Raw genomic sequence first — 104,237 nt, 5'->3', positions numbered from 1 at the left:
ATTAAAACTTTGGTCAGAAAATGATCTGCTCTTCAAGTAAGTTTGCTTTACTTTTTTCTTTAAAAAATATTTTAACATGCCTTATTTATTCTTATATTAACAAATTAGGAGCTAATACAGATGAAACTTTCATTTTTTGACAGCTATAACCTTGCATAACTAATCTTTAGCGTGGGATGATTTTGATACTATCTTTGGAGTTTTGCACTGGATATTTAAAAAAATGCTAGCACAGTGTATGGAAGAAAATAAGTGATTAATTTTTAATATTTGGGGATGTTTTAAAAATCAGTATTTCAGTTAGACTAAAAAATTCTTTATATTTTTTATTTACTTTTTAAAAGAAACATCTGTTAAAGTAGTAAAAGTAATATTCATTCCAAATTAATGTTTGTGTGAATTTACATGTATATTTTCATGAAATAAGAATAGCGTTTCTTTGAATTAAGGAGGAAAAAAAATTATCTGGATCCATTTATTAGGTTAAAGGTGATTCATCCAGTGTAAGAAAAACCAGTGTATGAGCTAAAGAAAAAAAAAAAAGTTTCTCTTTTATATTCTAAGAAGCTTTAAAAGAACAATTCAGGGGATATTGACAATAACTGCTACTCTGCCAGTCATTGTCTATATATGCAGTAAAATTTTATGATCCCTTTATAGTAAAATATCAATATAAGAATTCACAACAGTTGTTCAAAACGTTTTTTCCCTTGAACATAAGATATTTTGATGCTATTATGTTTTTGTTTTTTATTATAGCTTAACTATATGCTATTAAACTCTAGGATGTATCTCAGTCTTTCCTTTGCTTTCCCCCTCTGCTCCCAAGTAGATAAATCTGTGCTCTCACAAATAATGTATTTAATTTTTGGAAAATTTAATGCTGTAGTAAATCAAGCGTGTGATTTATAGTAATCAGACCACTTTGATTCTTTGAGTTTCACAGTTTCCTTTTTCCACAGGTAATTATGGAGAAAATAATTACCAGTTAACTGATATAAGCACGCTGTTCTCTGCTGTAAAAAGTCTGAATAGATACTGTGTATGTTTTTATGTCCATGAACTTGAGCTACTCGTGTGCAATTATGTGTATGGGAATGGAGTAGTGTTCATGATTTGTATCTACATCATCATATGGATGTATATTTATTAATAAAGTCATTACTTTAAAACCAACTATGTTTACTACTTTATTTCTTAGCAAAGTATTTTCCAAGTAGGGTAATTGTAAATGGTAAAACCTCTTTCATGATAGGTGGTCTTGTATTTTCCTTGGGTTGTGCTTTCTGAAATCTGCCTCTCTCTACTTGTTTTTCTCAAAATAGTAATTATTTATATATTTGTACTTTAAACTTCTAACTTATAAATGAATTTCATTTTCTTCCAGTTGTTAAGATACTTCAGGCTAATGGTTCTACTAAAGGCTTAAATTATTAATTTTTTAAAATAAATTTATTTATTTTTGGCTGCCATTGGGTCTTTGTTGCTACGCACGGGCTTTCTCTAGTTGCAGCAAGCGGGGGCTACTCTTCGTTGCGGTGCGCTGGCTTCTCATTGTGGTGGCTTCTCTTGTTGTGGAGCATGGGCTCTAGGCACATGGGCTTCAGTAGTTGTGGCATGTGGGCTCAGTAGTTGTGGCTCACGGGCTTAGTTGCTCCACCGCATGTGGGATCTTCCTGGACCAGAGCTTGAATCTGTGTCCCCTGCATTGGCAGGCGGATTCTTAACCACTGTGCCACCAGGGAAGCCCTAAAGGCTTAAATTTAAATGTGATTGATCCTTTTAGTTTGAAAAGTTTAGATACTAAACGTGGCTAACTTTTTTAGTGTTAACCTTAGGGATAGCAGCATGTGCATATTTTGTAACTGTCAAATATTGGAGATATAAAAAGAAAAACACTTTCTCCTAATTATTCGAATATCTAATTACCTTTTCCATTTTCTCTGAATCCTGCATATCATCTGGAACAGAGGCTGGCAAACTAAGACCCACTGCCTGTTTTTGTAGTTTTATTAGATTAGCCATTCCCATTTGTTTACATGTCTCTGGCTGCTTTTGCACTACAATGGCAGACTTGAGTAGTTGTGACATAAGTCCTGCAAAGCCTACAATATTTACTGATTATTCCTTTCCTTACAGAAAAGTTTGCTGACCCCCCTTATCTAGAAGGATAAATTGGAGTAGGAAACAGCAAATACAATTTAAAATTGAATTTCAAAACCTGAGCAAGTGATGGTTTTTGGTTGTTTTTTTTTTTTTCTGGCCACACCATACGGCATGTGGAACTTCACTGACCAGGGACTGAATCCATACTCCCTGCAGTGGAAGTGCAGAATCTTAACCACTGGACCACCAGGGAAGCCTAGTGATGGCTTTTTTTTTTTTTTTTTTTAGTAATTTTATTATTTATTTATTGGCTGCATTGGGTCTTCGTTGCTGCGCGTGGGCTTTCTGTCTAGTTGCAGTGAGCGGGGGCTACTCTTCATTGCGGCACGTGGGGCTCATTGCGGTGGCCTCTCTTGTGGAGCACAGGCTCTAGGCGCATAGGCTTCAGCAGTTGTGGCATGCGGGCTCAGTAGTTGTGACTCGAGGGCTCTAGAGTGCAGGCTCAGTAGTTGAGTCTTTAACTCAGATTTAAGTTAGGTTCCTAACTTAAAGGAAACTTGTAGCTGCTTCAAAATCAGTGTCAACTATAAATGTTATCTAAAAAACAAAGTACAAAACCCCATTGGAGTGCAAGTATAAACAGGTACAGTAATAATGGCTTCTTAGTACAGTGCTTGCCATAAATAATAAATACATGATTTATTTTGTTAAACCATTGCAGTTTTATTGAATGGTGTCAAAGGAGTTGGAATATCCCTTTACTGGTAAGAAAACTTGAACGCCAGAGAGGTTAAATAATTTACCCAGAGTCGTGACACCCAGTAAGTGGTAAGAGTCAGCATCTGAACCCATGCAAAACTGGGGCTCTTAAGCTTCTACTCACCATTGGAAAAATTTTAAAAAGAGGTTCTGCTTTTAGTAGGTATTTTTGTGCTGGCCCTGAAATAGATAAATGTGGCCATGGAATTCTAATAATTTGTTTTGTCTCCTTGCCAGTGGCCATTCTTTTCTGAGAACCTAAGGGGTCTTGAAGTAGCTTCTTTGTAAGGAGGGTGACAGGGCCTTTTTTTTTTAGTTTTCTCAGTCATTTTTCTCATTACTCTTTTAAAATCTTTAAAGTTTTTTTTTTTTTTAATTTATTTCACTGCATTGGGTCTTAGTTGTGGCACCCAGGATCTTCGTTGCGGCCTACTGGATCTTTCAATGCAGCGCGCGGGCTCTTCGCTGCAGCGCGTGGACTTCTCTCTAGTTGTAGCACCACAGGCTCGGTAGCTGCGGTGCACGGGCTTAGTTGCTCCCCAGCATGTGGGATCTTAGTTCCCCCACCAGGGATTGAACCCGCTTCCCCTGCCTTGGAAGGTGGATTCTTAACCACTGGACCACTAGGGAAGTCCCCCATAAAATCTTTAAAGTTTTTAAATCTTCAGAAATCTTTCAAAATCTTCATTCTGTTAGGCATTTATTTCCATATGACTGGGGCATGTTTTTAAGTACAGAATCTGCCCATTTTGTCTTTGAGCTGCCTGGTGCTGGTCTGTGACCTCTGAAGTTGGTTTGTGATCTGTTGTCTATCATTTGTCCCATTATCCTTGGGCTAGCTTTTCTTGGGATAAGAAGTTGCATGTAGAATGGCAGTCACCCTAGTTGCTGACTTATAGCTGCACGTGACCTATGGGCACCACAGACACATAAGTTCTTTTTCCTTGTCTCTTTCGTATTGTTTTTACTTTCTGATTTTGTTAATTTGCCTCAGATAACATATCAATTCTTTATACATATATATGTGTGTGTGTATATACACACACACACACACACACATTTATTTATTTATTTTTGGCTGCGTTTGTTGCCGCGCCTGGGCTTCCTCTAGTTGCAGTGAGTGGGGGCCACTCTTTGTGGCGGTGCACAGGCTTCTCATTGCGGTGGCTTCTCTTTTTTTTTTTTCTGGTACGCGGGCCTCTCACTGTTGTGGCCTCTCCCATTGCGGGGCACAGGCTCCGGACGCACAGGCCCAGCGGCCATGGCTCACGGGCCCAGCCGCTCTGCCGCATATGGGATCTTCCCGGACCAGGGCACGAACCCGTGTCCCCTGCATCGGCAGACGGACTCTCAACCACTGCACCACCAGGGAAGCCCCAGTGCAGTGGCTTCTCTTGTTGCAGAGCATGGGCTCTAAGCACATGAGCTTCAGTAGTTGTGGCACGTGGGCTCAGTAGTTGTGGCTTGCGGGCTCTAGAGTGCAGGCTCAGTAGTTGTGGTGCACGGGCTTAGTTGCTCGGCGGCATGTGGGATCTTCCTGGACCAGGGCTTGAAACTGTGTCCCCCACATTGACAAGCAGATTGTTAACTACTGCGCCACCAGGGAAGTCTCAACATATCAATTCTTTCTCATTAAGGAAGATATTTTTAACTAGTTTCAAAAATTACTAGTTTCTATGTTTATATGACTCTTGGTTCATAATCTGTTTTTGATATTGGAAATTTTAATCTTTATTTTATTAGGTCTATGTAGTTTTTCTGAAAATCTGAAGTCTCCCATTTCATCTGCCTTTCTGTATCCTGTGTATTAGGCTTTATAGTAGTTACAGTTGTAACAAAGAGACCCCAAAATGTGATGGCTCTGATAAGGCTAGCACATTTCTCACCACTTAAGTTTCCTGTGCTGTCCTCCATGCAGCCTTTCAAGGACCTGGGCTCTAACTGACTTTGCCGTTTTCAAAATACGGCTTCTGAGATTACTCAGTTTTCATTTTAGCCCCTGAATTGGAGGACTTTGGAAGTCCAAGCCGTTTTAAGTAAATAAGTTATATAACTTCTCACATTCTTTTGACAGTATGTTGGTCACATGAATACATATAGCTGCAAGAGACACTAGGAAGTGTAATCTCTACTTGGGCAGCCAGGTCTAGTTACGCAAGGAGAGAATGGATTTTAGTGGCAATCTCTACCACATCTCTATAGGTAAGTAAGGGTTGTGGGCTGAAGTTGGGGTAGAATGAAGAAGCAAAATCCTACAGATTACGTGAAACCAAATTGAGTGTTTTGAAGCGAATTTAAGTCATTGTTAGGTGTCGTTTAAAAAAAATTGTTAATTTACTGAAGATTTGCATACCATGATTGAGCCAAACACTCTTCTGGGTGCACTAGACTACTGGTTTGTAGTCTAATGAAAGATTTGGACAAGTAATCAGAAAATTATACAATATGATGAATACTGTTTCTGGGGTAAATGGGGGGTCTATGAGAGTGCTCCAAATGACATTTAAGCTGGGAGCTGAAAGATGAGTATGGATTGGTGTGTGGAGGAGGGGGAGAGTATTAGGGACAGGAAAAACGACATACACATATACGCAAACCTGGAAGAATTGTGTATATGAAATTCTTTAAACAAATTATTGTGTATGGTGGTTGGTGGTGAACAAGGGTTGAGAAGTGGAGATGAAATGGACCAGATCATAGAAGAGCCCTGAAAATCAATTTAAAGAGTTTCTGTTTCCTTTTGAGGACAATGGCAAGCCATTGGAAGGTTTTAAATAAGGGAATGACACTCGCAGTTGTAGTTTAGGTTGGCTTGGAGGAGGAAAGTCAGAGGCAGGCACAGTGAGTGGTAAAGTCTCATTTGAGTGAGATATTCAGATTAAGATCAGGCAGTGGGGAAGAGAGAAGTGGACAGACTGTGATCTGAAATAGGTAGTTAATAAAACTTGGCGTCAGTAATGGAAAGAGAGGAGTCAATGAGTGGTGACCTAGTATTAAGTAGGCTAGGGAGCATGTGAGTGTGTGCATGCACATGCACACATGGTAGGGGGAGTTGGTTAGATAGAGTATATCCAAGCCAAATACATACGACAGATTAAGATGCCCCTGCCTATATCGAGGGGTTACATTTCTCCTGGTATAGCTCAAGATCTATCCCTTTGTAAATGAAAGTAAATACTGTTTTTATTGCTGGTGGAGGGTGTTGGGCCAAAAGGAGCTACTCTTTTTTTTTTTAACATTAGTTTCAGGTGTACAACGTAATGATTTGCTATTTGTATATATTGTGAAATGATCACAGTAAGTCTAGTTAGTTAACATCCATCACCATCCATAGTTGCAGAATTCTTTTTTCTTGTGATGAGAACTTTTAAGATCTAGCAACTTCCAAATATGAAACATAATATTATTAACTGTGGTCACCATGCTGCACATTACATCCCCATGACTTATTTATTTTATAACTGGAAGTTGGTACCTTTTGACTCCACTCACCCCTTTAGCCCACACCCCACCCCCTACCAACCTGTCGCACACCAGTCTGTTCTCTGTAAGCTTGGTTTTGATTTTTGTTTCTTAGGTTCCACATAAAAGTGAGATCTTACAGTATTTGTCTTTGTCTGATTTATTTCACTAAGCTTAATACCCTAAGGGTCCATCCATGTTGTCGCAAATGGCAAGATTTTATTCTATTTTATGACTGAATAATATTTCGGTGTATAGATAAACATGATATATAGATTTCTATTTCTATATGTCACATTTTCTTTATCCATTCTTCTGTCAATGGACTCTCAGGTTGTTTCCATATCTTGGCCATTGTAAATAATGCTGCAATGAACATGGGAGTGCATATATCTTTCCGTGTTAATGTTTTCATTTTCTTTGGATAAATAGCCAGAGTGGAATTATGAGATCACGTGGTAGTTCTATTTTTAATTTTTTGAGGAACTTCCGTACTGTTTTCCACAGTGGCTGCAGCAGTTTACGTTCCCACTGACAGTGCACAAGTGTTCCCTTTTCTCCACATCCTCTCCAATGCTTGTTATTTCTTGTCTTTTTGATAATAGCCATTCTAACAGATGTGGGGACCACTTCTGAAAATAAAGAATTCGTTATATTTTAGGTAAAAAAACCCCACTTTAATTGGTAATTTTCCCAAGCTTTCAACTGACCTAATAAATTCAACAACCTTAGTAACTGTTGAGCATCTCCTGTACAATGTAGCAGCTCACATACTGAACAAGACACAAGTCCCTAACCTCTAGGAACGCATACTAGAAAACATGCCTTAATATGTAGAACGTAAACCATGTAATGCAATTTTTATTTGTTCTGAATTGATATTTTAACATGCTTTATCTCTTAAACTAGCTAATTAATTTTAGCACAGAGCCAGTGAAACTCCAGCCCATCTGCTTAGTCCTAAGCTTTAGGCTTGTTTTTAGATGAATTTCCACAGAAAAACTGGTTATCATGCTCACTCTCTTATAAGCTCAGAAGTATCAGATAATCCTGTAACAAAATAATAATGGAAAAGAATATGAAAAAGTATATGTGTATAACTGAATCACTTTGCTATACACTAGAAACTAACACAACATTGTACATCAACTATACTTCAATAAAAAGTAAATTAAGGGCTTCCCTGGTGGCGCAGTGGTTGAGAGTCCGCCTGCCGATGCAGGGGACACGGGTTCGTGCCCCGGTCTGGGAGGATCCCACGTGCCGCGGAGCGGCTGGGCCCGTGAGCCATGGCCGTTGGGCCTGCGGGTCCGGAGCCTGTGCTCCGCAACGGGGGAGGCCGCGGCGGTGAGAGGCCCGCGTACCGCAAGGAAAAGAGGAAAAAAAAAAAAAAAGTAAATTAAGAAAAGAAGTATCAGATAAGAGATCATTCATAAATCATGATGATGCTGGCTTTTAGATCATGTTGGGAGCTACTTCTATGGCTGTTGTGCTCCCTCTGTCACATAAAGAAACAATAACTGCAAAGTGTTATGCACCCTCAATATGCCAGGTGCAGAATGGCTGATGACTGAAACTGGTCATGATTTTTTTTGAGTAACTGTAGGACTAACAAAAACAGCACATACAGAAGAAGTCTTTGTAAAAATTCTGTTTAACTTTAATTTTGGAAATTACAAACTTTCATAAAACTTAGTAAAAATAAGAGTATAATGACCCTCCATGTGGCCATCACCAAGCTTTAGAAATTAAAAATTCAAGACCTGTCTTTTGTTTTTTAATCTATATCCCTACCCACTCTCTTTCCCCCTCAATTATTTTGAAGCGAATTCTCCAAATCATATCATGTCATCCTAAAATATTTCAATACATAAATCTAAAACTAAAGACTTTCTAAAACACATAAGCATGATACCATTATTACACTTTTAAAAATAATAATTCCTAGATATCACCAAGTATCCAGACAGCGTTAAAATTGTCCTAATTTGGGAATTCCCTAGCGGCCCAGTGGTTAGGACTCAGCACTTCCACTGCCAGGGACCCCAGTTCAATCCCTGGTGAAGGAACTAAGATCCCGCAAGCTATATGGTGTGGACAAAAACAAAAAAATTGTCCTAATTTTCTGATAGTTGTAAGAAAAAATTATTTAATTGCTGTCTCTTTATTGAAGTATAATTTACATATCAAAAAATTCACCCATTGTAAGTATACAGTTCATTGTATTTTGTATGTCTAACCAATTATTCCAGCACCATAAGACTATCCTTTCCCCCACTGAATTACTTTGGCATGTTTATTGAGAATCAATTGACCATAAATGTATAAGTTTATATCTGGCCTTTCTTGTCTATCCCATTGATTTATATGCTAGTACTTATGCCAATACTACACTTCCTTGATTTATATAGTTTTATAATAAGTTTTGAAATCAGGTAGTGTAAGTCTTCGTACTTTGTTTTTCTTCCTTAAAATTGTGTTGGCTATTTTGGTCTTTATGCTTCCTTATAGATTTTAGGATACATTTGTCAGTTTCTACAAATCCCCATTATTTTGTTAGGGATTATATTGTATCTATAGATTAATTTGGAAAGATGTGCCATCATAACAATATTCCAATTTAAGAACATGGTATATCTCTCCATTGGCTTAGGTATTCCTTGATTTCTCTCAGCAGTGTTTTATAGATTTCAGTGTATAAAACTTCCACTTATTTTGTTAAATTTATTCCTAGATATTTTATTATTTTAAAATATATATATATATATTAATCTATTTATTTGGCTGCGCTGGGTCTTAGTTGCAGCACACGGGATCCTTAGTGGCGGCATGCGGGATCCTTTTTTTTTTAGTTGCGGCATGTGGGCTCTTAGTTGCAGCATGCAGGATCTAGTTCCCTGACCAGGGATCAAATCCTGCACCCCCTGCATTGGGAGCGTGGAGTCTTAACCGCTGGACCACGAGGGAAGTCCCGATATTTTATTATTTTTGATGATATTATAAATGGAATTGTTTTCTTTATTTCACTTTAAGTATTGTTTGTTGCTCGTATGCAGAAATACAGTCCATTTTGTGTATTGATCTTGTATCTGGTAACCTTGCTAAACTAACATAGTGTTTCTGGTAGTTTTCTGGGGAGTTTCCATAGGATTTTCTACATACAAAATCATGCCATCTCTGAATAAGGACAGTTCTTTCTTTCCAAACTCTACACCTTTAATTTCTTTTCATTGCTTACTGCACTGGCTAGAACCTTCAATACGATGTTGAATAGAAATAGAGTGGACATCATTGCCTTATTCCTGTTGTTAGCAGGAAAACATTCAGTCTTTCGTCATTAAGTGTAATGTTAGCTGTATGTTTATGGTAGATATCCTTTAAGAGGAAGTTCCCTTTGTTCCTAGTTTTTTGAAAGTTTGTTTTTTTTTAATCATGATTGGGTGTGGAATTTTGTAAATGCTTTTTCTGCATCAATTGATCATGTGGTTTCTACATTATTCTACAAATAGTTCTATTTTATTCAATATGGTATATTACATTAATAGATTTTTTTGGATGTTAAACCATTTTTGTATTCCTGGGACCCATGGTTTATAATTCATTTTATATATTGCTGGATTTTGTTTGCTAATATTTTCTTAATAATTTTTGTCACATAAGTGTTAGAACTACCATCCAAGCACAGCTGCATTCAATCTCTATGTCTCTTAAGCCTCTCTTATGGATTCCATTTCTCTTTTTCCCCTCTTGTAATTTATTTGTTGAAGAAACTAGGTCATTTCCCCCCAAATTCTGAATTTTGTTGATTGCATTTTCATGGTGTTATTTATTTATTTTAAAATTTTTTATTTATTTTTTGGCTGTATTGGGTCTTTGTTGCTGCGCGCGGGCTTTCTCTAATTGCGGCGAGCGGGGACTACTCTTTGTTGCAGTGCGCGGGCTTCTCATTGCGGTGGCTTCTCTTGTTGCAGAGCATGGGCTCTAGGCATGTGGGCTTCAGTAGTTGCAGCATGTGGTCTCAGTAGTTGTGGCTCACGGGCTCTAGAGCGCAGGCTAAGTAGTTGTGGTGCATGGGCTTAGTTGCTCCACGGCATGTGGGATCTTCCTGAACCAGGGATCAAACCCGTGTCCCCTGCATTGGCAGGCAGATTCCTAACCACTGTGCCACCCAGGAAGTCCCTCCCATGGTGTTATTTGAAGTTCTCTAACTCCTGTATTTTCTGTAAATTGGTAGTGAGCTGTAGAGGTGTTATGAGATTCCATGTTGATTTTTTGTCCATCTTAGGTAGTGTTCTGCACTTCCTATTTCATCATATTAGTTTGTCCATAATAACTGATTGTCTTTTATGGTGATATTAAAGTGTTCTTAGCCTGATTCATCCATTTAAAAATTCCTCTTCAGCTTTTCACTTAATGGTTTTAATAGCTATAGATAGATAGATAGAAAGATAGATAAAGATATATTACAGGAATTGGCTCATGAGATTAAGGAGGCCAAGAAGTTCCATGATCTGCCATCTGCAAGCTAGAGAACCAGGAAGCTGGTGGTGTAATTCACTCTGATTCTAAAGGCCTGAAAACCAGGGAGCCAGTGGTTTTAGTCCCAGTCCAAAGGCTCAAGAATCAGGGGGCCAATGATGCAAGTCCCGCGCCAAGTCCAAAGACCTGAAAACCAGGAGCGCCAATGTCTGAGGACAAGAAAAAATGGATGTTCCAGCTCAAGTTAAAAAGAAAATTTGCCCTATTTCTACCACTTTCTTCTATTCAGATCCTCAACAGACTGGACGATGCTTACTTGCAATGGTGAGGGTGATCTTTTCTCAGTCTACCTAGTCAAATGCTAATCTCTTCCAGAGACACCCTTGCAGCACACCCAGAAATAATGTTTTACCTGCTATCTGGGCATCCCTTAGCCCAGGCAAGTTGACACGTAAAATTAACCATCATAGTAGCCTTTGATGATGGCCTAGCTTCATTATTTCATTAGGAGCTGCTAAATGGCAATTTAAAATTCTATTGTTTCTTTAATTGGCTCAAATATTTCTATACAAATAAGCTTCCCCTTGTCAAATATTTGGTTACCCTGAAATAAACTTTGTGTGGGAAGGACACATAAACACCTAATTCTTTCCTTTTACCTATCAGTTTTCAGAATAATGAGTTCTCTAGCATCTTCCAAAGGTGATTAGTTAGTTAAAATTTCTTATTTACCAGTGGGGAGAGGGAAGGCAGGAGAGGCAAATAAAGGTATGGGGTTAAGAGATACAAACTACTATGTATAGAATAAATAAACAAGGTTATATTGTATAGCACATGGAAATATAGCCATTATTTTGTAATAACTTTTTAAAAAATTTTTATTGGAGTATAGTTCATTTACAATGTTGTGTTAGTTTCAGGTGTACAGCAAAGTGAATCAGTTCTACATATATATATATATCCAATCTTTTTTTTTTTTTTTAGATTCTTTTCCCATATAGGCCATTACAGAGTATTGAATAGAGTTCCCTGTGCTATACAGCAGGTTCTTATTAGTTATCTGTTTTATATATAGTAGTGTGTATGTGTCAATCCCAGTCTCCCAATTTATCCTCCCTGCCATCCCTCCCCTTATCCGCTGGTAGCCATAAGTTTGTTTTCTACATCCATGACTCTACTTCTGTTTTGTAAATAAGTTCAGTTGTACCCTTTTTTTTTAGATTCCACATATAAGCGATATCGTATGATATTTGTCTTTCTGTGGCTGACTTACTTCACTCAGTATGACAATCTCTAAGTCCATCCACGTTGCTGCAAATGGCATTATTTTGTTCTCTTTATGACTGAGTAATATTCCACTGTATATACATACCACATCTTTATCCATTCCTCAATTGATGGACATTTAGGTTGCTTCCATATCCTGGCTATTGTAAATAGTTCTGCAATGAACATTGGTGTGCATGTATTTTTTTGAATTATGGTTTTCTCCAGGTATATGCCCAGGAGTGGGATTGCTGGGTCATATGGTAGTTCTATTTTTAGTTTTTTAAGGAACCTCCATACTGTTCTCCATAGTGGCTGTACCAATTTACATTCCCACCAACAGTGTAGAAGGGTTCCCTTTTCTCCACACCCTCTCCAGCATTTATTGTTTGTAGATTTTTTGATGATGGCCATTTTGACCAGTGTGAGGTGATATCTCATTGTAGTTTTGATTTGCATTTCTCTAATGATTAATGATGTTGAGCATTCTTTCATGTGCTTGTTGGCAATCTGTATATCTTCTTTGGAGAAATTTCTATTTAGGTCTTCTGCCCATTTTTGGATTGGTTTGTTTGCTTTTTGTTACTGAGCTGCATGAGCTGCTTGTAAATTTTGGAGATTAATCCTTTGTCAGTTGCTTCATTTGCAAGTATTTTCTCCCATTCTGAGGGTTGTCTTTTGGTCTTGTTTATGGTTTCCTTTGCTGTGCAAAAGCTTTTAAGTTTCATTAGGTCCCATTTGTTTATTTTTGTTTTTATTTCCATTTCTCTAAATGGAGTATAATCTATAAAATGTTGAATCCCTATGTTGTACACCTGAAACTAACATAATATTGCAAATCAACTACACTTCAATTAAAAACAAAAAAAACAACAAACCAAAAAACCATACTCATTTGCAGATCAGTATTGAAGTGTGAGCTCTGTTCCAGGCATGGATACAGGTGTTTCTCTTTAAAGGAGTTATTAAGTCCTAAAAGTTCCTTCATTTCATTTTCAGCAACAGAGAGTGAGCATGCTGTCTTCACTGGTCACTATCTGAGGGTGCTGGAGACTTCTGAGCCCCACATTCTCAGTATAGGTTGGCTGCTTTGACCTAAATGAGCCTCACTCAAGAGACAGCAGGACCTAACCTGGCTGATAGTGTAGGTGAGAACACCTAGTTCATGAAATGATAGGGAAACCAGTCAAATAATCATTATTTCTCTACTTTCAAACAGAAACTGAGAATCACTGACATAATTTTGGTTCATTAAAGGTTTAAAAAAATATTTTTCAATATGAACTCATGGATTCTAACATATATGATATATCTCCTTCTATTGAAATTATTCATTTTTATGCTCAAATTGTTCCATCTTTGGCTTGTAGGAGCCAGTTTGGCTCCTCAATCATTTTGGCATAGCCCTAGTATTCTTTGTCTGCTTCCTTGCATTTTGGTATGACAAGATGTCCCAGACTCACAAAAAAGGGTCTTTTGACTTAGCAAGGCAATTTAGGGAAGCAATGTGGTCTACTTTGAATTTTAGGGTGTATGGGTTTTAGAATAATTTTCTTTATTTTCTAGAATTGCTATTTTACAAAATATTTAAACTGTTTGAAAGAATCCTTACAATGACACTATTATCTTTAAAAAGATTTTTATAAACAAAGGATATTTAAAGAAAGGTGGGATGAGGAAGGAAAGCAAAGAGAATAAAAAGGCACTAGTTTGAAGTACAACATCTGGCCTGAGATCTGTTCCAAGTAAACTTCAGATTCTTGGGTATCCCTTTGAGCAGACTTTAGAAGTGTGAATGAAATATGGCTAAACATTACTTTTGTTTTCAAAAATTATAGTCCTTCTCTGCACACTGATGTCTTACCAATGGCCAGTTTCCTGCTCTTCTAAAGCAACCTCTAAACCTTTTTCTCTCTCCCCTTCACCCCTGCCATAGCACCCCACACAGCAGCTTCCCATTGAGAGCAGAGGTATTTGAATAAAGATTTGTTCTCTTCATGGCATTTGACAAAGTAATACTTTTGTTGCAGTTAGTTTATATGAAGTTAGATATTATTGATCTGGCATTTGTGAAAAGTTTGAACCCTGATTTGGAATAGATATATTGACTACTGGTAAAGTGTTGTTCTAGGGCACTCACTGCCTATTTCAGTAAATTATTTGTTTCATATTCCTAATTTGATATTTATAATATGTGTTACTTTTAATTTCTATGTTTATAGCAAAACACATTGGATTTAGAGATGGACCTGAATTTGAGTCCCTGCACAGCCACTCAGTAGTTTATGACCTTTCTCAAGTTGTTGCTTAATCTTTCTAAGCCTCAGAGATGGGTTTGTAGTGAGAATTAAATGAGAATACAGTAAGTCCCCTACATACGAACCTTCAAGTTGTGAACTTTCAGCGATGCAAACGTGTGTTCGCATGTTGAATCACTTAAGTTAGTTCATGTCTGGTGTACATTGTCACATGCATGCATCCTCTACAAGTGGTTGTGTTTTCATATACTGTACAGTACTGTATAGAGTACAGTAGTACAGTATCTTTATTTCAATCCCGGGATGTCCAGAAGCAAGCGTAAAAGCAGCAGTGATGTAGCTGGTACAGTACTAAACAGACATCACTGGATCGGTTTTTCAAGAGGGTAGATAGAATTGAATCTAGCAAGGAACCAGAACCTGTGCCATCAGCGTCAGGCGTGAGTGAAATTGCAGCTTGCCCTCTGTCTCGCATTGCTGACGATCCTTCAGCTCTACCATCTCCCACCTCCTCTCCCTCTTCCAGTCAGTAACTCTCCTTGCCTGTTCACTCGATGCCAGGCCCTGTATGCCAGCTGTTGTACTGTACTACTATACTTGTCAAGGTACTGTACTGTAAAATTAAAAATGTTTTCTGTATTTTTTGTGTTTGTTTTTTGTGTGAAAATTATTATAAACCTACTACAGTACAGTACTACATAGCCGATTGTGTTAGTTGAGTACCTAGGCTAATTTGTTGGACTTAGGAACAAATTGGACTTATGAACGTGCTCTCAGAATGGAGCTCCTTCATATGTAGGGGACTTACTAATGCATTTGGGCAATTTGGTATACTGACAGAGTTTAGTTTCAGGTTCAAATTCAAGCTCTGCCATTTAACGTGGGGACCTTAGGCAAATTACTTACGCTTTTATTTTCTTCATTAAAAAAATGTATATAGGGGCCTCCCTGGTGGCGCAGTGGTTGAGAGTCCGCCTGCTGATGCAGGGGATACGGGTTCGTGCCCCGGTCTGGGAGGATCCCATACGCCGCGGAGCGGCTGGGCCCGTGAGCCATGGCCGCTGAGCTTGTGCATCCAGAGCCTGTGCTCCGCAACGGGAGAGGCCACAACAGTGAGAGGCCCGCGTACCGCAAAAAAAAAAAAAAAAAAAAAAAAAAAATGTATATAATGTCTATGCCAGAGATATCGCAAGAATTATATGGGATATATAACCAAACTAAAATACTTAACCCATCACCTGACATATTTTAGTATGATAATTTTAACTTTTGTTATACATTCTAAAAGGTCTTTTAACATGAAAGTATCTTAATAAAATGAAAGCAGATGCTGAATTTTCAAATTTGTAAAACATGCCCGTTGATTTGGGCATTTTGTTATCTGTATTAGAAGAACATCAGGCAATATCACAAGATATTCCTTTAACCTTCACATTATCTGAAGGTTATCTGGAGTGGGGAATGGACAAGAGAAAGAAGAGGAACATCAATTGATGCACAGTTCTTTTTTTTTTTCCTTTGGCTGCGACTTGCGGCTTGTGGGATCTTAGTTCCCCAACCAGTGATCGAACCCGTGCCCTCAGCAGTGAAAGAGCAGAGTCCCAACCACTGGACCGCCAGGGAATTCTCTGCACAGTTATTATCATATTTTTTAATATTTATTTATTTGGCAGTGCCGGGTCTTAGTTGCGGCATGAGGGATCTGTTTTAGTTGCGGCACCTGGGATCTCTTTTTTTAAAATAAATTTATTTATTTTATTTTATTTATTTCTTTTTGGCTGCGTTGGGTCTTCATTGCTGCATGCGGTCTTTCTCTAGTTGTAGTGAGTGGGGGCTACTTTTCGTTGTGGTGCGCAGACTTCTTATTGCGGTGGCTTCTCTTGTTGCGGAGCACGGGCTCGAGGCACGCAGGCTCAGTAGTTGTGGCTTGCGGGCTCTAGAGTGCAGGCTCAGTAGTTGTGGCACATGGGCTTAGTTGCACTGCAGCATGTGAGATCTTCCCAGACCAGGGCTCGAACCCGTGTCCCCTGCATTGGCAGGCGGATTCTTAACCACTGTGCCACCAGGGAAGTCTCTGGGATCTTTTTTAGTTGCGGTGTGCGGGATCTTTAGTTGTGGCATGCTGGATCTTAGTTGTGGCATGCTGGATCTTGGTCGTGGCATGTGGGATCTAATTCCCTGACCAGGGATTGAACCTGGGCCCCCTGCATTGGGAGCTCGGAGTCCTGGCCACGGGACCACCAGGGTAGTCCCTGCCCAGTTATTCTTGCTTGGAAGACTTGACTGTAAGGATACTTCCAAGACTTGAATGATTTTATTTTCCTTCTTAAGAATTGCATGTACTGTTTTTTTGTTTACTTGTTAAAAGATTGAGATATAGTTGATGTACAGTATTATATAAGTTACAGGTGTACAGCACAGTAATTCACTTTTTTTTTGTTTTTTGCTGTACACAGGCCTCTCACTGCTGTGGCCTCTCCCATTGCGGAGCACAGGCTCCGGGCGCGCAGGCCAAGCGGCCATGGCTCATGGGCCCAGCCGCTTCGTGGCATGTGGGATCCTCCCGGACCGGGGCACGAACCCATGTCCCCTGCATCGGCAGGCAGACTCTCAACCACTACGCCACCAGGGAAGCCCCACAATTTTTAAAGGTTATATTCCATTTATAGTTATAAAATATTGGCTATCTTCCCTATATTGTACAATATATCCTTGTAGCTTGTTTATTTTATACATAATAGTTTATACCTCTTAATGCCCTACCCCTGTCGTGCCCCTCCCCCTTCCCTCTCCCCACTGATAACCACTAGTTTGTTCTCTATCTGTGAATCTGTTTCCTTTTTGTTATATTCACTAGTTTGTTTTATTTTTTAGATTCCACTTATAAGTGATATTATATAGTATTTGTTTTTCTCTGTATGACATATTTCACTTACCATAATACCCTCCAAGTCCATCCACGTTGTTGCAAATGGCAAAAATTCTTTTTTATGGCTGAGTAGTATTCCATTGTGTGTGTGTGTGTGTGTGTGTGTGTGTATATATATATATATATATATATACACCACATCTTCTTTATCCATTCATCTGCTGATGGACACTTAGGCTGCTTCCATATCTTGGCAACTGTAAATAACGCTGCTGTAAACATTGAGGTTTACTAATCTTTTCAAATTAGTGTCTTTGTTTTATTCAGATATATACCCAGGAGTGGAAGTGCTGGGTCATATGGTAGTTCTGTTTTTAGTTTTTTGGGAAACATACTGTTTTCCACAGTGGTTGCTCCAGTTTACGTTCCCACCAACAGTGTATGAGAGTTCTCTTTTCTCCATATCTTTGCCAACATTTGTTATTTGTGGTCTTTTTGATGACAGCCATCCTGTCAGGTGTGAGGTGATATCTCATTGTAGTTTTAATTTGCAATTCTCTGATGATTAATGACATTGAGCATCTTTTCATGTGCCTGTTGGTCATCAGTATGTCTTCTCTGAAATGTCTATTCATGTCTTCTGCTCATTTTTTAATTGGGTTGTTTGTTTCTTGATGTTGAGTTCTATTAGCTGTTTATATATTTTGGATATTAATCCTTTATCAGTCATATCATATGCAAATATTTTCTCCCATTCAGTAGGTTGTTGATGATTTCCTTTGCTCTGCAAAAGCTTTTAAGTCTGATTGGCCCCACTTGTTTATTTTGCTTTTATTTCCTTTGCTTTAAGAAATAGACCCCAAAAATATTGCTATAATTTATGTCAAAGAGTATTCTAGCATGTGCTAGAAAGCATGTTTTAGTTTTTAAAACAAAAGATATATAGCCTATTGTCCTTTTGGGTTTTTTTGGCTATGCCGTGGGGCTTGTGGAATCTTAGTTCCCCGACCAGGGATGGAACCCCAGGCCATGGTAGTGAAAGCCCTGACTCCTAACCCCTGGACCACCAGGGAACTCCCTGTCCTTTTTTATAGTCACCATTTTGATGTCAGTTTTAATATTTTGAAGGTGGGATTAGTGAATCAGTATCTCCAAATGCTATGTTGGGTATACTATCAAACACAGTAAGCTGAATCATAATTTATGGATTTCTTTATTGCTTGAGGATTTGGCATTTCCTAAACAGAACTTCTCAAATCTGTTGTAAGCTCAAGTACATCTGAAAAAAATCAGATTCAATGAATTGAAAAGGGGAGGAAGAACATATTAGGTAAGTAGGTAATTGACCATGAGGTAATGGCTTGGATAAGTAATTTTTATGTTGTTTTCTTATTATTATAACGTCATCAAGTATTAATACTATAGGTATTCACATCTTATTACTCAGTTGTGGTAAGCCAGCCTCCCATATGGCTCCTAGTGATCCTCACCTCCCGGTATTATGTCCTTATGTTGTCCCCTCCTACATTGTACATGGTAAAATGTGTAGCCAATAGGATATTGCAGAAATGATGATGTGTGATTTCTTTTTTAAAATTTAATTAATTAATTAATTTATTTATTTATTTTTGGCTGCGTTGGGTCTTTGTTGCTGTGTGCAGGCTTTCTAGTTGTGGCGCACGGGCTTCTCATTGCGGTGGCTTCTCTCGTTGCGGAGCACAGGCTCTAGGCACATGGGCTTCAGTAGTTGTGGCATGTGGGCTCAGTAGTTGTGGCTCGTGGGCTCAGTAGTTGTGGCACATGGGATTAGTTGCTCTCTGGCATGTGGGATCTTCCTGGACCAGGGATCGAACCCATGTTCCCTGCATTGGCAGGCAGATTCTTAACCACTGCACCACCAGGGATGTCCCGATGTGTGATTTTTGAGTCTAGGACATAATGGACTGCATTTAGCATTGCTCCCTTGGATCACTTGGTCTGGGGGAAGCCATCTGTCATATCATTAGAACATAGAAACTCTCCTATTGAGAGATCCACATGGTTAAGAATTGAGCCATCCTACCAACAGTCAGTGTCAACTTGCCATCTTGGAAGCAGATCTTCCAGCCCCAGTCAAGCCTACAAATAACTGCAGCCCAAGCCAATATCTTGATTGCAATTGCATGAGAGATCCTGAGCTAGAACCACCCAGCTAAGCCATTTCTGAATTCCTTACCCACATAAATGGTGTGAGATAATAAATGATTATTACTATTTTAAGACAAAGTTTTGGGTAATTTGTTATGCAACACTAGATAATCAGTACACTGATTGTACATGATTGTTAGGTTATACTAAGTACTCATGTACCTAAGGAATAACCAACTCCTAAGATTTCCCTTTCAAAATGATGTTAAGACACAACTATACCGATAAGGACATTGGCAACTATCATTATCTTCAACTAACTCCCCCCTACCCCCCGCTGCAGACTTTCCATCATGCAAGCCTGGCAAAACACTAATTCTGGGCTAATTTTGGCTCTCTTTTACTCCAGGGCTGCTAAATGCTATTGGAGAAAAATGCTTAACTGTGCCATTTGCCACTATAAATTCCTGCTTTGCAACCACAGCTGGATCCCCAACACTATCTTAGTAGTATCCTTAGTCAGCTCTCATGCCATTCTTTATTTAGGTTAGTTCAGATTTCCACTCTCCACTCTCCTTAGATACTTAGATGACCACATGCTCTCTCTCAGCAGACCACCTTTCTTCTTGACAGAGAAAATAGCTTATCTGCATTCATCCTTTCCTCCTATTACAATGGAGGAAATATTCCTCTTACTTGTCTCTAGTTTATCCCTCTTTGGATCCCACCGTACTTTTTCCTCAGAAATTATCCTCTCTCCTGTATCTGAAACCTCTCTCAGTAGGATCCTTCTCACTAGCTTTTAAACACAATCAATTTAGTTAAATCTAATATTTATTACACAAGCTATTATGAAGTATTGGTTAACAGTGTGATAACATTTGAAATGGGTTACTGGTTGTATATCAGTGTAAAAAGTTTTGGATTCAGATTGATATTCTAGCTTCAGCTCTGTCAGAAACTCCCTATGTGACACTGAGCCATGTTCTCTGGCTTTAGTTTCCTAATGAGTCAAATAAGAATGATATCTCTGGGAGAAAGCCATCTGAGTGAAATCATAAATGCCAAGGGCTTAATACCTAGATCAGAAATGCAGAGGTTGGGGCTTCCCTGGTGGAGCAGTGGTTAAGAATCTGCCTGCCAGTGCAGGGGACAGGGGTTCGAGCTCTGGTCCGGGAAGATCCCACACGCCGCGGAGCAACTAAGCCCGTGCGCCACAACTACTGAGCCTGCGCTCTAGAGCCCGTTCTCCGCAACACGAGAAGCCACCGCAATGAGAAGCCTGCACACCGCAACAAAGACCCAATGCAGCCAAAAATAAATAAAATAAATAAATTAAAAAAAAAGAAAACGTTAAACAAAAAAGAAATGCAGAGGTCTCCTAGTTTTACAGTTGAGGTTTATACTTGTGATTATGCCAGGTAGCATCTCATGAACATCAAAGTAAAGCATGGTTTTGATTAGGAATGAAACTTAGGGTATGACCTGTGATTTTTTTTTTTTTTTTTTTTTTTTTTTTTGCGTTACGCGGGCCTCTCACTGTTGTGGCCTCTCCCGTTGCGGAGCACAGGCTCCGGACGCGCAGGCTCAGCGGCCATGGCTCACGGGCCCAGCGCTCCGCGGCATGTGGGATCTTCCCGGACCGGGGCACGAATCCATGTCCCCTGCATCGGCAGGCGGACTCTCAACCACTGCGCCACCAGGGAAGCCCCTGTGATTTTTTTTTTTAGAGTTTTCTTAACTACTATACATTGCCTGATCTACCTTGTGCTTCAGGACACAAGTCTCTTAAATATCTTGGGAGGCTACTTAATTATTGAAGGAGCTTAGTTTAATCTCCTTTTGTTATAACTGCAAAGCATATCCAGTATTGATGAAATAATAATGAGTACATTGGGTCATTTTTTTTTTTTTTTTTTTTTACTAAATTGCATCTCTGACTTTATTACTTCTTTTTTTTTTAATTAGTTTCTGCTTTATAACAAAGTGAATCAGTCATACATATACATCTGTTCCCACATCCCTTCCCTCATGCATCTCCCTCCCTCCCACCCTCCTCATCCCACCCCTCCAGGCGGTCACAAAGCACCAAGCTGATCTCCCTGTGCTCTGCGGCTGCTTCATTGGGTCATCTTAAGTCCATCAAAATACAAAATTAAAATGATAGAGACAGGAAAGGAGCTTGGAAGAATAACTATGTGAATACATGCCCAAAGTATTGATTTATTAAATTAATTAAATATCCTCTTCAGATTAAAGGTATTACATTACAAAATAACACAATCCAGTTATCTATTCTATTTAAAAAATCACCAAAACCTTAGTGACTTAAAATAACAATGCTTTTTCAACATCTTTATTGGAGTATAATTTCTCTACAATGGTGCTTTAGCTTCTGCTTTATAACAAAGTGAATCAGCCATACATATACACATATCCCCATATCCCCTTCTCTCTTGCGGCTCCCTCCCACCCTCCCTATCCCACCCCTCTAGGTGGACACAAAGCACTGAGCTGATCTCCCTGTGCTATGCGGCTGCTTCCCACTAGCTATCTATTTTACATTTGGCTCAGCTGGTGATGGTGGGCATCTCTCTTCTTGAAGTGTCACGGCTTCCCTATGCAAGCTAGTTTGGACTTCCTCAGAGCATACAGCCTCAGGACAGTCCATCTACTTACTTCGTGGCTCAGAAAGCCTGTGCAAACCTTCCAGCAAAAAAAAAATAAAGCTGTGTCACCTCAGAAGTCATACAGGATCATTTCATACACTGCCACATTCTCTTGGTTATATGTGAATCACAGGACCACCCAGATTCAAGGGGAGGGGAATTAGATTCTACCTATTGATGGGGCAGTGGCAAAATTACGTTGCACAGCAGCATGTGGGATGGGGAATATTTTTCTGGCAAGCTTTGGAAAATACACTTTGCCACAGTGATCTAAATGAAAGTAAATACTTGTCTGTGGATGAGAGAGAGGGAGGGAGAGAGACAAAGAGGTCCTCATGACTCAACAGATTAAAAAAAATTTAGGCAAACCTATCAAGGGGGACAAAACACCAGGAGTGCAGGTGTGTAGCTGTGAAGAACAATTGCAGTTATTACCAGATTCTTGTATGAACAATCCCCAGGCTGTACGGTGTTGGTGCGTAGAGTTCATCTCAGCCAAAGGAAGAGGATGATGTCAACTTTTTTACCCCCTAGAAACGAAAGTAAAATCAAAGTTTCAAACCTGAATGCAATTTTCTCACTGCAAATAAGTGCATGTGCCACCTGGTGGCGAGACAGTCAAATTCGCATTCTATTCTGTTGGCTGTATTTATTGAGTTTCCATCAGAGAGTGTATATATAGTATTTATCGAAAGGCAACAAGTCTAACATCTGTAAGTGCATCTGCCCAAACAAACAACCAAAACACAAACACAGAGAGGGAAAAGGACATAACAAAAAGGAAGGAGTTGTAACCACAGAGCATCCATGTTGGAGTGTCCAGATGAGTCAGATCAGCCTCCTTTTCATTAAGCCTAAATCCCCTTAATCCTCTGTCCCATTGGCTTTTTCATGACCTTCAAAACCAGTATGAGGGTATGGGAGAGAATAAAGAAGAAAATATTTGCTACTACACTGTTGGGGGAGAGGGAGGTTGTTGGCCAAAAGATGAACGTAGTGATCAAGAATGTGGGCTCTTCCACCCATGTTGTCCACTGTGTCAGATCCTCCTGGAACCACTAGAAAATTTACTATAGCAAAACTACCGCAGCCTAGCCTCGGTCGGTCTCTTATAGTAAAAATTATTCGTTGTTCATGTGAAATTCAAGTTTAACTGGGCATCCTGTATTTTATCTGGCAACCTGGGAAGGATAATATGTGTGAGGAAAGGGATCTGACCCTGGATGGGGCACTCCAGGAGGACGCTTCCGGGCCTTTCTGGCCCGGGAACGAAGCGCTGGGCGGGCGCAGGGTGTGCTGCCGGCCGCCCGGCCCCGATTGCTTCTGCCGGAACCCCGCCCAGGACCTGAGGGTCAGGAAACTTCGAAAAGACCTGAGATTGCGGGCGCTTGGCTCCTAAACAGCCCCGAGCCCCAGGGCACAGGCCAGAGACTAGAGGCGGCCGCCCGGCTCCAAGATGGCGCCCACGGCAGCTGCCAGATGCCAAGATGGCGGCGCGGGGCCGCGCCCGCGCCCGCGCTCCCGAACTCTCCTTCCCAAGCCTTCCTCCGGCACGGAGCGCGACTCGCGTCGCTGTGCGCCGGTTGTCTTTCGGCTTGGGTGGTGCGGCCGCTGCCGGCCGCGCACCATGCGGCTCCTTGGCTGGTGGCAGGTACTGCTGTGGGTGCTGGGGCCTCCCGCCCGCGGCCAGGAGGGTGAGTGCGGGCTGGGGCCGTGGGCGGCGGCGCGGGCGGCTGTGCGTGAACTTACCGGTGAGGTGGCTGTCTACCCGGGCGACGCTCTTTTACCTGCGCGAAGGCCCGCGCTGCGCGCCTCGCCTCTTCCTGGCGCCCCCTAGAGCGCCTCTCCCCGGGTTATCCCGACCTCCTTCCCCCGGTGGTCCCCGCTCGCGGTCCGGGGTAGGGGGCGGCGGGGCGGGATGCCCGGGCCATGTTCAGGCCCCTGAGCAGGTGACTCAGTCGGGAGGAACCGTGTATTAGCGCTTACTGAGGCGTACCCCCATGTGCTGAGCACTTTATTACTAATGATAATCATCATAACGAATAGCCGACCTCTATGGTGCCCTTATTAGGAGCCATAGTGCTATCATTATCTTATTTAGCCCTCCCACCGATCCTATGAGATAGATTCCGTGAGTAGCCGTGTTTTACAGATGAAGATGCTGAGCTCAGAGAGGCTAAGTAATCTGCCTACGTTTGCGATTCTGGTAATTGGCAGAGCCTGTATCTCTGACTGCAGAGCCCACGCTTTACTTTGCACCCTGCTGGACCACTTTCGTAAGGACGTCACTCTTGCTCAGATGCCTGTGAAGGACAGATGAGAAGAACACAGCAGACTCCCAGGGTAACTTGCTGCTTGCCAGAGTATGCTCTCAGGGTCCCTCCGTGGGGCAGGCAGCCACCTGGAGGCATGGCTGGGCCCAGGAGTGGAGGCCTTATTCCCATTGCTTCTTCGCCCCACTCCGCAGAGCCCTATTAAAGTCCAGACCCTTTGGCCTTTCTTGTCATTCAAAACTTAACAGGAATACACAGGTCTTTCCTTTCCCTGCCGTGTCCTGGAAAGAGGCAGGGCAGCCGGCTCTGCTGAGTAATGAAAAGTAATGAAAACACTCATTATCTGCCAGGCAGTGTGCTTAGTGCTTTTTGAGCATCATCTTATTTAGTCTTTAAATGCTTATGAAATATATGTTGATATTGTCCCCATTTGATAGATGAGTAAACTGAGACTCAGCATCCCCTAAGTCTTTTACCAAGGTCCAACAGCAGAAGTTGAGAAGCTACAATTCAAAACTCTGTCTGCCTGACCTCACAGTCAAAGCTCTGTACTACACTTCTCTGTCGCTGCACTTAACCACCAGCCTCAGAGAGGGGACAGCATGTGCTGGGTATCTTCTGTTTGTCTCTCAGATCATTCTTCAGCCTTCTCCACCCTGCTCTGTGCCCTGAGTAGCTGTCCTGTATGGAATAAACAGCTGGCTCTTCTGTCTTCTGGCTTCTGTTGTGTTGACATGAAGGGAGAGTGAGGTCAGGGTATTGATTCTCTCAGCTCTCTCCCTTGGGGATATCGCAGGTTGGCTGTGTCCCTCCACTGAAAGTTAGGGCTTCTAGAAGGCTGTTCTCTCTGTTTCAAGGCTTCTGCCTCTGGACTCTTTTTTTTTTTTTTTTGCCTCTGGACTCTTAAGGTCTATGAGTGGTAACTGGCTCCCCCTCTGCTGTTATTGACCCTGGGATTCCTTACCATTGCTTTTGGTTTCTCTACACCCAGCTCACATGTTGGAGGTACCTTTATTAAGTTCTCCTCCAATTGTCCAAGTTGCATGTGCTGTTTCCTGGCAGAACCCTGGCTGATTCGGCAGTCATTGTGAGCCTACCTGGCAGGGAGGGTCACTTCATACAGACCTGAGGATAACACCAACCATGGGGTGGGTCACTGGTCATCATGGCCAGGCCATGAATGGGGTGAGGACTGAGGAAGCTTCACCAGCTGGTTCCTTTTGGGGGTGGCTGAAAATCCAAGGCTTTTTTTCTGCAGAAGATACCACTGGCAAATTAGCAACTGGAGATGGCAGTGCTGTCCAGGTGTCAAGGAACGGGTGCCAACCCCGGACTTCAACACCCCACACCTTTCTTCACTAGACAGTCAACTAGCAGATTCTGACTGAGCACCTGTCATATGCCATATGCTCTGTTAGGCACTCTGGGTGCAGTGGAGAGCAAGTAGAGAAATACGCCCACCCTCCTGTCTGATGGGGAAGGCAGGCATTAAATGACCACAAATAATTAAGTAAATTTTCCACAAGAGTGGAAATGCTTCAAGGAGAGCCCCAAGGCATTATGGAATGCTGTAATGGGAGACCCTTCTGGTATGAGGGTCTAGGAGGGTGAAGTTCATCTTACAGAGGTGAAGTTTAGGGTGAGATCTGAAGGATGTGTCAGATTAGCCAGAAGAAGGGAGGGAGTGGAGGGAGGGCTCCTGGCAGAGAAACAGCCCTCAGGACAGTTCTGAGGTAGGGGGAGGAGGGTGTGAGTGATCAGGGACCAGAAATGTCTAGTGGCACCTGTTGGGAGTATGGACAGAGGTCTTATCACCTGGGGCCTGGTAGTCATGCTACAGAGCATGGATTCATTCACAGCGTAGGGGGAAGCCATTGAAAGGATTTTAGCAGGGGAGTGACATGATCACATTTGCCTTTGACTTTCAGTTTCACTTGGATGCTGTGAGGAGAAGGGTTTGGAGAGGGGGTAGGGGGCCAACCAGGAAGACCATTTTGGTGATTGCAGCAGTTGTCCACGTGAGAGATGACTGTGGCCTGGGCTGAGGGGTGTGAGTGGGTTGGGAGAAGTGAATGGATCCAGAGTGTATTTAGCAGAGGAATTAATAAGACCTAGTTGTGGTTCCCGTCCATCTCTTTGACTTGTAAACATCAGTCATAACCATCATCATCATCATCATCACCATCACTGTAGCCATTTACGGAGTGCTTACCATGTGCCAGGGACCATATACGTCTTTTCTCATTTAATCTGCATAGTAGCCTTATGAATGTCTGCATTTCAGTGGTATTTTCTCCATTTGTTAGATGCACACATTGAAAATTTCCTATGGAAAGTACGGGTTGCTGCCCCTCTAACCCCCAGCTGTTTTTGGTCCTCCCCAGTTGGCTCCCCTGACACAGAAGCCATTATGAAAAAAACCCTGTGGCTGGTAGAGAGTCTTTTGAGAACAACTGGAAGGGTATGAAGGAGCTGACCCAGGCTAGGGCTCCTTGGCAGAGTTGGAGTGGTGCCCTCGCCCCTGTTCTCCAAACATATTCCTTGCTGCCAGTAGTGCAGTAATTTCCACTTTATGCATGGCTCAAACTATAATCAGATTATTGACATTGAGAAGCAATCTTTTTTATTTATTTTTATTTATTTATTTATTTTTTGCGGTACGCGGGCCTCTCACTGTTGTGGCCTCTCCCATTGCGGAGCACAGGCTCCGGAGGCGCAGGCTCAGCGGCCATGGCTCACGGACCCAACCGCTCTGCAGCATGTGGGATCTTCCTGGACCGGGGCACGAACCCGTGTCCCCTGCATCGGCAGGCGGACTCTCAACCACTGCACCACCAGGGAAGCTCAGCAATCTTTTTTAAAAGGCGCATTACCATGGGAGGGTTCAATGGCTCTCACATGGTGGGTCATTTCTTAGAGTGGAATAATTTAATGTTTCCTTTCTTGCCAATGCTTAAATGAAAAAAAATGGTACCTGAGGGTGTGAGAATTTTTGTTTCGTTCCTAATTTGTCCTCTCTACTTAAGTATCTTCACAGGAGGGAAAAACAACACTCCTGACTCAAAATTCTAGCTCTCTGCATCACTCAGACTTCCTTTTGATTTTCTGTAAGGGACATCTATCCAGTTTTACATGAAGGTGATCAGAAGAACCAGATTCTATTTTGTGCCCTGATTTTTTTCTCTTGAGATTCTTTTAGGATATTGGCATTCTCCATTTACTTTAGAGGACCTAGAATGTTGATTAGGTTCAGAGAGAGAAGATCTCTGCAGAGCTGGTGCATTTGGGAGTAGAGTTGGTTCCGAAATCTGGCACCCTTTGTTCTTCTCCAAACTTTTAGCCTCTCTGGCTTCATTTTCTGCTCTGTCTTAAGGACAATCTAGTAAACATGTTTGTTTGTTTTTACTTATGATTATACAAGCAGTACATGTTTATCAACCAAAGGCTACAGAAAGACTGCCATCCGCACCCCATTGACAGAGCTCTTTGCCCAGGCACCCAGCCCCTTCTCTAAGTCATAGGCCCTATTCTGTCAAGGACCTATCTTGCTTCTCAAGCCCTGTACTCTGCCCTCTCTAACCTGTATTGTCACCTCTCCCTGCTTACTCACTTTCCCATGAGCTGTATATATCCTTCAATTTCTCCTGTATCCTAAAAACCAAAACGAAAATTTCCCTTAGCCCCCTGCCTGCCCATAACAACTACTAGGTCTTTCTTTTCCCCTTCAGAGCTAGACTTTCAGAAAGAATTGTATATATTTATTTATGTAGTTACCATTTCTGGTGCTGTTCATTCTTTTGTGTGGATCCACATTTCCATCTGGTATCATTTTTCTGTTGCCTGAAGAAGTTCATTTCAGATTCTTGTCATGTAGGTCTGCTGGTTATGAATTGTTTCAGCTTTTGTATGTCTGAAAACGTATTTATTTTGCCTTTGTTTTTGAAAGATATTTTTGCTGGGTATAGAATTCTAGGTTTATAGTTTTTTTTCCTTTCAGTCCCTTAAAGATGCTGCTCTTCTTGCTTGCATTGTTTCCAATGAGAAATCTGCTGTCATCCTTATCTTTGTTCCTCTATACATAGCGCGTCTTTTTTCTCCGTCTGCTTTTAAGATTTTTTCTTTGTCACTGGTTTTGATCAGTTTGATTATGATGTATCTTGGTGTAGTTTGTTGAGCTTCTTGGATCTATGGATTTATAGTTTTCATCAGGTTTGTAAAGTTTTCGGTTATTGTTTCTTCAATTACTTTTTCTGTTTTCCCCCATTTACTTTTCTCTTTTGGGTACTCCAGTTATCTGTACATGAGACCACTTGAAATTGTCCCACAGCTCACTGTCACTCTTAATTTGGGGGGGGATTCATTTTTTCATTGTGTTTTTCATTTTGTATGGGTTCTATTGCTATGCCTTAAGTTAACTACTCTTTTCTTCTGTAATGTCTAATCTGCTATGAATCCCATCCAGTGCAGTTTTCATCTCAGACCTTGTAATTTTCATTCCTAGAAGTATAATTTGGGTCTTTTAAAAAATTATTATTGAGATATAATTGATATATAACATTATAATAGTTTCAGTTGTACAACATAATCATCTGATATATATATATTGTAAAATGATCACCACAATAAGTCTGGTTAAAATCCACCATCACACAGTTATAAAATTTTTTTCTTTGGATGAGACCTTTTAAGGTTTACTACTCTCTTAGCAACTTTCAAATATACAATATAGTATAATTAACTATAGTTGCGATGCTGTGCATTATATCCCCATGACTTACTTATTTTATAACTGGAAGTTTGTACTTTTTGACCATCTTCACCCATTTTGCCCACCCTCTACCCACCACCTCTGTCAACCACCAAACTGTTTTCTGTATGAGCTTGTGGGTTTTGTTTTTGTTTTTGTTTTTGTTTTTTGCGGTACGTGGGCCTCTCACTGTCGTGGCCTCTCCCGTTGCGGAGCACAGGCTCTGGATGCGCAGGCTCAGTGGCCATGGCTCATGGGCCTAGCCGCTCTGTGGCATATGGGATCTTCCCGGACCGGGGCACGAACCCGTGTCCCCTGCATCGGCAGGCGGACTCTCAACCACTGTGCCACCAGGGAAGCCCTGTTTGTTTGTTTTTAGATTCCACATTTAAGTGAGATAATACAGTATTTGTCTTTCTCTGATTTATTTCACTTAGCATAATGCCCTCAAGGTCTGTCCATGTTGTTGTAAATGGCAAGATTTCCTGTTTTTAAATGGCTAAATAATACTTTATATATATATATACATATATATACACATATACATATATATACATATACATATATATATACACACACATATACAAATATGTGTATATATATCTCACATTTTCTTTATGCATCCATCAATTGCTTCCATGTCTTGGCTTTTGTAAATAATGCTGCAGTGAACATGGGGGTGCATGTACCTTTTCAAGTGAGTGTTTTAATTTTCTTTGGATAAATGCCCAGAAGTGGAATTGCTGGACCATATGGTAGTTCTAATTTTTATTTTTTGAGGAACTTCCATACTGTTTTCCTTAGTGGCTGCACCAATTTACATTTTCACTGATAGTGCACAAGGGTTCCCCTTTGTCTGCATGCATACCAACATTTGTCATTTCTTGTCTTTTTGACAATAGCCATTCTAACGTGTGAAGTGATATCTCATTGTGGTTTGTGTTTTTTTTTTTTTGCGGTACGCGGGCCTCTCACTGTTGTGGCCTCTCCCGTTGCGGAGCACAGGCTCCGGACGTGCAGGCTCAGTGGCCATGGCTTACAGGCCCAGCTGCGGCATGTGGGATCTTCCCGGACCGGGGCACGAACCTGTGTCTCCTGCATTGGCAGGCAGACTCTCAACCACTGCGCCACCAGGGAAGCCCCTCATTGTGGTTTTGATTTGCATTTTGATTTGGGTCTTTTTTTATATCTTATGTTCTCTATATCTACTTAACTTTTTAAACATATGTAATTCAGTTATTGCTGGTTTTTTTTTTTTTTTTTTTTGTTTTTTTTTTTTTTGCGGTACGCGGGCCTCTCACTGTTGTGGCCTTTCCTGTTGCGGAGCACAGGCTCCGGACGCGCAGGCTCAGCGGCCATGGCTCACGGGCCCAGCCGCTCTGCGGCATGTGGGATCTTCCCAGACCGGGGCACGAACCCGTGTCCCCTGCATCGGCAGGCGGACTCTCAACCACTGCGCCACCAGGGAAGCCCGTTATTGCTGTTTTGATAGCCTCATCTAATAATTCTGACATCTGGGCAAGTTCTGGGTCAGGTTTGGTTGATTATTCTCATTATGGATAATGAGGAGAATTTCCCTGCTTCTTTGCATGCCTGGTAATCTTTGATTGGATGCCAGAAGTAAATTTTACCTGGTTGAGTGCTAGATATTTTACTATTCCTATAAATATTCTTGAGCTTTGTTCTGGGATACAGTTAAGTTACTTGAACACAGTTTGATTCTCACTTTTAAGGTTTGCTAGATGGAAGCAGAGCTGTATTTACTTTAGGGTTAATTGGGCCCTACTGCTGAGGCAAGTCCCTTTCGCATACTCTCCCCAGTGCCTTGTGACTTAGGAGGTTTCCCAGGCTAGTGGGTGGGGACAGGTACTATTCCCAGCTTTCTGTGGCTGCTGGGTACTGTTACCTCTAATCCCTTTGAGTGGTTCTTTCCCTGGCTTGGGGTAGTTCACTTACAGGCATATGCTGACCAGTATACTCAAGGCGGGGCCCCCTCCACAGATCTCCAGAGTCCTCTTTCTGCAGCTCTCCCATCTCCAGTATTCTGTCCTGCAAACTCTAGCTTCTTGGTCTTTCTGGACCCTCAGTTCCATCTCAACTGGAGAAGTCAGCTGGGCCCTCCCTGAGACAAGGGAGGAGCTAGAGCATTTGTAGGGCTCTTCTCATTTGCTTCCTGTTCACTGTCCTTCGTTGTCTCATTGCTAGTCTCCTGAAACTGTTGTTTCACATATTTGGCTGTTTTTTGGGTTGTTTCAGGAGGGAGAGTAAATCTGGTTCCTGTTATTCCACTTAGCCTGAAGCAAATTCCCAGAGAGTGTTTTTGAATTGCTGAATGAATGTACAAACATCTGTGGAGATATTCTTTGAGACGTTATACAAATGTGCATACCTTAGGAAGTTCCCAGATCCCTCCCTGGCTTTGAAGCCAGTTGGTCATTCACACTCTGCTAGACACGCTGTTTGCCTGCAGAGCTCATTATACAGCTGGTGGCTCCCCAGCCATATGGTGGGCTTGTCTGAGTGCAGCTGGGCTCATTCATTTCCCCTGGTCAGTGCCTGGCCCGGAGTCTGGCGGCTGTCGTTGAGGTCATGAGAGGTGGAGGGCAGGAGTCATTGTACAGAGGTGAGTGGAGCTCTCTGGATGGATGGATGAGACTGCCCAGGACTCTCCCCTTACCTGAACGTTTGGTCCAAGCCACATCTAGTGGCTCCAAAGTGAGAGGAAAATCCTCCTCCTCTTCTCCCTGCTGCTGCCCCTGCTCTGCTTGGTGCACCTTTAGCACTCCTGAGGGCAGTAGCCCAAGGGCAGCAGGCAGGAGAGCAGAGGCCAGCTGTAGAGGCCACCCTGGGAAGGAGCTGGCTCTAGTAGCATTCTTCGGGCAGTGTTGCCCAGCAGCCCTCCGAGGTATCATGTGGGGAGGGTAAGGCCCGCTCTGGAGTAGCAGTCAGAAGACTTCGCTCTTAGACCTGGCTCTGCTGCTTACTGGCTGTGTGCCATTGGGCATTACACTGAACCTCTCTGTACCTCATCTATTAAGTCGGGATGATAACCCTTGTGCTGCCCATCTCACAGAGCTGTTATAATGGGTGCAAAGATGCTTTGCCATGGTAGAATCTTCCATAAAGCCATCATTATTTTCTTGGATAGTCTCATCAAAGAAACTAAATTGTTAGTGTTTGTATTATATTTTCCTAATTGGGTGTCTGCAGTGGAATGTTTTTGCTTGTAATCCGCATGGCAAGCAGCAGGTTTTGCATGAAGCTATGTGTTTTTCCACTTCCTGGCATTCATTAATCTAGTATCTCCTTGTGATCTTCTTCATGACCTAGAGAATGATGGGTGGCTCTGTGATAGTTTAATGGGAAGGTAACTTTTTACTCTGGAGGGGAGAATTTCATATTTGAGAACTGTAATTCTTTGGGATTCATTTATTTTGAAGTTAGATGTGACTGTGAACATAATGGCATGTTTTAGTTGCAGAGAAAAGAGGTCACTTATGGTCAGAGGAGCAGCCTGCTTACCCATTCCAGGTGGAGGCTGGGTACATGAATGAGGAGGTGCCTTCCCGTGACCCAGTGGGCCAGGACCTGTCTGCAGAAGAGGCCGAGGCAGTGCTGGGGCTGGACGCTGATGGTGAACACATGGTAATGTTATCTGTGATTCCTGGGGAAGCCGAGGACAAACTGAGCCCAGAGCCCAGCGGCGGCACCTGCAGGGCTGGAGGGGAGGAGGACTCGAGGTGCAACCCCCGGGAGAGCCTCTTCTCTCTGGACAGCGCTGGAGCCAGCTTCCCGGAGAGAGAAGAGGAGTACTACGCAGAGCCCGAAGTGGTGGAATCTGACCCCCCACCGACAGAGGACGCCAACACCACTGAAAGTCTGAAATCCCCGAAGGTGAACTGCGAGGAGAGAAATGTGACAGGATTAGAAAATTTCACTCTGAAAATTTTAAATATGTCACAGGTAAGACAAAAGTATTTAGTGCTTTTCTCCTTTTCTGCACATTGATTTTACGATTTAATACTCTATCAACTTTCAAATGAGGAGCCATAATCTTTATCATATTGTAAGTGGGATAGCATTTAATGGCTGCATCAGTGAAAATTTACCTGGCTTTCTGTGATGTTTGTAGGAAAAGGAGGAGATATTACTAGTGTCAAATATGCTTTTTAGGAGGCCTAAACCTAGTCAGCCGTGTGTTAATCTCACCCCAAGTCTCATGATAAAAATCCCAGTGGACAGATAGGTGCTTGGTATCAGAATCATAGCATTCTTCTTCTTCTAAATGAGGTATTTGTTATGGAGGCATAAAAATAAAATATCTGAATTACTAAAATTGTAATTTAGCATTGTTTAGACTAGTCATGTCCCTGAGAAGTATGTTTTATACATATATATATATATATATATATATATATATATACATATATATATATTTTTAACATCTTTACTGGAGTATAATTGCTTTACAATGTTGTGTTAGTTTCTGCTGTATAACAAGGTGAATCAGCTATACATATATATATATCCCCATATCCCCTCCCTCTTGCGTATCCCTCCCACACTCCCTATCCCACCCCTCTAGGTGGTCACAAAGCACCGAGCTGATCTCCCTGTGCTATGCGGCTGCTTCCCAATAGCTATCTATTATACATTTGGTAGTGTATATATGTCAGTGCTGTTCTTACTTTGTCCCAGCTTACCCTTCCCCCTCCCGTGTCCTCAAGTCCATTCTCTACGTCTGCGTCTTTATTCCTGTCCTGCCCCTAGGTTCTTCAGAACCTTTTTTTTTTTTTTAGATTCCATATATATGAGTTAGCATATGGTATTTGTTTTTCTCTTTCTGACTTACCTCACTCTGTATGACAGACTCTAGGTCCATCCACCTCACTACAAATAACTCAATTTCGTTTCTTTTTATGGCTGAGTAATATTGCATTGTATATATGTGCCAAATCTTATTTATCCATTCATCTGTCAATGGACACTTACGTTGCGAAGTATGTTTTTTTTTGTTTGTTTGTTTTATTTTTTTAATTTTTTTTTATACATCAGGTTCTTATCAGTCATCAGTTTTATACACATCAGTGTATACATGTCAATCCCAATCGCCCAATTAATCACACCACCACCACCACCCCCGCCGCCGCTTTGCCCCCTTGTTGTCCATGCATTTGTTCTCTACATCTGTGTCTCAATTTCTGCCCTACAAACCAGTTCATCTGTACCATTTTTCTAGGTTCCACATATATGCGTTAATATACGATATTTGTTTTTCTCTTTGTGACTCACTTCACTCTGTATGACAGTCTCTAGATCCGTTCACGTCTCAACAAATGACCCAATTTCATTCCTTTTTATGGCTGAGTAATATTCCATTGTATATATGTACCACATCTTCTTTATCCATTCGTCTGTCGATGGGCATTTAGGTTGCTTCCATGACCTGGCTGTTGTAAATAGTGCTACAATGAACATTAGGGTGCATGTGTCTTTTTGAATTATGGTTTTCTTGGGATTGCTGGATCATATGGTAATTCTATTTTTAGTTTTTTAAGGAACCTCCATAGTTCTCCATAGTGGCTGTGTCAATTTACATTCCCACCAACAGTGCAAGAGTGTTCCCTTTTCTCCACACCCTCTCCAGCATTTATTGTTTCTAGATTTTCTGATGATGCCCGTTCTAACTGGTGTGAGGTGATACCTCACTGTAGTTTTGATTTACATTTCTCTAATAATTAGTGATATTGAGCAGCTTTTCATGTGCTTCTTGGCCATCTGTATGTCTTCTTTGGAGAAATATCTATTTAGGTCTTCTGCCCATTTTTGGATTCGGTTGTTTGTTTTTTTAATATTGAGCTGCATGACCTGTTTATATATTTTGGAGATTAATCCTTTGTCCGTTGATTCATTTGCAAATATTTTCTCCCATTCTGAGGGTTGTCTTTTCGTCTTGGTTATGGTTTCCTTAGCTGTGCAAAAGCTTTGAAGTTTCATTAGGTCCCATTTGTTTATTTTTGTTTTTATTTCCATTACTCTAGGAGGTGGATCAAAAAAGATCTTGCTGTGATTTATGTCAAAGAGTGTTCTTCCTATGTTTTCCTCTAAGAGTTTTATAGTGTCTGGTCTTACATTTAGGTCTCTAATCCATTTTGATTTTACTTTTGTGTATGGTGTTAGGGAGTGTTCTAATTTCATTCTTTTACATGTAACTGTCCAGTTTTCCCAGCACCACTTATTGAAGAGACCATCTTTTCTCCATTGTATATCCTTGCCTCCTTTGTCATAGATTAGTTGACCATAGGTGTATGGGTTTATCTCTGTGCTTTCTGTCTTGTTCCATTGATCTTTGTTTCTGTTTTTGTGCCAGTACCATATTGTCGTGATTACTGTAGCTTTGTAGTATAGTCTGAAGTCAGGGAGTCTGATTCCTCCAGCTCGGTTTTTTTCCCTCAAGGCTGCTTTGGCTATTCGGGGTCTTTTGTGTCTCCATACAAATTTTAAGATTTTTTGTTCTAGTTCTGTAAAAAATGCCATTGGTAATTTGATAGGGATTGCATTCAATCTGTAGATTGCTTTGGGTAGTATAGTCATTTTCACAATATTGATTCTTCCAATCCAAGAACATGGTGTATCTCTCCACCTGTTGGTATCATTAATTTCTTTCATCAGTGTCTTAAAGTTTTCTGCATACAGGTCTTTTGTCTCCCTAGGTAGGTTTATTCCTAGGTATTTTATTCTTTTTGTTGCAGTGGTAAATGAGAGTGTGTCCTTAATTCCTCTTTCAGATTTTTCATCATTAGTGTATAGGAATGCAAGAAATTTCTGTGCATTAATTTCGTATCCTGCAACTTTACCAAATTCACTGATTAGCCCTAGTAGTTTTCTGGTGGCATCTTTAGGATTCTCTGTGTATAGTATCATGTCATCTGCAAACAGTGACAGTTTTACTTCTTTTCCAATTTGTATTCCTTTTACTTCTTTTTCTTCTCTGATTGCCGTGGCTAGGACTTCCAAAACTACGTTGAATAATAGTGGTGAGAGTTGACATCCTTCTGTTTTCCTGATCTTAGAGGAAATGCTTTCAGTTTTTCACCACTGAGAATGATGTTTGCTGTGGGTTTGTCATATATGGCCTTTATTATGTTGAGGTAGTTTCCCTCTATGCCCATCTTCTGGAGAGTTTTTATCATACATGGGTGTTGAATTTTGTTGAAAGCTTCTTCTGCATCTATTGAGATGATCCTATGGTTTTTCTCCTTCAGTTTGTTAAAATGGTGTATCACATTGATTGATTTGTGTATATTGAAGAATCCTGCATCCCTGGGATAAATCGCACTTGATCATGCTGTATGATCCTTTTAATGTGTTGTTGGATTCTGTTTGCTAGTATTTTGTTGAGGATTTTTGCATCTATATTCATCAGTGATATTGGTCTGTAATTTTCTTTTTTTGTAGTATCTTTGTCTGGTTTTGGTGTCAGGGTGATGGTGGCCTCATAGAATGAGTTTGGGAGTGTTCCTTCCTCTGCAATTGTTTGGAAGAGTTTGAGAAGGATGGGTGTTAGTTCTTCTCTAAATGTTTGATAAAATTCACCTGTGAAGTCCTGGACTTTTGTTTGTTGGAAGATTTTTAATCAGTTTCAATTTCATTACTTGTGATTGGTCTGTTCATATTTTCTGTTTCTTCCTGGTTCAGTCTTGGAGGGTTATACCTGTCTAAGAATTTGTCCATTTCTTCCAGGTTGTCCATGTTATTGGCATAGAGTTGCTTGTAGTAGTCTCAGGATGCTTTGTATTTCTGTGGTGTCTGTTGTAACTTCTCCTTTTTCATTTCTAATTTTATTGATTTGAGTCCTCTCCCTGTTTTTCTTGATGAGTCTGGCTAATGGTTTATCAATTTTTTTTATGTTCTCAAACAACCAGCTTTTAGTTTTATTGATCTTTGCTATTGTTTTCTTTGTTTCTATTTCATTTATTTTTGCTCTGATCTTTATGATTTCTTTCCTTTTGCTAACTTTGGGTTTTGTCTGTTCTTCTTTCTCTAGTTCCTTTAGGTGTAAGTTTAGATTGTTTATTTGAGATTTTTCTTGTTTCTTGAGGTAGGCTTGTATAGCTATAAACTTCCCTCTTAGAACTGCTTTTGCTGCATCCCATAGGTTTTGGATCATCATGTCTTCATTGTCATTTGTCTCTAGGTATTTTTTGATTTCCTCTTTGATTTCTTCAGTGATCTCTTGGTTATTTAGTAATGTATTGTTTAGCCTCCATGTGTTTGTGTTTTTTACGTTTTTTTCCCTGTAATTCATTTCTAATCTCGTAGCGTTGTGGTCACAAAAGATGCTTGATATGATTTCAATTTTCTTAAATTACTGAGGCTTGATTTGTGACGCAAGATGTGATCTATCCTGGAGAATGTTCCATGCGCACTTGAGAAGAAAGTGTAATCTGCTGTTTTTGGATGGAATGTCCTATAAATATCAATTAAATCCATCTGGTCTATTGTGTCATTTAAAGCTTCTGTTTCCTTATTTATTTTCATTTTGTATGATCTGTCCATTGGTGTAAGTGAGGTGTTAAAGTCTCCCACTATTATTGTGTTACTGTCGATTTTCTCTTTTATAGCTGTTAGCAGTTGCCTTGTGTATTGAGGTGCTGCTATGTTGGGTGCATATATATTTATAATTGTCATATCTTCTTCTTGGATTGATCCCTTGACCATTATGTAGTGTCCCTCCTTGTCTCTTGTAGCATTCTTTATTTTAAAGTCTATTTTATCTGATATGAGTATTGCTACTCCAGCTTTCTTTTGATTTCCATTTGCATGGAATATCTTTTTCCATCCCCTCACTTTTGGTCTGTATGTGTCCCTAGGTCTGAAGTGGGTCTCTTGTAGACAGCATATATATGGGTCTTGTTTTGTATCCATTCAGCAAGCCTTTGTCTTTTGGTTGGAGCATTTAATCCATTCACGTTTAAGGTAATTATCGATATGTATGTTCCTATTACCATTTTCTTAATTGTTTAGGTTTTTTTTTTTTTGCGGTACGCGGGCTTCTCGCTGCTGTGGCGTCTCCCATTGCGGAGCACAGGCTCCGGATGCACAGGCTCAGCGGCCATGGCTCACGGGCCCAGCCGCTCCATGGCATGTGGGATCTTCCCGGACCAGGGTATGAACCTGTGTCCCCTGCATCGGCAGGCGGACTCTCAACCACTGTGCCACCAGGGAAGCCCTTGGGTTTGTTTTTGTAGGTCCTTTTCTTCTCTTGTGTTTCCCACTTAGAGAAGTTCCTTTAGCATTTGCTGTAGAGCTGGTTTGGTAGTGCTGAATCCTCTTAGTTTTTGCTTCTCTGTAAAGCTTTTGATTTCTCCATGGAGTCTGAATGAGATCCTTGCTGGGTAGAGTAATCTTGACTGTAGGTTCTTCCCTTTCATCACTTTAAGTATATCATACCACTCCCTTCTGGCTTGTAGAGTTTCTGCTGAGAAATCAGCTGTTAACCTTATGGGAGTTCCCTTGTATGTTATTTGTCATTTTTCCCTTGCTGCTTTCAATAATTTTTCTTTGTCTTTAATTTTTGGCAATTTGATTACTATGTGTCTCAGCATGTTTCTCCTTGGGTTTATCCTGTATGGGAGTCTCTGCACTTCCTGGACTTGGGTGGCTATTTCCTTTCCCATGTTAGGGAAGTTTTCGAGTATAATCTCTTAAAATATATTCTTGGTCCTTTCTCTCTCCCTTCTCCTTCTAGGACCCGTATAATGTGAATGTTGTTGCATTTAATGTTGTCCCAGAGGTCTCTTAGGCTGTCTTCATTTCTTTTAATTCTTTTTTCTTTATTCTGTTCCACAGCAGTGAATTCCACCATTCTGTCTTCCAGGTCACTTATCCCTTCTTCTGTCTCAGTTATTCTGCTATTGATTCCTTCTAGTGTAGTTTTCATTTCAGTTATTGTATTGTTTATCTCTGTTCGTTTGTTCTTTAATTCTTCTAGGTCTTTGCTAAACATTTCTTGCATCTTCTCGATCTTTGCCTCCATTCTTTTTCTGAAGTCCTGGATCATCTTCACTATCATTATTCTGAATTCTTTTTCTGGAAGGTTGCCTATCTCCACTTCACTTAGTTGTTTTTCTGGGGTTTTATCTTGTTCCTTCATCTGGTACATAGCCCTCTGCCTTTTCATCTTGCCTGTCTTTCTGTGAATGTGGTTTTTGTTCCACAGGCTGCGGGATTGTAGTTCTTCTTGCTTCTGCTGTCTGCCCTCTGGTGGATGAGGCTATCTAAGAGGCTTGAGCAAATTTCCTGATGGGAGGGACTGGTGGTAGGTAGAGCTGGGTGTTGCTCTGGTGGGCAGAGCTCAGTAAAACTTTAATCTGCTTGTCTGCTTATGCGTGGGGCTTGGTTCCCTCCCTGTTGGTTGTTTGGCCTGAGGCGACCCAACACTGGAGCCTACCTTGCTCTTTGGTGGGGCTAATGGCAGATTCTGGGAAGGCTCACGCCAAGGAGTACTTCCCAGAACTTCTGCTTCCAGTGTCCTTGTCCCCATGGTGAGCCACAGCCACCCCCCGCCTCTGCCCGAGACCCTCCAACACTAGCAGGTAGGTCTGGTTCAGTCTCCCCTGGGGTCACTGCTCCTTCCCCTGGGTCCTGATGTGCACACTACTTTGTGTGTGCCCTCCAAGAGTGGAGTCTCTGTTTCCCCCAGTCCTGTCAGAGTCCTGTAGTCAAATCCTGCCAGCCTTCGAAGCCTGATTCTCTAGGAATTCCTCCTCCCATTGCCGGACCCCCAGGTTGGGAAGCCTGATGTGGGGCTCAGAACCTTCACTCCAGTGGGTGGACTTCTGTGGTACAAGTGTTCTCCAGTCTGTGAGTCACCCACCCAGCAGTTATGGGATTTGATTTTATTGTGATTGCGTCCCTCCTACCATCTCATTGTGGCTTCTCCTTTGTCTTTGGATGTGGGGTATCTTTTTTGGTGAGTTCCAGTGTCTTCCTGTTGATGATTGTTCAGCAGTTAGTTGTGATTCTGGTGTTCTCACAAGAGGGAGTGAGATCACATCCTTGTACTCCACCATCTTGGTTCTATAGCTCCGTGAAGTATGTTATATTGATGAAAAATTTTTTTTCCTCCAAAGAGTGTGAATCTAGTACTTACTCTGGACTGAGAGCTGATCAATTTGTCCAGCCCAGCCATGCTTTTCCAGCTAGTTGGCTAAATGGTGATTCTAAAGAGAATACTGGGATAGTGACTGACATTTTCTGTAAGATTGTTAAAGCCAGAGAGCAGAATGAATTCAGGCTGCTTATGTAAGAGAAGAATCCTAGCTCTGAGAGGTGTGATTGCTTATTTTAAGTGAGGGTACACATGGTATGTTGAGCGCCTCTCCGATGCAGGTGTCAGCACTGGCCTTGCACCCTCCCCTCAGTGCCTGGTGAATGCTGTGCCTCAGCTCTTTGGCCTTTTAATGGGTGTCACACACATGACCAGGAGAAAGCAGTTTGAGCAGTCTGAGTTTTGGTGGTGGCAGGGATGGTGCACCCTCAAATTGAACTCACCTTTGGTCAAATACATGGATCTGACTGCTTAGTACAGACTTGGAGCTGCTGAGATGATAGTTTGGGCCTGAGACCACAGTGCTTTAATAATGTTGTTAGATTGTATGAGATGCAGAATTCCAAAGTTGGGACCATGGCCTGTACCCTGTGAGTACTTAGTATATGAATTGATGAATTAAGAAAAATATTAAAATTGCTCTATAGTAATATTAAGAAATCTTAGAGGAGGACCCCTCCTACACTCTTGGTGGGAATGTAAATTGGTGCAGCCACTATGGAGAACAGTATGGAGGTTCCTCAAAAAACTAAAAATAGAACTACCATATAACCCAGCAATCCCACTACTGGGCATATACCCAGAGAAAACTATAATTCAAAAAAATACATGCTGGGACTTCCCTGGCAGTCCAGTGGTTAAGACTCCACGCTTCCACTGCAGGGGGCGCAGGTTCAATTCATGGTCGGGGAACTAAGATCCTGCATGCCGCACAGTGCAGCCAAAAAAAAAAAAAAAAGAACATACATGCACCCCTATGTTCATAGCAGCATTATTTACAATAGCCAAGACATGGAAACAGCCTAAATGTCCACTGACAGAGGAATGGATAAAGAAGATGTGGTACATATCTACAATGGAATATTACTCAGCCATAAAAAAGAATGAAATAATGCCATTTGCAGCAATATAGATGGACCTAGAGATTATTATACTAAGTGAAGTAAGTCAGAAAGAGAAAGACAAATAGCATATGATATCACTTATGTGTTGAATCTGAAATACGACACAAATGAACATATCCAGGAAACAGAAACAGACTCACAGACATAGAGGACAGACTTGTGGTTGCCAAGGAAGAAGGGGGTGGGGAAGGGATAGACTGGGAGTTTGTGATTAGTAGACGCAAACTATCACATAGAGAGTGGATAAACAACAACGTCTTGCTGTATAGCACAGGAAACTGTATTTAATATCCTCTGATAAACCATAATGGAAAAGAAATTAACACAACATTGTAAATCAACTATATACTTCAATTTAAAAAAAAAAAGAAACCTTGGAGGAAAGTTTATAACATGTCATTTGATAGTAGTTTTCTGCTGACCCATGGATCCCTGTGGTTCCAATCCAGAAGGCTCTTCGGGAGCTGCACTACTGTCTCCCTCCCGTCCCTGCCCCTACCTCCTCTCCCTTGATGGCAGCAGTGGTTCCTGTTTCTTGTGTACCCTTCCAGAAAAAGTGCACATCCTGTACCGCTGACTTTAACACTTTGTTTCTTTTGCCACAGGACCTTATGGATTTTCTCAACCCAAACGGTAGTGACTGCACTCTAGTCCTGTTTTACACCCCTTGGTGCCGATTTTCTGCCAGTTTGGCCCCTCATTTTAACTCTCTGCCCCGGGCGTTTCCAGCTCTTCACTTTTTGGCACTGGATGCATCTCAGCACAGCAGGTATCTTCCCTTAGTATCTTCCCTTAGTGGGGTTTCTGCCTCATCCTGTTGGATGCTGGTTGCAGTTACTTGGAGGTCGTAATCAGTTAAGTTAGGAGCAGAGGAGGTAGGTATGAGCTTGAGCTTTGAAATGGAACTGAGGGAGTGTGACTCCCTCAGTGTGACTAGTGAGGACTGTCACATTCCCGAGGGAGACTTTCTGGAGGGCCCTTGAGAAGTAAGACTGTTCTCTGCGTGGTGGAATTCAGTGATGGCTCTGCCTGATGGCAGGGGTGGGGGCAGAGGATGTTTTAGGGTCCGGGCCAGACTGAATTAGCAAAATTAGCATCCTAAGTAGGGTCTTCCTTTGTGACTTTCATCTGCAGCTTAGGTTCCCACCCTGGCAGCCTAACTCTCGGCACCCATTTTATGTCTACTAAGGATTTCTTTCTTCCCTTATTTTTTTTCTTTCATTCTTTCCCTCCTTCCTTTTCTTTCTTCATGCTTACATTTATTCTTGCATGCGTGTCCTTAGTAGACATTCAATAAATTTGACGAATTATTTTAGGCCTTTGAAATACATCTACCCTTGCTTCATATTCTTTCATATTGTTCAGTGGGGTTTTGTCTTTTCTGAATGTTCAGTAAGGTAAGTTACAAAGAACTTTGTGCAGATGTTGTATATTTCCCCTGTGACTGTGCCTGGGGTTATAAAATGTGTAGTCCCCTCCTTCTCTAAGTCAGATGCTGCTTATTAGCAGGTCACAAGGAGGTTGTGTGTGAATAAATTTGGAAAGTCTGGAAGATAGTCAAGTTGGTGGTGAAAATGAGGCACTGATCTTCAGGGTGGGTGATGGAACTGCCAGTGTTTACCTGAAATTGTTTATGAATAAAGAAATTACCCAACAAATTAGTAATTCCCACAAAGCCTTCAGGGAAAGATCTCAGTGGCCAGGCTCAAGGTTACAGACTGATTGGAAGGACATTCAAGGTCATTGTCCAGCTTTGACTGGGCTCTCCACTGCCCCCAAGCCAGCAGGGCTGGCTCCAAGCACCTGCTTAGTGCTGTTTGGCTATGGGTCTGATACCAACCCCCATGCTGCCCCCCAGTCCCTGCAGGCTTTTATCATCTCCTCTGTTCCTTCTTCATCTCCATGCATCCTTCTCAGTGCCTGGTATGGTGCCTCAATTATGGAGACTAGAGGATACTTGCTCTTACTGTATGGCGTGGGACATGTGTTTGCCTCATATGTTAATATTTATGTTACAGCGTGTTTACAGAAGAAAAAATCCTGATCATACAATATTACCATTTTACTTCTGGGGGTAACTGAGGCTCAAAAAGGTTAAATAATCTGCCCAAAGGTCACACAGCTGGTTCAGTGGCAGAACTGAGGCTTGAACCCTGAGCGTTTTGACTCTGGAGCTTATACCACTACTCTGTATTCTGTAAAAGTGAAACAGTACTGCTCAGGTCCTATTACTTCTGAATTGTCCTGCCTTAATTGTGAACTTCCTGGTGTGTTTGTTAGGTTGTAGATTCCTTTGCATCGACTCACTAACCTAAATGGTTAAGTTGAATCTTTTATGAGGGTTGGAGATGGGCATTCTGCAGAGTCTGAAATTTCTTCTGTTAGGTAAATTGACATAGTGTGCTTTGTTCATAAATTAGAATTTTCTGGTCTGATCTGTTTTGGCTGTTAAAAACAGAACTAGTGGAATAATTGTGTCATGGGCAGCTCCATGCTGTAACAGAAAGCAACTCAGAGAACAGAACACGAATGCCCCCAACCATGACCCACGAGGAAGGCTGTCAGGAGCAACTACAAGCCTGTTGTTTCAGTATCAGGAGCCTCCATAGGTCACAGGAAACTGAGCCTTCCTCATTTATTTCCATCCATTCTGATATGGTAATTGTGTGAGGAAGCCCACTGTTAATTCAGATTTTCTGACTGACTTCTCTCTCTTGTAGCCTTTCTACGAGGTTTGGCACTGTAGCTGTTCCTAACATCTTGTTATTTCAAGGGGCTAAACCAATGGCTAGATTTAATCATACAGACCGAACATTGGAAACGCTGAAAATCTTCATTTTTAACCAGACAGGTATGTAGAACACTGTAGAAGAAGACATTTTATTGCTGGAGGAATGTGCCTTCTGTGGGTTCGGATCTGCTACAGTATTATCCTTAAGTGAAGGATTCAAGATTGGCTTTAGGATATAAAACTTCTTTTCTAATGAAATGTTAAGATCCTGTTAAATGTCTCCCAGTCAGTGGCAAGCTTAACATGAATAGGTAATACTAATATAATTATAGATACCTTTAGAAAAATACAACAGCTTTATTGAGATAAAATTCACATACTATATACCTCTAGATACTGTTTTACATACATTATTCATTTAAGTATAGTATTTACACAAAAATATGCATCAATCACTAGTGTACGTGGCATTGAATTTTCACAGAGTGAACACCCTGAGTAACCAGTACTCAGAAAGAGAACATCACCAGTCCCCTTTCAGCACTATCACTCCTGTCCTCCCCAAGGATAACCACCATCTTCACTCCTAACACCACAGCGTAGCGTTCCTTGTTTTTGACTTTTATATTAATGGAGACGTACAGTATGGATCCTTCCATGTCTGGCTGATTTCACTGACCATTATGTTTATGGGATTCATGTGCATTGTTGTGTATGGTTGTGTTTTATTCATGTTTGTTGCTGTATAGAGTTCTATTTATTAATTCATTTGTAGATGCTATTTTAATTCCTTAATATTTGCCAAAACGTAGGGCCTTATTTTTATCCTGTAAAAATTTGAGCACTGTACATTGATGACATTTCCTTTGATGGAAAATTCATTCCTCAAAAGCTTTAATGCCTCAGTTATGAGCACCCCTCTTCTTCCTGAAGTATACTCACTGGAAGTAAATAAAAATTATACATACCTTCCATATATTCTTAGCTGCATGTAATGACTTATATCTAACACAGAAGAACAAAGAACTGAGTTACCTCATAGGAGTAAAAGACTTCTTACCAGGTAGTTAGTTATTCCAAGTCTTGTCCTGGACCCCTGGTTGTCGTTCAGATTGATATGGACAGGGGGAGCCATTTTGCTCAGTGCTCTCAGAAAACTTAGAACCAAATGAAATCTATGAGTCACAGCATCTTTGGTAATCACTGATCCCAGTGGTGGTTAGTTGTTCTAACAATTCTTTTTTTTTTTTTTTTAAATGAGCTCAGCTTAACTCTTTTTTTTTTTTTGCGGTACACGGGCCTCTCACTGTTGTGGCCTCTCCCGTTGCGGAGCACAGGCTCCGGACGCGCAGGCTCAGCGGCCATGGCTCACGGGCCTAGCTGCTCCGCGGCATGTGGGATCCTCCCGGACCAGGGCACGAACCCGTGTCCCCTGCATCGGCAGGTGGACTCTCAACCACTGCACCACCAGGGAAGCCCCCCCTCTTTTCTTTTTTTTTGGCCGTGCCACATGGCATGCGGGATCTTAGTTCCCTGACCAGGGAATGAACCCGCACCCTGCAGTGGAAGTGTGGAGTCTTAACCACTGGACTGCCAGGGAAGTCCCCTAACAATTCTTTCAGTAAATTATTTAAAAGCATTTTGAATTTAGCATTACTTACCCTGTGAAAACATTCTGTAGACTCCTGAGAATAGCTTTACTAGTTGTTGAACATTGGTCTTCAAAGAGAACAAAAGACAACTCATAGAGTGCACTGACTAAGACCTTTCTGGTGAGTTCACGGAAATTCTAGTGTTTTAGCTTTGAACAGCTGAATGGATTCCTGCTCCTTTGATGTGGTGGGGAGAAGGGCAAGTTACAGATTACACTGACAGGCAAGTGAAACCCACCCCAGATATACTAGCTGTGGTGTTTATTTTAAGACTGCATATCATTTTGCATACCATGCAGAATACTTAAGAAAATTCTGTAGCGGGTATGTTTTCTATCTCATTTGAAACAACTGATTTCTCTTTCAGGTATAGAAGCCAAGAAAAATGTGGTGGTAACTCAAGCTGACCAAATAGGTCCTCTTCCCAGCACTTTGATAAAAAATGTAGACTGGTTGCTTGTATTTTCCTTATTCTTTTTAATTAGTTTTATTATGTATGCTACCGTTCGAACTGAGAGTATTCGATGGCTAATTCCAGGACAAGAGCAGGAACATGCGGAGTAGTGATAGACTCAAAGGAGAGTTGGAAAGAATTTCAATCCTTCATTTCAGAAATTAACGCTGCAATTTCATACGTTTTCTCCAGTGAAGCGCTGACTTACAACTTCAGTCAGATTGAAAGAATCATGTGTTTGTTGAACTGTTGAATGTGTAAAAAAATTATAAACTGGTGTTTCTAACTAGTATTGTAATAAGCAAATGCAAAAATATTCCATAACATTCAGTAAAAATTCTTGTTTTTACTACTTGAACATTACCCAGTACTTAAGGGAGTAATCCAGTTTGACATGTGAAGATGTATTCTGGTGGAATAGTGAGTAGAATGACAGTATGCTTACTATATAGAGGCAGAAATAGGACTTTCAGATTATAGTTTTAGAAAACTCTTGATTTCTTGTATATGTCTAAGAAAGTTGGTTTTCTGTTCATTTGCCATTTCTCTCCCAGAGTCAGTAAGCAGGAAAGTGTTCTTTTATGGGAAGAATAATTAGGATCAATAAGTGTGCCCTTTCAAGTAGCAACCAGTGGGAAAATAGAGTCAAATACCTTGGTGTTCATGATCTCTGATTTCACTGAAAGCATTTGAAGTGGTTTAAGAAGTTGTTTCTGGGTAAGGCAGATATTAATCAGCATGTACTAATTAAACCTTAAAATGTTCTTGGAATTGTGCTAGGTTTAGTGAGAGTCAAAAGAAATATAAAGTACTGTTGTTGCCCACAAGTTGATTCTAGTCTAGTTTAGGATACATGTAGAAAAGAGATAACATGTAATTTACATAAACTTTTTGAAAAGCTGTTTCTAAAAGATCCCTTAAATTCAGATATGACAGCTGACTACATAATGATAAACTACTTTTATACTGATCATTTCCAGAGCTTTAGATAGAATAGTTCATAAGGCATCCTAAATTCTATGAAAATAGAACCTTAGATGAGTCTCCTTCTCAGAGTGTAACATTGGTTGAGAGTTTACAATGTTATGTGTCATGCTGTGGACAGCTCTGGCTGGGGTAGTCACTGGCAGGAGGGGACCATAGCTCAGAACAGTACCATTATTACTTCCATTTTACAAATGAGCAAACAGGCATATTGAGGTTAAATAACTTACCTAGGTTACATACACAGTACATTGGTGAAGCTGGGATTTGAACCTTCACGTGTATGTTTATCTGTATGTATAAGAAACCTCTAGTTATTCCATCTCTTATAATAATAACCAACATTTGAATATGACTTTGTGTGCCAGCTACTGTTTGAGGTGCTTGACATACACCATTTCATTTATCTGTACAATAGCCCTCTGAGATTGACACCACTCTAAAATGAGTAAATGAGGCCCTAAATAACTTGCTCTTGGTTATGTATAGCTTCCAGTGGTGGAACCCAGCTTCAGACCTAAGCATTCTGACTCCAGAGCCTCTATGTGGGTTGGTACCCAGTCCTGCCTCTCTGCCATGGCTCAGGCAACCATCGTATGCCTATCACTCCAGTCTTTCTCTTATGTGTGTTTCCCATACTTGTAGTCATGATATAGCGTCTTTTTCTTCTTTTGCTTAACAAATGATAAATATTTCACTGTTGGTAATAGTTTTCCTAACCATGGCTACATAATAGGCCTTTGAATAGATTAAGCATTACTTATCTAACCTGTCCTCTTTTGCTGGATTTATGGTTGTGTATATAGTCTTATTTCCTTGGGGGCAGATTCCAAGAGTGGGCGTTATCCTATCAAGGATACAGGAATTTTCATATTGTTTGATACGTAGTGGGGCCCTATTCTAGTCTGGAGGGTGAGGAAAGGCTCCCAGGATGACCAACAGATCCATGGCTTTGCTTCTGACACTTAGCTCAGATAAGCTGCAGAGTTTCCCCTGGAGGGAAATGTGGAGCAGGGCTGCTCCCTGGAGGGGAGGTGCAAGTGTGGAGGGTCAGCCGGAAGCACTGGTGTTGAGGGACAGGGAAGCAGATGGGGGAAGGAAGTGGTCCAAGACCAGCTAAACCACCCCAAGCCAAACATGTCTGTCGAGAACACCGTGTACCAGGAACCAGTGCCTGGGGACTGCAACTCCATGGAGGATAGCAAGGATCATCACAATGCCAGCCACCAGGGATATAAGTCCAAACACTTCTGTCCATGACTTCTTGGTATCAGAGTTGCCAAGGAAAACAACATGGTCAAGCACTGATGGAAGTGTTTTTATTCACTTAGAGACAGCAAGATCAGTCACAGTAGTGTGCAGAGTGGCTCATGGGTGTCCCTCACCCCCAGCCTATGGCTAAAGAGCACCCCTCTAGTGCCATAGCATTGTGTGCCCCAAGGTCATTGACATCCATGCTTAAGCAGAACAAAGGAGCACACATTCAGTCTGAAACAGAGAAGGATACCTTCACAGGCTGATAAGCCTGGCACAGTGTGTGTGGGCTCTTTTTTGGTAAGGAAGTGTCCCAGGTCCAAGGCCTATTCTTATGTGAAAGACTGTGAGCAGGAGACTGCTTTTCTCAACGGTGTCCATTACAGACGATGTGCCCAGTAAATCTTTGCTGAGGGACTTAAATCCTGCTAAGAGACCTACATGTGAGGGCCGGGCATTCACAGCCCCTACTGGTGGACATCACTTCCCCTGGGCCCTAACTAGCACTAGCATCCTGCTGCTGCTTTCATGACTAGAGCTGACATGCCACAGTCTTGTACAGTGGTGTTAGGGAAGGAAAATGATGAAAGCAAACTACTTGAAAATGATGAGGGGTCTCCAACTTGTTACCTCACAACTACCAGTTCATTTCTCAGTTCTCACTTTAATGAGCAAGTTTCTATAGCATTTTTCATGATCCTAAAAACCCAAAGTAAATATTGGAAATACAATTTTTAATTCCAACCCTTGCCTCTGTCCACCTAAGGCATCAGGCAAAGGAAACTAGAATATCTTAGATAAATGCCTTGAGACCAGTGACATCTGATGAAGGTCTACAGCAAGATTGCTCTGCTGAGTTTTCATCCAGTGGGCAAAAGCAAAGAAGATGGGTTGGGCCATAAGTCTGAATTTTAGACTATTTTGGGTAAAAAGGCTTTACATTTTCCAAGTCCACATGAGAAATAAAACCAAATGCTAGCAACTGCTAAGTTGAACTTAAATGGACTCACTGTTTTAAAGAAATATTCGAGTGTATTGCTATGTCCTCTGCAAAACTGCTTATATTATTAATTTGCTTAAACTATTTGGTAAAAAAAAGATATAAGTGAATATACTAAACACCACTGAATTGTACACTTTAAAGGGTGAATTTTATGGTATATGAATTACACCTCAAAAAAGAAAAAAAGGCAAAAAAAGGAGGAATGATAAGAGAATAAAATAATAATACAAATATAAAAAAGAATAGTCCTTTTATCGAAAAATAAATATATTTTAAAAATTTATCTAAATCTGTCCACATGTATCTCCGAGGTGCCTAACTGTGTACCGTGCGTGTGCTACCTTCTAGAGAGCACTATGAGCTAGGTTTTCCAAACTATTTTATCTAGGCAAAGAGAGATGAGCCAGTTTGCCCAGGGCATTGGCAGCTAAGTAATAACAGAGCAGAGCTCACTTTCCAACCGGCGGCTCCCTGCCTTATAAGGCCCTGATGCGGATCACTATGGGTCACTCAACCGCGAGCAGAGGGGAGTGGTCCCCAATCACCCCCCGCCCCTCTGCAGCTCATCTGTTCCTGCCCCTGCCCGCGACGTCCTCCCGCCCGCGCGGACTGTTCGCCCCACCGCCCAGAAGGGAGCCCAGTGCGGTCAGACGGTCGGCGACAACCCGAGGCCCGGACACCGAAGAGCGAAGCGGAGGTCCATCCTCATCGCCTCGCCAGCACGCCTACCGCTCTCGCACAGGCGGGAAACCCGGCACCAGGCGGGGATGACGGGGACGGGCCGTAGAGCCGGGGTTGACAGCATCTGGGCCTGCGGAGGCCTCCCGGGGGCCTGCGGCGGCCTCCCGGGGGCCTGCGGCGCGTCCGCCTAGATGCCGGCAGCGTCGCCGGCCATTGAAGCATCTGGGGGCCTTCCGGGGCAGGTCCGCGTCTGGGCCTGCGCGGCGCGGGGCCGGGTTGTGCGGGAAGTCCTGGGCCGTGGCTGGGAGCTGCCCGCTCGGCTCCTGACTCCGGGCAGGGGCGGGCAGGCAGCGCGCCGGGCAGCCCTCGGCCAGAGATTATGGCTGCGGCGCTGGGGGCACGAGGGGCGACGCGGCGTTGGTTCGCGGCGCTGCGGGGCAGGAGCCAGAGCCTCGCGGCCATGGTAAGTGACGAGGGCTCGCGGTGCGGGAGGAGGGCGAGGCCCCGCCGTGCCGGCCGAGGGGCGGAGGGACCGGCGCAGGCCCCGAAGTGGGCCGGGTCTTCGGGCTGGGACTTTGGGTAGGCACGTTTGGGCACCTGCCCCCTGCCCGACGCGCTGGTCTGAGACAAGGGTGGCCGCAGCATCTGACAGTTTTCCCTTGGCCTAGAATTCCGTCGTAGCCTACGAAATTGCCAACCGGAAAACAAACCAGGACGACTTTCGTTAAAAAAAAAAAAAAAAAGTGAATACGAAAAGTAGTTGTGAACATATTTCACGGTTAGGGACTCTGTGATTAAGGTGGCGTTGGGTCCTCTAGATTGTGCGCTCGGTGAGAGCAGGCACCGTCTCCGTCTCGGCTCGCTTGCTGTGAACGGGGCACTGAATGTTGAATTAACTCATTTGCCTTGGTGTTAATTTTTTTGAGGAATTACCAATAAATTATTTTTTTGGTTGCACATTGATTCTTTCCTCTTCCGACGGGCGTCCCGTCCGTTTCCCCGCTTTAGAAGTTAACATATTGGGGGGTAAGTTAACTTGAGGGAAAGTTTTAACTTGCAGCACCACCTAGTGGGAAAATACTGCATTAAACTCACCATTTCATTTTCTTAGATTGTTTGCCAGAGCCCATTTGGCAGTTTGAAATTCTTTAATAGAAGAAATATAAAATAACTCGATGATGGAGAAGATGAGCACTCTGTTCTGTGGCCATTAAGGTGAGAACTTAAGATGAGTGCTTACTGTCACCTAGGCGTGTCCCAGGGCATATCTGTGTCTAGGGTGCTGGCGATCAAGTAAAATTGTGGGGTTTGGGGAGGGATGAATAAACAGCCGCTGTTGGAGTGGCTGCCACATGCCAGGCTCTCTGCTGGGTGCCTTCACACTTAAGATCTCTTTAAGCCTTAAAAAAATCTGGGCAGGTGGATATTGTAACATCCCCACTGTAGAACGCTGCTACTCAGTGAGAGGCTAAGTGATTTATTCAGCACCCACACCTGAAAGTAACAAAACTAGGCTTCGAATCAAGGTTGCTCTCCAGATCCTATGCTTTCCCCTGTCGCTCCCCACACCTCCCACAGGAAAAAAAAGAAAGTCCACCACAAAGGGTTCTGCAGAGGGTATGTCTCCAAGGGGACCATTTGTGTTATGTAGGTGAAGTGACTCCATTTCACAGTCCTGAACACGGTCCCTGTTCCTAGGCAGACATCTGTGGTGAGCACACATTGACCTCACTGGGGATGTGGATGGTGGAGAGGGCGGAGGAAAACAGCTCAGAATGTGCTCCACAGACTCCGGGTGACTGCTGCATTGCCCACAACATGGTTAATAGTTTTCTTTGCAGCTACTCAGTGATTCCAAAATAGTTTGAGTTGAGTTAAAATATTTATTTAATAAAAATTTTGGCTTGTTTCCTATAGCAGGTCTTTATGTGAAATTTTTCAGAGCTGTCATTGTAAAGCTAATCGATACATTGGTTCTTAATAGTAAATGGTTTTTGATAACAAGCCTTTAAATGTTTTTATTTAATTAAGAGGTATTCTCACTTTCTCTTTTGTTAGTTGTAGGGAAGGGTAGCTGGCCTAGCAAGGAAGAGAAACTAGAAAATTGACTCATTAACATCCTTTTGTCCTCCTTGTAGAATAAGTTGTCTTTAGGGTTACTTACTTTGCCTTCTTAATTACATTGATGTCAATGATAAAGGGTTGTAGGATTTCTGAAGTGGGAATGTGTTGAAGTTTCATGGCAGAGGATACAGCTCAGCCCCCGGTTGCCCTTTGATAAGGAGCCCTCACATTAGTCCAGTCTTTCTGGGTGCCAGTCCCTCCCTCATCTGAGACGATAGTAACCCTGCATATAGGGAAGACAGGAGGTACTGGTGGGCACGTACGCCAGAGCGAGAGCATAGCTCTTCTGACTTCTCCTAGAGTCTCCTTATCTTCTGTCTGACATGCTGCTTAGAGTTCTTACAGTTAAAAAACAAATAGCATGGAAAGTGTGGGCCTGTTAACCAATAGAATTCGGATTTGGGAATGTCTTCACCAGGATGAGTAGGAACAAGGTGGACAGTTGCGCACAAGTGCTTCTGACTGGGCAGCGCTCTGGCCAGACAGTTGAGGGAGTTTGTCTTACTGGTGTTTCTGAGAAAACTCATTCTGCTACAGCAGGGGCTTTTTACCTGTAGTCCAGAGGGTCTGTGGACACCCAGAAGTTATTATACAAAATCCCCTGTAAATGTGCATTTGTTTTTTCCTCTTTGAGGATTGGTTTTCATTACAATTGAAAGAGGATGGTGAACCCGGATAGTTGAGACTCATGTGAGTAAGGACTGAAGGCTACTAAGGTGCTGTGGGACCATCCAAAGAGCAGTAGACCAGGAGTTTAGAGCCCTGGGTTCCAATCCTGGTTCTGCTGATGGACTTGCAGGGTTTCCTTGGGTGTGTGTGTTTGCCGCCGTTTCCCAAGTCCTGGAGTGCTGGCCATTGGTGATGATCTTTGGTAAGATGGACAAATGGTTGATCTCAGCTGTGTCTGTAATAAACCAGAGAAGCTGAATTGTAAAGTTTGAGGCATATGTAAGGGGTGATAAACCCACATACAATGGAGACAGCTTATTCTGTACAGAGCTAGCCTTGTTTTTTGACAATTTTGTATTTTGAGAACAAAGTAATCAAAGATGGTTAGAAGTTGTTGCCCTTAAGATTTTTTCCCACCTCTCTACATAAGGTAAGGAGCAGTAAATTTATTTGAATTTAACCAAACCTCTACATTTCAGGTATTAAATGTGTTCTTTTCATAGTCAGCAGATGCTCACTGGTTGACAGCAGAGGAGAGGAACCAAGTTATACTTGACCTTAAAGCAGCAGGATGGTCGGAATTAAGTGAGAGAGATGCCATCTACAAAGAGTTCTCTTTCAAAAATTTTAATCAGGTAATTATTACATATTCCTGCTTGTGCCATGGTCTATTTTTATCACCTTAGGCTGTAACTCTTTCTAATACTACTGGTTGTCTGGTGCCCTGTGGATCCAAGATCCAAATCCTTTCTTCCTTAAGAATTCAGTGATAGTTACTCCTTCCTTGTTGACAGTTGCTACCACCCAACTGGGTGATTCTCAGCTCTAGGGGAAGAGGGTGATTTGTGTGATTTGGAAAATCAGATTCTGAAACCACTATTGCTCTGATTTGGTGTTGGTTAGGATATTTAATTTCCTTTCAAATTTTGAATAACATTAACAGAGAGTGTGAGCTTTTTATACTGATCAGAAGGGGACATGAGTAAAAATGGTTGAGAAACATACACCTGCTTGACTGATTTCCCCTACTTTTCTTGGATGGTTGTCAAGTTTTCTTTCTCCTTATAGTTGCATTTCTGTCTCTAAATCATCTCCCAAGCTGCACCCTCTTCTCAGATTGGCTCATTTTCTCCAAGCCCAATAGCCAGCCCTTGAAGCTTTTCTTTCTTTCTTTTTAATAAATTTATTTATTTATTTATTTATTTATGGCTGCTTTGGGTCTTAGTTGCTGCATGTGGGCTTTCTCTAGTTGTGGTGAGTGGGAGCTACTCTTCGTTGCGGTGCGCGGGCTTCTCATTGCATGGCTTCTCTTGTTGCGGAGCATGGGCTCTAGGCGCGTGGGCTTCAGTAGTTGTGGCTCACAGGCTCTAGAGCGCAGGCTCAGTAGTTGTGGTGCACGGGCTTAGTTACTCCACGGCCTATAGGATCTTTCTGGACCAGGGCTCGAACCTATGTCCCCTGCATTGGCAGGCGGATTCTTAACCACTGCGCCACCAGGGAAGTCCTGAAGCTTTTCTTAAAAGCTGGTCCCTGCCTTGGAGATTCAGCCTTAACAGGGGAACTGTTCCATTAGGGCCCCACCCTGTTTAGAGAGTCATCTCCCATCAGTTCTTACTCCATTGCATTTATATAAGGTCAGTGCTTTAGGCTATTTCATGTTTGTTCAGTTAGTTTGATAATCCTCTGGACAGATTTATTGTTTTTATTTATATTAGGTGTCAGCATCTAGAAGGCAGAGATCCTGTTGGCTTAAATAATTGTCTATTGTACATAACACAGTTCTGGGTACAAACAAGCATTTGATAAATGCAGACATTGATTACAGTGTTTGCTTGTTTCTGGAAGGGTGTCTGAGGACCAGATTTCCACCAAAGGAACCTTGACATGTTTTCCTAGTAAATGCCGTTGGCTCCACTGTGCTGCATGCCCTATTCTGGTCTCCATCCATCTGGCTACCAGCCTTCTGCTGTGTCTCCAACTCCTGAGGAAACCTGGACTAAGCCGACTCCTTGTCCCTGCTGCCCCACATGCTCAATGGCTCTTGTCAGGGGCTTAGCACTCTGTGGCTGGTGGCAGGGAATCCCATTGGTACAGTAAGCTTGTGCGTAAGCTCTAGGTAGCATTTTCCAAGCTTATTAAAATTCTTACATGTGTACAGCCTGACTTCTTTAAGCCTGGGCTAATTTATTGGGCTTGAACATGTGGCTTAAAGTACTTGAGTAGTGTTGCCTCAGACTCTGCCCATGAGTCAGTCATCCAGCCCCACTCTAACCGTGTGCTCAGGGTACTTTCGGAAATGGTAGGGGGAAGGGAAGCTGTGCAGGGTATCCTTGATTAATTGTAACGTTATTCACCAGGACATTTAATTTTCTTGGCTTTCCCCCCCACCACCCCCTTCACTCACCTTTTAGGAGGAAGAGGCAGATGACAAGAAAGTCAGCTGATGTCAGGGAATGTGTGCAGAGAACCAGCACTGATATTATATCCTGGGGTTGGTTTTCTAGCCAGGCTCCTATGACTTCTGCATGTAATGGCCTGTAGTGGCAACTGATGTCATGACAAGTGTCAGTGCCCACCAGCCAAAGACCACCAGGAACATACCAATAGCTGAACGAGTTAGGCTTATTGCTTGTTGCGGTGAGGAAGAGTGCACGCCATAGGGAACTGTGGGGCATCTCAGGAAGACGGTGTTGGAAAGACTTACTACCGGATTTGGGCTGGTGTTGGTGATCTTTAAGGATCAGAGCTTTGCTCTGGGTTGGATGCTGTCTGCAAATGGGCTCTTCTATGATTCACTATTTTAATAAATCTTACCTGGAGGGAGAATGGACTGAAGTGGGGCCAAAGCTGAAACTGGTAAAGAAGCAGCAGTCACTTATTAGCCAGGAGAGGCGGGTGCTTGGTGTTTTGTGATTTGGACAATGTTCACGTTTTGTTTGTGTTGAGATAACATTGCAGAGTGATATCTGTGATACTCCGCATTACATTATTGTCACGATTACAATAATCATTACAAGAGTGGTTTTATTTTTGTCCTAATCCTTCATGGTCACAGAGTGGCCTTGTCTGATGTTGCTGTCGCTGTTCAGCACCAAGGCCTAGGTTTGGGTACCCGGCTGGCTCCTAGCAACTTGGAGGCCTAGGTGGTAGTCCAAGCCAGCTCCCAGGTGTCAGGGCTACTTTTCCCTTTTTTGCAACTAATGTTTAGAGTGATGACCCTCTGGCACTGATGGATCCTCACTTATCTTTCATTTATTTTTCAATACAGAAAAGGTATTTTTTTAAAATTATAAAACAATGATATAAAACATTAAAATAGGATGGTGTAAATAAAAATTTTCCCATTGCAACTACTTCCATCTTTTTACCTATTCTTTTACCTAGTCTTTCTCCATATATATAGTTTATTCACAATGTGGCAATTGTACAAGCAGTTAAATTTTTTTAAAGTAGTTTAATTTTTATTGTAAAAGTAATATTCATTAACAGATATTTATTAAGCACCTTCTCTGTGCCAGGCACTATTCTAAGCTCATGTAGCTCCCTTTCTAGCAGAGAAGATAGACAATAAACAAATGAGCAAATAATATAATTTCACGTAGTGATTAAGTCATGAGGGAGAATAAGGTAGGATATTGGCATGGGGAGTGACGGAGGGGTGAGCACACTATTTAAGATGGAGGGGGCTGGAAAGGCCTCTCTGGGGAAGGGACATCTGAGGCCTGAGTAATGTGAGGGAGCTGAGCATGTGAAGACCGAAGGAAGAGCATTTCTGGTGGAGAGACAGCAAGTACCAAATTCCTGGAGCAGGAGTGATCTTGGTGTGATTGAGGAAGAGCCAGGGGGCCAGTGTCTGGAGCGGACAGAAAGGAGAAGAGGCCGAAGAGAGGGAGGGGCCAGAGCACTGGAGCCTTGTTGCCGTGCAAGGAGCTTGGATTTTATTCTGTGAAGGAAAGCTCTTGGAGGATTTCAGGCAGAGAAGTGCCATTATTCAGTTTATGTTCTAAAAAGATCACCCTGGCTGTTCTGCTGTGAACAGATGGTAGAAGGGCAAGAGTGGCAGCAGGCAGAATGTATAAGTTGCCATGTGACAGGCTAGGCAAGAGATGGTGAGAGACGATGGAGGAAGCAGTGGAATGTGGAGAGAAACGCAGGATTTCTCATTTATTTTATAGATGGAACAGTCCAGACTTGCTGTTAGATTGGATGTGGGGGAAGGAGAGGGTCAAGGATGATCCCAAGGTTTTGGTTCAAGCTGTAGGGTAAAGGGTGGTGCCACTGGTACCATTTACTTGGCTGGGGAAAGTGGAGTGGAGAGCAGGGTAGGGAATTAAGAATTCCGTTTTGGACGTGTCAGGTTTGAGATACTTACTAGTCACCCAAGTGGCAATATTGGATCAGCAGTTGGTGATATGAGGTCAGAGTTCAGGCTGGGGATAACAGTTTGAGAGCTGTCAGAGGGGATCATTGTCCTGGATCGGCAAAAGTGGGCAGGTGGAGTTGCAGGCATGGTACCTCCATTGTGATAGGAAAGAGGGCTGAGTGTATGTGTACAGATGCAGGTAGGTTGCCACGTTTGTCTTGGGAAGAAGAGGTAGTTTTCTCTTCTGATGGCTTCTATTTTTTTAGTGAAGTCATCAGTTGAGAATGAGTCGGGGTGGGAGGGAGGAGTGTTGGAGATCTGGAAAAATAGGAAAAGGCATGAAATAGTCCTCTTAGAGACTAAGACAGTGAAGGAACTGTGAAATGTGGTCGGTTGCTGGGCAGTTCTCAGTGTCACTGGAGATTTATGGGCGAACATTTAAGGTGAAGATCTTGTGTGTTTTGTCCAGCCGTGTTCAGCTGCTTGGGCACAGGCTTGGAGTAGGTGCAGGGCTGGGCTTAACAAGGGCTGAACTTTTTTTTTTTTTTAATTTATTTTATTGAAGTATAGTTGATTTACAGTGTTGTGTTAATTTCTCCTGTATGGTGATTCAGCTATATACATGCATGCACGTGCACACACACATATTCTTTTTCATATCCTTTTCTATTATGGTTTATCACAGGATATCCCTGTGCTGTACAGTAGGACCTTGTTGTTTATCCACTCTCTATATAATAGTTTGCGTCTACTAAACACAAACTCCCAGTCTATCCCTCCCCCACCCCCTTCTTCCTTGCCAACCAGAAGTCTGTCCTCTATGTCTGTGAGTCTGTTTCTGTTTCCTGGATAGGTTCATTTATGTTGTATTTTAGATTCCACATATAAGTGATAGCATATGATATTTGTCTTTCTCTTTCTGACTTACTTCACTTAGTATAATAATCTCTAGGTCCATCCATGTTGTTGCAAATGTATAATAATCTCTAGGTCCATCCATGTTGTTGCAAATGGCATTATTTCATTCTTTTTTATGGCTGAGTAATATTCCATTGTAGATATGTACCACATCTTCTTTATCCATTCATCTGTCAGTGGACATTTACGTTGTTTCCATGCCTTGGCTATTGTAAATAGTGCTGCAGTGAACATCGGGGGATGCATGTATCTTTTTGAATTATAGTTTTGTCCTGATACATGCTCAGGAGTGGGATTGCTGGATCATATGGCAACTCTATTTTTAGTTTTTTTGAGGAACCTCCAAACTGTTTTCCATAGTGGCTGCACCAATTTACATTCCCACTAACAGTGTAGGAAGGTTTCGTTTTCTCCACACCCTCTCCAGCATTTGTTATTTGTAGGCTTTTTCATGGTGGCCATTCTTACTGGTGTGAGGTGGTACCTCACTGTAGTTTTGATTTGCATTTCTCTAATAATTAGTGATGTTGAGCATCTTTTCATGTGCCTGTTGGCCATCTGTATGTCTACTTTGGAGAAATGTCTATTTAGGTCTTCAGCCCAATTTTTGAATGGGTTGTCTGTTTTTTTTGTTATTGAGTTGTATGAACTGTTAACAAGGGCTGAACTTTTGCCAGATGAGTGCAGTGGAGGAACAGGGGGCAAGGAAACTAAGGATGTGTGCAAGGGAGGGTCAAAACATTGGACTTTGGAGTCTAAGCTCGTGAGGAGGGAAGTGCAGTTGTGATGTGGGAGATGGAAAGTGAAGAGGTCAGAGTGTCAAGTAATATAACCTTTTTGGAGAGCAATTGGGTGATGTCTATCGACTTTTAAAATACCCATTGTCCAACAATACCCATTGTACGAATCTAGAAATTTATCTTCTAGGTACAGTCCCCCGTGTATGCCAGATGGCTGTGAGAGGATGTCCAGTCTAGCCTGTGGACCTGTCACTTTTTATTGTGAGCAGGCATTTCCACATGCGTCTGTATGCCTTGCTAAGACTATGTCTCCCTCACTGCAGCCCCGCCCTTAGCAGGAGTTAGGGGAGGCCCACTGTGCTGCATGTGACAGCACCTCTCCTGGCCTCAGCTTTACACGCTGGAGGGAGCCGTGGTCAGAGCTGATGACCCCCATCTCCCCTAAGAGACTTCACACTGGGTATTAGCATGTATTTTTTTTTTAGTCTTTGCTGAATATATAGGTAAAAAATGTTCTGTCTTTTTGCTCAATAGGGTATGAACATTTTCCAGTTCTTTACATAGCCTTGTCTTTTTTTTTTTTTTTTTTTTTTTTGCAGTACGCGGGCCTCTCACTGTTGTGGCCTCTCCCATTGCGGAGCACAGGGTTCGGATGCGCAGGCTCAGTGGCCATGGCTCACGGGCCCAGCCGCTCCACGGCATGTGGGATCTTCCCGGACCGGGGCACGAACCCGTGTCCCCTGCATCGGCAGGCGGACTCTCAACCACTGCGCCACCAGGGAAGCCCCATAGTCCTGTCTTTTTACTTACAGTAAATCTCCAGGAGTAAGATTACACTTGTTGGGTGTTACTTTTTTTTTTTTTGGCCGTGCCTCGCAGCGTGTGGGATGTTAGTTCCCCCACCAGGGATGGAACCCGCGCCCCCTGCAGTGGAAGCACGGAATCTCAAGCACTGGACCACCAGGGAAGTCCCGGGTGTTACAGTTTTTAAGTGGTTTGCTTATGTAGCATGTGTGAAATGGTATTATAAGTTTGCTTTAGAATCCATTTCTTTTATTACTATAGAAATTGAACCATACATTTTAGAAACCTTTTCATTGACCCTGGATGGAAAAGCTACTTCTCAAAGCTTTGGGTTATTCTAGGTTTTACCATAAGAAGTAGCTAGTAAAATATATTTGGACTTTTTTCCTCTTAGAGGTTTTATTCCAAGATATGGTTAGTTCCAAAGAGGCCACATGCATTTGATAGCTCAGATCGGCGCAAATACTTAGCGAATATAAATGTGAAAATTCCCGAGGGATCCTAATGGCATAGGTGGATGAAGTGGCCGTGGGTTTTGGTCGCTGTTAGCCCACTGTCTTTCCTTGGTGGCGGTGCAAAGGTAATGATGAGACTCCATGGGTATTCCGAGCATGGCAGTGCCAGGGCCGAGGCAGGAAGTTTCGACACTTGGAGTACTTGGACTTAGGGTGGGGTTGGCATTTGTTAAGGAGTTTTGCTTTTTTTCTGTTCATGTAGACATAAGGAGGGAGAGGTCTCTGAGTGACATGTAAACGTATTCTTAGGTGTTTGGCAACTGCAGGGTGATAGTGTTGAAAGAACAAAATGTCAGTTAGAAATGTGGGTGTGAGCCTTCCATAAAGATACATTTTGTTAGGCATTGTCATGTGGGGACATGTGGGAAGCTTACAAAATCAGAGGAAATGGGTTTCCATGGTGGCACAGTGGTTAAGAATCTGCCTGCCAATGCAGGGGACACGGGTTCGATCCCTGGTCTGGGAAGATCCCACATGCTGCAGAGCAGCTAAGCCCGTGTGCCACAACTACTGAGCCTGTGCTCTAGAGCCCGTGAGCCACAACTACTGAAGCCCGTGAGCCACAACTACTGAGCCTGCGAGCCACAACTACTGAAGCCCACGCGCCTAAAGCCCGTGCTCCGCAACAAGAGAAGCCACCGCAATGAGAAGCCCGCTCACTGCAATAGAGTAGCCCCCGCTCGCCGCAACTAGAGAAAGCCTGCGCACGGCAACGAAGACCCAACGCAGCCAAAAATTTAAGAAAAAAAAAATCAGAGGAAATTTTATGCTTTGGAAGCAGGTTTAGAAGATGAGGCTTTGAACCCAGGCAACAGCTACTCCAGATGCCAGCAGGTGGAGCCCTCCAGGGCAGGAGTCCAGGTGGGCCAGGCGGCATCACAGCCCCCTGGGAAGGCTGTCCCCAGTCTCTCCTTCTTGGATACTGGACCACCCCTGTTCAGCGCAGAAACAAACTTAGTATCAGGAATAGGTAAGAGTGGGGGTGGGTCAGCTGACCTAGTTTGGTACCTTTTGGGTGAATGAAGAGTTCTGGCTGGAGGAGATAAGGATTTTCCACTTGGTAATGGAGAGCAGGTTTGATTCATGAGAGAGGGACTGAGCTTTGTGAAAAAGAACTGTAATTCTCTGCATTCCAGGAGGAGCTCCTGTACCTTGTCTGTGCTTTATTAGGTGGGCCTGCCTGCAGGGTATTCAATTTTGTTAGATGGCATCTTATGAACTGGCTGATATTCAGCCAGATTTGACCTACAAAAATGGCTCTTTTACATGGTTCAGTCTAATAGCTTGTCCAAGTTGAGTATCTCTCACAGGGCAGTGTCCAAGCTCTATTTGTGCTTTGTCTTGTTCATCACATTTTGGTAAATGTAACTGCTGCTGTTAAAAGATTTCTGGCACTGGAGTAGGGAGGGGGCTCCTGAATGGCCTCGGCGGTGGTGGCGTTGGTGGAGGAGTGGGGTTCTGTGCGTCTAGCAGCAGTAACACCCACCATATGTGAGTTTGGGGTTTGTAAAATGGTTTCTATTCGTGTCCTGGAGCTCCTGCTGTAGAGCAGTTGAAAGTTACTGTTGCTGACTTACTTTGTAAAGATGTTTTATTGAGGAATTTGATAATAGGCTTATGGTTAACATTCTGAAACACTTAGTGAAGTCAAAGGCTTGTTGATACCAGAAGACAGACAACTGTTAATGAAAATCTTAACGATCCTGGCAGGACATGGGTGGAGGTCTCAGGCACTCTCCTTGTGAACGAATTAGTTCAGTTTTTATTGTTCATTAAGTTATGAGTCAGTAATTCAGTAATATAAATGTCACATCTGAGTACTCTTGAAAGTGGATATTCACTGCCTGGTGAGGGTAAAGAAACACTCTCAGTGAGGATGTTCTTAAGGCTTCGGCATCATATAGGTTAGAAAGTGTCATTTTGCTTTTAAAGTTTAGGCTATTATCTGTGTGTCTGGGAGCCAGAGAAAGTGAAAACTTGTCTGATTATCACACCAGTTGCTTGCTCTTAACTTGTGTCCACTGATGGGCATTTTTAGCCAACTAGAAACCTGAGAAAGTGTTCACAGTTGTCATTGGAGTAGAGAGTAGAGGCGCTAACTTTTAGTAAACTTTACCTAAAATTTGGGAAGCTAGTAAGAATACCTGCGTGGTGTATTCATGTTGGTTTTCACTTTGAAGTTATTCCTGGAGTCCCGGGGAGTCCCGGGCAGGACCTGCTGATGTTGTCAGGTGGTGGCTGGGACGTTGGTTTGGTGTCCATCAGGGTAGGGAAATTAGAGCCTAAAATGTTATCATTTGGAGTCTTGCTTCTGCTGTTTATGTCATAGAAGAGGTTTAGAGCTGATGTATATTTGTAAAAACACATGTGATAGACAGACGAGGGGAAATGTAAAACAGGTGTAAAAAATGCAAATATGACACCACATTGCAATGTGAAAATGTTGTGGTCATTACACCGCCCTTTAATAAAAATGGACTTTTAACTGCATCATTTTTTCTTAGTAGTATAGTAAACCTTCTGTTTACACAACTTCGCCTGAGTATTTTGTAAAAGTCAAACGGCCAAGAAATATAATTTCCTCAAAAGTCTTTGTCTTGCCCTTTTACAGATGGCGTAAAATCAGGTGTGTAAAAAATAAAAAGCAGTTTGAGCTGACGTGAAAGGTATTTCAGATTTATGCTTTGCAGATGATATTGGTATGATTAATGCATTCATTACTTTTTTTTATTGCTTTTCACAGATAATGTACATGATGCATGGAAAATGTTGTGGGTTTAAATCTTTGCCAGGTTTAGACTGTGACTATCAACAGATGTTATCATATAAGTACTATAATTATTATAAAATAAAAAATTTGTCATGAAATGCATTGACATAAATTTCATTTATGTAAATTGCTTTCATTAGTATAAAACCTTAGTGTAGCTGTTAGGGTTTGTGAAGCACTTTAGATGAGATTAACTTGGTATAATGTGGTCACAAATGGGCTGCTTTAAATTTAACTGACAAGAAAATAACACTCAAAAGTTAGGAAATTACTGAGGCATTTGTTTTCAGCCTGTGTTGCTGGTACCGCTTAAATAGGCTGAATATGAATTAATAACAATGGACTGCTGGCTCGATAATTACGGAAAATAATTTAAAGGAGACCTTAAGTAATCACTTAAAAGTATTTTGGTCTTGTTTTCTGTTCTGTTTCTGTTTTTCTTTGGTATGCCACTCCATTGTTTCATACAGCCATTATCAATAGTGTTTAGGTTTGCACAGCAAGAGTTTTGTCAACAGAGTTTTGGTGCATTAGGGCCATGACATAGAAACTTGCATTCAGCTGTTTTGAAATACGGACCTTGGGTGCCTGATGAAGAGGCTTTATCAACTCTTTATCAGCTCTTCCGAGCAGTAACTACAACGCTGCACTCACGTTTCTGTGGCCAGGTGGTGACCAGTGGCTTTCTCACCTCAGGAGGCACGTGGCCTACCAGAGCTCACCCTGGCTCTGAGCTCTCTGTGTGTTGCTCTTTTTTCTACATCCTTTTAAACAAAACAAAGCAATGCATCCTATTCCCTGTTTTGCAGATAATTTACCATCATATTGCCCTTCTGATCCAGGCTGGAATGGGCCATTCTAACTAATTCACTAAAATTAGTCCTCTGAATTTTACAGAAGGTCACTGAACCAGACTGTGATCATGGACTTGCTGTGGTCACACGGGGTCATGTCACAGTTAGTAGGCGCCAGACTCATCTCTGGTTCCCACAGCAACATTTTTAGATCCTACTGTGATATAGAAAGGTGTTTTGTGTTTATTTTTTGATTTCTTCTGGGAGATATCTTGTTTTCCAAGGACTGCTTGTTGGATTACTTTTCTGCCTTTGATGGGTTTGACAATACTTCCCTGAGAAAGGGGCTGTTCACCAGCTAGGACAAACAAAGCTGTGCTTGTGTGGGAGCAACCCAGGTATCACTGTTGAGCAATCAGACATCATTTAATTGTATCGTTAAAATCAGTCTTATCAAAACAGCAAACGCCACTAATGAATCAGTTTGCTCCTGTGCTCTCAGCCAGTAAGGCAGGATTGTGGCCTTCTACCATATCATTCATCAAACTGACTTCAAATGCCCTGTCCTCGCCACTGCAGCACTGGCCATGGACATGCACCAGGTGCCTGGAGCAGACCCAGTTGGGGCTGGGAGCCACATGGTCTCCCCACTGAGAGCCAGAGGGCCTGGCTCTGTCAGGATCAGAGAGCGTAGCGAGGTCCTTGAGCCAGCAACCACTGAGGGGCTGGCACTGCTCCGGGCCCAAGGCGTGGAAGGAGGAAGATGCAAAAGAAGCAACTGATTCCATTCCCGCCCAGAAGAATTCCCAGTTTTGTTGGGGAGGTGGAACATCTGCCTTGTATAAGATATTGATAGTTGATTTTTTAAAACATATATATATTTATTTATTTATTTCGGTTGTGCCGGGTCTTAGTTGCGGCATGCAAGATCTTTACTTGTGGCACGCGGACTTCTTAGTTGTGGCATGCATGCGGGATCTAGTTCCCTGACCAGGGATCAAACCCGGGCCCCCTGAATTGGGAGCACGGAGTCTTACCCACTGGACCACCAGGGAAGTCCTGATAGTTGATTTTTAAAATTGTCATGCTAACTGGGCACTAAAATCTGAAATACTAAGAAGCTGAAAGGTGTAATCCAGGAAGTCTGCCTGGAGAGGGGGAGTTTTGATAGGTCTGATAGGTTTTTTTGAAGGAAGGAGCTATGGGGGAGGGGTCAGCAGGTGGCACAGGTCAGGGACAGGGAGAAAGAGGGCACATCTTATTTGTAATGTGTGGGGGAAGTGAGGGCCCTAAGATTGGTTCAGTGAGCTGGGCTAAAGATCGGCATGGAGGGTCCTTGTGGTGCTCTCTCCCTTGTTCAGCGTTGCCTCAGGTTTAAGGTATGTGAAGGCAAACTCTTATTGTCTTTCTGTCTTTCCTACAAGAAAGTTTCCTAAAAGAAACTTGTTTGTTTGTCTCAGGACCACCATTCCCTCAAGCACCCAGACATGAAACTGAAGAATTATCATGGTGATCAGTCACCAGGAACTGGTCAGTGACTGTGCTTAGTCTGGGTGCACCTCTCCTCCCCCTAGCGCTCCGGTAGGAGCTTCCTCATGGCTTTTTACCTCTAGGCCCTCTCTGCCTTCATTGGCCTGCATACTGTTTTATTGTGACCAAGCTGGTATCTGCTCAGAAAATCCCAGTTCCTTTCTGTTACATCTTACAAGACATCATCTTCTCAGAGGTTTTCAAAGCTGCCCACAGTCTCTAACCTTACCTCTCATTACTTCTCTGTAAGAGGCCTCTTTAGTCTGTTAGAGATTAGAGCTGTAAGGTACCTGAGAGGTCACCTGGTCATCCCTTTCACTGAAGAAGTGGGGAAGCCAAGGACAGGGGGGCAAGAAACATTAATGGCCATACTGGAACTGGAGCTAACGCTTATAGTATAGTAGGGGAGGGAGAGCATAAACAAAGAAAATAATGCATATATAATTGCCAGTTATGGTAAGTGCCATGAAGAAACATCCTAATAGCTAATGCTTAGTGAACACTCCAGCTTTGGGCCAGGCACTATGTTGTAAGGACTTTACATGTATTTATTCATTTAATCCTCACAAAACCCTGTCTTCAAGAGAATATTTACCTCATTTTACAGATAAGGGTACCAGAGTTTAGATTAAGTGACTTACCCAGGGCCCCACAGTGGAGTTGGGATTTGACCCAGGCAAGCCCTTCCATTTGCCAGTGTGGATACTGCCTCTCCAGCAGAAGAGACGGTTGAGAGAGAGAAAATGGGAAAACCGAATTCAGTTGGAGGAGAGCTGTCAGGGAAGACCTCTCTGAGGAACTGATAAGCTGATGCATTTTCTTTTTCTTTTATTTCCTTTGTCCGTTGAGGCATTTCATTTGCACGTGTGTACTACATCCCTAGGAAAAGAATCCCAGGATTTTCTTTTCTGTGTTTTGTTTTGCTGCTTCTTTGTCCATGATGCCAGCTGAGGTTGTCAGTATAATGAAACCAAATGGGCAATCTGCCATTTATTTAGATCTTTGAGTTGCACATCAAAATCTGGGACTGATCACTACACACTTGTTTAACCTGCCCATGAGGTTCACAACAATTTTCCCAGCACTGTGGTCATCAATGATTTCAAATTCGCCAATGTAACCATTCTTCGTTATTACTGTTAGAAACTGGATGATGACTTTGGAGCACAGTCTAGTAAGAATCTGGTGTTTGCATCTCTTTGGCATCATTGATGTTCTTGAGAGCATCAGCCAGGACATTCACATGCACCAATATGGCGGCCCAGAAAGGTGACAGGAAGAGGACAGGAGGGGTGAGGACATGGTGTTATGGGAAGTGGGCAGGCTGTCTGAGGACTTAGAGGATGAAGTGGAGGCAGGAGGGGGCAAAAAATTACATGAGGAGAATAGTAAGGAGGCTGTTGCATTCATCCAGGTGAGACATCATCACTAGGTGGACACAGCAGGAGATTCTGGACTGGATAGTGACAAAGGGGAAGCAGAGAGGTATAGAGGTTGGAGCTGCTTTTAGTAGTTTACATGAGCAGGAACCAATGATGCCACACATAACACTTACAGGGAATAAAAATATCAAGAGAAAACCCAAGTTTCTCTACAAGGGAGGAGTGGTGATGGGTGGTGAGGAAGAAGAGCAGGGAGTGTTAAGTATGACTTTCAGGTTTAGGACCTGAGGAACTGGGTGGTTGGAAGTGACATTTACTGAGCTGGGGAAGTGTGGGAAAGGAACAGGATTGGTGTGCAGGGATCAAGGTTTCTGGTATGGATATTGTTAAGTGTGCGTTGCTATGAAGACATCCCAGTGTCAACCCTAAGAAGGTAGTTTTGTGTCTGGGTTGTAGATAATTGGGGAGACATAAATGTGTAGGGAACCAAGCCAATGTAATAGATGAGGTTACCCAGGCAGAAATTATAGTGTGAGAAGAGAAGAGGGCTCAGAACTCAGTCCATTTAGGGGTAGGATAGAAGAGGAGGTGTTGGCAGAAGACTGAGAAAGACTTTACAGTGAAATAGGAAGAAAATCAGGCCAGTGTTGTACACAGAATCCAGAAGAAGATGATGTTTTAAAAGGGAGAGAGGGGGCTTTCCTGGTGGCGCAGTGGTTAAGAATCCGCCTACCAATGCACGGAACATGGGTTTGAGCCTTGGTCTGGGAAGATCCCACATGTCGTGGAGCAACTAAGCCCATGCGCCACAACTACTGAGCCTGCGCTCTAGAGCCCGTGAGCCACAACTACTGAGCCCATGAGCCACAACTACTGAGCCCGTGTGCCACGACTACTGAAGCCTGTGAGCCTAGAGCCCGTGCTCTGCAACGAGAGAAGCCACTGCCATGAGAAGCCCGCACACTGCAACGAAACGGTAGCCCCCGCTCGCTGCAACTAGAGAAAGCCTGCGCGCAGCAACGAAAATCCAATGCAGCCAAAAATAACTAAATTAAATAAATAAATTTTTTTAATAAAGGGAGAGAGGAATCAGTTCTGCTGACACTCCAAGTAAGATGAGTACCAAAAGATGATCACGCATTAAGCAACATGGAGGTCATCAGTGGCCGTAGGAAGGATGGTTTGTGTGGGATGGGGGTGCAGGGCAGACTGGAGAGGAGGTGGAGCTCATGTGCCTTACATAGATCTTTGTAGCCACAGACATTAGCCTCTTGTCTGTTCTTTCTGTTTGTAATTCAGCCCTTGCATTATCCTATTTGTTAGTGGTTTTCTTTCAGCCTTGTTTTGATATTAAACCTGTGAACATTAGCGCTAGGATGCATGAGGCTATTGAGGCCCTGCGGTGAAGTTGACAGTGAACCAGTAGTGGAATTAGGATGTGAGTAAGTGCAGCTTAAATCATGCAACAGAGGAATGTGACCACTTTTGTCTCTCTGCATCTAACATATAAGTACCTTGAGGGTGAAGACTTGGGTTGTGCTTGTGTACCTCTCCCACAGTGCCCTCCCAGTGTTACCTAGGTATTTTGAATACACGAAGCCCCTTGATTGGGCTCACATAGGTGATCCTAGTCAGTGCCCTTAGCCCCAGGGGAACATAGTGCTTTTGTCTCCTACAGGTTACTACCTAAAACCCTTTCTCACCAGGGACTTCTCTCTCTTGTTTCCTTACTCCTAAACACAGATGTTTCCTAACAGTGACCAACTTACTTGGCTGCTAAGTTGTTATGTATGATGGGTTGGTCTTTAGGGCCGTGGCACCCTTCCCAGAAGAACAGCATTGATCGTGCCTCTGTTTTGCAGGCAGTTTTGGAGTGTCGGAGAAAGAAATGGGCCACTTGTGGCATCTCTAGTAAATCACCTCCAAAAAGGAGAGGCTGAGGTTGGCACTTACTCGATATTGTGGCTCCACGGCTTCAGCCACCCACACCCAGTCTTTTGTAAATCTTGGTGTCCTGAGGGACCACGGCAGGTTCTGCCAGGACTCTGCACAGGCTTTCTACCTATTATCCATTAGGCACTCATTTTCATTTCACGACAGTTCTTTTAATGTCAGATTCCTTTCCTTTTCTGTGACCACTGGTCCAGCCCACTTGGCTGATTTTCTTTTCTTTTTCTTTTCTTTTCTTTCTTTTTTTTTTTTTAAATCATAACTTGGTGGCATTCCAGATAGAAATGTTTTAAAAGTTTATTTGATACATTTTTTTAGGAATTATTTTAAAAGTTTTTGTTGTAAAAATGTTGCCTTGGGCTTCCCTGGTGGTGCAGTGGTTGGGAGTCTGCCTGCCGATGCAGGGGACACGGGTTCATGCCCCGTTCCGGGAAGATCCCACATGCTGTGGAGCGGCTGGGCCCATGAGCCATGGCCGCTGAGCCTGTGCGTCCGGAGCCTGTGCTCTGCAGCGGGAGAGGCCACAACAGTGAGAGGCCCGCGTACAACACACACACACACACACACACACACACACACACACACACACACACACACACACACACACACACACACACACACACACACACACACACACACACACACACACACACACACACACACACACACACACACACAATGTTGCTTTAAGGTCACTCTGTAATACAGGTTTTTAAGGTCATACCTGTAATACAGGTAACTCTTTAATGTTGCATTATTTACCAGAAATGCAGCCAAGTCAGTTTTCTTTCTGACAGTTTGGAGAGTCACAAAGTATTTTATGAACTATTGAGTGTTTTCCAGGCATTCGTAGCTCATTGTTGGGTGACCTGGGAAATAATGTAGGTGGTTTCATTGAAGCTTTCCCTCAGCCTTGCAGGGTTGGGTATTAGGAAGCCCAGGTTACTAATGGTAAGAAGGAACTTGCTCAAACGTACAGATGAAGCAGTGAGGTGCCGTCCTTCCAAGGCCAGGCTTCCCACTTATTCTGAGGCCACAGCTCTTCTCTGACCCAAGTCTATATTTTGAAGGGTTGTGGGGTAATTCAGGATATGGATTGCTGTTCTATTTAGGAATGTCCTAGACCTTTGAATGAACAACTCTGCTGTTCAAAATTGAGTCTGTTTCTTTGTTCTATTTAGGAAACAGTGTTTATTTTGGAGGGCTTAAAAGAGGCAATGTGTTCTTTGCATATTTTGAAGAAAAGGATAGCCAGCTACTGATAGGAATTTGACCTGTAAATTGCTACATGGTTCCCATGCCCTGTGCTGATAGCATTAGTTTATAATACTTGATTGATCAGTTATTTGTCCTAAGTCAGTTACAGATTGGAGGTCAACTTCTACCTGGAGGGGGAAGTCTCTTCCAGATAGAAGATCTGCAAAGAGCAGCTAAAAACTTAACTTGGCAAATTATAACTCAGTGTAGAGAAGATAAACTTCTGCACTGAGAGACCCCAGCTTTCTGAGCCACTGACCATACAGTTGCGGATACAGGTGTGTAGATGAGAGAGAGGGCCATTGTAATTCTAAATGTCTTAAACTGTGATTCTGTTATGTAAGCTTGAGAATGAGTCTCTTCCATCTTCCTATTTGTTTAAAACTGCAAGCTTTAAATAGAAGGGCTTAAAGTTTATGGATTACTCATACCCCACAGAGATCAGCCTGGCCTCTCTCTCTTACGGGAATGATAGCACCCTGTTTCATTTGTGTGGTCTGTTTAGCTTGTTAATAGATACATTTTTTTTCCTGATTGCATAGTATGTTTTATAATTAGGAAGACACAGAGAAGTACAAAGAAGAAAAATATACCTTCTGCCCACTTAAAAAGCAGTATGTGTGAATGTGTATTTTGTGAGTATGTATGTATGTACGTATGTTTGTATATATATTTGGAGTCATATTGTAGATGCTTTTTTGCTCAGTTGCTTTTTCTCACTTATGTATGGTGACCATTTTTCCCAGTCGTAAAGTATTTTACTTCATGATTTTTAATGGTGGGATATATAGAGTATTCTGCTGAAAGGAAAGGCCATATTTAATTTAGCCAGTGCCTTTCTATCATAACTAACCACAGATGAGACTTTGTGAGCCTACCTTTTCTAAATCCACCATATAAATGCTGTCCATTGATCACAAAAGTATCAGGGAATCATACCAGGTTCTTCTTACTAAAGACACTCAGGATCTTGATGCCCATTGAGATCAGGCATAGATCCAGTTACTTGTTAAAGTAAATAGAAATCATCATCTAGATTGAATTGATCTGTGGAAGCTAAAAAATCAAGCCCTTCAAGTTACTTGAGAAGGTCAGAAGGAAAATGTTATGTTACAGGGCTTTGTAGCTACCGTTCTCACAGCTTAGGGCAATGGTGTAGGGAATATTTTCATAGAAATATTTCTCTTTTAGAGATTTTTTTTCAGATAACAAAGGCTTTTTTAATTTGGGAAGAGTTATTTCATAGGAAATTCAACCTTTGTAAATCCTCTATCACATTTCCACACTTGCCAGTTCTCTAGCAAATGATGGGTTTTGAGTTGTTCAGAAAGGGTTTCTTAAAAGGAAACAATTGTATATTTTATACATATTCTTCTTTTTATTTTTGAATTGGGTAGGTAAGAGAAACTTGTGTTTTCTCTTTGTATTTGTCTGTGGTGATATGGCTGGTTCTCAGACTTAGAATGGTGATTACTTGTAATGATTTTTAAAAAATTTCACCTGATGAGAATGTTTTCTTGGGCTTGATAAATGGCTCCAAAGAACTTTAAAAACCCAACCAGTGATGTTGGCCTGGCGCTGGAGAGTTGCTGCTTAGAGATCAGTAATTGTTACATCTTGGTTTGGTATGCTTGGTGGTACCTAATCATGTTTTGTGCTTGGGGACCATGAAAGAATTTTCTTTTCAAGTCATAGTGCATCATTTTTCCCGACATTGATCAAAGGATGGAAAACTAGTATTATATACGTAGCCAGGGTATTCATAACTGACTTACATTCTTAATCTTTTGGCTGTTTGGTTGAAGTATGTCTACGCCTCTTAAATATTGAAAGCATAATATCTTTAAACCTACAACTGCAGAGTTAAAATGAATTTTATGTGAAATATTTAGTTGTGGACCACATCTTCAGCTTTTTATATGCCACAGTGGTCTTGATTTTTCCCTTCCATTGTCTGATAGTGAGGTCATTTTCAGTCCTCTGAGAAATTCTATTCCCAGCCAGATGCGGCTCATATATTAAAAGTAGCACCTGTGGCTAATATCACAGCAGCTTACCATAAATTTACATGGTAACTAGGATTATATCTGTCAAGACTGTTAAAAAACATCTAGATTTAATTTGATTTCCAGTATTGTAGAAGCTATCCAACATTTTGCTTCATAACTATATTTTAAAAGTTAAAAATCACTCCATTGTTAAGTTTTATAGCACTCCTAGTGCCCATTAAGTTGATTTGTTCAATAGAGGTCAGAGTAAAGCAACTTGGCTACATTAAGATCGGAAACCAACCCATTTGTGACAAATTTAGTCCTTCTGTGTGAATCTTCTCAACATCTCGGCACTGATTGGACTCAGGTGTAGCTTATGTCAGTAGCATTTAACCTCAAAAGAATGAGCAGTGTGATTGGGTTGTTGTAAATTATGGAGCATTTTGCCTTTGCTTGTTTAAATGTAACTGTTGACTCTGCTGCCCATGCCTGACTGCTCCACTGCCTCTGCCTCTAAACGAGTAGTTTGGTTTTAAAGACATCTTGGAAAGTTGCGGTACGTGCCCTTGCTCCTTTCCCTTCTTTATGTGACCCTTCCTAAACTGTTTTATTCCCCATTATCCTTTGAGTCATCTCCCACATGTTATGATTTGCACACCTGCAGTTATAAAATTATTTTGGGGTGTCATTATATCATGTTGTTCACCAACTCTTCAGCATTTATGAATACAATAATGGTTCACCGTAAATCAAAATAATTTACAGGTTACAGAGAATCTGCTCCTACAAATAAGAATTCAATGATGAATTTCTTCGGTGTCCTCCCATTTGAACATGGGTCCTTAAAAAGAAACCGGTAACAACATATTTCTTTGTATTTGTGAAAACTTAGCTCACAGTCCAGAACTGAATTAAAGTATAAGTTCAACCTTCTGGACATCTGTTTTTAAGACATGTAAACAAATATAAACCAATTAAGAAATAGCAGCATCTCTTTCGTGATCAGTAGTTGTAATTGCCTTAGCAATAATCTTGCTCCTGAGTGAGAGAATCCTAAGTGTTGGCACTGAGGGTGGGGCACATGCACCTCAGCACAGGGTCCCTAACCCTGAGTGGGCATGCCCATTTTAAGTTGGAACTCAGTGTGGGGCACTTCCCACTCTGTCGGTAATCTTTCTGGAGGGAAGTTCGTAAGCTTCTTTGAGCCTGAGCCTCACGAAGGAAGTGGAATGGTGGCCAAGAATTATTATGCTGAAAAGGTTGTGGTGATGGAAAAAACGATTAGGAGTGAAGCTAAAATTATATACACTTAGTGTTACCAGTTGTAATCAATCACTTAACAGTATAAGAAAATACCTTACTGACCAATTTGGAACCTTCTAAAATATTTTTTTGGTGAATTAAACATCTCCTCTTTTTTGGTGTACCTAGGAAAAATTTAGCTCCTATGGGAAATTAGGTGCTCTACTAGTGAATCTGGATTGCTATTGCATCTGTGGAGAAGAGGGGTGAAAATATAAAATGGATATGCCCAGCACCACTTGCTCACACAGCCTCTCTTGCTTGCTTCCTCTCTACCTCCTTTACTTCTTGCCAGGTCTTCATGGCTGATTATCTGCCCTCTCCTACTGCGCTGTAAGCTCCTTGAAGGTCAGGGGCTGTGTCCTAGGGCTTAGAGACCAGGAAGGTGGTTGATAAATGTGTACATTCCATACTTTCAGAAGCAGACTGTTAGGGAGATTCTGAATCTTCCAAATATGCTGAAGGTTTTGTTTTCAGATCCTGTATGGAAAGCAGAAACATAAGAAATTGGTAACTTGTTTTGCCGACCTTGATTTTTTTTTTCTCCTCAGCCTTCCATTGCAGTTAGTAGCACATGTGTGGTTTTGTTTCTAAAGGTGTCAGTGGACATTCTGAAGGGGATAGAATCATGAGATTGCTGGCAATGAGGCTACCCTTGCCATGTAGCCACCTTCAAGATTTCTGTATTTAGTCTACAAAGGGCCCAGGAGTTACATCTGTCCAGTGGCCAGAGGTACAACCTTAGAAGGCTGATTTTGAGAATAGAAGTAAAACTTATTGTAGAAGATCTGCTTATTTTCAGAGAGAAGTATTATTTCCCCTCAACTCAGAAATGAGTTAAATCCTGAAATAATCATGGAAGTGCACAGTGCCAGCTTTTATCACTCATTAATGCCATATTACCTCAAGGGGTTTAGATATGGGAGAAATGACTTATTTAAAGCCAAATGAACCAATTTTATAGCACTAAATTTGTATAAAGCACTTCTGCATGCATTTGCTTATAAGGCAATATTTAGCTTGGTTCTTTCATAAGTTTCATTGAAAAATGAAAGCTGGTATTAACTGCATTTTTATTTAGAATTTTGTTTTAAGCCATGCAAAATAGTATTGTGTAATTAGTTTTTCATATTATAATACGTGAGTAAATTATACATTTCTTGTAATGAAATTCTCATTTGGCAAATTTTGGCTTTTATAATACAGTTGCTATTGGTGAACAAATGTATTCATTTTACATGAAAAATTTTTTCATTCATTATATCAACAAACATTTTTAAAATACATGTAACTTTTCCTGCACTAAATTATTAAAGTTTCATTTCAAAAACAAGGACTTTCTTATAATGAGGCCGTGTTATAAATCTAACATTGTAATATTCTGGAACTCTAATTAAGAATGGGTTCTGCTGGTAAATGTTGGGAAGAGGCAAGGAAGAAAGTTACAATACATTGCCTATTTACAAATTAACCATTACCTGCCAAAAGCACATCAGACCCACACAGCGGACATCCGCTAATCCAGTGGTTAGTCGTTCCGGGCTCTAATGCACACTGTTTTACACGTTAACGGTTTTGAAGTTCCAGGCCAAAGCTGACCTTTCACATGTGCTTCGTTCACAGTAGGAATCTCCACTCACTGCTTCCTGTCAAAATGGATTATGGTGACACAGCCCAGGGCTCACTTTGGCTGCAATTAAGTTTTTGATCAGAATTATTTCGTTCACAAACAATCACATTTGTTAAAATGTTACATCTGCCCTGAAAACCACTGGCAGCCTCTCAGTTTATCAGTGTGATGTGAGTGTAATTCTTCATTTGTTTTTCATAAAATGGCAAGCCATCTTATATATGTTATTTAATTTTTTTTTTTTTTTTTAGTTTGCTGGTTTCTGCCTTTCATTTCATTGGGTTTGGAAGGAAACTATGTCTTGAAATTAGTACGAATCTGCTCATAGGCTTTGGGAATTTGAATGGAATTGGTTTTGGTGCAGAACAAAATTATCCAGTTGAGCCAAGATTCAAATATTATTTCCAAAAATTGTTAGTGGTAGTTCTCTTCCTCACATGAGGAAACGTTTTAGCTCTGTGAGTGTGGGGTTCGAGGTTTTGATTCTGGTCTGCAGTTCCTGGAGTCTTCATGCCTACGATGTTGCTACCTTTCAGTGTTGATTGTCACGCATGTTTCGGGATCCATCACTGCTGCCATAGACTCTGGGTGCCAGAAGTGAAACCAGCAGTGGCTCTGTTAGCCCTACCTCTCATGGTTCTTTGACTGGCTTTTAAAAGTCATTTTCTCACTAAGAAATGGCAGTAGAGATACACTGAAGTAGTTTTTTCGCTGACTAACCATTTTATGTCTATAGTATGGTGTGGGTATCAGTGGAATTTTTGAGTTTTATAGCTGATTTTCACTATTTGTCGAGTGTTGTCACCCTTTTACGAACTTCCCACTTTGGAGAAGACTGCACGGTAGTTTTGTGTGTTGGGTGGGGTACTTTGGGAGCACAGGATTAGAGTTTGGATTAGAGTTTGACTTAGAATGGAAATTAACCTTTGACTTACTTCTGTGTGAGAGTGGAGACTGGGAAGTGGTGCTGAGCTGAGGCAGTGTGGGGCGGAGGTGGGGGAGACATAGAGTTAGGAGGTTGTCAAGTTAGGAATGCTTGAATTCTGTCTGAAATTCAAACATTATGTTTGGAAATTTTAATTACTTTAAAAAATATATATTTAGAGTGCCGTAAAGGAACTTATTACGAGCTTTTAAAAAATTACATCACAACCCAAAGCATTTCCCATTTGTTTTGATGTAACCAAAGTCATTTATTACTAACTCATAAAATTATAAGTGGCAAAAGAAAGGTGTTGCACCAAAAAAAAAAAAAAATCTCTTTATTTAGCATTAATTTTTGAAATTTTTAAAATAAAATAGATCCTACCTCTACTTCTAAAATCAAAAAACTTTATTTAAATGGAATGATATAAATGCTGGCTATAATAATTTAACCTTCATTTTCTCTGTTGTCGGATTTGTGAGCAGATTTTTCTTAAATCCATTATTATAAGTATGCTTTTAGTCTTTAAAAAAATCTTATTTGGAATATACCTGACCATATTTGATGTTTAAAGGAAATATATTGGAAGAAAATACTGAATAGTATTGAATTTTGAGAGAAAACACCAACCTTGAACCTTCTTAAAAAGGCATATGTGTGTCTTTTAGTTGTCATTATTCAGTATGGCCCTGCCTTCTTAGAAAGTGGTACACAATAAGAAGGTGGCCAGATAGAATTTCTAACTTTATTACATGCTTATATTAATGTAGTCATGATTTTGTTATATTCAGGTTTTGGATTTTGTTTCTGTTTGTTTTTAGAGATTCTGGAATTTTTAGAACCTTGTATCCCCAACCTGTTAATGCCTGTGTGTAATATGTAAGGGGTATCTTCTGGGTCATAGGAACCTTCATCATTTTTGACGGGGGTTTTTCCAAAATCTGAGGCAGTCAGGAGAAAGAGTGATGCAGAGTGCCCCAGTCTATGCCAAAACGCACAGACCACTTAAATCCTGTGCAGCATCTATCATGTGAAGACACAGTCTCTAGGCCTAAAACCTCTGTTGCATCTAAAGAAGGAAACAAACACATAAGAAAAACACATAAGGTGGTTCAAAAGTGCTCTCTGTGAAAGGCTGAGGCAGACATTTGTGACTTGGGGTCTGCTCTCACAATATATGAAACTGAAAGATAAATTGGACACTTAACTACCTTAAAGTTCTACTGGAGCTTGTAAAAACACTTCTGAGGTCCCAAATAGGTCATTTATGCCAGAAAGAGAACTCTAGGTTCTTTCCTAACTACCATGAAGAAACAAACTCTCACTTCCTAAACAATATGGTTGCCGGCTTAGGAAAACCCCAGTCTGTGCAATGAGAAGAATCTTTTTTTTTTTTTTTTTTTTAATCACCAGAGAACACAGCACTTATCTCCTTATGCTGGTCATCAGGTCACACAGTGGGAGGAGCCCTGCCATCACTGGTCTACCCCCTGAGGCCAGGGCTGAGAGGGAGGAGTAACTATCCAAGGTGGGAGTTCTCACTTTCCCTTCTGGGTCTTTCTGTATCACAGGACTTTTCAGGCACTTTTCCATATCATACTGAATGAGTCCAGAGAGATTTAAAGTTAAAGCAGCACACCTTTTTTTTGTAAAGAAAACAAATTCAAACTAAAAATTGTAAGGCATGCTTTTCTGAGCCTTGGGGATTTGGGCTACAGTCCCTGCCAGTTCCGACCCTGTTGGTCTCGAGAAACATGGCTCTCTGGATTGTGCATTTCTTTCAGAACCACCCCCAATTTATTTCTGACCTCATGCCCACTCCCCATATTTACAGATCAGCATATTTTTTGTTTTATTATAACCCGGGATTTGCAACTGGCCGTAACTCTCAAGGTTTCCATGAAGAATACATCTCAGAAACCAGGGTAGGCATGGCCCCAAGTTTTCACTGGGTGCTTGAGGGAGATTAGGCAAACCAAGAGGGTAATGGAGACTATGACTTCATTATGAAACTCTACCAATATCATAATTTTGAAAACTTAAGATGCAGATCATTTCAGAGCAGTACTCTGTTCTCTAAGCACTAAAGATGAAAACAGAGCTCTTTTGTATCCTGACTCCTGGGCCTTCTCTCTGCCCCTCAGTGAGTAGTCCTCTCCTGGGCAAATTGGGGAGCTCAGTGTGAAAGTTGGGTGGTGGGAATTTCCCACCAGCAGGTAGTCCAGCAGGTAGTGCTCTGCGCTCTCACTGCCAAGGGCCCGGGTTCGATCCCTGGTTGGGGAACTAGGATCTTATAAGCCGCGTGGCGTAGCCAAAAAAAGGAAAAAAAGGAAGTTGGGTGGTGTGTCCACAGTCACATGTGGCTGGGAGAAATATTTGAGGATAAGAACTCAGGTCCCAGAGAAGGCTACTCTGGGGATCTTTCCACAGGGCACACTGCCTGCACACTGGAGGATTTGATGACCCTGCCGTTTCCAGTTTGGTGGGTGGAATACTTGTTCTAACAGTTTCAGCTGTCATGGTTTTGGCACAGCAGACAGTTAATACCTGAACTAATCGGTTGCTTTAATAAGCGCTCAGTTAAAGAAGACTTTATTATGCAGTCTAATGTTCTCACTGGACTTTGAAAAAAAGGATTTAAAAAAAGGCTTCTCGGGCTTCCCTGGTGGCGCAGTGGTTGGGAGTCCGCCTGCCGATGCAGGGGACCCGGGTTCGTGCCCCGGTCCGGGAGGATCCCGCGTGCCGCGGAGTGGCTGGGCCCGTGAGTCGTGGCCGCTGGGCCTGCGCGTCCGGAGCCAGTGCTGGGCAGCGGGAGAGGCCACAACAGTGAGAGGCCCACATACCGCAAAAAAAAAAAAAAAAAAAAAAAAAGGCTTCTCATTGGTTCCATAAACCCCCAGCTGTACAGTTGTTCCTCAGTTTTACCTCTGAAATTCCACAATGTGCATTGGTAGAGAATTCAAAGAATCTTTTCAGTATCTTGTAATAACCTATAATGGAAAAGAATCTGAAAAAGAATATATATATACACACAACTGAGTCTGCTGTACACGTGAAACATAAATAAACTACTTTAGTTAAAAAAAAGAATCTGGGGCTTCCCTGGTGGCGCAGTGGTTGGGAGTCTGCCTGCCGATGCGGGGGACACGGGTTCGTGCCCCGGTCTGGGAGGATCCCACGTGCCGCGGAGCGGCTGGGCCCGTGAGCCATGGCCGCTGGGCCTGCGCGTCCGGAGCCTGTGCTCCGCGGCGGGAGGGGCCGCGGCAGTGAGAGGCCCGCGTACAGCAAAAAAAAAAAAAAAGAATCTGTGTTCAGAAGGCTTGGCTTAAAAAGACATATTTGTATACATGTCTGTCTTCTACGTGATTGAACTATTTACGTGAAATAGTTTCTATAAGAGAAAGTTATCCATTCTATGCAGCTTCGAAAAATTAGTAAAGAAGACCATGGAGCCACATGGAAAATGGGTAGGATGTTTTAATGTAATAAGATGGTTAAGGATCCACAGTAAAAGAATATTATCATGACAGTTGTGGGAAAGAGGGCACAGGGAAAAAATTAAAACAAAATATATAATAGTTTTTTACTTCTTTCTCTAAACCTTCTATAATGCTTTATTTTTCTCTTGTAATTAAGTTTTTAGAATAAAAATTACAGGAAACTTAGTTTTGCTATAATTAGCTTTTAGGTAAAAGGAAGAAATGGAAAAAGTATAATCTGATTTGTCCTGAACCCACACGGAGGCTTTGGAGTTGGGCATACTTGAATTCGAATCCCAGCCTCACTTTTTGTTAGGTGGTTGACTCCTCTTGGAGCCTCAGTTCTCTCCTCTGCAAAACAGGAAGGGTCAGCCTGTTTGCGGGGTTGTGTGAATGCCTGGCTGGGAGTGGTTGTTTTTTTAAATGCCCTTTGGGTTTTCCCCTTTCCTTCTTTATCCAGAATGGAACAGTGAGAATCAGTGTTATTTCAGCACCTGAGATAGACTATGATCCATACATAGTCAGCAAGAATTAATTATGTTCAGAGGGTGCTACTTAATCAGAAAGGAGTCTACTCAAGTGTATCCAAGTAAATGATAAAACAATTTATGGTTAATGCTGAAATAATCAGGAAGTAATCAGAGGTAAATTGTTCCTTGTGTCTATTAGGTGATGCTATTATTATTGTTATCATTTAAAAATTTATTGAAGTATAGTTGTTTACATTGTTGTGTTAATTTTGTCTATACAGCAAAGTGATTCAGTTATACATATATGTGTACTCTTTTTCATATTTTTTTCCATTATGGTTTATCACAGGATATTGAATATAGTTCCCTGTGCTATACAGTAGGACCTTGTTGTGTATCTATTCTCTATATAATAGTTTGCATCTGCTCACTCCAAACTCCCATTCCATCCTTCCGCCACCCCCCTTCCTCCTTGGCGAGCACAAGTCTGTTCTTTATGTCTGTGACTCCGTTTCTATTTCGTAGATAAGTTCCTTTGTGACATATTTTATTTTATTATTATTTGTGTCATATTTTAGATTCCACATATAAGTGATAGCATATGGTATTTGCTTTTCTCTTTCTGACTTACTTCACTTAGTATGATAATCTCTAGGTCCATCCATGTTGTTGCTGCACATGGCATTATTTCATTATTTTGATGGCTGTGTAGTTATTCCATTGTATGCTGCTGCTATTCTTATTAGCTAATATTCTTTTTCATTGAACTTTACTGTGTGTGTGAGGGCACTGTGCTATGCATTTGGTACACATCATCTCCCTATGTCCAGATGGGAATCTCAACCTAGCCAAGACATGTAGCTTGCTCAAGGTCTGGGTCTAGAACCCAGGTTTTGGATTCTTGGACTGATAGTCTTTTTTCTTCTTCTTTTTTTTTTTTTTTGCGGTACGCGGGCCTCTCACTGTTGTGGCCTCTCCCGTTGCGGAGCACAGGCTCCGGACGCGCAGGCTCAGCGGCCATGGCTCACAGGCCCAGCTGCTCCGCGGCATGTGGGATCTTCCCAGACCAGGGCACGAACCCGTGTCCCCTGCATCGGCAGGCGGACTCTCAACCACTGCGCCACCAGGGAAGCCCTTAAAGTTTTTAATTTATTTTTTTTAGATGTGTTTTTAAAATGTTCTTTTTCTCTGCAAATCAATTTAAGAATTAAATAAGTTACCCACAGTTGATCTATTTCCCTATTGATGGATATTTGTTCTTTCTGATGTTCATTACTACAGTAAGTTTTGTAACATGCGTCCTTATATTTCCTGTGGACAGGTGTGAGAGTGTCCTTAAGGTATAGATCTAAAAATGGAATTGCTGGGATAACCTTCTGGTATACAGATGAATAAAAAATTAAAGTTCAGGATTGTGCAAAGGTCAGGGCTTGGGGACAGTCACATAGTAGCCCAGTGACAAGGCTCTTTGTCCTTAGAGAACCCCTGTCCATGCATGAAGCCAGTGAAACCCATGGTGACCTAAGCCCTTGTGACTTCAGAGCAGCATGAGCTGATATTGAAGTGGTTCTGGAAATCTGCAAGGGTGTACATAAGGTGCAAAGATGGAGTACAAGTGGGGCCTCAGTCCAGGTAGTGAGTACTTTAGGGCAGAAAACATCTACTTTTTACCACAATTCACTGTTGATAGCACTTACTTGGAATGTCACCCATGATACTGCAGATTTGTAATTTATTACCTTAAATTTTTACAAATGTGCAATAGTGTTCAGACCTAAGTTATTTTATGTCTATTGCCTGAAAAAGAATGTTCCAAAATGGTATTTTCCCTTTAATTTCCCAAATCAAAAAAGCTCCAGATTGTGATAGAAATGTAACTACTTGCTGTCTCCTTTCCTCTGCAGATACGGGTGAGACTGAAAAATGGTGCTAGTCAAGTTGGCTTAGCTTCTGTGCATTCAGGGACTGGTGGACTTGAGTTAGGATGTTGTAGTGTGGACTTCAGTGGAGCTGGGGTTGGGATGCAGTTGCCTAGTATCTGCTAGTTCTGTCTCATCCACTTGTGTTTAAGTAATCTCATTGCTTTCAGTGGAGGAATCCTATTTTACACTGGTCTTCATGGGCAAAGATAATTAAATATATTTGCCTGGGTAAGCAAATCGATAAACTTGTAATAAAGTGTATCAGACCGTTTCTTTGGCTGGACCAACCAGAACAGCTTGTGAAGCAGAGCTGTTTCCAATGGAGCGTGAAAAGCTTTGAAAATTCTCAGTAATAGCAGAAAGCAATATTTGAAACCACCCTATACAATTGTTTGTTTTCCTCTTCCCCAACCAAGTTTATAAAAATTTGGTCAGACAGGCATTTTGTTTTGATTTAAAATATTTTCAGTGAATTGTTATCTGCTGAATGCACATGTGTTCCTGCACTTTTTCTTTCACGATTGAAACTTTAAACCTTCCCTTAAGTCCCCCTGAAAACCTCCCTCTGCCCAGTAAGGTTTGCATATGGGAGGAGGGCGAAGGGATTTGGACCCTGGAGAAACCTCACAATTTGAAATCTGCCTGTGCAGTTGTGTACCAGAAATGGCCATGGTTAGTGCCGTATGGGTTCTTTGTCTTTCCCTTCTACCGAGATTCCTCACCCCCAAAATACGTTGGTTAACTTGGGCATTTCAGTTTGGTTAATCAGATCATGAGTGCCTGTGAGCACGGCAAGAGGCATGATTGAAGCATTTATAAAAATTTGGCTCATAGTAAGCCCCATAATTTGTTTTAAAGAATTACCTCTTCAGTGACATTATAAAAAAAAAAAAAAGCCCAAAGATTGTGGTTTATAACACCACACCTGGTCCAGATTGTACTGGATGAATCCATATTTGCTTCACTGTAAATGATTTTGAGGGTGGAATTCTTGGATTGTTTTCTGTCTTGTAAGCCCTTGACATTGTACTGGTACCTGTGTGCGCACAAACCTCCTGACATGGGAAAGGCCAGCTCAGCCTCCCACTGAAATGCAGGTTGGCTGCATTTATTCTGCATGTTCCTAGAATGAGGAAATGATATGACAATAAACAGAAATGCCCTTGCTGAAGAGAGAAGGGAAGCTGGTGTTTATCTGGTCAGGTGGTTTAGATTAGCCATGATGCGGCTCTGTATTATGTTACTTTAAATCATTGTGTCCCAACAGGACATAAATTATGAAGATTGTTACAGTATGTTTCATCCTATGTAAGATCAACAAATTGGAATAATTTTTTTATAGGAAAATCACAGTGCTTTTGGCAAGGCTATTGAAGCCTTTAATTTGACTTGAGTATTTCTCAAATATTATTGTCTAATATATAAAGTATGATTTGCATAGGTATGAAATAATAAACTTATAAAAACAAAAGGGAAGAATTTCTCTTTAGCAGTTGCATCAAATGGCAAAGCACTCTCACTCCATCAGGATCTGTATGCTTTCTTTGTCCTAGTGTTTTAGAGCTAGTTGTGTTCTTTTCCTCTGATGGGATTGTAAGTGAGCTGTGCAGATCTTGGTGCGGAGATGGAGCTTTGCTGTGTGCTGCCTGCCCGTCAGCCCTCACCTGCACAGAGAAGGCAACTGCTCTGTGGTGGAACCATATGGGAGCCTGCTCTAAGGAGGAGAAAAACTTTCCCATTTACATACGCCCAGGAAAACAAACCATTTTTTTTTCTTTCAGGATTTTCTGAGTTATTTTAAAAAAAGCAAAAAAACAACCCAAACCCCAAAACCCTACTTGATCAACAGCTGAAGTTAAGGTAATTTATGTAAGAATATTACAAAAAGAATTGATTTAAGTAACCATTTATTCTTTTAAATGTTTCCTCTATTCATTACTGTCTTCTGAGTTATTAGAGTTATTTGTGAATTTTAAACAGAGTTTTTCATTTGTATTCAGGATGCATCTAAATTTATTTGGCTACACAGAGCAAATTTTCTAGATTAAAAAAATGGAGTAAAATTACTTTGTGTAGGATTCAAGCAAATTGGAAACTTTTCAGTGTTCCACAGTAGCACATTTTTTGTGCAAAGCACTCTGCGTGTTCTTAAGAGACCTCTGTACACTTACAGTGAACTTAAGAAGTAGTAGAGCCTCTGATTTACAAAGGCTGGGAGAAGTGAGACAGATTTAAGATTTGCTTAAGGCCATAGAATGAGGCAGAGCTGGGATTAGAACTTTTCAGCATATGATGACACCCCCCACCAGACCTTGTGATCTTTTGATACCAAAAATAGGGTAAGTGCTAAGCTTTTTTTACTCTCTTTGTGCCTCAAGCCCTGATATTTTTCTTTTAATTCTTTAGTAATACTGTTTAGAACACAAGACCAAAAAAGTACCTAGTTTCAATCAGTAAGGGTAGGAAGAGAGCTCTCCTTAAGCCTCATCATAACAGACTGAGGATAAATTCGGAATATATTTGTGGTTTGCTTCAGCTCAGTGTCTGAAGACTGACAGGTTCAGGGACCTTTCCAAGTTCATAGCCTGTGTGTGCACTTTGAAACAAATAAATACAGACAACTTATGGGATGGTGTGTTTCCACACCGGGCTTCTTCTGGATTGGCATCGTTTTCTGAGAAGCGGGTCTGGCAGGCTGTTTTCTTCCAGTGATGCATTGCAGCCGTCAATCACTGGATGTCCTCTGTGGAATGATCAGGATGTCTGATGGGGCTTGAATATTTGGGTGATGTATTTTTCCTACAGAAAATATTGGCAAATGTTGCTAAAACTGTACCTAAAAACTCGTACAAGGAGACTTGATTCTTGTTTAAAAATAAGTAAAAGAAAGGATAAGTATGAATTCACCAATGTGCAGACCTTTTTATATCATCGGATATTTTGTGAAGTGGAATGAGACTGTTTTACAAAATGTGTACCACTTGTAGAAAATGTATTTACTGTACCATTAAGCCAGATCAGATACTGCTTTGTTTCTTTAAAATGCTTTTTGAGTGTCCCCACACCCAGATGGTAGGGGAGTGGGTGTTCTTTTTGCCCTGAGCCCTTGTTTTCTTCCTCCACCCTTTTGGTTATTGTTACCGGATCTTGATTTTCAGTTTAATATAACACATCCCAGTTTGGGCAGAAAGAAACCATTTTGTCTTTTCTCTCTTTCTCTTTTTAAAATTAGGTGCATATACAACCTTATATATATAATAAGACAAGGCAGTTTCCTGTCAGATATAAACTGGAATTATATAGTGTACATACTAGTTGCATCTCTTTAAAGGAACCAGTTGATTATAAAGAAGAAAAGATAGGGAGTAGACTGCCATTTTGCATATTATTCCATTTTTTTATTCCATTTTAAAAAATGTATTTGGCCATATACTCCATATATCGTAGTGGTTTGGATGCATGAAGTTGAAGCTAGGGATATTTTTCTATATAAATATGAATTTTTATAAATCTTATAATGATCACAGTATAAGGAGTGTAAATTGTAATTCTTACAGGGTTGCTAAAGCAAAACAAACAAAAAATCTTGGTAGTCTTTGCCATACCTCTCCCCCGTAAGACTCCTGAAAGCTAATAAATATGGATTATCAGCAGATTAGGAAAGAAAACCTCCAACAGGACTTTTCTGAGGCAGCTGATTGGCAATAATGAATAGCAGCAGTGAACAGTGAGGCATCAGAAGTTATTTTGACATTAGGGAAATCGGTGTTAATGGCTTCTCTGGTGGATTCCTCTCGGGTGATTTTGAAACCATTGTTTTGGTCTGCTGTAGGGGGAAAGGATGGATAGAAAGCTGGTGAAATGTGCTGATTCCAAGAGAGCAAAACTAAAGGATTGTGAGAAATTCTAGAAAGAGCTAATCAGATTTAGCTGTTGGTCTGCCCAGTAGTAGCTGATGATATAAGGAAATGTAATTTAAATATATGTGCAGAGGAATTCAGAAATGAGTGGTGTCTTTTCAGGGAAAAGGTATTCTCAGCTTGTGGTCATCTTGGTCAGAACGTCTTTTTGGCACAGAAAGCTGTGTGAAACTTATCTAGTTAGAGAACTTTCACTGAAAATGGAACAAAAACGAAGGACTCTTAGGTAAAATTGTGTGTACAGGTGTTTATGTTGCTTAACTCTGCTGCCTTGAGAAGAGTGGATTCATAGTAGTAGACCTTTATCAAACAGTAGTCTCCCTAGGAATTCAGGAGGAGTTTACTAATGTAATTATAAATCCTGATTCTGCAAAGAAAACTGTTTTGCACCTTGCTTTTTCATTTAACAGTATACATTGAGGGTAGTACCAGGTAATTAGCTAAAAGAGCTGCCTTATTTTTCGAAATGGCCTAATTAGGATATTATGATTATTGCAAAAAAAATGGTGACTTAGGAACTTATTTTAACGGCTCTAAAATATTATGGTTCTGTGAGTACAGCTTTTGAAAGTAATGTTTAGAGGTGAGTGTGCTGTCTCACAGGTGGTGTACTTATTGCCACAACTGAGGGAGCACTAATTCAGCCTAAGGCCCAGCAGAGCGGGCTGCTCGTTCAGTAGCTTGTGGACATTGTCTCAAGTGCCTGGGGAAGCCAGTTTTAGCTTCAGAGTTGGGTATTCTTGGCCTGAGTTGTTGGAAATGTTGGGCTCTGCAGTAGAGCACGTAGAAGGCAGGTAGCCTAGGGCCCCTGGATCGGCGGGGGTTGTCTGCCCAGACACACACACACACACCGGACTGCCTAGGGGATGGTGTGCAGGGAAGGCCTTCAGTTTGGCTTCTCAGGGAGATGTGAGTCACCTGTTTGGCTAAGAAGCTCACTGACAGATTGCCAGTTCCACTGGAAATCTTCTTCTGAGGTTACATCGAGAAACCACTCTAAATATGTTTCTGGTTTTCTCAGCCTTGCAAAGGTGGATTTCTTTGGCCTTCCTATTGTTCTTGTACTAGGTTTGGAAAGGAATTCTTCCTTTCCAGGCCATAGACACTATAATGTTAAAGTGTTGATGATGATAATAAACACTAGCATTAACTGAGTGCCTAATAGAATGCCTGTCATACTGTAAAGTTTGTTACATGAATTATCCCCTTTAAACATATGAGGAAACTGAGACTCATTTCAAATGTTAAGTAATTTCTCTGAGGTCACATAGCTTGTGAATAGCAGAGCCAGGACTTGAACCTAGGTCTCTGACCCTAAAGTCTCTGCAATTGACCACTGTGTCAAAATACCAGTGACAGTTTGGAGAAAAAAAAGCATGATCAATACATCTTTGGTTGGATTTGCTCCTCACATTTCTCGTGTTGTAAGTTGAGAATATTCGTCTGTTGCCTGCAGATTAAGATCTGATGTTCCCTTTGCAGTGGCTAGAACAGTTGAGTGTTTTTCAGAGAAAGTCATCATGAGACATGTAATCATATTCTGGGGGCAAAGAATGCCTTTCCTTGGTGCACCAAGCAATGTTTATGCGATGGATCAGTCACCAACACCAAGGGAAGGTCCTGTCCTGTGACATGTGCGTGCTTGGCAATGATCTTGCTGTGCATTTTGCTTAATAATTTTCATTATTTTTAATTAAAGTTGAAGAAGTGCAGACTCTAGCTGAAATTAAGGTAGGTTGTGTTGCCGGAATTTGGTAATTACTTTAATTGATCACAAGATAGTTTCCTTGATCACCAATTAGACTAAATTGCCGATCATGTTTCAAGACGTGAAGAAATGCCCAAACTGATTTATGTAATAGTGTTTTCATTTCTAATCAGACATAAATATCGTTTCCTTCCATAGCAATTGTATTTTATAAAAGAAGGGTTATAGGCCTACAAACATAAAGGTGATTCATAAACAATAGAGTTCTAATTCATTGAATTAGTAAAGGAAGTATTTAGAGGCTTAATGGAGATTGTACTGGGGAAATTACTTTGGAGTTGCTGGTGCTCATTTTCTTAGTGGGAGATATGTTCTTTTTTAGTGCATAATTAAAATAGTCTATGATCAAAATATAAAAGGCAGCTGATTTAAAGAACATATCAAAGAGAATTGCTCTGAGTAATGACAGATTCATATTGTAAATATGTGCTAGAAGTTAAGTCTTAGAACTTTAATAAATCATGTTATTTGGACTGAAGCTGCATTTTAAATTCAGGGTGCTGTTAAACATTTCACAGATCAATACAGGATTTTTGTTTCGGTTTTGTGCATCTGATAGTCTTTCATATTTTCATGGAATAAACTGAAACAAAAGGAACTCTAAGAAAAATTAAAGTTCCCAAAGAGTACTTGATTTGGGGTTCATGGAAAAAGCTTTTAATTGCTGATGGTTTGGAGATTTCCAAATGACAAACTTCATTGGCCCAATTTACTGTGATTGTAATGCTAACATTCCATAAAATGGCAGAGTGACTTAAAAAGTCATACTTCATCATGCATTCATGGACTTGTTCATAAAACGTTTGTAATTTGCAATAGAGGAAAGACTGAAACCATTATCAGCCATTATATGCTATTTGTTGGACATATGTTTGTTTGAAATGGCCGTGGCTCAACAGAACATGGCTCATAGACAAACTATGCTATAAATTGGCACTAAAAACCCACCTAAACAGGTAGGCATATGTTAAGAAGTTAATGTGAGCCAAAATATTTTAATATGAACCAGGTTACATACATCGCAGGATCCCAGCTCCCTTTACAGTGAGACCTTCATTTGCATGGCTTCTTCATTTTGTCCCAAGCTAACTAACTTTTAAAGTAGATCATATATATATTGCTTCAAAAGTCAAAAGGGGGCTTCCCTGGTGGCGCAGTGGTTGAGAGTCCGCCTGCCGATGCAGGGGAAGCGGGTTCGTGCCCCGGTCTGGGAGGATCCCACATGCCGCGGAGCGGCTGGGCCCGTGAGCCATGGCCGCTGAGCCTGCGCGTCCGGAGCCTGTGCTCCGCAATGGGAGAGGCCACAACAGTGAGAGGCCCGCGTACCACAAAAAAAAAAAAAAAAAAAAAAAAAAAAAAAAAAAAGTCAAAAGGTACCAAGGAGTATAGTAAGCCTCTTCCTGTTCCTGATTCTCAACCACCCAGTTCTCCCTTTCCACCTCCCATCATTCACTATTCCCAGATCCTTATATATCATTCCAGAAATATTAATGCACATACTTTCTTTTCTTTTCTTTTTATACAATTTATAGACTATTGTTATGCATTTTTCCCATTTAGTAATATATCTTGGAGGTATTTCTAGTCAGAGGATAAAGAGTTTTCTCCTTCTTCTTAATGGCTACATAGTATTCCAGTGAATAAATGTACCATAATACATTTTAATCAGCTCTCTATTGATGGGCATTTGGCTCTTTCAAGCCTGTCGCTGTTACAGGCTGTGCTGCAGTGACCATTCTTGTAATTTATGTGTGAGTATGTCTGCAGGACAAATTCCTAGAAGTGGAATTGCTTGGCCGAAAGACATAATCGTATTTTTTCTAAGGGCATAGGCATTTTTAATTTTGATAAATGTTGTTGTATTCTCTTACATAGTGATTATTATATCAATTTATTTTCACCAAAAATATGAGAGTACCTTTTCTCCTGTATCTTCACTCACAGAATATTATCAAACTTTTTGATCTTTGCCAAACTGATAGGTTTAACTTAGTTCCCCCCACCCCGATTTATTGAGATAAAATTGACATATAACTTAGTTTTAATTTGTACTCCTCTTATGTATGAGATGGAGCAGTTTTTATGTTTAAGAACCATTTGATTTCTTTTCTCTGTTATCTATTATGTCCTTTGCCCACTTAAAAAAAATTGGGTGTTTGGTCTTTTTCTTATTAATTTATTATAAGATCTCCTGATATGCTAAGGAAATGTGTACTGCAAATACAGTTTGTTGTCTTTTAATTTGTTGACTTTTATTGTCATACAGAAAAAAATTTAATGTAGTGAGATTTATCTATTTTTAAAAATTTATTTATTTATCTTTATTTATTTTTGGCTGCATTAGGTCTTCGTTGCTGCACGTGGGCTTTCTCTAGTTGTGGTGAGTGGGGGCTACCCTTCGTTGCGGTGTGTGGGCTTCTCATTGTGGTGGCTTCTCTTGTTGTGGAGCATGGGCTCCAGGCGCATGGGCTTTAGTAGTTGTGGCACGTGGGCTCAGTAGTTGTGGCTCACGGGCTCTAGAGCGCAGGCTCAGTAGTTGTGGCGCACAGGCTTAGTTGCTCCGTGACATGTGGGATCTTCCCGGACCAGGGCTCAAACCCATGTCCCCTGCAATGGCAGGCAGATTCTTAACCACCGCTTCACCATCTGTTTTTTAGTAGTGGTTTAAAGTTTTTTTTGCATGTAGAATTTATGCATTTCTTATTAAGGTTACTCCTAGATAATTTTTGGTGCCATTTTAGATGGGAACTTTTCTTCCAGTGTATTTTCTAATTCATTGTGTTTATAAGAAGGCTATTGACATTTTTTTGGCTTCTTTTATTCTTGACTTCAATGGGAATTCTTCCAGTCTTTCCCCATTAAGAAAGGTGTTGCCTTTTGAACTGCGAATATAGTCTGTCATGTAAGAAGGGGCCCATATATTCTTATTTCATTAAGAACTTTAATACATAATAAATACTGAATTTATCAAATATCTTCTCAGAATTTATGGAAGTCATATACAATTTTTCTCTTTTGATTTATTAATATGGTAAATTATATTAATAATTCCCTAATATTGAACCATCCTTGCATTCTTAGAATATATCCTATTTGCTCATGGTGTTTGTTCTTTCAGTGTACTGCAAAGTTTTATTAGGATTTCAGTTAATATGGGATCAGTCTATAGTTTCATTACTATATGCCATCGCTGTGAGAATTTGGAGACAATGTTATGATAGTTTATAAAAACAATTTGGAAATATCCTTCGTTTTCTTTGCTCTGGAACAGTTTAATCAGTATTAGAGTTAACTGTTCCATATAGGTTTGGTAGAATTCCTCTGAGAAATGATTGGGAACTGTTACTTTTTGGTGTCACTCTTAGACACATTTCTCTTTTACAGTTATTTAATTATTTAGATTTACTTCTCTTCTATGGTCAGTTTTGATCATTTTTATTTCTCAGAGAACTATCTTACCTGTGTTTTAAAATTTATTTGTATGCACTTTGTATTTGTTGAAAATTCATTTATTGTATGTTTTAAAATTTCTCTTGTAACTGTAGTTTCTTCCCCATTCTCATTTCCTGTTTTGTTTATCTGTGCTTTCTCTCCCTATCTTTCTGTTTGTTTGTTTTTACAGGAAGCAACCAATTTTCTATTATATAATTCTTCCGGATACAGCTTCTGGATTCAGTAGTTATATCATTTTTTTCTCTTTCCTAATTAATTTACATTTGCTTTTCCCTTTATTTATATTCATTCCTGCTCTCCTCCTTAAATTTATTTTCTTGTTATTTATCTATTTTCTTGATTGGATATTTAATTAATTTATTTTAATTCTTTAAAGTTCATTAATTTAAGATAATTTAAGTATTTAAAGATGTTTACTCTGATTATTGCTTTAGATGTATCCATATGTAATGCTTACATTATTAATTTCTATTAATTAATAGAAATAATAATTAATGATTATTTTCTCTTTAGTATTGATTTCTTTTTTGATCTGAGTTTTTCTATTTTTGTTTTTTTGTTTTGTTTTGTTTTTCTCATTTTTTTAGCTACTTTAATTAAAAAAATTTTTTTAATAGATCTTTATTGGAGTATAATTGCTTCACAGTACCGTGTTAGTTTCTGTTGCACAACAAAGCGAATCAGCCATATGCATACACATGCCCCATATCCCCTCCCTCTTGAGCCTCCCTCCCATCCTCCCTATCCCACCCTTCTAGGTCATCACAAAGCACAGAGCCAATCTCCCTGTGCTATGCTGCTGCTTCCCACCATCCAACTATTTTACATTCAGTAGTGTATATATGTCAATGATACTCCTCTCACTTTGCCCCAGCTTCGCCCTCCCACCCCATGTCCTCAAGTCCATTCTCTATGTCTGCCTCTTTATTTCTGCCCTGCAGCTAGGTTCATCAGTACCATTTTTTTTTAAAGATTCCATATATATGCATTAGCATACGGTATATGTTTTTCTCTTTCTGACTTACTTCACTCTGTATGACAGACTCTAGGTCCATCCACCTCACTACAAATAACTCAGTTTTGCTTCTTTTTATGGCTGAGTAATATTCCATTGTATATATGTGCCACATCTTCTTTATCCATTCATCTGTCAATGGATATTTAGGTTGTTTCCATGTCCTGGCTATTGTAAATAGTGCTGCAATGAACATTGACCCAAGAGTTTTAAAAGAAGGATTTAAAATTTTTTCAGGTAGTACTTTTTGCTACATTAGTGTCCTAATTTTGTTTTTAATTTTATTGGAGAATGTTATCAGTACTATTTCTACTTTTTGATTATTGAGATTTTCTTTGTGGGGTAGTATATATTTGGTTTCTGTGCATGTTCCAAATATATTTTAAAAGCTATATCCTCACGTTTTAGAGTTTAAAATACATCGATTACATCTACCTTTTAAATTATGTTTTTAAGTAGTCTTAATCTGCCATGGCTTAAGAGATGTGAATTAAAGTCTCCAACTACCAATATTTCTCTTTGGCCCATGAGCCCTGTCATTTCTGTCTCATTGATTTTGATGCTATGTTATTGCAATATAGATATTCACAGTTATTCAGTCTTCATCCTCATTGTGGATATACTTTATAATTTAAATTACCCTTATGATTTCTTAAAAGAAATTACATTTGCCTATGTCCTTTTATTTCTAGTGGTTGAGTTTTGCTTTGTGATCCATTGTAATGTTCTCTCTTCTTTTAACTGGTTGGATTTAGGCTCTTTACATTTATTGATTGGAAAGATGTTTGGTCTTATAAAACATGACAGAACCAATATACTCTTTTCTCCCTTATCTTAAATCATTATATGGATTGTGGGGGTTTTTTGTTGCATTTTAATTGTGTTTTCCTTTACTTAATTGTGAATTAAGTTGTTTTGTTTTCTTCTAAATTTCGTTCTTCTTGTGGATACTATTAAACCTATAGTTTTACATAGCAAATGTAATCCTCCATTTCTTTAGATAGCATTTAGCTAGCATTTCTTTAGATAGTGGTCTCCCCACTAAGCAATATCAAAATTACACTTCTACTTTTTCCTACTTTCCTTTTAGGAACTAAAATTTTAGTTCATATTGTTTTTTGGTTCTAGTGCTTATGTTTTATACTTTTAAATATATCTTACCACTTGATCTTTCAGCTTTTAAAGATTATTTTTTTAACTTTCATCTACCTTCCCTATTTTTATTATCTTCAACCCTTTTAATAGTTTATAACATTTACATTTTATTCTATAACTATAATCCCCACAGTTGTTTAAAATGTATTTCTAGAGCTGAATGAATTTATTACTCACTGTCAATACCTTTGGTATAGTTTCCGCATTCATCTCTTAGTTACTTATATTTCATCCTTTAATAAAAATTTCCTCAAAAAGGGTGAATGGACATTATTCCCTGAGTTACTGCATTTAAAAAACATATGTCTCTTGCATTAATTTTGAACAACAGTTTAGCTGGGTATAAAATTCTTTTTTTTTAATTCTTTATTTATTTTTGGCTGTGTTGGGTCTTCGTTGCTATGCGTGGGCTTTCTCTAGTTGCGGCAAGCGGGGGCTACTCTTCATTGTGGTGCGCAGGCTTCTCACTGCAGTGGCTTCTCTTGTTGCGGAGCACTGGCTCTAGGCGGACTTCAGTAGTTGTGGCTCACGGGCTCTAGAGCGCAGGCTCAGTAGTTTTGGCGCATGGGCCTAGTTGCTCCACTGCATGTGGGATCTTCCCGGACCAGGGCTCGAACCTGTGTCCCCTACACTGGCAGGCGGATTCTTAACCACTGAACCACCAGGGAAGCCTATGGGTATAAAATTCTTCACATTTTCATTTCCTAAAGGCTTTATAGGCATTGCTCCTCTAACTTGTATGTTGAATGTTGATATGTGGAAGTTTGAAGTCAGCCAGATTCTTTTCAACATTATAGGCGAATTGATTTTATTTGACTAGATGCCAAAAGAATTTTTTTATCTTCATGGTTTACTGACTTCACTAGAATGTGTAGACATGGCTGAATTCTTACAATCTATAGACTTAAATCTTTTGTTTCTGGAAATTTTTCTTGAATTCCATGTCCAGTTTTTTTCTTTCTTCTGTTTTGTTTTTTTTTTTTAAGTTGTTGTTCTCTTATTGGCAACAATTATCTATATGTTAGATGTATATCATTTTCTGTATTTATTATTTCCTAATTATTTTAAACTCGTGTTGATTTCTACTTCATTTGTCCATTTTCTCAGTCCTGTTCTCTAAGCTTCTTACTGGGTTGCTGGTATCTATTTTGCCTTGGGCTGTTAGCAGATTTCTTTGATGGAATGGTTTAGAAAGCCTGTACTTTTAGCTAGCTCAAGGCTTTTAGATTCCAAGTGGCATCGTGGTAACAAGTAGCTAGGGCTATAAAAATAAATCTTTGATAGAAGGGACAGATGCTTTTCACTGTCTGCCAAGTTTGCTGTTTAGTCATATTCCTTCTTTATTGTATTCCATATAATCAAAATTCCCCTTTGAGGTTTTGCTTTTTCCCTCTCCTACCTACTCATCTAACTTCCTTGCAGAAATTCTTTTACTTTAATTTGAATGTGTATTGTTATGGATGTTGTTAATTTGTGGATTTAGAAATAAATGTTTGGGGCTTCCCTGGTGGTGCAGTGGTTAAGAATGCGCCTGCCAATGCAGGGGACACAGGTTCGAGCCCTGGTCTGGGAAGATCCCACATGCCACGGAGCAACTAAGCCCATGCGCCACAACTACTGAGCCTGTGCTCTAGAGCATGCGAGACACAATTACCGAGCCTGTATGCCACAACTACTGAAGCCCACGCACCTAGCCAACTACTGAGTGTGCGTGCCACAACTACTGAAGCCTGCACACCTACAGCCTGTGCTCCGCAACAAGAGAAGCCACTTCAATGAGAAGCCGGCGCACAGCAACATAGGGTAGCCCCCTCTCGCCGCCAACTAGAGAAAGCCTGCGCGCAGCAACGAAGAAACAACACAACCAAAAAATAATAATAAAAAAATAAATTAAATAAATTTATTTAAAAAATTAAATGTTTGGAGGATTAATTTGTTCTGTTATATGGAAGAAGGATTTGGAATTATCTTTTTGCTCCCGTAACAGATAGAGTATTCTTTCCCTAAGGAAGAATTAGGATCCTGTGTAAATGGTTTATCAGGCTTTTCGATTTTTTATTAAATGTAAATATTAGGTGACAGTTGAAGGGAAATATGCAAAACTGAGGAAAATACAAATTTGGAGGGTGTTTGGATGTACTTTTTTTTTTAACATTGTATGTAGCTAGGGTAGATGCTTTTTCTTTGATCAATGTACCTCTTAGGATATGGATGTTCTCTTTTAAGTCATACTTGTGATGGAATAGATTTTACTACTACGCTGATAGCATGCTGGTGGTCAGAGATTTGAGGAGCACTTCTGATCATGTTCAGATCATCCACTTAGTAGATCCATTTGGCTCTTGGGCAATGTTAAAGGAGTCTAAGCATCACTTTGGACCTTTTAGGATAGCTTGGTTCAAAGAAATTGTGGCTACAGGGCTTAAGAACTTAGACAGTGACTGTGCCCACCTGATTTCTTGTTATTCAGCTGGTTTTCCCAGTCAGTGTGCATCAAGGTGATATTCCACCGTATATTATCTCTTTGTCTCGTATATGTATGTCAGTCTCTGTTTATGGCACATGGGAAAAGGAGAGAGCCATTCTTCTGAGAGGAAGCAACTGGAATCTTAGATTCTCAAGTCTGTGGGAGGGCTTTTCATTTACCATTATGTTTTGTGAGGTTTACGGTATGTAGTTTGGCCAGAAGCAGTAGTGGTAGCAGTATGTGAATTCTGTGCCAGGTGCTGTGCTAAGTGTTTTTATATCCCCATCTCTCTCTTTTTTTTTTTTTTTTTTTTTTGTGGTATGCGGGCCTCTCACTGTTGTGGCCTCTCCCATTGCGGAGCACAGGCTCCGGACGCACAGGCTCAGCGGCCATGGCTCACGGGCCTAGCCGCTCCGCGGCATGTGGGATCTTCCCGGACCGGGGCATGAACCCGTGTCCCCTGCATCGGCAGGCGGACTCTCAACCACTTGTGCCACCAGGGAAGCCCTCTCTCTTTTTTTTAAATAAAAATAATTACATGACCTTTTTATTATTATCACCATTTTACTGATAAGAAAATTGAGGCTCAGAGTTAAATCACATGACGGTTGAGTAGTAGAATTGGGATTTGACTCCCTGGCTCAGAAATCCATGTCCTTGGGACTTCCCTGGTGGTCCAGTGGTTAAAACTCCACACTCCCAATGCAGGGAGCCTGGGTTCAATCTGTGGTCAGGGAACTAGATCCTGCATGCTGCAACTAAGAGCCCACATGCCGCAACTAAAGATTCCACATGCTGCAACTAAAAGATCCCACGTGCTGCAACTAAAGATACTGCATGCCACAACTAAAAGATCCTGCGTGCCACAACTAAAGATCCTGCATGCCACAACTAAAAGATCCTGCTTGCCACAACTAAAGACCCTGTGCAGCCAAATAAATAAATATTTTTTAAAAAAAGAAAGAAATCCATGTCTTTAATGTCTCTTGGGGTGGTGATGAAATTGTAAATCTTCTAAAGCTAAACGAAAATAAAGCATTATAGGCAAACAGGGTAAAAATTCTCATAATAATTTAATACAGGTTAACTCTGTGTTTGAATAATTAAAACAAACTTTCTCATTTGACTTGTTCCTTCCCCTCACATAGAGAATCAAATTATGAAATGAGAAGGGATGGGAGAGTGAATATTGTTTTCCTACTGATAATTCCATAAATAGTTAAATGGATTTTTCTTGAACTTCCTTCCTTTTCCTAATAGGGAAGACTCTTCTTCAGGCATTAAGTGTCAAAATGGAAATCTTTATCCTGAATGAAATCAATTCTGAGATAGGAACCATTATGAATGACAGAATTGTTTGAAAATGGCATCTTCCGTATTTCTGTTAACTTGGAAATGCACTCTTATGTCATTTGGTGATCCAAAAAACATACCCCAACTAACATCAGATTGGTTTTTCTGGATAGGGGTAAAGAAGTTAAATATTTATTTATGTGCTGTAATGGGTAATGCCTGTGAATTCCACTGTAACTTTGTAATTAATGTAGCACTTCCTTAGAATCTTACCAAGTATTTCTGCCTTATGGACACGAAAGAGACAAACTCTTCTACTGTTTGCAATTACCCTCATAAAAATTTGAAAGCAAGCAAAAAAATGGTTTTTTTCCTCTTAGGACAAGTTTGCCTTCTGCTTAACAAAATTAGGTTTGCACTTTCCCTGTGGTATGAAGACAGTGCCCTACTGGCCCCCACTTATGCCTGTGGCTGGCTCTGCAGCCCTCTGCCCCGAGGCGGAGTGCTTTCTCCTTGAAATGGCAGTGCTAGGCAGTAGCAAGAAGACCCTGAGTGGGCAAGCCCATTTCTGTTCCACTCTGGATGTCAATGAAAACAGTCTCTCATCCCCTTCTGTCCTGCCTGGCAGATGGGATGGTTGTTCATTTCTCCCGGAGCTTTGGCTTAAGACACACTCACAAGACATTTTCCCATAGTCTTTGTGGTCGATGCCTTAGTTAGCAACCCAGTCACTAAAAACAAAAGGAGCAGTGCTGCAAGAAAAGTGACTTCTAAGATTTGGGGCCAGGTAGTGAGATCCAGGACATTGAATTAAAGGGAAATTAGTCCTTCTTTTGGAGAGTCTCGTCCTGAGGAAAATAAAACAGCCCAGTCAGGTCACTGGGTGAGACCAATTTCCCGGTTTGTTTATTTGAGCCTGATTGTTTTTCACCATCCAGCAGCAGGTCACAGTCCTGCTACACTGCTTCCCCAGCTCTATGGAGAGCATTTGCTTTCATATTTGATTCTCCAGGCTTCCCTAAGGATTCTAGCCATGTCTTTTCCGGTCGGGTTGCTCTGGTATCTCTCTCAGGTCCAGGGCAGGGGGCACTGTCAGTCATCACTTTTGACTTTATCTTATGCAGGCATTTGGCTTTATGTCCCGAGTTGCCCTACAAGCAGAGAAGATGAATCATCACCCGGAGTGGTTCAATGTGTACAACAAGGTAACTGAATTGCCTGATTTTGGAATCACCATAATTATGGAGTTTCTTAAGAAACTTCTTTCTTCCTTTCTTGCTTGTCATCCTGTGCAGCTAAGTGTCATTGTGCTTAGGAAAATATTCTCTTATTCTTTCTCTCAGAATCCCTGTGTATTACTGCAAATTAGTAAAAAAAAAAATGTTCAGATCTACTCGACAACAGTGACTAAGTTCTTTATTTTCATGCTTATCTTCTACAGACAGTAGTACGGAAAAGTTGGGCCAAATTAGACTCCTGAATTAAACTTGAATATCTGTCATGTAGATAAATTTTTAAACCCTCTTAAGGTAAAGTATTGAAAGAGATTGTAGCAAATAAGAAAGATATGGCCTTATTTAATAAATTTGCTCAAGAACTATTTATTAAATTCTCTATTCTCAGTGGGAACTGACCTTCTTAAGAGAAAGAGCAGACTGAAAAGACTTCATCAAGTAGTTTTAAGGGGGCACAGTGAGAAGAATCACACTTGCCCAAAAAGCGTCCTTGCCTTGGTGATCATGCCATGTGGAATTTCTTATCATCTAGATTTCTGTGAGGTTTCTATTATCTCTTTGAAAAAAGAAAATTTCACATTTTTTGTGATTTAATTGGAATAATTCAGAGCATACAGGTACCAGCATAAACTTTTATTTCCTAGTTGCCTCTCTTTGCCCATAATTTTGTTTTTGCTTTTTAATTGATTTGTCAAGAGGCAGCAGTCTGTTCCTCCACCCCACCCCCCCTTCCCTAATTTGGAAATGGACTTTTTTTTTAACATGGTTGCTGAGATATTACATTTGATAGCTTAGTTTTTCTCAGTGGCCTGAAAATAGTTGGTGTAATTAAAGTAATGGGAGTTAAAGTGGTACCTCAGTCTCTCTCTCTCTCTCTCTCTCTTTCTTTCTTCCCCAAGAGTCAAGATTTGAGATTCTGGTAGCTCATTTGCCCTTCTTATGAGAGAACCTTTTTATCCCTAGGAGGCTGCTGGGCCTAGCCTGGAGTTTACTGGGTTTTGGAAATGCATTGCTTATTCATAATGTAGTATTTTCTAAATCATTTAATCTCCTCAATTCTCAAAGATAAATATTGAGTAATAGATTGATTTCTGAACTACCAAAGGAGAGCATCATGAATTGCAACTCAGGGTTTTCAAAGCTGCTTCTCTCTTTCTTAGGTTCAGATAACTCTCACATCACATGACTGTGGAGGACTGACCAAAAGAGATGTGAAACTGGCCAAGTTTATTGAAAAAGCAGCTGCTTCTGTGTGATTTCTTCCAAAACGCATGTAAAATCTTATATACACATCTAGCTCCAATGTATTTTGAAAGCAATTTATCAACACGTGAACAAATTAAGCCGTAAATTTAGTTCACCTTTTGAACGATCACATTTTGTAAAATCAGTGCTTAAATAAAAATGATTTAAACTTGAGCCTGAGGTATTTTTCATTATATCTAATCACATATATAAGGTAAATCAACCCGGGTAATTCTATTAATAATATTAAAAAAGAGAAATAACATTTTTAAAGACCAGAAATGGGTATGGGGGAGCATTCACACATTTTTATAACCCAGAAATTCAAGTGATTATGGTGACTTTACAAATGCATTGTGTTGGAGAGCAATTGTAAGGTAGAAAAAGAATGATGAACTCTATAGGTAAAGTGTTTAACTGTATGTAACAATTCTTATGATGCTAAAGTTGATTTGGATTTTAGCTGTTGTTACTACTTAAGTAGTTACTTAATTTACAGAGATCTCAAAAATTGGGTGAGCTGTCTAGTGTTTTATCCTTCCTTTTCAGACAGGGAGAAAGAAGAAGACAAGTGTCTTGTCCAAGGCTTCCAGCAAGGTGAGCAATAAAAGGATTCACTGTCACAGTGACCAACTTGCCAGGTCATTATTTGACATACTGAGGGAAGGAGGAACCAAGGGTCATTTTTTCCCATCATTTGCATGTTGTGACCCCTGAACTGAGGGTATGTAGCCACTGAGCTAGAAGCTACTTGGGTATTATCCAGTAATGAGCTCTGTTTACTCCATGTGTCACTGACATGAGTAAAATGGAATATAAAGTAAGCTATTATTTAAAAATTGCAGTAACTGTTCTTTGAGGGAACTCAGGAATGTAGTTATTAATGAGATTAAAAGGTAGATTAAAAGAATGTGTATGTATCTATCCAAGGAACATGCCTTATAGTAATAGGACTTAACAAGGATCATCTTTATACCCTGCCTTACATCAGAGGCCAGAAAAATCACTCTATGTTACAACAAGCAAAGCTTCTCATCCCCCCCACTCCCCACCAACCCTGGCCCCTAGTCTGAGAAGCCATATGGGAATATGATAAGGAGGCTGAGCTCTCTGAAGCCAGTTTTCGGCTGGTTCTGTTGGCCTGGCAGGTATAGTCATTTTGCCCTGCGGGTGTGGAGTATACACGGGAGGGTGGGGGAAAGAGAGAGAAGAGTCACCCCAGACTCTGTGGCTGCTGGGAGATCCAGAGTCTGGACACTAGAACTTGTACTTCTTTGAAATTTTTAAGAGGAAAAGGCAGGGACTTCCCTAGTGGCATAGTGGTTAAGAATCTACCTGCCGGGCTTCCCTGGTGGCGCAGTGGTTGAGAGCCTGCCTGCCGATGCAGGGGGACACGGGTTCGTGCCCCGGTCCGGGAAGATCCCACATGCCGTGGAGCGGCTAGGCCCGTGAGCCATGGCCGCTGAGCCTGCGCGTCCGGAGCCTGTGCTCCGCAACGGGAGAGGCCACAACAGTGAGAGGCCCGCGTACCGCAAAAAAAAAAAAAACAAAAAAAACAGGAATCTACCTGCCAATTCAGGGGACATGGGTTCGATCCCTGGTCTGGGAAGATCCCACATGCTGCGGAGCAACTAAGCCCGTGCACCACAACTACTGAGCCTGTGCTCTAGAGCCCGCATGCTGCAACTACTGAGCCCACGCGCTGCAACTACTGAAGCCCACGCGACTAGAGCCTGTGCTCTGCAATGGGAAGGCCACCGCAATGAGAAGCCCGTGCACTGCAACGAAGAGTCGCCCCTGCTCACTGCAACTAGAGAAAACCCATGCATAGCAATGAAGACCCGACGCAGCCAAAAGTAAATAAGTTAATTAATTAATTAATTAAAATTTTTTTTAAAAAGAGGAAAAAGCAAAGCCATGTGTTTTTATAAACTTTTCCCCATATTGTAGATTTGGGAGCTTTTATACATTTTATTACCAAAGATTTCTAGCTCAGTGCTTCAAATTTTTCTGCATGAATTTTTAAACATGAAAAAGTGTAGGCATTTTAAAATAGAGTAAAATAGGGCATTCAACCCTTATGTACTGATCACCCAGATTTAACAGTTACCAAGATCTTGCCAGTTACATCATATAATCTCCCATTTCCTTTTTCTTTGCTAAAGTATTTAAAAGCAAATCCCAGATAGCATGTCATTTTGCCCCTACGTCCTCCAGTAAACATCTCTAGAAAATATGGTTATTTTCTTGTAGAAACCAGAATGCCATTATCACACCAAACAAAATAAACTATGATTTCTTGGTATCACCTAATACCAAATCAAATTGTTCTGAAGGTCAAGAATGTCTTTGGACAGTAATTTTGTTCTAATCAGTGATCCACATGAAGTCCACCCATCACATCCGGTTGTTGTGTCTCTTTAAGCTTTCAGTCTAGAGTGAGCAAGCCTCCTGCCCTCAATTCCCTCTTTCTCTCCATATCATTGACTTACTGTAAAAACCGAGTCCTGTAGAATATTCCACCTTCTGGATTTGTTTGTTTGCTCCCTTGTGGTGTCACTTAAATTGTTTCACTGTACCTTGAATGGAAACCTTTCCCCCTATTTTGAATGTAAGTCTGAGAGGCTTAGAAACTATTAACCTGTACTGTGTATGGCACAGTGGAGAGAGCAGGGTACAGCTAATAATTGCAGTTGTCAGGACCTGAGAATGTAGCTACTAATTAGCATCTATGTGAGGATTTGACATAAGGTCCATGTTAAGGGGTGTCGCATCTGCTGGAACTCATGAACTTTAGAGAATCAAAGATCCCATATCAGAAGTCTGTGGTAATACTCCTTGTGGTAAATTCCAACAGAATGAATCCCCAGACTTGCTCTAAGTAACTGACATTTCAACTTAAAAGAGACATTGCCAAAGTTGGAGGCCCCAACTTTTCTTCTGTTCCAAATCTTTGTGATGACAGTGGTTTCTCTGATGTGGCAAGCTTTGGTTTCCCTCCATTTTCCTTTTAAATGATCACTGAAGTAGAGGGGGTTTAAATAGATATGACCTATGACCCTTTGCATGACCTCCATAGATAATAAATCAGGGCAGTGTCCTTTGTGTCGTTTGACAGTGTCCTTTTCTAAAATGAAGTTAGCGAAAGCTCTGAAAATTGTGGTTACTCTCTGACGTTGATCGAATTTAGGAAGTCTTTAGATAAATAGAATAAGCATGATTCTTTATGTTTTTGCTTGAGACCAAAAGCAGCAGAATGTATGTTGCATATGGACACACACCTGGCCTTCGGCAGTGTGCCGAGGTATTGGACTACTAGTGTTAATGTGGAGCAGTCTGTATACGTTCTAATCCAGAGTTTAGAAATATACTAGTTGAACTCTATAACTTTCAGTTTTGTAAAATTTCTGCAAAACAGCAAGAGGTGTAATAGGGTTTGGATATAATATGTGAACTTTGTGTTTCAATTCTAGTTACATGTAACTAGGAATGACTCTTTGTCAGAAGACTTGAGTCACCACCAAGCTGCCATGCCTACTGACTGTGTGCGGCAGCTAAGGTGGTGCTGCCCAAGTCAGGGGGAGTGTGAGTTGCTGCTAAAAGGGCAGAAGAGGTGGCCCTTTAGCTTCTCATCCAGGGTGCCTGTCCCGCCCACCTCTCCACGAGAAGATACGGGTGATTTCAGTAGGCCTGGAGAAGCTGGTTACCTCTGAGTCCACTCATCAGCTGGAGTTCCAGTCCCAGACTAGATTTCTTCATCAGTGACTTCAGAAAACACATTCAGGGGCTTCCCTGGTGGCGCAGTGGTTAAGAATCTGCCTGCCAATGCAGGGCACACGGGTTCGAGCCCTGGTCTGGGAAGATCCCACATGCTGCAGAGCAGCTAAGCCTGTGCACCACAACTACTGAGCCTGTGCTCTAGAGCTTGCGAGCCACAACTACTGAGCCCATGAGCTACAACTACTGAGCCCTGTGCCACAACTACTGAAGCCCACACACCTAGAGCCCGTGCTCCACAACAAGAAAAGCCACCGCAGTGAGAAGCCTGCACATTGCAACAAAGAGTAGCCCCCACTCGCCACAACTAGAGAAAGCCCGCCTGCATCAATGAAGACCCAACGCAGCCATAAATAAATAAATAAATAGATAGATAGATAGATAGATAGATATCTAGATAGATAGAAAACACATTCAGCTGTGGTTGGCTGTGCTGATATTGTACACCAAGAACAGCTGGTCTTTTCTTTTTTTTTTGCGGTACGTGGGCCTCTCACTGTTGTGGCCTCTCCCGTTGCGGAGCACAGGCTCCGGATGCACAGGCTCAGCGGCCATGGCTCACGGGCCCAGCCGCTCCACGGCATGTGGGATCTTCCCGACAGGGGCACGAACCCATATCCCCTGCATCGGCAGGCGGACTCTCAACCACTGTGCCACCAGGGAAGCCCCAGCTGGTCTCTTCTTGACTGCTTCCAGCTAGCCATCTTTCCTCACCCCTCCAAGCATCGTGAAAGAATTTTTTACATTCTTAATCTCTTCTTCGTTTCTCCCCAGAAGTATGCTTTGGAGCTTAAGGAGCGGAAGCATAGTAGTGTATCCTTGGGATTCCTGGAAATAGAAACCCACTAGGCTCAGCTACTTGAGTGAGTGTAAGAATCCTTGAGGTACATTCACAAAGCACAGGTTTATCGAGGGCCTCCTACATGGCCCGGCGGGATTAGGCACACTGATGAATTGGGGCGGGTGGAAACAGAGATGGAGAACTGATTCAGGCTCTCTCTTAGCAGCTGCTCCAGGAGGCCACTGTCAGGGTGTGGGCAGGAGCCCAGAAGGTATCAGGGGGCATATGACCAAAGGAGGCAGTAGGAGGAGCTTGATCCCTGAGGGAGAGAATATAGAATAAGACGGTGAGGCCAAGGTTTGAAGCCTGGGGACATTAATCAAAGTATTTCTTAAAGCTTTGCTGTTGATGATTTTAAGTGGAGAGATTGGTAAGATGTTATTTCCCGGTTCAGTATACCGCTTGCCTACAAGAGTATTTTTCTATGTGAGATGGTCGTGTACACTTGTTTCAGAACGCCTGGGGCAGTGGAGGTGGTGATGTGGTCACCTTCTTTTATTATGGCCCAAGGAATTAAGGTTC

General features: G+C 41.3%; 2 protein-coding genes across 2 annotated transcripts; both read left to right on the top strand.

The window, feature by feature from the left end:
* Nucleotides 1-23,451: 23,451 nt before the first annotated feature.
* On the top strand, nt 23,452-46,441 carry TXNDC15 (thioredoxin domain containing 15; the record flags this gene model as incomplete). The annotated part of the gene is made up of 5 exons (XM_079702393.1): nt 23,452-23,689; nt 32,491-32,978; nt 41,858-42,021; nt 43,973-44,103; nt 46,003-46,441. The coding sequence occupies 5 exons, from the start codon at nt 23,452-23,454 to the stop codon at nt 46,197-46,199; spliced, it is 1,218 nt and encodes a 405-aa protein (XP_079558519.1). The 3' UTR covers nt 46,200-46,441.
* Nucleotides 46,442-50,012: 3,571 nt separating this feature from the next.
* On the top strand, nt 50,013-99,271 carry PCBD2 (pterin-4 alpha-carbinolamine dehydratase 2). The gene is made up of 4 exons (XM_079703663.1): nt 50,013-50,474; nt 53,308-53,439; nt 97,742-97,822; nt 99,013-99,271. The coding sequence occupies exons 1-4, from the start codon at nt 50,391-50,393 to the stop codon at nt 99,106-99,108; spliced, it is 393 nt and encodes a 130-aa protein (XP_079559789.1). The 5' UTR covers nt 50,013-50,390; the 3' UTR covers nt 99,109-99,271.
* The last annotated feature ends 4,966 nt before the right edge of the window (nt 99,272-104,237 follow it).

The sequence above is a fragment of the Hyperoodon ampullatus genome (assembly GCF_949752795.1).
Source record: "Hyperoodon ampullatus genome assembly, chromosome: 4".
Taxonomy (NCBI): domain Eukaryota; kingdom Metazoa; phylum Chordata; class Mammalia; order Artiodactyla; family Ziphiidae; genus Hyperoodon; species Hyperoodon ampullatus.
Note: the sequence above shows the minus strand (reverse complement) of the source record. Positions and strands in the feature narration are given on the sequence as shown.

Bases quoted from the DNA above. Each gene is read 5' to 3' on its own strand.
- PCBD2 (XM_079703663.1), top strand. From the start codon at position 50,391: ATGGCTGCGGCGCTGGGGGCACGAGGGGCGACGCGGCGTTGGTTCGCG. The intron at 50,475-53,307 runs GTAAGTGACGAG...TTCTTTTCATAG, and splicing joins GCCAGAGCCTCGCGGCCATG to TCAGCAGATGCTCACTGGTT. The intron at 53,440-97,741 runs GTAATTATTACA...TATCTTATGCAG, and splicing joins CTTTCAAAAATTTTAATCAG to GCATTTGGCTTTATGTCCCG.